The following is a 130,392-nucleotide window of genomic DNA, read 5'->3' as shown; positions in this document are numbered from 1 at the left end:
TGAGTTTGAAGGTAGGCCTTGAAATACATCCACAGGTACACCTCCAATTGACCACAATGATGTCAATTAGCCTATCAGAAGCTTCTAAAGCCATGACATTTTCTGGAATTTTCCAAGCTGTTTAAAGGCACAGTGAAATAATCTGTCTGTAAACATTCATTGTCATGCACAAAGTAGATGTCCTAACCAACTTGCCAAAACTATAGTTTAACAAGAAATTTGTGGAGTGGTTGAAAAACGAGTTTTAATGACTCCAACCTAAGTGTATGTAAACTTCCGACTTCAACTGTATATAAGGGTTACAAATTATTCTCTAAATGGGGTGACTCCTCACTGCAGAAATAAATAGGGGGGGAGAGTGCATCAGTCTGATTTTCAGTGTGTAAAAAAATATATATATAAAAAAAAAAAACAGCAACGTCCCTTTTTCAGGACCCTGTCTATCAAAGATAATTTGTAAAAATCCAAAACTTTAGATCTTCACTGTAAAGGGTTTAAACACCGTTTCCCATGCTTGTTCAATGAACCATAAACATTTACTTAACATGCACCTGTGGAACAGTCGTTAAGACGTTAAGGTCAGTTATGAAAACTTAGGACACTAAAGAGGCCTTTCTACTGACTGAAAAACACCAAAATAAAGATGCCCAGGGACCCTGCTCATCTGCATGATTGTGCCTAAGGCATGAGGACTGCAGATGTGGCGAGGGCAATAAATGTCCGTACTGTGAGACGCCTAAGACAGCGCTACAGGGACACAGGACGGACAGTCCTCGCAGTGGCAGACCACGTGTAACAACACTTGCACAGAATCAGTACATCCGAACATCACACCTGCGGGACAGGTACAGGATGGCAACAACAACTGCTTGAGTTACTCCAGGAACGCACAATCACTCCATCAGTGCTCAGACTGTCCGCAATAGGCTGAGAGGCTGGACTGAGGGCTTGTAGGCCTGTTGTAAGGCAGGTTCTCATCAGACATCACTGGCAACAACGTCGCCTATGGGCACAAACTCCTCGTCGCTGGACCAGACAGGACTGGCAAAAAAGTGCTCTTCACTGACGAGTCACGGTTTTGTCTCACCAGGAGTGATGGCCAGATTCGCGTTTATCGTCGAAGGAATGAGCGTTACACCGAGGTCTGTACTCTGGAGCGGGATCGATTTGGAGGTGGAGTCCGTCATGGTCTGGGGTGGTGTGTCAGCATCATTGGACTGAGCTTGTTGTCATTGCAGGCAATCTCAACGCTGTGCGTTACAGGGAAGACCTCCTCCCTCATGTGGTACCCTTCCTGACATGACCCTCCAGCATGACAATGCCACCAGCCATACTGCTCATTCTGTGCGTGATTTCCTGCAAGACAGGAATGTCAGTGTTCTGCCATGGCCAGTGAAGAGCCCGGATCTCAATCCCATTGAGCACGTCTGGGACCTGTTGGACTGAACATTTCCCTGAAATGTCCGGGAACTTGCAGGGTAACATCTCACAGTAAGGACTGGCAATCTGGTCCAGTCCATGAGGAGGAGATGCACTGCAGTACTTAATGCAGCTGGAGGCCACACCAGATACTGACTGTTACTTTAGACCCCCCCCTGTTCAGGGACACATTCCATCTCTGTGGAACTTCATTGGTAAAAATAGAAAAGAGTAGAGGGCCTAGAGAGCTGCCCTGTGGTACACCACACCCTACATGTTTGACAGAGAAGCTTCTGTTAACTAAAACCCTCAGTTCTATTAGATAGATACCTCTGACAACAGGTTATGGTCAATAATATCAAAGGCTGCACTGAGATCTAACAGCTCCTAGAATGTTTATCAATTTCTGTCAACCAGTCATCAGTGCAGTACATGTTGAGTGCCCTTTATAAGCATGCTGAAAGTCTGTTGTATTTGGTCAAAAAGTTTGCAAAGAGCTGATAGGCCGTCTGTTAGAACCAGTAAAGGCTGCTTTACCATTTTTGGCTTCCCTCCTGGCCTGAGGACAAACATTCCTCTTGGTTCATATTAAAGCTATGACATACAGTGCATTTGGAAAGTATTCAGACCCCTTCACTTTCCACATTGTTACGCTACAGCCTTATTCTAAAATGTATTAAATACTTTTCCCTCATCAATCTACACACAATACCCCATAATGACAAAATGAAAACGGGTTTAAACATTTTTGCAGATTTATTAGAAATAAAACACAGAAATACCTTATTTACATAAGTACTCAGACCCTTTGCTATGAGACTAGAAATTGAGCTCCGGTGCATCCTGTTTCCATTGATCATCCTTGAGATGTTTCTACAATTTGATTGGATTCCACCTGTGGTAAATTAAGTTGATTGGACATGATTTAGAAAAGGCACACCTGTCTATATAAGGTCCCACAGTTGACAGTACATGTCAGAGTAAAAACCAAGCCATGAGGTCGAAGGAATTGTCCGTAGAGCGTCGAGACATCTCTTCCCAGAGCTGGCCGTCCGGCCAAACTGAGCAATCAGGGGAGAAGGGCCTTGGTCAGGGAGGTGACCAAGAATCCGATGGTTACTCTGACAGAGCTCCAGAGTTCCTCTGTGGAGATGGGAGAACCTTCCAGAATGACAACCATCTCTGTAGCACTCCACCAACCAGGCCTTTATGGTATAGTGGCCAGACGGAAGCCACTCCTCAGTAAAAAGCACGACAGCCCGCTTGGAGTTTGCCAAAAGGCACCTAAAGACTCTGACCACGGGGAAACAAGATTCTCTGGTCTGATGAAACCAAGATTTAACTTTTTGCCAAGCATCACTTCTGGAGGACACCTGGCACCAACCCTAGCATGGTGTTTTTCAGCGGCAGGGACTGGGAGACTAGTCAGGATCAAAGGAAAGATGAACAGAGCAAAGTACAGAGAGATCCTTGATGAAAACCTGCTCCAGGACCTCAGACTGGGGTCAAGGTTCACCTTCCAACAGGACAACAACCCTAAGCACACAGCCAAGACAATGCAGGAATGGCTTCGGGACAAGTCTCTGAATGTCCTTGAGGTGCATGTTTATCAATAACTGGAAGAAATCATTTCATCAAGTACAGCATCTGGATGCTCCTCATTAATCACATCAGACCAACAAATATTTGTAACATCCACATAATTCACAGCAAAATATTTGGTATGATCTGTTATACACAACAGGCACTGGTTACAGTGAGAAGCCTCCTCTTGAGAGGACAGCTTGATGGAAACCAGTCAATATTCAGGTCCCCAAGAAAGTAGACCTCTCTGTTTACATCACGTACACTATCAAGCATTTCACACATTATTTAGTTACTGACTGTTAGCACTTGGTGGCCTATAGCAACACCACAAAAGAAAAGGCTTTAGATGTACCAAGTGAACCTGCAACCACAACACTTCAATAACACTTGACATAAGATCTTCTCTAATCATTACAGGGATATGGCTCTGAATATATACAGCAACACCTCCCCCATAAGCATTACAGGGATATGGCTCTGAATATATACAGTAACACCTCCCCCATAAGCATTACAGGGATATGGCTCTGAATATATACAGTAACACCTCCCCAATAAGCATTACAGGGATATGGCTCTGAATATATACAGTAACACCTCCCCCATAAGCATTACAGGGATATGGCTCTGAATATATACAGCAACACCTCCCCCATAAGCATTACAGGGATATGGCTCTGAATATATACAGCAACACCTCCCCCATAAGCATTACAGGGATGTGGCTCTGAATATATATACAGCAACACCTCCCCCATAAGCATTACAGGGATGTGGCTCTGAATATATACAGTAACACCTCCCCCATAAGCATTACAGGGATATGGCTCTGAATATATACAGCAACACCTCCCCCATAAGCATTTCTGTCTCTTCGATAGATGTAATATCCTTGTATTGCTACTGATGTATCATCAAATGAATGCTCTAAGTGAGTCTCAGAAATGGCTAATATATGAATGTTATCTGATGTTAGCAAGTGATTCATTTCATGAACCTTATTTCTAAGGTTCCATATATTAATATGGGATATTTTCAGCCCTTTCCTGAGTAGCTGATCAGAGACATAATGTGGAAAAGAGCAAACAAAGCAAGAGAAAGAAATATATATTCAGCCGTCCATTAATCAGTTGGTCTGTGTGTGTGTGTTGTGCTGCGGGGTTGAAGCTACGAACCCATAGGCTTGGCTCTCTCATCCCACTGCTTCCCAAGCCTGTCAAACGTGTCATTTCTTAGAAAGAATAAAGAGTTGGTGATTTGTAATCAAATTTATTTACACTGTGACACCCTAAAAACAAACATAATAAAAATGTGCCTAGTCAATGTTGTCGTCAACTTCATCGAGCGTCAAACACAACCACTGGAATCAGAGTCAAGGAATATCAACAGGAATGGAAAATATTATTTCAAAACATTTTTCATAGCCTTGTGTGAACCGGAACAGCTCATAGGAGCAGGAGCCTATATCCTGTTTCTGCAGCTTGATGCACCTGGACAGGACGCTAGTCTATATCCTGTTTCTGTAGCTTGATGCACCAGTACACCCCCTGGACAGGACGCTAGTCTATATCCTGTTTCTGTAGCATGAGGCAGCTTGATGCACCAGTACACCCCCTGGACAGGACGCTAGTCTAGTACAGGTCATTTCTCTAATGTACACTAATGATTCCAGGGATTTTTATGCCAAAGAAACCCTTGGGCTGGCTGAACTGTAAAAAAAAGTATTTATACACACACTGAACAAAAATATAAAACACATGTAAAGTGTTGGTCCCATGTATCATGAACTGAAAAAAAACTATTTTAGAGAATTCGGCAGTACGTCCAACCGGCCTAACAACCGCAGACCATGTGTTACCACGCCAACCCAGAACCTCCACCTGCAGGATTGTCTGGGGATGGGAGACTATATATTTTTTGTAATATAATCTTTGAGAACTATCAATCACCAAAATAAAAGCTAGACAGTCAGGGGAATTGTTAAGTTTGAGCAAAAGAACAGCATTAACCATGGCAAAATGCATAGAATTGCAGGAAATTCTCTTTAAAACTGCAACATTTTCTCTCAGCTTCTTGGCAACGTGTAGAATAGCAGGAAATTAACTTAACAACCGCAAAAATGTATCTCGGCTCCATTGAAATTTGAATTGCAAGAAATTGGCTTAAAAAAATGCAACGAAACAAAAGGGGCTTCAAATTCTCTACATTTCAGCCCCGCCGACGTGCCCACTGCCGCGCCGACCAGCTTTCTGAGCCATAAAACCCTGGATTCACTCCTACAGAGGTTTCAGCACCAATTTAAAATCAGAATATATTTAAAAGGATACATCTCTTTGTTCTCTTCTTGTACATGATTCTGTATCCACACTCTCTGCATCTGATTGGATCACGAGCCTTAATTTCATTTTCTGTGTGGCATTCTGTTAGGAGAAAAACATTTCAGCAGCTCCTACATCAGACATACCGGTAAGCATTCTGTAAGGCAGGAGCTGCAGTAGTACATCAATAATTCTGTAACATGCTGACCACACCGCTTGTGTTACGTGCGCGAGCGTTGCAAAATAAATGTACACGTTATTCAATCACTTTATCCAAACGAGCGTTTGCGTAACCAGGCAATAAAATCTAACATTTTATGTTTAGGCCTGATGTGCTGCAAGTCCCGCCTCTCCCATCTCCTCATTGTTTTTAGGAGCATATACCCACGTGGGTGATTGAAAGCTGAACTGAGGTCCACACTCCAGTCAGTGGTGGTAATGCACCTTAAAGTTGGTTGCCAACTGACATATTAAGTCCAAAGAAAAAAATTATTAGAAGCCTGAAGGAGGACAGAATGCTAGAAACAAATTCAGTTGACCCTTTTATCTGTGGATTAATTGTCTGAGTAGAGGACCTTGTGCATTTCAGGTAAAATAACAACCCAATGTTTATATCCCTGGACAAGTTACCTAGCAACAGCAAGCTAGCTAAATGTCCATGAATATTTCTCGAACTGTCCCCAAATTAAAATAGTGGTTTCAGAGTTCGTTTTGATATTTCAATCTGCGTGTCCGCATCTGGTTTGGATGGACAAAATCAACATGTTTGTGATGTCACGAGGGAAGCACACACGTGCCCGGTCTACTCAGCATGTAAGGCAGGCGCTGCTGTAGTACAGCAATCATGTAGATACATATGTAGATATGGGTGAACAAAACAAGGGTACTGAAGGGCATGTTAGGAAACAGTCTTAGTTACAGTACAAAGACAAAGCATGTATTTTTAGAAACAAAGGTAAAATAGCGCCCCAAACACACTGTGCCATGTATAATATTACAATTTCCCGAACAGAAGACATTACCCCCACAGATGTAGATCATAGGCTGTTGCTTGGGAGGTTGCACGTCTTTTTGAGCGTCCATGCTTGAATCTGGAGAAAATCGGATAACATTTTCAGTACCGTTTGAGACAGTATGACCAATTTATGTGTAACAGCCGAAACTGCATGGCTTATAAATGATATTGTTATGACTATCTAACATAACTGGTTTGCTAAGTGACCCAAAAGTATAATTATCTCTCAGCAATTTAGCCAAATATTACGATATCTAACTCCTGTCATCTGTGACTTAGCCTTAGCTAGCTGCTAACTACATTTTAATTAATGGTTTCCTGGCTAGCGTAAACTACCTAGCTAACGTTAGCTAAGTGCAGCAAACAGAACGACCCACAGATAACCACTTTAAGCTACCATAAAAATAATAACTGGGAAATATTGCAGCATGTTTAAACCCAAGTCAGTATGAAATAGATAACCCACCGGTTTAAAAAGTTGCTAAAGATGTTTATTTGTTTCTCTCATGCCAGCGTGCGTCGTAACGTGATTCTTCTTCTTTGGGTTTGGGTTGGCGGATCGCTTCCAACCTTTAATGTGCATACATCGCCACCTACTGTACTAAAGTGTTAGGCCAGTCACGGCCTACCGACATTAAATTCATTAATTATTCCTGTTCCTCTAAGAAAGTGAAATAGAGCCCTAGACACCAAAATATCGAGCCCTTTTGCTTGATCAAGGACGGGATTATTCTTCTTAGGTGGGGTTTAACCGACGTTATGGTGCATTATAACGGGGCGGCATGTATCCTAGTGGTTAGAGCATTGGGACAGTAACCTAAAGGTTGCTATTATCGAATCCCCGAGCTGACAAGGTACAAATCTATCGTTCTGCCCCTGAACAATGCATTTAACCCACTGTTCCTATGCTGTCATTGTAAATAAGAATTGGTTCTTAACTGACTTGCCTACTTAAATAAAGGTTAAATAATTGTTTTTATTGCCACCTACTGGAGTGTAGGCCAGCCCCTTTGCGCTTAAAAAAATATATAAGCTAATGACGTTCTACTCCATATACTCTTTAAACTAATTCCCTGTATCCCCACCTCCACTGCCTGCTTCATTGCCTCACACCCACACGATGAGCACCCCCCCCCCCCACTGCCGTCAACCTTATCGGACTCATCGCCCCAACTCAACCTTCCCCCCTAAACGTCAAATCAACATGTATTGGTCACATACACATGGTTAGCAGATGTTAATGCGAAATGCTTGTGCTTCTAGTTCCGATCGTGCAGTAATATCTACTAAGTAATCTAACAATTCCCCAACAACTACCTAATACACATCTAAAGGAGTGAATGAGAATATGTACATAAGCAAGAATCACTTTATGCTCCTCCTCACGTCCTTGCGACTTATCTTGCCCTTCCTCGGGCCCTCTCTACCGCCGAACTGCCGCTAGAGTTGGAAACTCTCCTCAAACTTCCTTTCTGCCTCCATAGACCTCTCGCTCCCCTTCAAACCCCACACTCAATTTCTCTCCAGCTTTATTTTTCTCTTTCCTGCTCCATACTCGCTTCACTTTCTTCTCCATCACTATCTCCTACCATCTCTGACCAGTCACAGCGGTGCCGAGCCGTCACCACAGTAAAGTCTGATTGTTCGCTAGTGTGAAGGATGGTTTTGTTCTCTTTTAACATAAATATATGCCTTATAGAAAAAGGACATGTTAATCACAAAACATAGCGTGACTGCAGAAAAGCTGTTGTTAATCTAGGGTGTCGACTGTGCAAACCACAAGTTTGAGACAAGATGGAAAAATGCTGAATAACAAGAAAACAGGAACTGAGGAATGTGTAGGGAAAATGCTGAATAACAAGAAAACAGGAACTGAGGAATGTGTAGAAACCAACAAATCAGCTCAATCTTCACAAACACCATTCCGGACATTTGAATCCTGAGTGCTGTGTCTGGGCACCACCGATAGGCTAGCAAGTTTAAACCACGCTAAGCCTCTACTGTGACAGGCCAACTCTAAAGTTGGAACTACCTCTGTCACAGTATAAAAGAAGATGTCTGTACTATTTCAGTCAGTTCTCTGCTTTACCCTGCGTGGTGATACAGTGAACCCGTATATACGAAAATTGCATTTACCATTTATCACTTGTGTTAAATAAATATAATTAAAGTATATTCATTCGGTGACTCTGAATCACATTTGATCCTGATACCAGATTTGATTGACGCAACCTTTTACAAGTGTGAGACAGAGGCAGGAGATAATGTAGTGTTATGTAGTATTATGTAGTGCTATACTATTGCATTATGTATTATATTTGTTGTGTTTTGTTTCCTGTTTGTCAGCGGCTAATTGGGGATCCCAATAAATACCACTAATAAGGTTAGGGTAGGAGTTAAGGTTATGTTTAAAGACAATTTATGCTTGCCCTGGAATGTGATCCTGAGGCTCACTAAAGGAGGGTGTGACGCAACTGCAGAGCCTCCGTAGACTTGCAGCGCCTCTGTAGACTTGCAGAGGACAAATTGAGCTCCGCAACGCATCGCCTTGCGCCTCCCAAATTTGTAACAATGAGGAGGGCTCCGTATAGCTCCACATTTACATAATTGGTTGACGGTAGGTGGGGGCGGGAGGTCCTGTATAGACACAAACTCACTTCCCTGACACCAGCTCTGCTCCGCTCCACAAAGCTCAAGAAGTATGAATGCCCTGACCTCTGCAGAGGCCGTATCACAGAAAATGCTGTATGGCCACTGCAGATGACGGATTGACCATACAGAGCCTTTGTTTAGGGAAGGGACGTCCCAAGGATTCCGGATAGCACTAACCTTCCATCATGCTTGGCTATTGCTGCTTTATTTGAATTATTGGATAACGGAGTCAATGTGCAGGGGCAACGGTTAGTCGAGGTAATTGAGGTAATATGTACATGTAGGTAGAGTTATTAAAGTGACTATGCATAGATAATAACAGAGAGTAGCAGCAGCGTAGAAGAGGGGGGGGGGGCAATGCAAACAGTCTGGGTAGCCATTTGATTAGATGTTCATGAGTCTTATGGCTTGGGGGTAGAAGCTGTTTAGAAGCCTCTTGGACCTAGACCTGGCGCTCCGGTACCGCTTGCCCTGCGGTAGCAGAGAGAACAGTCTATGACTAGGGTGTATGGAGTCTTTGACAATTTAGGGCCTTCCTCTGACACTGCCTAGTATAGAGGTCCTGGATGTCAGGAAGCTTGGCCCCAGTGATGTACTGGGCCGTACGCAATACTCTCTGTAATGCTTTGGGGTCGGAGGCCGAGCAGTTGCCATACCAGGCAGTGACGCAACCAGTCAGGACGCTCTCGATGGTGCAGCTGTAGAAACTTTTGAGGATCTGAGGACACATGGCAAATCTTTTCAGTCTCCTGAGGGGGAATAGGTTTTGTCGTGCCCTCTTCACGACTGTATTGGTGTGCTTAGACCATGTTAGTTTGTTGGTGATGTAGACGCCAAGGAACTTGAAGCTCTCAACCTGCTCCACTACAGCCCCGTCGATGAGAATGGGGGCGTGCTCGGTCCTCTTTTTCCTGTAGTCCACAATCATCTCCTTTGTCTTGATCACGTTGAGGGAGAGGTTGTTGTCTTGGCACCACACGGCCAGGTCTCTGACCTCCTCCCTATAGGCTGTCTCGTCGTTGTCGGTGATCAGGCCTACCACTGTTGTGTCGTCAGAAAACTTAATGGTGGTGTTGGAGTCGTGCTTGGCCATGCAGTCATGAGTGAACAGGGAGTACAGGAGGGGACTGAGCACACACCTCTGAGGGGCCCCTGTGTTGAGGATCAGCGTGGTAGATGTGTTGTTACCTACCCTTACCATCTGGGGGCAACCCGTCAGGAAGTCCAGGATCCAGTTGCAGAGGGAGGTGTTTAGTCCCAGGGTCCTTAGCTTATTGATGAGCTTTGAGGGCACTATGGTGTTGAACACTGAGCTGTAGTCAATGAATAACATTATCACATAAGTGTTCCTTTTGTCCACATGGGAAAGGGCAGTGTGGAATGTAATAGAGATTGCATCATCTGTGGATCTGTTAGCGCAGTATGCAAATTGGAGTGGGTCTAGGGTTTCTGGGATAATGGTGTTGATGTGAGCCATGACCAGCCTTTCAAAGCACTTCATGGCTACAGACGTGAGGGCTACGGGTCGGTAGTCATTTAGGCAGGTTACACAGTCGTCCGGAACAGCTGGTGCTCTCATGCATGTTTCAGTGTTATTTGCCTAGTAACGAGCATAGAAGTAGTTTAGCTCGTCTGGTAGGCTCGTGTCACTGGGCAGCTCTCGGCTGTGCTTCCTTTTGTAGTCTGTAATGGTTTGCAAGCCCTGCCACATCCGAGGAGCATCGGAGCTAGTGTAGCACGATTCGATTTTTGTCCTGCATTGACGGTTTGCCTGTTTGATGGTTTGTCGGAGGGCATAGCGGGATTTCTTATAAGCTTCCGGGTTAGAGTCCCGCTCCTTGAAAGCGGCAGCTCTAGCCTTTAGCTCAGTGCGGATGTTGCCTGTAATCTATGGCTTCTGGTTGGGGTATGTACATACAGTCACTGTGGGGACGACGTCATCGATGCACTTATTGATGAAGCCAATGACTGATGTGGTGTACTCCTCAATGCCGTCGGAAGAATCCCAGAACATATCCCAGTCTGTGCTAGCAAAACAGTCCTGTAGCTTAGCATCTGCTTCATCTGTCCACCTTTATATTGACCGAGTCACTGGTGCTTCCTGACTTAATTTTTGCTTGTTAGCAGGAATGAGGAGGATAGAATTATGGTCAGATTTGCCAAATGGAGGGTGAGGGAGAGCTTTGTATGTGTCTCTGTGTGGGAGTAAAGGTGGTCTAGAGTTTTTTCCCTCTGGTTGCACATGTAACATGCTGATAGAAATTTGGTAAAACTGATTTAAGTTTCCCTGCATTAAAGTCCCCGGCCACTAGGAGCGCTGCCTCTGGGTGAGCGTTTTTCTGTTCGCTTATGGGCGGAATACAGCTCATTGAGTGCGGTCTCAGTGCGAGCATCGGTCTGTGGTGGTATGTAGACAGCTACTAAATACAGATGAAAACTCTCTAGGTAGATAGTGTGGTCTACAGCTTATCATGAGATTCTCTACCTCACGCGAGCAAAACCTCGAGACTTCCTTAGATATCGTGCACCAGCTGTTTACAATATATAGTCGGCCCCCCTTGTCTTACCAGACGCCGCTGTTCTGTCCTGCCGATACAGCGTATAACCAGCCAGCTGTATGTTGATAATGTCGTCGTTCAGCCACGACTCTGTGAAGCATAAGATAGTACAGTTTTTAATGTCCCGTTGGTAGTTTAATCTTCCTCGAAGGTCGTCGATTTTATTTTCCAATGATTGCACGTTTGATAGTAGAACGGAAGGCAGTGTGGGTTTATTCCATCGCCTACGAATTCTCAGAAGGCAGCCCGCTCTCCGTTCTCTTTTTCTCTGTCTTCTCTTCACGCGAATGACGGGGATTTGGGCCTGTTCACGGGTAAGCAGTATGTCCTTCAAGTCGGGCTCGTCGGACTTGTTAAAGGAAAAAAATATTCTGCCAGTGTGTGGTGAGTAATCGCTGTTCTGATGTCCCGAAGTTATTTTCGGTCATAAGAGACAGTAACAGCAACATTATGTACACAATATTTAAAAAAATAAGTTACAAACAACGCAAAAAAAACTATTTGGTTAGGAGCACGTAAAACGTCAGCTATCTTCTCCGGCGCCATGATACGATTGTGATATATGTTTCGGTTAGATTGGATTTTTGGCATTTACAGTAATGGTTATCAACTATACTGCAGGGATGGAACGTAAGTCGCAAAAAATATAGGTTTTGGTAGCAGCTGCAGAGAGGTATTTGGGTGTGCGAGACTTGACATCAGAATAGTTCCAGGGTGTGTTCAGTGACGGTGTCCCATCCTTTCAGGCTGTTGGCCTGAAGTAGGACTAAATAGATTTCACTTGTGGAGTATGGTATTTATAATTTTTTGTGAGTGTAGTGTTAACTGGTAGGGTATTTTGTTGTGTTCTTTTTTGTTGATATATTAAAAATATATATTTTTAAGTATAAGGGAGTTATACTCCAGCGTGCTAGGTGGCGGTAATGCAACATTTATTGGATGCCAACCGCCGTTAAATCTCTTCGAATAAGAAGAAGGTAAGCGCCATGACACACTGCACAACTGAAGAAGAATCAGCTGGCTCAGTTGCCTGAAAACAACGACAGCAAAGAATGAAAATATTATTTTGATTTGGTTATATTTCAGAGTTTGTAAATTCAAAGGAGATTACCTTTAGTTGTACACCATGGAGCCGACAGCGCCCAAAAGGTATGTGTACGTTTGATTCGCTTGGAAAAGTACAAGTTATGTACGTTTGTTAGCTCGCTAAATTAGCCTTGACAGCTAACATGAAATATTTTTCAATCATTGGCTGTAGTTAACCAGCTAGCCACGTTAACAAGTTTGTTAACAATATTTGTAATTTCTTATAAGATAGCTAATGTTAGCTTCACCACTTTGACTTGTAACGTTAGTTATCTAGCTAGCTAACAGTATATGTTTTAAATTACCTAAATGTAAATGCTAGCTAGCTACCGTTAGCTAAGTTAGTTGTCCAGCTTGACAGTAACTGTTTAATATTAGCTGATTTGTGTGTTCTTGTAATGTTCACTTTTTTGCCTAAAAAGCTAGCTAGTTACTTCAGCATAAGTTATATAAAACTCCCTGTAGACTCAGTTCCACAATTCTTGTCATGTTGTTGATGCCATAGAAATAGAATGAATAGAACAGACTTGGAACCTCTATCTACAGATAGAACAATGACAGATATTTTACCGGATGTATAAATGTGAAGCATCCGGTTGACGTTTCCACTCACTAGCAAATGAAGGTGGTGAGTGGAAGCCCAGTGGGCGGCAGTGGTAGGAGATGGATTTTGGCCAACATTCTACTAATTTTCTCATTGATGAAAGAGTTGATCTCTTCAGTTTTCTGTTTCAAAAACCAGTGGACTAAGTTTATTTTTTATTTTTTTTGTAGTCAATAACCTTTGCCAAACTTTCAAAAAAGTGTGTTTAGGAGTGCAAGAGTGAATTTAGTTATTGCACACTCACACTTCACAGAGTAGTTTATATCGAAAATAAGCTAATACCCCCTTTCTTGTTCTGCCTACTGTGATTAATTTGCTCCGATTGGTGACAACAAACTGTGGTCTGTCTTGGGTTAGCTATTAACATCTTTGCTTGAACCCTGGCAAGTTCACTGGTAAACTCAAGGATACACTCGCAATGGCTGCCTGTTATTGTGAAGCCATTTCCATGGTAATTTAAAATGGCCTATCAACTGATGCTGGATTTCCATGGTAATGTAGAATGTTCATTCAAATGTCAGCTGATGTAGCTCATGTGATGGAATGTATTTTTTTTGTCTAATGTCAGTTGAGTTGACTCAACAAATCACAGCACAGATTGAAGGGTACACTTCCTTCTTTTACTTCCTGCCATGGGTACACTCAAAATGGCTGGCAGGCCACCCTTTATTCCATCATTGACTTGAATGGGGATTCCCGTTCTATTTATTTCTATGGTTGATTCTCTTCCTCCACAGCAAGCTGAAGAAACTGAGTGAAGACAGTCTCACAAAACAACCTGAGGAGGTCTTTGATGTTCTGGAAAAACTTGGTGAAGGGTGAGAATATTCATTCATCATACATTTCCTTACATCGTTATAACATTTCTAATGAAAAGAGATGTTTGTGTACATTGACATTATGATAATGACTAGAATTTTTATGAAATGGCTGGAACCACTAATATGTTATACAGGATCCTGGTCTTTGGTACTTTCTGCATCATTTCCACTGTCTTCATCTCCTCCAGGTCCTATGGCAGTGTGTTTAAAGCCATCCATAAGGAGTCAGGCCAGGTGGTGGCTATCAAACAGGTGCCTGTTGAGTCAGACCTCCAGGAGATCATCAAGGAGATATCCATCATGCAGCAGTGTGACAGGTCTGTATGAGAGGATAGACTCTCTGGCCCAGCCTTTCAACAGGCAGAGCTAGCATGGCTCCAGAGGCTAGTGAGAGGAGAACAGTCTCCTCCTCCATATTCACATGGCTATCTCTCTACTACACCAGTACACCACACTCTGTTTGGTTACCTAAGTTCAGCAAAATGTTCTGTCTCTCCTCCTGTCCAGCCCCTATGTGGTGAAGTACTATGGCAGAACCAGTAACACAGACTCTGTTACTAGAACCAGTAACACACACTCTGTTACTAGAACCAGTAACACACACTCTGTTACTAGAACCAGTAACACACACTCTGTTACTAGAACCAGTAACACACACTCTGTTACTAGAACCAGTAACACACACTCTGTTACTAGAACCAGTAACACACACTCTGTTACTAGAACCAGTAACACACACTCTGTTACTAGAACCAGTAACACACACTCTGTTACTAGAACCAGTAACACACACTCTGTTACTAGAACCAGTAACACACACTCTGTTACTAGAACCAGTAACACACACTCTGTTACTAGAACCAGTAACACACACTCTGTTACTAGAACCAGTAACACACACTCTGTTACTAGAACCAGTAACACACACTCTGTTACTAGAACCAGTAACACACACTCTGTTACTAGAACCAGTAACACACACTCTGTTACTAGAACCAGTAACACACACTCTGTTACTAGAACCAGTAACACACACTCTGTTACTAGAACCAGTAACACACACTCTGTTACTAGAACCAGTAACACACACTCTGTTACTAGAACCAGTAACACACACTCTGTTACTAGAACCAGTAACACACACTCTGTTACTAGAACCAGTAACACACACTCTGTTACTAGAACCAGTAACACAGACTCTGTTACTAGAACCAGTAACACACACTCTGTTACTAGAACCAGTAACACACACTCTGTTACTAGAACCAGTAACACACACTCTGTTACTAGAACCAGTAACACACACTCTGTTACTAGAACCAGTAACACACACTCTGTTACTAGAACCAGTAACACACACTCTGTTACTAGAACCAGTAACACACACTCTGTTACTAGAACCAGTAACACACACTCTGTTACTAGAACCAGTAACACACACTCTGTTACTAGAACCAGTAACACACACTCTGTTACTAGAACCAGTAACACACACTCTGTTACTAGAACCAGTAACACAGACTCTGTTACTAGAACCAGTAACACACACTCTGTTACTAGAACCAGTAACACACACTCTGTTACTAGAACCAGTAACACACACTCTGTTACTAGAACCAGTAACACACACTCTGTTACTAGAAGCAGTAACACACACTCTGTTACTAGAAGCAGTAACACACACTCTGTTACTAGAAGCAGTAACACACACTCTGTTACTAGAAGCAGTAACACACACTCTGTTACTAGAAGCAGTACCACACACTCTGTTACTAGAAGCAGTACCACACACTCTGTTACTAGAACCAGTAACACAGACTCTGTTACTAGAACCAGTAACACACACTCTGTTACTAGAACCAGTAACACAGACTCTGTTACTAGAACCAGTAACACACACTCTGTTACTAGAACCAGTAACACACACTCTGTTACTAGAAGCAGTACCACACACTCTGTTACTAGAAGCAGTACCACACACTCTGTTACTAGAACCAGTACCACACACTCTGTTACTAGAACCAGTAACACACACTCTGTTACTAGAACCAGTAACGCACACTCTGTTACTAGAACCAGTAACGCACACTCTGTTACTAGAACCAGTAACGCAGACTCTGTTACTAGAACCAGTAACACACACTCTGTTACTAGAACCAGTAACACACACTCTGTTACTAGAACCAGTAACACACACTCTGTTACTAGAACCAGTAACACACACTCTGTTACTAGAACCAGTAACACACACTCTGTTACTAGAACCAGTAACACACACTCTGTTACTAGAACCAGTACCACACACTCTGTTACTAGAAGCAGTACCACACACTCTGTTACTAGAAGCAGTACCACACACTCTGTTACTAGAAGCAGTACCACACACTCTGTTACTAGAAGCAGTACCACACACTCTGTTACTAGAAGCAGTACCACACACTCTGTTACTAGAACCAGTAACACACACTCTGTTACTAGAACCAGTAACACACACTCTGTTACTAGAACCAGTAACACACACTCTGTTACTAGAACCAGTAACACACACTCTGTTACTAGAACCAGTAACACACACTCTGTTACTAGAAGCAGTACCACACACTCTGTTACTAGAAGCAGTACCACACACTCTGTTACTAGAAGCAGTAACACACACTCTGTTACTAGAAGCAGTACCACACACTCTGTTACTAGAAGCAGTACCACACACTCTGTTACTAGAAGCAGTACCACACACTCTGTTACTAGAAGCAGTACCACACACTCTGTTACTAGAAGCAGTACCACACACTCTGTTACTAGAACCAGTAACACACACTCTGTTACTAGAACCAGTAACACACACTCTGTTACTAGAACCAGTAACACACACTCTGTTACTAGAACCAGTAACACACACTCTGTTACTAGAAGCAGTACCGCACACTCTGTTACTAGAAGCAGTACCGCACACTCTGTTACTAGAAGCAGTACCGCACACTCTGTTACTAGAAGCAGTACCGCACACTCTGTTACTAGAACCAGTACCGCACACTCTGTTACTAGAAGCAGTACCGCACACTCTGTTACTAGAAGCAGTACCGCACACTCTGTTACTAGAAGCAGTACCGCACACTCTGTTACTAGAAGCAGTACCGCACACTCTGTTACTAGAAGCAGTACCGCACACTCTGTTACTAGAAGCAGTACCGCACACTCTGTTACTAGAACCAGTACCGCACACTCTGTTACTAGAACCAGCAACGCACACTCTGTTACTAGAACCAGCAACGCACACTCTGTTACTAGAACCAGCAACGCACACTCTGTTACTAGAACCAGCAACGCACACTCTGTTACTAGAACCAGCAACGCACACTCTGTTACTAGAACCAGCAACGCACACTCTGTTACTAGAACCAGTACCGCACACTCTGTTACTAGAAGCAGTAACGCACACTCTGTTACTAGAACCAGCAACGCACACTCTGTTACTAGAACCAGTACCGCACACTCTGTTACTAGAAGCAGTAACGCACACTCTGTTACTAGAACCAGTAACGCACACTCTGTTACTAGAACCAGCAACGCACACTCTGTTACTAGAACCAGCAACGCACACTCTGTTACTAGAACCAGTACCGCACACTCTGTTACTAGAACCAGCAACGCACACTCTGTTACTAGAACCAGTACCGCACACTCTGTTACTAGAAGCAGTAACGCACACTCTGTTACTAGAAGCAGTAACGCACACTCTGTTACTAGAACCAGCAACGCACACTCTGTTACTAGAACCAGCAACGCACACTCTGTTACTAGAACCAGTACCGCACACTCTGTTACTAGAAGCAGTAACGCACACTCTGTTACTAGAAGCAGTACCGCACACTCTGTTACTAGAACCAGTGCCGCACACTCTGTTACTAGAAGCAGTAACGCACACTCTGTTACTAGAAGCAGTAACGCACACTCTGTTACTAGAACCAGTACCGCACACTCTGTTACTAGAACCAGTACCGCACACTCTGTTACTAGAACCAGTACCGCACACTCTGTTACTAGAACCAGCAACGCACACTCTGTTACTAGAACCAGCAACGCACACTCTGTTACTAGAACCAGTACCGCACACTCTGTTACTAGAAGCAGTAACGCACACTCTGTTACTAGAAGCAGTACCGCACACTCTGTTACTAGAACCAGTGCCGCACACTCTGTTACTAGAACCAGTGCCGCACACTCTGTTACTAGAACCAGTACCGCACACTCTGTTACTAGAACCAGTACCGCACACTCTGTTACTAGAACCAGTAACGCACACTCTGTTACTAGAACCAGTACCGCACACTCTGTTACTAGAACCAGTACCGCACACTCTGTTACTAGAAGCAGTACCGCACACTCTGTTACTAGAACCAGTACCGCACACTCTGTTACTAGAACCAGTACCGCACACTCTGTTACTAGAAGCAGTAACGCACACTCTGTTACTAGAAGCAGTGCCGCACACTCTGTTACTAGAACCAGTGCCGCACACTCTGTTACTAGAACCAGTGCCGCACACTCTGTTACTAGAACCAGTGCCGCACACTCTGTTACTAGAACCAGTACCGCACACTCTGTTACTAGAACCAGTACCGCACACTCTGTTACTAGAACCAGTAACGCACACTCTGTTACTAGAACCAGTACCGCACACTCTGTTACTAGAACCAGTACCGCACACTCTGTTACTAGAAGCAGTACCGCACACTCTGTTACTAGAACCAGTACCGCACACTCTGTTACTAGAACCAGTACCGCACACTCTGTTACTAGAACCAGTACCGCACACTCTGTTACTAGAACCAGTACCGCACACTCTGTTACTAGAACCAGTACCGCACACTCTGTTACTAGAACCAGTACCGCACACTCTGTTACTAGAACCAGTACCGCACACTCTGTTACTAGAACCAGTGCCGCACACTCTGTTACTAGAACCAGTGCCGCACACTCTGTTACTAGAACCAGTGCCGCACACTCTGTTACTAGAACCAGTGCCGCACACTCTGTTACTAGAACCAGTAACACACTCTGTTTGCTCACCTTTCACCAGTAAATGTTTGTTCTGTCTCCTGTCCAGTCCCTATGTGGTGAAGTACTATGGCAGCTACTTTAAGAACACAGACCTGTGGATAGTGATGGAGTACTGTGGAGCCGGCTCTGTTTCAGACATCATCAGACTACGCAATAAGACGGTCAGTATATTGACTAAAAGTGACAATAAAGATGACCTTTGGTGCTTCGGTAACCTTTTAACATTCATTGGTCATGTTTTTAATGTGTATTCATAGACTACTGAATTACCAGAATTAATCATTAATACCATCTCCTCTTGTATAGCTCACAGAGGATGAGATCGCCACCATCCTCAAGTCCACATTGAAAGGTCTGGAGTATCTGCATTTCATGAGGAAGATCCACAGAGACATCAAGGCAGGCAACATTCTCCTCAACACAGAGGGCCATGCCAAACTGGCTGACTTTGGAGTAGCGGGACAACTCACGGTCTGTCTGCCTGTCTGCCTGTCTGCCTGCCTGTCTGCCTGTGTCTGTCTGTCTGTCTGCCTGTCTGTCTGTCTTCAACTCTCTGAAGTGAATTCTGACTGTCTAACGATGTAATCTGGTGTCAGTTTTATCAGGAGTTATTATTATCTTGATTTTAGTGTAGTGATTGTAGCAGTGAATCACAGTAGTTTATATATAGATTATCTTGACTTTATAGTGATTGTAGCAGTGAATCACAGTAGTTTATATATAAAGTGAGGTGGAAAAGTATTTGATCCCCTGCTGATTTTGTACGTTTGCCCACTGACAAAGAAATGATCAGTCTATAATTTTAATGGTAGGTTTATTTGAACAGTGAGAGACAGAATAACAACAAAATAATCCATGTCAAAAATGTTATAAATTGATTTTCATTTTAATGAGGGAAATAAGTATTTGACCCCTCTGCAAAACATGACTTAGTACTTGGTGGCAAACCCCTTGTTGGCAATCAGAGGTCAGCCGTTTCTTGTAGTTGGCCACCAGGTTTGCACACATCTCAGGAGGGATTTTGTCCCACTCCTCTTTGCAGATCTTCTCCAAGTCATTAAGGTTTCGAGGCTGACGTTTGACAACTCGAACCTTCAGCTCCCTCCACAGATTTTCTATGGGATTAAGTCTGGAGACTGGCTAGGCCACTCCAGGACCTTAATGTGCTTCTTCTTGAGCCACTCCTTTGTTGCCTTGGCCGTGTGTTTTGGGTCATTGTCATGCTGGAATACCCATCCACGACCCATTTTCAATGCCATGGCTGAGGGAAGGAGGTTCTCACCCAAGATTTGACGGTACATGGCCCCGTCCATCGTACCTTTTGACGCGGTGAAGTTGTCCTGTCCCTTTAGCAGAAAAACACCCCCAAAGCATAATGTTTCCACCTCCATGTTTGACGGTGGGGATGGTTTCTTGGGGTCATAGGCAGCATTCCTCCTCCTCCAAACACGGCGAGTTGAGTTGATGCCAAAGAGCTCCATTTTGTTCTCATCTGACCACAACACTTTCACCCAGTTGTCCTCTGAATCATTCAGATGTTCATTGGCAAACTTCAGACGGGCATATATATATATGTGCTTTCTTGAGCAGGGGGACCTTGCGGGCGCTGCAGGATTTCAGTCCTTCACGGCGTAGTGTGTTACCAATTGTTTTCTTGGTGACTATGGTCCCAGCTGCCTTGAGATCATTGACAAGATCCTCCCGTGTAGTTCTGGGCTGATTCCTCACCATTCTCATGATCATTGCAACTCCACGAGGTGAGATCTTGCATGGAGCCCCAGGCCGAGGGAGATTGACAGTTCTTTTGTGTTTCTTCCATTTGCGAATAATCGCACCAACTGTTGTCACCTTCTCACCAAGCTGCTTGGCGATGGTCTTGTAGCCCATTCCAGCCTTGTGTAGGTCTACAATCTTGTCCCTGACATCCTTGGAGAGCTCTTTGGTCTTGGCCATGGTGGAGAGTTTGGAATCTGATTGATTGCTTCTGTGGACAGGTGTTTTTTATACAGGTAACAAACTGAGATTAGGATCACTCCCTTTAAGAGTGTGCTCCTAATCTCAGCTCGTTACCTGTATAAAAGACCTGGGAGCCAGAAATCTTTCTGATTGAGAAGAGGTGAAATACTTATTTCCCTCATTAAAATACAAATCAATTTATAACATTTTTGACATGCGTTTTTCTGGATTTTTTTGTTGTTATTCTGTCTCTCACTGTTCAAATAAACCTACCATTAAAATTAGACTGATCATTTCTTTGTCAGTGGGCAAACGTACAAAATCAGCAGGGGATCAAATACTTTCCCCCCCTCACTGTAGATTATCTTGACTTTAGTGTAGTGATTGTAGCAGTGAATCACAGAAGTTCATATATAGATTCGACTAATGCTTGTATTATTCTGTCCCTGTCTAGGACACGATGGCGAAGAGGAACACAGTGATCGGGACTCCGTTCTGGATGGCTCCAGAGGTCATCCAGGAGATAGGATATAACTGTGTGGCTGACATCTGGTCCCTGGGCATCACCTCTATAGAGATGGCTGAGGGCAAACCTCCCTACGCTGATATACATCCCATGAGGGTGAGTCTGGGCAGGACAGATGTGTGGTTGAAGATGTAGTGCAGTCAGGCTACATGTTGACGCTCATAATTGGGGAAGGGGGGGATACCTAGTCAGTTGTAAAGGGGGGGTACCTAGTCAGTTGTAAAGGGGGGATACCTAGTCAGTTGTAAAGGGGGGGATACCTAGTCAGTTGTAAAGGGGGGGTACCTAGTCAGTTGTAAAGGGGGGGTACCTAGTCAGTTGTAAAGGGGGGGATACCTAGTCAGTTGTAAAGGGGGGGGTACCTAGTCAGTTGTAAAGGGGGGGATACCTAGTCAGTTGTAAAGGGGGGGTACCTAGTCAGTTGTAAAGGGGGGGATACCTAGTCAGTTGTAAAGGGGGGGTACCTAGTCAGTTGTAAAGGGGGGGTACCTAGTCAGTTGTAAAGGGGGGGTACCTAGTCAGTTGTAAAGGGGGGGATACCTAGTCAGTTGTAAAGGGGGGGGGTACCTAGTCAGTTGTAAAGGGGGGGTACCTAGTCAGTTGTAAAGGGGGGGGTACCTAGTCAGTTGTAAAGGGGGGGGTACCTAGTCAGTTGTAAAGGGGGGGGTACCTAGTCAGTTGTAAAGGGGGGGATACCTAGTCAGTTGTAAAGGGGGGGATACCTAGTCAGTTGTAAAGGGGGGGATACCTAGTCAGTTGTAAAGGGGGGGATACCTAGTCAGTTGTAAAGGGGGGGTACCTAGTCAGTTGTAAAGGGGGGGATACCTAGTCAGTTGTAAAGGGGGGGGTACCTAGTCAGTTGTAAAGGGGGGGATACCTAGTCAGTTGTAAAGGGGGGGTACCTAGTCAGTTGTAAAGGGGGGGATACCTAGTCAGTTGTAAAGGGGGGGTACCTAGTCAGTTGTAAAGGGGGGGGGTACCTAGTCAGTTGTAAAGGGGGGGGTACCTAGTCAGTTGTAAAGGGGGGGGTACCTAGTCAGTTGTAAAGGGGGGGATACCTAGTCAGTTGTAAAGGGGGGGATACCTAGTCAGTTGTAAAGGGGGGGATACCTAGTCAGTTGTAAAGGGGGGGATACCTAGTCAGTTGTAAAGGGGGGGGTACCTAGTCAGTTGTAAAGGGGGGGGTACCTAGTCAGTTGTAAAGGGGGGGGTACCTAGTCAGTTGTAAAGGGGGGGGTACCTAGTCAGTTGTAAAGGGGGGGGTACCTAGTCAGTTGTAAAGGGGGGGGTACCTAGTCAGTTGTAAAGGGGGGGGTACCTAGTCAGTTGTAAAGGGGGGATACCTAGTCAGTTGTAAAGGGGGGGATACCTAGTCAGTTGTAAAGGGGGGGATACCTAGTCAGTTGTAAAGGGGGGGATACCTAGTCAGTTGTAAAGGGGGGGATACCTAGTCAGTTGTAAAGGGGGGGATACCTAGTCAGTTGTAAAGGGGGGGATACCTAGTCAGTTGTAAAGGGGGGGATACCTAGTCAGTTGTAAAGGGGGGGATACCTAGTCAGTTGTAAAGGGGGGGATACCTAGTCAGTTGTAAAGGGGGGGATACCTAGTCAGTTGTAAAGGGGGGGATACCTAGTCAGTTGTAAAGGGGGGGATACCTAGTCAGTTGTAAAGGGGGGGATACCTAGTCAGTTGTAAAGGGGGGGATACCTAGTCAGTTGTAAAGGGGGGGATACCTAGTCAGTTGTAAAGGGGGGGATACCTAGTCAGTTGTAAAGGGGGGGATACCTAGTCAGTTGTAAAGGGGGGGATACCTAGTCAGTTGTAAAGGGGGGGATACCTAGTCAGTTGTAAAGGGGGGGATACCTAGTCAGTTGTAAAGGGGGGGATACCTAGTCAGTTGTAAAGGGGGGGATACCTAGTCAGTTGTAAAGGGGGGGATACCTAGTCAGTTGTAAAGGGGGGGATACCTAGTCAGTTGTAAAGGGGGGGATACCTAGTCAGTTGTAAAGGGGGGGATACCTAGTCAGTTGTAAAGGGGGGGATACCTAGTCAGTTGTAAAGGGGGGGATACCTAGTCAGTTGTAAAGGGGGGGATACCTAGTCAGTTGTAAAGGGGGGGGGATACCTAGTCAGTTGTAAAGGGGGGGGGATACCTAGTCAGTTGGAAAGGGGGGGGGATACCTAGTCAGTTGGAAAGGGGGGGGGATACCTAGTCAGTTGGAAAGGGGGGGATACCTAGTCAGTTGTAAAGGGGGGGATACCTAGTCAGTTGTAAGGGGGGGGATACCTAGTCAGTTGTAAGGGGGGGGATACCTAGTCAGTTGTAAGGGGGGGATACCTAGTCAGTTGTAAAGGGGGGGGATACCTAGTCAGTTGTAAGGGGGGGGATACCTAGTCAGTTGTAAGGGGGGGGATACCTAGTCAGTTGGAAAGGGGGGGGGATACCTAGTCAGTTGGTAAGGGGGGGGATACCTAGTCAGTTGGAAAGGGGGGGGATACCTAGTCAGTTGTAAAGGGGGGGATACCTAGTCAGTTGTAAAGGGGGGGATACCTAGTCAGTTGTAAAGGGGGGGTACCTAGTCAGTTGTAAAGGGGGGGATACCTAGTCAGTTGTAAGGGGGGGGATACCTAGTCAGTTGTAAGGGGGGGGATACCTAGTCAGTTGTAAAGGGGGGATACCTAGTCAGTTGGAAAGGGGGGGGATACCTAGTCAGTTGGTAAGGGGGGGGATACCTAGTCAGTTGTAAGGGGGGGGATACCTAGTCAGTTGTAAGGGGGGGATACCTAGTCAGTTGTAAAGGGGGGGGATACCTAGTCAGTTGTAAAGGGGGGGGATACCTAGTCAGTTGGAAAGGGGGGGGATACCTAGTCAGTTGGTAAGGGGGGGGATACCTAGTCAGTTGGAAAGGGGGGGGATACCTAGTCAGTTGTAAAGGGGGGGATACCTAGTCAGTTGTAAAGGGGGGGATACCTAGTCAGTTGTAAAGGGGGGGTACCTAGTCAGTTGTAAAGGGGGGGTACCTAGTCAGTTGTAAAGGGGGGGTACCTAGTCAGTTGGAAAGGGGGGGTACCTAGTCAGTTGGTTAGGGGGGGGATACCTAGTCAGTTGGAAAGGGGGGGGATACCTAGTCAGTTGTAAAGGGGGGGATACCTAGTCAGTTGTAAAGGGGGGGATACCAGGTCAGTTGTAAAGGGGGGGATACCAGGTCAGTTGTAAAGGGGGGGATACCAGGTCAGTTGTAAAGGGGGGGATACCAGGTCAGTTGTAAAGGGGGGGTACCCAGTCAGTTGTAAAGGGGGGGGATACCTAGTCAGTTGTAAAGGGGGGGGATACCTAGTCAGTTGTAAAGGGGGGGGATACCTAGTCAGTTGTAAAGGGGGGGGATACCTAGTCAGTTGTAAAGGGGGGGGATACCTAGTCAGTTGTAAAGGGGGGGGATACCTAGTCAGTTGTAAAGGGGGGGATACCTAGTCAGTTGTAAAGGGGGGGGATACCTAGTCAGTTGTAAAGGGGGGGGATACCTAGTCAGTTGTAAAGGGGGGGATACCTAGTCAGTTGTAAAGGGGGGGGTACCTAGTCAGTTGTACAACTGAATGTATTCAACTGAAATGCATCTTCCTCATTTAACCCAACCTCTCTGAATCAGAGAGGAGAGGGGGGGGTGGCCTTCCTGAATCCACGTCCTATCTAATGACTCGTTGGCGGCTATAGCTGTAAAATGAGGAATCTGGAATACTCCAGACAACTTTGATTCTGAGAGATCCAGGTTTTGATCAAATCCCCTCACAAAAAAAATGTGATTTGTCACCGGCTTGATAAACAACAGGTGTAGACTACCAGTGAAATGCTTCCGGGTCCTTTTCACACAATGCAGAGATAAAGATAAATATAGTGACACGAGGAATAAATACACAGTGAATTACAATAATCAGTAAAAATAACTTGGCTATATACAGGGAGTACCATGTAATAACATGGCTATATACAGGGAGTACCAGGTAATAACATGGCTATATACAGGGAGTACCAGGTAATAACATGGCTATATACAGGGAGTACCATGTAATAACATGGCTATATACAGGGAGTACCAGGTAATAACATGGCTATATACAGGGAGTACCAGGTAATAACATGGCTATATACAGGGAGTACCATGTAATAACATGGCTATATACAGGGAGTACCATGTAATAACATGGCTATATACAGGGAGTACCAGGTAATAACATGGCTATATACAGGGAGTACCAGGTAATAACATGGCTATATACAGGGAGTACCAGGTAATAACATGGCTATATACAGGGAGTACCATGTAATAACATGGCTATATACAGGGAGTACCATGTAATAACATGGCTATATACAGGGAGTACCAGGTAATAACATGGCTATATACAGGGAGTACCAGGTAATAACATGGCTATATACAGGGAGTACCAGGTAATAACATGGCTATATACAGGGAGTACCATGTAATAACATGGCTATATACAGGGAGTACCATGTAATAACATGGCTATATACAGGGAGTACCAGGTAATAACATGGCTATATACAGGGAGTACCAGGTAATAACATGGCTATATACAGGGAGTACCAGGTAATAACATGGCTATATACAGGGAGTACCATGTAATAACATGGCTATATACAGGGAGTACCAGGTAATAACATGGCTATATACAGGGAGTACCAGGTAATAACATGGCTATATACAGGGAGTACCAGGTAATAACATGGCTATATACAGGGAGTACCAGGTAATAACATGGCTATATACAGGGAGTACCAGGTAATAACATGGCTATATACAGGGAGTACCATGTAATAACATGGCTATATACAGGGAGTACCATGTAATAACATGGCTATATACAGGGAGTACCAGGTAATAACATGGTTATATACAGCAAGTACCAGATAATAACATGGTTATATACAGGGAGTACCAGGTAATAACATGGCTATATACAGGGAGTACCAGGTAATAACATGGCTATATACAGGGAGTACCAGGTAATAACATGGCTATATACAGGGAGTACCAGGTAATAACATGGCTATATACAGGGAGTACCAGGTAATAACATGGCTATATACAGGGAGTACCAGGTAATAACATGGCTATATACAGGGAGTACCAGGTAATAACATGGCTATATACAGGAAGTACCAGGTAATAACATGGCTATATACAGGGAGTACCAGGTAATAACATGGCTATATACAGGGAGTACCAGGTAATAACATGGCTATATACAGGGAGTACCAGGTAATAACATGGCTATATACAGGGAGTACCAGGTAATAACATGGCTATATACAGGGAGTACCAGGTAATAACATGGCTATATACAGGGAGTACCAGGTAATAACATGGCTATATACAGGGAGTACCAGGTAATAACATGGTTATATACAGCGAGTACCAGATAATAACATGGTTATATACAGGGAGTACCAGGTAATAACATGGTTATATACAGGGAGTACCAGGTAATAACATGGCTATATACAGGGAGTACCAGGTAATAACATGGCTATATACAGGGAGTACCAGGTAATAACATGGCTATATACAGGGAGTACCAGGTAATAACATGGCTATATACAGGGAGTACCAGGTAATAACATGGCTATATACAGGGAGTACCAGGTAATAACATGGCTATATACAGGGAGTACCAGGTAATAACATGGCTATATACAGGGAGTACCAGGTAATAACATGGCTATATACAGGGAGTACCAGGTAATAACATGGCTATATACAGGGAGTACCAGGTAATAACATGGCTATATACAGGGAGTACCAGGTAATAACATGGCTATATACAGGGAGTACCAGGTAATAACATGGCTATATACAGGGAGTACCAGGTAATAACATGGCTATATACAGGGAGTACCAGGTAATAACATGGCTATATACAGGGAGTACCAGGTAATAACATGGCTATATACAGGGAGTACCAGGTAATAACATGGCTATATACAGGGAGTACCAGGTAATAACATGGCTATATACAGGGAGTACCAGGTAATAACATGGCTATATACAGGGAGTACCAGGTAATAACATGGCTATATACAGGGAGTACCAGGTAATAACATGGCTATATACAGGGAGTACCAGGTAATAACATGGCTATATACAGGGAGTACCAGGTAATAACATGGCTATATACAGGGAGTACCAGGTAATAACATGGCTATATACAGGGAGTACCAGGTAATAACATGGCTATATACAGGGAGTACCAGGTAATAACATGGCTATATACAGGGAGTACCAGGTAATAACATGGCTATATACAGGGAGTACCAGGTAATAACATGGCTATATACAGGGAGTACCAGGTAATAACATGGCTATATACAGGGAGTACCAGGTAATAACATGGCTATATACAGGGAGTACCAGGTAATAACATGGCTATATACAGGGAGTACCAGGTAATAACATGGCTATATACAGGAGTACCAGGTAATAACATGGCTATATACAGGGAGTACCAGGTAATAACATGGCTATATACAGGGAGTACCGGGTAATAACATGGCTATATACAGGGAGTACCGGGTAATAACATGGCTATATACAGGGAGTACCGGGTAATAACACGGTTATATACAGCGAGTACCGGGTAATAACACGGCTATATACAGGGAGTACCGGGTAATAACACGGCTATATACAGGGAGTACCGGGTAATAACACGGCTATATACAGGGAGTACCGGGTAATAACACGGCTATATACAGGGAGTACCGGGTAATAACACGGCTATATACAGGGAGTACCGGGTAATAACACGGCTATATACAGGGAGTACCGGGTAATAACACGGCTATATACAGGGAGTACCGGGTAACAACACGGCTATATACAGGGAGTACCGGGTAACAACACGGCTATATACAGGGAGTACCGGGTAACAACACGGCTATATACAGGGAGTACCGGGTAACAACACGGCTATATACAGGGAGTACCGGGTAACAACACGGCTATATACAGGGAGTACCGGGTAACAACACGGCTATATACAGGGAGTACCGGGTAACAACACGGCTATATACAGGGAGTACCGGGTAACAACACGGCTATATACAGGGAGTACCGGGTAACAACACGGCTATATACAGGGAGTACCGGGTAACAACACGGCTATATACAGGGAGTACCGGGTAACAACACGGCTATATACAGGGAGTACCGGGTAACAACACGGCTATATACAGGGAGTACCGGGTAACAACACGGCTATATACAGGGAGTACCGGGTAACAACACGGCTATATACAGGGAGTACCGGGTAACAACACGGCTATATACAGGGAGTACCGGGTAACAACACGGCTATATACAGGGAGTACCGGGTAACAACACGGCTATATACAGGGAGTACCGGGTAACAACACGGCTATATACAGGGAGTACCGGGTAACAACACGGCTATATACAGGGAGTACCGGGTAACAACACGGCTATATACAGGGAGTACCGGGTAACAACACGGCTATATACAGGGAGTACCGGGTAACAACACGGCTATATACAGGGAGTACCGGGTAACAACACGGCTATATACAGGGAGTACCGGGTAACAACACGGCTATATACAGGGAGTACCGGGTAACAACACGGCTATATACAGGGAGTACCGGGTAACAACACGGCTATATACAGGGAGTACCGGGTAACAACACGGCTATATACAGGGAGTACCGGGTAACAACACGGCTATATACAGGGAGTACCGGGTAACAACACGGCTATATACAGGGAGTACCGGGTAACAACACGGCTATATACAGGGAGTACCGGGTAACAACACGGCTATATACAGGGAGTACCGGGTAACAACACGGCTATATACAGGGAGTACCGGGTAACAACACGGCTATATACAGGGAGTACCGGGTAACAACACGGCTATATACAGGGAGTACCGGGTAACAACACGGCTATATACAGGGAGTACCGGGTAACAACACGGCTATATACAGGGAGTACCGGGTAACAACACGGCTATATACAGGGAGTACCGGGTAACAACACGGCTATATACAGGGAGTACCGGGTAACAACACGGCTATATACAGGGAGTACCGGGTAACAACACGGCTATATACAGGGAGTACCGGGTAACAACACGGCTATATACAGGGAGTACCGGGTAACAACACGGCTATATACAGGGAGTACCGGGTAACAACACGGCTATATACAGGGAGTACCGGGTAACAACACGGCTATATACAGGGAGTACCGGGTAACAACACGGCTATATACAGGGAGTACCGGGTAACAACACGGCTATATACAGGGAGTACCGGGTAACAACACGGCTATATACAGGGAGTACCGGGTAACAACACGGCTATATACAGGGAGTACCGGGTAACAACACGGCTATATACAGGGAGTACCGGGTAATAACACGGCTATATACAGGGAGTACCGGGTAACAACACGGCTATATACAGGGAGTACCGGGTAACAACACGGCTGTGCAACAGGATAAATAATAGACAGTAGCAGCAGCGTGTGTGGGTAGAGTCCACTGTGTTGGGGTGTCGGTGTAGAGTCCAGCGTGTGTGGGTAGAGTCCACTGTGTTGGGGTGTCGGTGTAGAGTCCAGCGTGTGTGCATAGAGTGTTAAAAAATGGTCAATACAGGTAGTCCGTATAGCTATTTGATTAGCTATTTATCAGTCTTGTTTAGCAGTCTTATTGCTGGGGGTAGAAGCTGGTCAGGGTCCTGTTGGTTCCAGACTTGTTGCGTCGGGACCGCTTGCCGTGCGGTAGCAGAGAGAACAATCTATGACTTGGGTGGCTGTAATCTTTAACAATTCTTTAGGCCTTCCTCTGACACCGCCTGGTATAGAGGTCCTGGATGGCAGGAAGCTTAGCCCCAGTGATGTACTGGGCTGTACGCACTACCCTCTGTAGCGCCTTACGGTCGGGGGTCTTGCGGTTGCCGTACCAAGCGGTCAATAGACATTCATTAGGGTTTACATTGAGGCTTCTATACTACCTGCTTCACTAGGTGTTTTCTGTCTCTCCTTCCTCTGCATTACTGTCAGGCTATTTTCATGATCCCAACCAACCCACCGCCTACGTTCAGGAAGCCTGAGCTGTGGACAGACGACTTCACACACTTTGTAAAGAAATGTCTGGTGAAGAACCCAGAACAGAGAGCGACAGCCACGCAGCTACTACAGGTGAGACACGCAACTACTACAGGTGAGACACGCAACTACTACAACAGGTGAGACACGCAGCTACTACAGGTGAGACACACACGACTACTACAGGTGAGACACACGCAACTACTACAGGTGAGACACACACGACTACTACAGGTGAGACACACGCAACTACTACAGGTGAGACACACACAACTACTACAGGTGAGACACACACGACTACTACAGGTGAGACACACACGACTACTACAGGTGAGACACACACAACTACTACAGGTGAGACACACACAACTACTACAGGTGAGACACACACGACTACTACAGGTGAGACACACAACTACTACAGGTGAGACACACACGACTACTACAGGTGAGACACACACAACTACTACAGGTGAGACACACACGACTACTACAGGTGAGACACACACGACTACTACAGGTGAGACACGCACGACTACTACAGGTGAGACACGCACGACTACTACAGGTGAGACACGCACGACTACTACAGGTGAGACACGCACGACTACTACAGGTGAGACACGCACGACTACTACAGGTGAGACACGCACGACTACTACAGGTGAGACACGCACGACTACTACAGGTGAGACACGCACGACTACTACAGGTGAGACACACACGACTACTACAGGTGAGACACGCACGACTACTACAGGTGAGACACGCACGACTACTACAGGTGAGACACGCACGACTACTACAGGTGAGACACGCACGACTACTACAGGTGAGACACGCACGACTACTACAGGTGAGACACACACGACTACTACAGGTGAGACACACGCGACTACTACAGGTGAGACACGCAACTACTACTACAGGTGAGACAAACACAACTACTACAGGTGAGACACACACAACTACTACAGGTGAGACACGCACGACTACTACAGGTGAGACACGCACGACTACTACAGGTTTTTGAATCCAAGATGGCGTAGCAGTCGGACGTGTCTTTGTCTTGTCTTGTCCCGTGTAAATAGTCTTCGTATTTTTCGTATACATTTCGTATATATTTTTATTTCACTTTCCGTCTAGGAACTGAATATACATTCCTACATTCCGCCTCACCCAATGTGGTACGGACCTGCTATTTTTTTTATACTTTAGAACCGTAACCCCAATCAGAAGCTAGCCAGATAACTAGCTACTAGCTAGTAGTCAGTTAGCCACTGCTGCGGTCTTCGCCCTTAACTCGGACACAGCCAGCTTCAATACCGGGCCAATACCTGCCAGTCTGCAAGCGCGATATCAACCCAGAGCATATAGGACTGCTTTTTCTCTACCACATCACCGGATTCCTGACGCAAGCTCTGGACAATTACACCGTATCATCACAGCTAGCTAGCTGCAACCGAGTGGCTACTACTGGCTAACACCTCTGTCCCGAAGCAAGCACCAGTTAGCCTTGAGCTAGCCTCGAGCTAGGCCCATCTGCCGGCTAGCCGAAGAGGTCTACCAGCGAATTCTTGGGCTACAATACCTCTTTTGCCAATTGGACTGGACCTTTTTTTGCCGAAACAGAGCCCTGCCAATCCATCACAACTGGTCTAAATCAGCTACAAGCTAATTTAGCCATTTTTTTGCCGCTGCTAGTAGCTTTTACCTTCTGCACAGACACCAGCCCTGTTATTAGCCTGGATATTACTCACCAATTTACCAGCATCGGACTGTCTCTCGACAACAACGCCGGATTCCTGCCGTAATCCCTGAGCCACTACTTCTGATCCTCACAGCTAGCTTGCAGCTAGCGCAGCTAGCGCCACTGCCACGAAGCTAGCACCAGTTAGCAAACACAATTCTACGATTCACAACCTCTCTTTCGCCATCCGGCTTGGATTCTCTGTCGACACGACCACGTCTGAGCAGACCCCCTCCGTCTGAGCAGACCACCCCCCGGGCTACTAACTTTAAACGCCGCGTGCTAGCTTAGTGGAGGCCTCCCTGCTCCATCTACGGCTGCCCCCTGGACACTATGATCACTTGGCTACATAGCTGATGCATGCTTGACTGTCCATTAATTCACGGTACTCCATTCTGTTTATTTGTGTTTTATCTGTCGGCTCTGTGCTTTAACTCAGGATCTGTGTGTAGTTAATCCGACCCTCTCTGCCTAGTCGTCGCCATTTTTACCTGTTGTTGCTGTGTTAGACTAGCACCCTGTTATTGCTGCTGTTATCTTACCTGTTGTTTTAGCTAGCTCTCCCAATCAAGACCTGCAATCACTTTATGCCTTATTGTATGTCTCTCTCAAACATCAATATGCCTTGCATACTGTTGTTCAGGCTAGTTATCATTGTTTTGGTTTGCAATGGACCCTGTAGTTCCACTCTCCGTACCTCTGATACCTCCTTGGTCCCACCCCCCACACATGCGGTGACCTCACCCATTGAGACCAGCATGTCCAGAGATACAACCTCTCTTATCATCACCCAGTGCCTGGGCTTGCCTCCGCTGTACCCACGCCCCACCATACCCCTGTCTGCACATTATGCCCAGAATCTATTCTACCACGCCCATAAATCTGCTCCTTTTATTCTTTGTCCCCAACGCTCTAGGCGACCAGTTTTGATAGCCTTTAGCCGCACCCTCATCCTACTACTCCTCTGTTCCTCGGGTGATGTGGAGGTAAACCCAGGCCCTGCATGTCCCCAGTCACCCTCATTTGTTGACTTCTGTGATCGAAAAAGCCTTGGCCTCATGCATGTCAACATCAGAAGCCTCCTCCCTAAGTTTGCCTTACTCACCGCTTTAGCACACTCTGCCAATCCTGATGTCCTTGCCGTGTCCGAATCCTGGCTTAGGAAGGCCACCAAAAATTCTGAGATTTCCATACCCAACTATAACACTTTCCGTCAAGATAGAACTGCCAAAGGGGGAGGAGTTGCAATCTACTGCAGAGAGAGCCTGCAAAGTTCTGTCATACTTTCCAGGTCTATGCCCAAACAGTTCGAACTTCTAATTTTAAAAATTAATCTCTCCAGAAATAAGTCTCTCACTGTTGCCGCCTGCTACCGACCCCCCTCAGCTCCCAGCTGTGCCCTGGACACCATCTGTGAATTGATCGCTCCCCATCTAGCTTCAGAGTTTGTTCTGTTAGGTGACCTAAACTGGGATATGCTTAACACCCCGGCAGTCCTACAATCCAAGCTTGATGCCCTCAATCTCACACAAATCATCAAGGAACCCACCAGGTACAACCCTAAATCCGTAAACATGGGCACCCTAATAGACATTATCCTGACCAACCTGCCCTCCAAATACACCTCTGCTGTCTTCAATCAAGATCTCAGCGATCACTGCCTCATTGCCTGTATCCGCCACGGGTCCGCGGTCAAACGACCACCCCTCATCACTGTCAAACGCTCCCTAAAACACTTCTGCGAGCAGGCCTTTCTAATCGACCTGGCCCGGGTACCCTGGAAGGATATTGACCTCATCCCGTCAGTTGAGGATGCCTGGTCATTCTTTAAATGTTACTTCCTCACCATATTAGACAAGCATGCTCCGTTCAAAAAATGCAGAACCAAGAACAGATATAGCCCTTGGTTCACTCCAGACCTGACTGCCCTCGACCAGCACAAAAACATCCTGTGGCGAACTGCAATAGCATCGAAGAGCCCCCGCGATATGCAACTGTTCAGGGAAGTCAGGAACCAATACACGCAGTCAGTCAGGAAAGCAAAGGCCAGCTTTTTCAAGCAGAAATTTGCATCCTGTAGCTCTAACTCCAAAAAGTTCTGGGATACTGTAAAGTCCATGGAGAACAAGAGCACCTCCTCCCAGCTGCCCACTGCACTGAGGCTAGGTAACACGGTCACCACCGATAAATCCGTGATAATCGAAGACTTCAACAAGCATTTCTCAATGGCTGGCCATGCCTTCCTCCTGGCGACTCCAACCTTGGCCAACAGCCCCGCCCCCCCCGCTGCTACTCGCCCAAGCCTCCCCAGCTTCTCCTTTACCCAAATCCAGATAGCAGATGTTCTGAAAGAGCTGGAAAACCTGGACCCATACAAATCAGCTGGGCTTGACAATCTGGACCCCCTATTTCTGAAACTGTCCGCCGCCATTGTCGCACCCCCTATCACCAGCCTGTTCAACCTCTCCTTCGTATCATCTGAGATCCCCAAGGATTGGAAAGCTGCCGCGGTCATCCCCCTCTTCAAAGGGGGAGACACCCTGGACCCAAACTGTTACAGACCTATATCCATCCTGCCCTGCCTATCTAAGGTCTTCGAAAGCCAAGTCAACAAACAGATCACTGACCATCTCGAATCCCACCGTACCTTCTCCGCTGTGCAATCCGGTTTCCGAGCCGGTCACGGGTGCACCTCAGCCACGCTCAAGGTACTAAACGATATCATAACCGCCATCGATAAAAGACATTACTGTGCAGCCGTCTTCATCGACCTGGCCAAGGCTTTCGACTCTGTCAATCACCATATTCTTATCGGCAGACTCAGTAGCCTCGGTTTTTCTAATGACTGCCTTGCCTGGTTCACCAACTACTTTGCAGACAGAGTTCAGTGTGTCAAATCGGAGGGCATGTTGTCCGGTCCTCTGGCAGTCTCTATGGGGGTACCACAGGGTTCAATTCTCGGGCCGACTCTTTTCTCTGTATACATCAATGATGTTGCTCTTGCTGCGGGCGATTCCCTGATCCACCTCTACGCAGACGACACCATTCTATATACTTCCGGCCCTTCCTTGGACACTGTGCTATCTAACCTCCAAACGAGCTTCAATGCCATACAACACTCCTTCCGTGGCCTCCAACTGCTCTTAAACGCTAGTAAAACCAAATGCATGCTTTTCAACCGTTCGCTGCCTGCACCCGCACGCCCGACTAGCATCACCACCCTGGACGGTTCCGACCTAGAATATGTGGACATCTATAAGTACCTAGGTGTCTGGCTAGACTGCAAACTCTCCTTCCAGACTCATATCAAACATCTCCAATCCAAAATCAAATCAAGAATCGGCTTTCTATTCCGCAACAAAGCCTCCTTCACTCACGCCGCCAAACTTACCCTAGTAAAACTGACTATCCTACCGATCCTCGACTTCGGCGATGTCATCTACAAAATAGCTTCCAACACTCTACTCAGCAAACTGGATGCAGTTTATCACAGTGCCATTCGTTTTGTTACTAAAGCACCTTATACGACCCACCACTGCGACCTGTATGCCCTAGTCGGCTGGCCCTCGCTACATGTTCGGCGTCAGACCCACTGGCTCCAGGTCATCTACAAGGCTATGCTAGGTAAAGTGCCGCCTTATCTCAGTTCACTGGTCACGATGGCTACACCCACCCGCAGCACGCGCTCCAGCAGGTGTATCTCACTGATCATCCCTAAAGCCAAAACCTCATTTGGACGCCTTTCCTTCCAGTTCTCTGCTGCCTGCGACTGGAACGAATTGCAAAAATCTCTGAAGTTGGAGACTTTTATCTCCCTCAACAACTTTAAAAATCTGCTATCCGAGCAGCTAACCGATCGCTGCAGCTGTACATAGTCCATCTGTAAACTACCCACCCAATTTACCTACCTCACCCCCCATACTGCTTTTATTTATTTACTTTTCTGCTCTTTTGCACACCAGTATCTCTTCTTGCACATGATCATCTGATGATTTATCACTCCAGTGTTAATCTGCTAAATTGTAATTATTCGATTTATTGCCTACCTCATGCCTTTTGCACACATTGTATATAGATTCTCTTTTTTTTCTACCATGTTATTGACTTGTTTATTGTTTACTCCATGTGTAACTCTGTGTTGAGACGCGCGCGCGGCTACTACAGGTGAGACGCGCGCGCGGCTACTACAGGTGAGACGCGCGCGCGGCTACTACAGGTGAGACGCGCGCGCGGCTACTACAGGTGAGACGCGCGCGCGGCTACTACAGGTGAGACGCGCGCGCGGCTACTACAGGTGAGACGCGCGCGCGGCTACTACAGGTGAGACGCGCGCGCGGCTACTACAGGTGAGACGCGCGCGCGGCTACTACAGGTGAGACGCGCGCGCGGCTACTACAGGTGAGACGCGCGCGCGGCTACTACAGGTGAGACGCGCGCGCGGCTACTACAGGTGAGACGCGCGCGCGGCTACTACAGGTGAGACGCACTTCTGTGTGCTCATACAAAAACATACTGTCATCTTCACTAGCTCATCAGAGTAGCACCTGGACATTTGTCTGTCTATGCTGTCTCTATGCTACTACAGGTGAGACTGGCTGCTGTCCCTTCGTCTATGAACATATTAGAAACACTGTCAGTCATGCAGAGCTTCGTCAACTTACTGCCTTCCTCCTCTCCCTCTCTCCTGTAGCATCCGTTCATCACGGCAGCCAAGCCAGTCACCATCCTGAGAGACCTGATCACTGAGTCCATGGAGATGAAGGTTAAGAGACACCAGGAGCAGCAGAGAGAGCTGGAGCAGGAGGACGACTCTGTACGTCTAGTCTATCAATCAAATGTATTAATAAAGCCCCTTTTACATCAGCTGATATCTCAAAGTGCTGTACAGAAACCCAGCCTAAAACCCCAAACAGCAAGCAATGCAGGTGTAGAAGCACGGTGGCTAGGAAAAACTCCCTAGAAAGGCAGGAACCTAGGAAGAAACCTAGAGAGGAACCAGACTCTGAGGGGTGGCCAGTCCTCTTCTGGCTGTGCCGGGTGGAGATTATAACAGAACATGGCCAAGATGTTCAAATGTTCATAAATGACCAGCATGGTATAGTGTGTAGGCCAGTGAAACAAAATCTCAGTTTTATCCATTTTAAATTCTGTCTGTAACACAACAAAATATGTAAAAGGTTGAGGGGGTGTGAGTACTTTCTGAAGGCTCTGTACGAATGAAGTCAGTACCTTACTGTCCAACTGCTAAAAAGAGCTTTACAAGTTAGTTTGATTGACCTGGCCGTCCTCTCTCTCTCTGCGTCCAGGAAGAGGAGGTGGAGGTGGACTCCCACACCATGGTGAAGTCTGGGTCAGAGGGGGCTGGCACCATGAGAGCTAGCAGCACCATGAGTGACGGAGCTCAGACCATGATCGAGCACGGCAGTACCATGTTAGAGGCAGACCTGGGAACCATGGTCATCAACAGTGATGAGGAGGAGGAGGACAACGACGAAGGCTCCATGAGGAGTGAGTAGAGCTTCTCAGGATAGTACCGTAGGCTGTAACTAACATATTGTGATCATTTAGTTTCTATATTTAATTGATTATAATGAGCTGTTCAGGATAGTACCGTAGGCTCTGTTTGACACATGATATAACATGGACAGACTTCAACAGGTAAATTTGTATCTAATGTACAGAAGTATTCAGACCCGTTGCTATGAGACTCCAAATTGAGCTCAGCTGCATCCTGTTTCCATTGATCATCCTTGAGATGTTTCTACAACTTGATTGTAGGTCACCTGTGATAAATTAAATTGATTGGACATGATTTGGAAAGGCACACACCTGTCAATATAAGGTCCTACAGTTGACAGTGCAGAAACTGTACCATGAAGTCCAAGGAACTGTCCGTAGATTGCCGAGATGGAAACTTTCAACACAATTCTAAGAGCACAGTGGTCTCAATCACTAGGAAGTGGAGACGATATAAAACTACCCGGGACTCAGCCCCCGAGCCGAGCCACCCGGGACTCTGCCCCCGAGCCACCCGGGACTCTGCCCCCGAGCCACCCGGGACTCTGCCCCGGAGCCACCCGGGACTCTGCCCCCGAGCCACCCGGGACTCTGCCCCGGAGCCACCCGGGACTCTGCCCCGGAGCCACCCGGGACTCTGCCCCGGAGCCACCCGGGACTCAGCCCCCGAGCCGAGCCACCGGGACTCTGCCCCGGAGCCACCCGGGACTCAGCCCCCGAGCCGAGCCACCCGGGACTCTGCCCCGGAGCCACCCGGACTCTGCCTGCCAGAAGGACAACTGTCTCTACAGCTCTTCACCCATCTGGGCTTTATGGGACAGTGGCCAGGCCACTCCTGAGAAAGTCACATGACCGCTGGCCAGGAGTTTGCATAAAGTCCGGTGGCAAAAGATTCTGTGGTCTGATGAGACAAAACTGGAACTCTTTGGCCTGAATGCAAAGCGCTATGTCTGGAGAGAACCAGGCACAGCTCATCACCCGCCTAACACCATCCCTACCGTGAAGCATGGTGGTGGCAGCATCCCTACCGTGAAGCATGGTGGTGGCAGCATCATGCTATGGGAATGCTTTACAGCAGCCGGGGAGACTAGTAAGGATAGAGGGAACAAAGCATGGAGGCGAATCCTTGATGAGAATTTGCTTCAGAAAAAATACAGATTTGCACAGCTGATCCAGACACACCCAAGACAACTGCCTTTCTAGGGAGTTTGTCCTAGCCACCGTGCTTCTACACCTGCATTGCTTGCTGTTTGGGGTTTTAGGCTGGGTTTCTGTACAGCACTTTGAGATATCAGCTGATGTGTTTATAAAGCGCTTTTTACATTTGATTGGTGGCGATTACAGCTTTGAGTTCAATCAAAGGTGCTTCTACAAAGTATTGACTAGGGGGTGTGAATAGTTATGTAAATTAAATATTACTGTATTTCATTTTCAGTAACTTTGTGTAGATGGGTGGGGGAAATCAATTTATTCCATTTTGAATTTATGCGGTAACATGTGGAATAAGTCCAAGGGTGTGAATACTTTAGTAAAGTAGATGTTTCCTCTCTCCCCAGGACACCCCACCCCCCAGCAGGCCCTGAGACCCTCCTTCATGGACTACTTTGACAAGCAGGACTGTAATAAGGTCCAACAGGAGAACCATAACCAGCAGCAGGAACCAGGCTATCACATCAGCCAGGCTAACAACGTCTTCCCTGACAACTGGAAGCTTCCTCAGGACGGAGACTTTGACTTTGTGAGTTACACCTAATCACCCATCCGTGGAACTACATATAGAACCATCCGTGGAACTACATATAGAACCATCCATAGAACTACATATAGAACCATCCGTGGAACTACATATAGAACCATCCATAGAACTACATATAGAACCATTCGTGGAACTACATATAGAACCATCCGTGGAACTACATATAGAACCATCTGTGGAACTACATATAGAACCATCCGTGGAACTACATATAGAACCATCCATAGAACTACATATAGAACTACATATAGAACCATCCGTGGAACTACATATAGAACCATCCATAGAACTACATATAGAACCATCCGTGGAACTACATATAGAACCATCCGTGGAACTACATATAGAACCATCCGTGGAACTACATATAGAACCATCCGTGGAACTACATATAGAACCATCCGTGGAACTACATATAGAACCATCCGTGGAGCTACATATAGAACCATCCGTAGAACTACATATGGAACCATCCGTAGAACTACATATAGAACCATCCGTGGAACTACATATAGAACCATCCGTAGAACTACATATAGAACCATCCGTGGAACTACATATAGAACCATCCATAGAACTACATATGGAACCATCCGTGGAACTACATATAGAACCATCCGTGGAACTACATATAGAACCATCCGTGGAACTACATATAGAACCATCCGTGGAACTACATATAGAACCATCCGTGGAACTACATATAGAACCATCCGTGGAACTACATATAGAACCATCCGTGGAACTACATATAGAACCATCCGTGGAACTACATATAGAACCATCCGTAGAACTACATATGGAACCATCCGTGGAACTACATATAGAACCATCCGTGGAACTACATATAGAACCATCCGTGGAACTACATATAGAACCATCCGTGGAACTACATATAGAACCATCCGTGGAACTACATATAGAACCATCCGTAGAACTACATATAGAACTACATATAGAACCATCCATAGAACTACATATAGAACTACATATAGAACCATCCATAGAACTACATATAGAACCATCCGTGGAACTACATATAGAACAACATATAGAACCATCCATAGAACGACATATAGAACCATCCGTGAAACTACATATAGAACAACATATAGAACCATCCATAGAACGACATATAGAACCATCCATAGAACCATCCATAGAACTACAGAGAACCATCCATAGAACTACACATAGAACCATCCATAGAACCATCCATAGAACCACCCGTAGAACCATCCATAGAACCATCCATAGAACCATCCGTAGGACCATCCATAGAACCATCCATAGAACCACCCGTAGGACCATCCATAGAACCATCCATAGAACTACAGAGAACCATCCATAGAACTACACATAGAACCATCCATAGAACTACAGAGAACCATCCATAGGACCATCCGTCCGTGGAGCTGCGCGTGGAACTACATGTAGAATCCCTATAGTAGTTGAATAGCATCTCTGGGAGCAATAGTCATGTGATATTCTCTTTCCATCTCTTGGTCTTTACTTCCTCTCTGACTCAGTGGGTTAGGTTTTGCTGTGTTCTAAAGTTGCTTCTCTCCCTCTGTGTGTCCCTGTGTGTGTGTTCTCTGTCTAAGCAGCTGAAGAACCTTGACTTTGAGGAGCTGCAGCTGCGTCTGACGGCTCTGGACCCCATGATGGAGAGAGAGATCGAGGAGCTGCGTCAGCGCTACACCGCCAAGAGACAACCCATCCTCGACGCAATGGACGCCAAGAAACGCAGACAGCAGAACTTCTGAAGAGCCTGAACACATTCTGACCTGGGCCCGTGTTCATACAGCGTCTCACATTCCACAGTGCTGATCTAGGTGGTCCACTTTCCATGTAATCTTATTCCTTATGATCTAAAAGGCAGAACTGATGCTAGATCAGCACTCTGGCAGCAGAATGCTGAGGACCTTGGAGAAGTCATTCTGACCTGGTGCTTTCTGACCTGACCAAGGGAGAGACCTGACAGCTGTCTGGAATTTAATTCACCCTGTGCTCCTAAATGTCCTCCATTTTCTCATCACCACCCCAGTAGTCAGGATGACTCCAGTCCACACTATTTTCCCATTGCTCAGGACTACTGTAAACAATTCTTTGCCTCCCCATCTGTTAATTATGAACCTGTAGGTAGCCTTACATCTCTCTGTTAATTATGAACCTGTAGGTAGCCTTACATCTCTCTGTTAATTATGAACCTGTAGGTAGCCTTACATCTCTCTGTTAATTATGAACCTGTAGGTAGCCTTACATCTCTCTGTTAATTATGAACCTGTAGGTAGCCTTACATCCCAGAGTAAAAGTTTCCTGAAGATGTTTCTCCCCTTTTTAAAGCGTCCTTTGACTGCTCAATACTAGCTGGCTTTCTCCCAGCTCTGCTACTGTTATTTGGCTCTTGGGAAAGTACCAGCAGTTCCTGATAATATTAAAGCAGTTACTTGTAGACTCTCTGTAATGTCAGAAAATGTCCAGAATATATCTGCAGTAATAGTGGAATGATGGTGTTTTACACACCAAAAAATGTTTGTTTGACAACAAAAGCCAGACCTACTGCCCCCTCCCCCTCTTCCATCGGCGTCACGAAGAGGCGTGGTCATCTCCGAGCACAACCAACAATGGCAGACTGGGTAAAAGAGGCCAATGTAGAAATCACTCTTTCCTGGTTACTACAGGTCTACTACAGTCTTCCTCAATTCCGGTTTATGTGAGAGCATATAGTAGGGAATTATTGTACCATCTAAATCGCTGTGAATATATATTTTTAATAGCAAAAAATATAGTTTTTACAGCTAGTTAGTGGATGAAAGGGAAAGTAAAATAGACTTACCACAATGTTACAGGAAGGATCTGTCATTCCACTATGGTAGTGGCAGCCAGCCTGGGGGACGGTGTAGGAGGGGATCGATGGAAACCCTGTGGTGTTATCATGATGTAATACTGTATATAACACAGTTACGGAAAGCTGTGGCGCTTTGTCCACGACCAAAGACTGTCTTAATGAGAACGAAAGAGCAATGAATTCATATGATCTGAGTGGACAGACTTCTTTTCTAGAAACTAGATCTGAGAACCTAATGGAGGTGATGTGATCTCAGTGGACAGACTGTTTTCTAGAAACTAGATCTGAAAACCTAATGGAGGTGATCTGAGTGGACAGACTGTTTTCTCCCAATAGGAACTAAGCTGAATAACAATATAAACACAACATGTGAAGTGTCGGTTCCATGTTTCATGAGCTGAAATAAAAGATCTCAGAAATGTTCCAAGTGCACAAAAATCTTATTTCTCTAAAATGTTTTGCACAAATGTGTTCATATCCCTGTTAGTGAGCATTTGTCCTTTGCCAAGATAATCCATCCAACTGACAGGTGTGGCATATTAAACAGCATGATCATTACACAGGTGCACCTTGTGCTGGGGACAAAAACTAGGCCACTAAAATGTGCCGTTTTGTCTCACAACACAATGCCACAGGTGTCTCAAGTTTTGAGAGCGCTTGCAATTGGCAAGCTGAGTGCAGGAATGTCTACCAGAGTTGTTGCCAGAGAGTGTATTGTTAATTTCTCTACCGTAAGCCACCTCCGTAATTTTTTGACATAAATTGGCAGTACTTCCAACCGGCCTCACAACCGCAGACCCACATGTATGGCGTTGTGTGGGTGAGCGGTTTACTGATGTCAACGTTGTAAACAGAGTGTCCCATTACGGCGGTGGGGTTATGGTATGGGCAGGCATAAGCCACGGACAACGAACACAATTACATTTTATCTATGGCAATTTGAAGGCACAGAGATACCGTGACGAGATCCTGGGGCCCATTGTCATGCCATTCATCCTCCAACATCACCTCATGTTTCAGCGTGATAATGCACTGCCCCATGTCACAAGGATATGTACACAGAAACCCAGCCTAAAACCCCAAACAGCAAGCAATGCAGATTAGAGGTCGACCGATTATGATTTTTCAATGCCGATACCGATTATTGGAAGACAAAAAAGACGATACCGATTAATCGGACGATTTTTTTAATTATTTTTTATAATAATAATTTAAATATATATATATATATCATACACACAAACACATTTTTGTAACAATGACAATTGCAACAATACTGAATGAACAATGAACACTTTTATTTTAACTTAATATAATACATAAATACACACACACACAGCTCTGAAGTGACAATGATACTGAAGAGTCTGCTTAGGAGACAAATACTCTCAACTGTTTGAATAAAAATAGAGTTTAAGTTAACTGTGATGAATGTTGAAAACAAAAACTTTAATTTCTATATGCAGGAAATCCTATTTTAATAATGGGCATGGTAAGAATTGACAACCAAAGTGCGAGTCATAATTCCCATGACACCTTCTAGCAAAATCTGAAAAGCGGTTCCTTCAGTTATTCCATAGGATATTTTTAGATTCACTTAAAATAAGGTCTGTGTTTCGTGTAGGCTTACACCACCGTGCCAATTTTATAACTGTGTAGATATCCATAGGACAAGGTAACTCTGATCAATATTGGCTAAATATAAGCGAAGATTTAAAAAATTGTAGAGTGGATTTATGAAAATATGTTGACAAACGTTACCTTATCCTAGTGAGATTTACACGGTATCAAAACGTCAAGGCGGTTTAAACCTGCACGAAACACAGACCTTATTTGAAGTAGATCAAGACATTCTCTATGGAAGACATGAACGGTAAAATAACGAAGGAACCCCTTTCAAGTTCAGCGGCAAGTTATTACAGGAATTATAACGTGTCGACTATTTCTCTCTAAACCATATACCTTTGACTAATCTGGAAACTATCACCTTGAAAACAAAACGTTTATTCCGTTCCGTATTTTATCTAACGGGTGGCATCCATGAGTCTAAATATTTCTGTTACATTGCACAACCTTCAATGTTGTCATAATTACGTAAAATTCTGGCAAATTAGTTCGCAAAGAGCCAGGCGGCTCCAACTGTTGCATATACCCTGACTCTGCGTGCAATGAACGCAAGAGAAATGACACAATTTCACCTGGTTAATATTGCCTGCTAACCTGGATTTCTTTTAGCTAAATATACAGGTTTAAAAATATATACTTGTGTATTGATTTTAAGAAAGGCATTGATGTTTTATGGTTAAGTACACATTGGAGCAATGACAGTCATTGATTGATTGTATTTTATAAGATATGGTTAATGCTAGCTATCAATTTACCTTAGCTTACTGCATTCGCTAACAGGCAGGCTCCTCGTGGAGTGCAATGTAATCAATGCAAGATTGGATCCCCCGAGCCGACAAGGTTAAAAATGAGGCAGAACGTTCCTAGGCCATCATTGAAAATAAGAATGTGTTCTTAACTGACTTGCCTAGTTAAATAAAGATTAAATAAAGGTGTAAAAAAAAAATTTTTTTAATCGTATTGTTATGAAAACTTGAAATCGGCCCCGATTAATCGGCCATTCCGATTACTCGGTCGACCTCTAATGCAGATGTAGAAGCACGGTGGCTAGGAAAAACTCCCTAGAAAGGCCAGAACCTAGGAAGAAACCTAGAGAGTAACCAAGATGAGGGGTGGCCAGTCCTCTTCTGGCTGTGGCGGGTGGAGATTATAACAGTACATGGCCAAGATGTTCAAATGTTCATAGATGACCAGCAGCTTCAGATAATAACAGGTCAGCACCTCAGGAGTAAATGTCAGTTGGCTTTTCATAGCTGATCATTCACAGTTAGAGACAGCAGGTGCGGTAGAGAGTACAAAACAGCAGGTCTGGGACAGGTAGCACGTCCGGTGAACAGGTCAGGGTTCCATAGCCGCAGGCAGAACAGTTGAAACTGGAGCAGCAGCATGACCAGGTGGACTGGGGACCGCAAGGAGTCATCAGGCCAGGTAGTCCTGAGGCATGGTCCTAGGGCTCAGGTCCTCCGAGAGAGAGAATTAGAGAGAGAGAGAGAGAATTAGGGGGAGCATACTTAAATTCACATAGGATAATGTAGTAATGATACGATATCACAGTCTCCAACAGTCTCCAATCCATGGTAACGATACCATATCCCAGTCTCCAATCCATAGTAATGATACCATATCACAGTCTCCAACAGTCTCCTATCCATAGTAATGATACCGTATCCCAGTCTCTAATCCGTAGTAATGATACCATATCCCAGTCTCCAATCCGTAGTAATGATACCATATCGCAGTCTCCAATCCGTAGTAATGATACCATATCCCAGTCTCCAATCATCCTGCACTAGTGATTTGGATTTCTCTTGCACTTTTCCACCAGCCAAAGCACTTGGCCTCCTCCACCCCTAGCTTGTAGCACCATTAGCGTGATGCCAGCCACAGCACGTGGCCTCCTCCACCCCTAGCTTGTAGCACCATTAGCGTGATGCCAGCCACAGCACGTGGCCTCCTCCACCCCTAGCTTGTAGCACCATTAGCGTGATGCCAGCCACAGCACGTGGCCTCCTCCACCCCTAGCTTGTAGCACCATTAGTGTGATGCCAGCCACAGCACGTGACCTCCTCCGCCCCTAGCTTGTAGCACCATTAGCGTGATGCCAGCCACAGCACGTGACCTCCTCCGCCCCTAGCTTGTAGCACCATTAGCGTGATGCCAGCCACAGCACGTGACCTCCTCCGCCCCTAGCTTGTAGCACCATTAGCGTGATGCCAGCCACAGCACGTGACCTCCTCCGCCCCTAGCTTGTAGCACCATTAGCGTGATGCCAGACACAGCAGGTGACCTCCTCCGCCCCTAGCTTGTAGCACCATTAGCGTGATGCCAGCCACAGCACGTGACCTCCTCCGCCCCTAGCTTGTAGCACCATTAGCGTGATGCCAGCCACAGCACGTGACCTCCTCCGCCCCTAGCTTGTAGCACCATTAGCGTGATGCCAGCCACAGCAGGTGACCTCCTCCGCCCCTAGCTTGTAGCACCATTAGCGTGATGCCAGCCACAGCAGGTGACCTCCTCCGCCCCTAGCTTGTAGCACCATTAGCGTGATGCCAGCCACAGCACGTGACCTCCTCCGCCCCTAGCTTGTAGCACCATTAGCGTGATGCCAGCCACAGCACGTGACCTCCTCCGCCCCTAGCTTGTAGCACCATTAGCGTGATGCCAGCCACAGCACGTGACCTCCTCCGCCCCTAGCTTGTAGCATCATTAGCGTGATGCCAGCCACAGCACGTGACCTCCTCCGCCCCTAGCTTGTAGCACCATTAGCGTGATGCCAGCCACAGCACGTGACCTCCTCCGCCCCTAGCTTGTAGCACCATTAGCGTGATGCCAGCCACAGCACGTGATCTCCTCCACCCCTAGCTTGTAGCACCATTAGCGTGATGCCAGCCACAGCACGTGACCTCCTCCGCCCCTAGCTTGTAGCACCATTAGCGTGATGCCAGCCACAGCACGAGACCTCCTCCACCCCTAGCTTGTAGCACCATTAGCGTGATGCCAGCCACAGCACGTGACCTCCTCCACCCCTAGCTTGTAGCACCATTAGCGTGATGCCAGCCACAGCACGTGACCTCCTCCGCCCCTAGCTTGTAGCACCATTAGCGTGATGCCAGCCACAGCAGGTGACCTCCTCCGCCCCTAGCTTGTAGCACCATTAGCGTGATGCCAGACACAGCAGGTGACCTCCTCCGCCCCTAGCTTGTAGCACCATTAGCGTGATGCCAGCCACAGCAGGTGACCTCCTCCGCCCCTAGCTTGTAGCACCATTAGCGTGATGCCAGCCACAGCACGTGACCTCCTCCGCCCCTAGCTTGTAGCACCATTAGCGTGATGCCAGCCACAGCACGTGACCTCCTCCGCCCCTAGCTTGTAGCACCATTAGCGTGATGCCAGCCACAGCACGTGACCTCCTCCGCCCCTAGCTTGTAGCACCATTAGCGTGATGCCAGCCACAGCACGTGACCTCCTCCGCCCCTAGCTTGTAGCACCATTAGCGTGATGCCAGCCACAGCACGTGACCTCCTCCGCCCCTAGCTTGTAGCACCATTAGCGTGATGCCAGCCACAGCAGGTACTTTGCCCCAGCAGTGTTTGTCGAGTCAAAGGTTTTCCTGGACAGCGGTTCACTTCACTTTGTCCCAAGCTGACTTCTGTGACTGACTTACTCTGGACACGATGGCTGCTGTTCAGAAACTCTTTCCTTATACTCCCAAAGCACCTATAAGGCAGGGGATTTACAGGTAGGCCTCACCTATATTTTACTAAGCATTCATCAATGTGTTTTGTGTTAAATCTTTAGAATGCAACTTAGTGCATGTCTTATCTACATCGCTGTGGACTGTGTTTCATAAACTCTAAGTAGATTAAACACCTGATATGACTATATAACGTGGGGTTAGAAACAATGTTATGAACCTTCCTTTTAGCAGGGAGTCCCATTGAGACCAAGGTTGTTTTGCAAAGGAGTGCTGCATTACACAACAACTGACAGAATCATGACAGCGTAAGAAAATACACACAGAAAATACCAAAAAGTTGTTTACTAAAAGGCTAGTTAAAAGTTGTTTACTAAAAGGCTAGTATAAAAGTTGTTTACTAAAAGGCTAGTATAAAAGTTGTTTACTAAAAGGCTAGTATAAAAGTTGTTTACTAAAAGGCTAGTATAAAAGTTGTTTACTAAAGGCTAGTATAAAAGTTGTTTACTAAAGGCTAGTATAAAAGTTGTTTACTAAAGGCTAGTATAAAAGTTGTTTACTAAAGGCTAGTATAAAAGTTGTTTACTAAAAGGCTAGTTAAAAGTTGTTTACTAAAAGTTGGCAACTGTGGTGAGGAGCCAATATAAGAGGGGGAGGAGTTTGTTACCATGATCAGAGATAGTAAAAGAGGATCAAGGTCCACCCCACTAACTAATGGTTAAGGTTGTCTGTTACAGAAACTATGCAGTGCAGTCATAATACTTCAAAGGAAATACAATAACATGTTCGATGTGTTACTTGGTTGACCTAATTGAAAACAATAGGCTAAAGGAGAAGTCACATTTTACTTGAACATAACATGGTGAACATAACAGCTAGAAGGAACCTGGTTATTTAAGGCTCCTTGATATTCCAGTCTCCGTACACTGGCACATGGAAGTCATGGTGTACTCTTTATATAGCTTCCTCTAGGTGTTCAATGTAGGAGGACAAACTCACCTCTTCTACTATCAAAATGTAGCACCACCTGGGGGATCCCAGCCACGACAGACACTTGGCCCCAGAATGCACCACCTAGGGGATCCCAGCCACGACAGACACTTGGCCCCAGAATGCACCACCTGGGGGATCTCAGCCACGACAGACACTTGGCCCCAGAATGCACCACCTAGGGGATCCCAGCCACGACAGACACTTGGCCCCAGAATGCACCACCTGGGGGATCCCAGCCACGACAGACACATCCATATTTATATTCCATAATTAATTACCCAATGAATTAGATATTATCGTAACGTTAGGCCACTCGGCGAGAGCGGAGAGGTCACGGGAGCGGAGAGGTTATTGTAGAGAGTAGAGGTTACAGGAGTAGAGTGGTTATAGGAGTAGGGAGGTTATAGGAGTAGAGAGTAGAGTGGTTATAGGAGTAGAGTGGTTATAGGAGTAGAGTGGTTATAGGAGTAGAGTGGTTATAGGAGTAGAGTGGTTATAGGAGTAGAGAGTAGAGTGGAGTAGAGAGTAGTAGTTCCAATAAGAGGTTATAGGAGTAGAGAGTAGAGTGGTTATAGGAGTAGAGTGGTTATAGGAGTAGAGTGGTTATAGGAGTAGAGTGGTTATAGGAGTAGAGTGGTTATAGGAGTAGAGTGGTTATAGGAGTAGAGAGTAGAGTGGAGTAGAGAGTAGTAGTTCCAATAAGAGGTTATAGGAGTAGAGAGTAGAGTGGTTATAGGAGTAGAGTGGTTATAGGAGTAGAGTGGTTATAGGAGTAGAGTGGTTATAGGAGTAGAGAGGTTATAGGAGTAGAGTGGTTATAGGAGTAGAGTGGTTATAGGAGTAGAGTGGTTATAGGAGTAGAGTGGTTATAGGAGTAGAGTGGTTATAGGAGTAGAGTGGTTATAGGAGTAGAGAGGTTATAGGAGTAGAGTGGTTATAGGAGTAGAGTGGTTATAGGAGTAGAGAGGTTATAGGAGTAGAGAGTAGAGTGGTTATAGGAGTAGAGTGGTTATAGGAGTAGAGTGGTTATAGGAGTAGAGTGGTTATAGGAGTAGGGAGGTTATAGGAGTAGAGAGTAGAGTGGTTATAGGAGTAGAGTGGTTATAGGAGTAGAGTGGTTATAGGAGTAGAGTGGTTATAGGAGTAGAGAGGTTACAGGAGTAGAGAGATTACGGGAGTGGAGAGGTTACAGGAGTAGAGAGGTTATAGGAGTAGAGAGGTTATAGGAGTAGAGAGGTTATAGGAGTAGAGTTTAGAGGAGCAGAGAGTAGAGGGGTTAGGAGTAGAGAGTAAAGAGGTTATAGGAGTAGAGAGGTTATAGCAGCAGGGTGGTTATCGAAGTAGAGAGGTTATAGGAGTGGAGGTTATAGGAGTAGAGGGTTTATAGAAGTAGAGAGTAGTGTTTATAGGAGCAGAGAGATTATGGAAGTAGAGAGTAGAGTGGTTATAGGAGTAGAGAATAAGAGGTTATAATAGTAGAGAGGTTATAGGAGTAGAGAATAAGAGGTTATAGTAGTAGAGAGGTTATAGGAGTAGAGAATAAGAGGTTATAATAGTAGAGTGGTTATAGGAGTAGAGAATAAGAGGTTATAATAGTAGAGAGGTTATAGGAGTAGAGAATAAGAGGTTAAAATAGTAGAGATGTTATTGGAGTAAAAAGATTATTGGATTAGAGAGTAGAGAGGTTATAGAGAGAAGATAGGATATAGCAGTATAGAGGTTATAGGTGTAGAGAGTACATAGGTTATAGGAGTACATAGGTTATAGGAGTAGAGAGTACATAGGTTATAGGAGTACATAGGTTATAGGTGTAGAGCGTACATAGGTTATAGGAGTAGAGAGTACATAGGTTATAGGAGTACATAGGTTATAGGAGTAGAGAGTACATAGGTTGTAGGAGTACATATGTTATAGGAGTAGAGAGGTTATAGGAGTAGAGAGTAGAGAGGTTGTAGAGAGGTTGTAGAGAGTAGAGGTTACAGAGAGAATATATGTTATAGGAGGTCAGGGGTTATAGGAGTAGAGAGTCGAGAGGTTATAGGAGTAGAGAGTCGAGAGGTTATAGGAGTAGAGAGGTTATAGGAGTAGAGAGGTTATAGGAGTAGAGAGGTTATAGGAGTAGAGAGGTTATAGGAGTAGAGAGGTTATAGGAGTAGAGTGGTTATAGGAGTAGAGGTTATAGGAGTAGAGACATTGTCGAGAGTAAAGAGGTTATAGCCGTAAAGAGTAGAGAGCTTTTAGGAGTAGAGAGGTTATAGAGAGCAGAGAGGTTATAGAGAGCAGAGAGGTTATAGAGAGCAGATAGGTTATAGAGAGCAGAGAGGTTATAGAGAGCAGAGAGGTTATAGAGAGCAGATAGGTTATAGAGAGCAGAGAGGTTATAGAGAGCAGAGAGGTTATAGGAGTAGAGAGCTTATAGAGAGCAGAGAGGTTATAGAGAGTAGAGAGGTTATAGAGCAGAGAGGTTATAGAGAGCAGAGAGGTTATAGCGAGCAGAGAGGTTATAGAGAGCAGAGAGGTTATAGGAGTAGAGAGGTTATAGAGCAGAGAGCTTATAGAGAGTAGAGAGGTTATAGAGAGTAGAGAGGTTATAGAGAGCAGAGAGGTTATAGGAGTAGAGAGGTTATAGAGAGCAGAGAGGTTATAGAGAGTAGAGAGGTTATAGAGAGCAGAGAGGTTATAGGAGCAGAGAGGTTATAGAGAGTAGAGAGGTTATAGAGAGCAGAGAGGTTATAGGAGCAGAGATTATAGAGAGCAGAGAGGTTATAAAGAGTAGAGAGGTTATAGAGAGCAGAGAGGTTATAGAGAGCAGAGAGGTTATAGAGAGCAGAGAGGTTATAGAGAGTAGAGAGGTTATAGGAGTAGAGAGGTGTCGTGGAAAATCACTTCAAATATAACTCTTACAAGAACTTTGTGAACTCAAATATGATTTTTAATACAAATTGTATCGCAATCTGGAATGTCCGCGGAACACACCCTTTCTCAGAACTCCAGCTACTCTATTTATACACACATAGTATTATATCCATCCCTTATGCAAATGACCTTTCATTTCTTAAGTCTTTCACCATCATTATCTTTTAGTTCAAGCTTCCTACTGGTTCATGCCCTATAACACCCATATCTGTTTTCAGTTAGATTATAATGGTGGCTGGACCCTCTATCTTTTTAGTTTGTCAGCATAATGTCTCACTTCCCTTCATTAATGTGTCAATGTACTCCCTGTTCAGCTTGCCTTTATTGGAATCAGCAGATTCTGTCCTATATGTTTTTAGAAGCAGCTGACCATGGGTCCCTCTATCTTTAGTGTGTCAGCATAATGTGTCAATGTACTCTTTGTTTTGTTTGCCTTTATTGGAATCAGCAGACTCTACCCTATAGGCCTTCATTTTAGAAGCAGCTGACTATGAATCTCTTTATCATTAGTGTCAGGTCAGCAGACCCTGTGTCTCTCCCTTTCATTAGTGTCAGGTCAGCAGACCATGTGTCTCCCTTTCATTACTGTGATCTATTTTTAATGTTCAGCCATTTTATACATCTATGTGCTGTCCTATATATCTCATTTACTCCTACAGAGGTTATAGGAGTAGAGAGGTTATAGAGAGTAGAGAGGTTATAGGAGTAGAGTGGTTATAGGTGTAGAGTACAGAGTTATACTCTGACACAATGTACATCCAACCCGGAAGCTAGCCGCACCAACGTGTCAGAGGAAACACTGTACACCTGGCAACCAGGAGTAGCTAGTGCGCGATGAGACAAGGATATCCCTGCCGGCCAAACCCTCCCTAACCCGGACGACGCTGGGCCAATTGTGCGCCGCCCCATGGGCCTCCCGGTCGCAACCGGCTGCGACAGAGCCTGGGCTCGAATCCAGAATCTCTGGTTGCACAGCTAGCACTGCGATGCAGTGCCTTAGACCACTGCGCCACCCAGGAGGCCCTACTTTTCAGATATTTTAATATCTGACTAATAAGTCTTCTATTTCGTGAATCATTCTTTACCTCACGTTAGTCTCAGTCCAAACATCGTAAGTTGTTGGTTATCTGCACAAACCCAGTCTTCACTATGAATCATCCATACATCAATTGTCTTAATCATTTATTTACTAACTAACTAAATAATCACAGAAATGCATAAACAAACAACAATATATGTGGTTAAAAGGAAATGATAAGGGAAGTGGGTGTGGACTGAGAAGGCCGGGAAAGACAAGAGACACAGTTGATAATTGTAATAATTGAAATGTCAATCCTTTGCACATGAACGCTCACTTACTCGGGAATAATTGCAATCAATATATATATTTACACTCAGTGTGTCGTCGGGATCTCTTTTGGAATCGTCCGTCTTTCTGTTGGAAAGTTCATCTGAACTTCTCTTTGCGTCCCTGGAGTCTGTCGTGGTTAGAATGGATACTTCAGAGTTCCATTCAGAAATGTTCTTATAGAATAGATGTTTCGGCGGTTGTCGGTCTTCACATTCCAGGTCGACATAAATTCTAGCTGCAGACTAGTAATTAGTATAGAAGATTTGCTCTTATTCTGTCCGTATCGATAGTCTCAGAGTTGAACCACTTCCACCAGTGTAGACAATGCTCCACGTGGTTTGGTTAGCCCTCTGGATAATAGAGGCACGCGTGGTCTCTACTCAAACCTTAGCCCTCTCAGTAATAGAGGAATGCATGGTCTCTACTCAAACCTTGGCCCTCTCGTGGTAATCGAGGTAAACTGGTCTAAAGGGAATCCCTCCACGTGGGGTTTATATTCGGAACAGCAGAAAGGGGCTGTCCCATGACGCCAGATCATTGTCTACTCATGGGGCGGGCCAATGACTTAATGAAACTTTAAAGGGAATTGGATTCTCTTTCCTTAAACAGTTTAAAATCACATTACATAATTACACAAATAGTTTCATATTTACTCAATCATTTTATACAATAATTAGATGCAAATCTCATAACGGAGGCTGTTGTATAAACAGAGTTATGGTAATGTGGCTGTATTGTCTCTCATGAGTTCACAAACATTAGACAAAACGGACCGGGTCGTAGCTGGATTCTCCACCGACCGTTTACACATTCTCCAAAACATGGATATTGTTCAGTTCTCAAGTTCTGTGAGGTAGAAGAAGTTCCTTTGTTCTACTATGAACCCTCTCTCCATACCGCATGAGGGAGAGTCTCCTCCAGGAATTTACGCCCTGAGATAACAGAACCTGGGTATAAGAGGGAGAGAGGGGGAAGGCACTCGCTATACCCAAAGAGGGCTACGTCATGACTAGCAAATTATTGATTTCATGAACCTTGTTTCTTAAGCTACATATGTTAATGTGGGATATTTTTTTGCACTTTTCTGGGATGCTTGATTGTTTTCATTGCTTTACTGGGAAGCTTAGCAGAAGTAGACATGCTCATGTTATTTATGTTAGTGCAGGTTAAGTTGCACATAGTGGACTTCCTAGTAGAGTGACTTATGTCCAATTGTTTGTGCTCCAGCCAGGCGGTGGTGGTGGATCGGACCGTGTACATCTCTGGCCAGCTGGGGCTGGACGTGGCCTCAGGGAAGCTGGTGGAGGGAGGGGTACAGGCTCAGGCCAGACAGGTGAGAGATGGTGGAGGGAGGGGAGAGATGGTGGAGGGAGGGGAGAGATGGTGGAGGGGGGAGAGATGGTGGAGGGGGGAGAGATGGTGGAGGGGGGAGAGATGGTGGAGGGGGGAGAGATGGTGGAGGGGGGAGAGATGGTGGAGGGAGGAGAGATGGTGGAGGGAGGGGAGAGATGGTGGAGGGGGGAGAGATGGTGGAGGGGGGAGAGATGGTGGAGGGGGGAGAGATGGTGGAGGGAGGAGAGATGGTGGAGGGAGGGGAGAGATGGTGGAGGGGGGAGAGATGGTGGAGGGGGGAGAGATGGTGGAGGGGGGAGAGATGGTGGAGGGAGGAGAGATGGTGGAGGGAGGGGAGAGATGGTGGAGGGGGGAGAGATGGTGGAGGGGGGAGAGATGGTGGAGGGGGGAGAGATGTAAAACATATAGTACTATTATAATACTTATAGCATTAGTCATGTTAGTCAGGAATTCTTATAACATCCTCCCTAACCCCCTCCCTCACCCCCACCCCCTCTCTCATCCCCTCCCTCACCCCCACCCCCTCTCTCATCCCCACCCTCACCCCTAACCCCTCTCTCATCCCCACCCTCACCCCTAACCCCTCCCTCATCTTCACCCCTCCCTCATCCCTCATCCTCACCCCTCCCTCATCCCCACCCTCATCCCCACCCCCTAACCCCTCCCTCACCCTCACCCCCTCCCTCATCCCTAACCCCTCCCTCATCCTCATCCCCACTCCCAACCCCTCCCTCATCCTCATCCTCACCCTCCCTCATCCCCACCCTCATCCCCACCCCCAACCCCTAACCCCTCCCTCACCCTCACCCCCATCCCTAACCCCTCCCTCATCCTCATCCCCACCCCCAACCCCTCCCTCATCCCCACCCCTAACCCCTCCCTCATCCCCACCCCTAACCCCTCCCTCATCCCCACCCCCAACCCCTCCCTCATCCTCACCCCTAACCCCTCCCTCATCCCCACCCCCAACCCCTCCCTCATCCTCACCCCTAACCCCTCCCTCATCCCCACCCCCAACCCCTCCCTCATCCCCACGCCCTCATCCTCATCCCCACCCCCAACCCCTCCCTCATCCCCACCCCCTCCCTCATCCTCACCCCCAACCCCTCCCTCATCCCCAGCCCCAACCTCATCCCCACCCCCAACCCCTCCCTCATCCCCACCCCTAACCCCTCCCTCACCCCAACCCCTCCCTCACCCCCAACCCCTTTCTCACCCCCAACCCCTCCCTCACCCCCAACCCCTCCCTCACCCCACATCCTCCCCCCGCCTCCTCCCCCAACTCCTCCCCCAACTCCTCCCCCATTCTCCTCCCCAACTCCTCCCCCCGCCTCCTCCCCCACATCCTCCCCCCGCCTTCTCCCCCATTCTCCTCCCCAACTCCTCCCCCATTCTCCTCCCCCATCCTCCTCACCCAACATGCTCTGGTCAATATGGGAGAGATCCTGAAAGCAGCTGGATGTGGTTATGACAATGGTAAGCCTCCCTCTTTTTATATATATCACCAGATCAACAAGAATTTATGTATTGTAACGACCCTGGCTACAGTATTAAATGTAAAAGACAAAAAAGGATGAGATTAATTCCACCTGAGATCTGAAATGTGTATCTTCTTTACTTTTGTATCTTCTAGTCGTCAAGACAACCGTGCTGTTGGCAGACATTAATGACTTTGTCAACGTCAACGATGTGTATAAGACATGTAAGTGTTTGACCTGACACTGTGAGGGGCTAAGGGTCAAGTTATGGGATAATCTCAATTATATTTATTTGTTTCTTCACGTCCTCTCGCCTCCTGCTGAAAACACACAAGGAGATCGAACACAAGGAGTCAAGGAAATCAATTGAGATTCTCTCTCTGTCCGCATCGAACGTTTGGGCTTAATCCACCTCTTCATACTGTCCTGCATGTCCACAACTGTCCACACGATGGCGCCCTCTGCCCTGTAACAGCACTTCTCTCAGGATATGTTGGCCACTTGTTCGGTGTGTCAACTGCCTAATATTGAATACTGACTTTAGACCCAGCATTCTTCAGTAGCACATTCATATATGTCTGAAAGGACAACAGCTAAATATATGAAAACTTCCATCGTGTCCTGCATGTACAACGTGTGGTAATCAGTTACATATGGGCAATCCATTGCTATAGTTCAAATTGATGCCCTTTATAATTAAACTCTTGTCTGTCTTTGCCTTGCTAAGTTAGGTTTCCCATAGTTCCTTGTCCAAAGGACTCACAACGGGACCCCAGCTCTATGGGTATTATCACGATGCACAGTGGGACTGGACCCTGGTGTGTGTCCCATCACGATGCACAGTGGGACTGGACCCTGGTGTGTGTCCCATCACGATGCACAGTGGGACTGGACCCTGGTGTGTGTCCCATCACGATGCACAGTGGGACTGGACCCTGGTGTGTGTCCCATCACGATGCACAGTGGGACTAAACCCTGGTGTGTGTCCCATCACGATGCACAGTGGGACTGAACACTGGTGTGTGTCCCATCACGCTGCACAGTGGGACTGGTCCCTGGTGTGTGTCCCATCACGATGCACAGTGGGACTGGACCCTGGTGTGTGTCCCATCACGATGCACAGTGGGACTGGACCCTGGTGTGTGTCCCATCACGATGCACAGTGGGACTGGACCCTGGTGTGTGTCCCATCACGATGCACAGTGGGACTAAACCCTGGTGTGTGTCCCATCACGCTGCACAGTGGGACTGAACACTGGTGTGTGTCCCATCACGATGCACAGTGGGACTGAACACTGGTGTGTGTCCCATCACGATGCACAGTGGGACTGGACCCTGGTGTGTCCCATCATGATGCACAGTGGGACTGAACACTGGTGTGTGTCCCATCACGATGCACAGTGGGACTGAACACTGGTGTGTGTCAGACTCTGAGCGTAAGAGGATACAAGGAAGCTCTGTGAAACCCAACCCTCTCCCTGGGTCCTGGCTGTAGCCTGTAGCCGTACGGTTCCAGACAGCCAATACGACTGTAACCAGCCATGAAGTTCACAGTACTAGGTCTAATATATGGTCTGGAGAATACGTCTCATGTCCATTACCTTAGTTTAGTGTGAATACTAGCAAGAGTACTCTACAGCAGTGGGGTAAAAAGAGACAGAATCTTAGACCAGCGTTCAGACAGGTTTTCAGACAGGTTTTCAGACAGGTTTTCAGCCAGGTGTAAATGTGTTACTACTCCCTGTCATTCAGAGTCTAGAACTTCCTGTTTCTTTGGAAACGTAATTTCAGTATACACATCTTTGGAATTAGGCCTACTTTAATTCAGTATGATTTGGGGAAATTGTATGTACAATATACTTTCTTTTTTTCTTTCAGTTTTCATCAAAAACTTCCCTGCCAGAGCTGCCTACCAGGTTGTTGCCCTCCCCAGAGTATGTACCAAAACCACACAGCTCTAACCCTCCCCAGAGTAAGTATCAAAACCACACAGCTCTAACCCTCCCAGAGACAGCACCATAACCACACAGCTCTAACCCTCCCCAGAGTCAGCACCATAACCACACAGCTCTAACCCTCCCCAGAGTCAGCACCATAACCACACAGCTCTAACCCTCCCAGAGTCAGCACCATAACCACACAGCTATAACCCTCCCCAGAGTCAGCACCATAACCACACAGCTCTAACCCTCCCAGAGTCAGCACCATAACCACACAGCTCTAACCCTCCCAGAGTCAGCACCATTACCACACAGCTCTAACCCTCCCAGAGACAGCACCATAACCACACAGCTCTAACCCTCCCAGAGTCAGCACCATAACCACACAGCTCTAACCCTCCCCAGAGTCAGCACCATAACCACACAGCTCTAACCCTCCCAGAGTCAGCACCATTACCACACAGCTCTAACCCTCCCAGAGTCAGCACCATAACCACACAGCTCTAACCCTCCCCAGAGTCAGCACCATAACCACACAGCTCTAACCCTCCCAGAGTCAGCACCATAACCACACAGCTCTAACCCTCCCAGAGTCAGCACCATAACCACACAGCTCTAACCCTCCCAGAGTCAGCACCATAACCACACAGCTCTAACCCTCCCAGAGTCAGCACCATAACCACACAGCTCTAACCCTCCCAGAGTCAGCACCATTACCACACAGCTCTAACCCTCCCAGAGTCAGCACCATAACCACACAGCTCTAACCCTCCCCAGAGTCAGCACCATAACCACACAGCTCTAACCCTCCCAGAGTCAGCACCATAACCACACAGCTCTAACCCTCCCAGAGTCAGCACCATAACCACACAGCTCTAACCCTCCCAGAGTCAGCACCATAACCACACAGCTATAACCCTCCCAGAGTCAGCACCATAACCACACAGCTCTAACCCTCCCCAGAGTCAGCACCATAACCACACAGCTCTAACCCTCCCCAGAGTCAGCACCATAACCACACAGCTCTAACCCTCCCCAGAGTCAGCACCATAACCACACAGCTCTAACCCTCCCAGAGTCAGCACCATAACCACACAGCTCTAACCCTCCCAGAGTCAGCACCATAACCACACAGCTCTAACCCTCCCAGAGTCAGCACCATAACCACACAGCTCTAACCCTCCCAGAGTCAGCACCATAACCACACAGCTCTAACCCTCCCCAGAGTCAGCACCATAACCACACAGCTCTAACCCTCCCAGAGTCAGCACCATAACCACACAGCTCTAACCCTCCCAGAGTCAGCACCATAACCACACAGCTCTAACCCTCCCAGAGTCAGCACCATAACCACACAGCTCTAACCCTCCCAGAGTCAGCACCATAACCACACAGCTCTAACCCTCCCCAGAGTCAGCACCATAACCACACAGCTCTAACCCTCCCAGAGTCAGCACCATAACCACACAGATCTAACCCTCCCAGAGTCAGCACCATAACCACACAGCTCTAACCCTCCCAGAGTCAGCACCATAACCACACAGCTCTAACCCTCCCAGAGTCAGCACCATAACCACACAGCTCTAACCCTCCCAGAGTCAGCACCATAACCACACAGCTCTAACCCTCCCAGAGTCAGCACCATAACCACACAGCTCTAACCCTCCCAGAGTCAGCACCATAACCACACAGCTCTAACCCTCCCAGAGACAGCACCATAACCACACAGCTCTAACCCTCCCAGAGTCAGCACCATAACCACACAGCTCTAACCCTCCCAGAGACAGCACCATAACCACACAGCTCTAACCCTCCCAGAGTCAGCACCATAACCACACAGCTCTAACCCTCCCAGAGTCAGCACCATAACCACACAGATCTACTTGATATTAAAGATGTAATACTCTTCCAAATGGTGATTCTAACCTCTCTCCCTGGTTGTCTCACTCTGGCTCTCTCTATTTCTCTCTGGTTCTCTCACTCTGTCTCTCTCTCTGTCTCTTTCTTTCTTTGTTTCTTTCTTTCTCTCTCTGTCTCTCTCTCCCCATCTCTTTCTCTCTGCAGGGTGGTCTGGTGGAGATCGAGGCTGTGGCTGTTCTGGGACCCATCTCTGAGTCCTGACTAACCGGCCAGGGCATCAACAAGCTGTAAACTAACTAACCTGGAAGTGAAAATTTAACAGCCTTGAAATAGTCCTAGTTTAAACATTAATTAAATTAACCCAAACCACCCTTAGACTTAGACTATACTGGCCAGACATTCTAAGGCCTTGAAGAGGATATATAATGTCATAACATGTTCCTGTTTGTACACTGAACAAAAATATAAGCACAACATGTAAAGTGTTGGTCCCATGTTTCATGAGCTGAAATAAAAGATCCCAGAAATGTTCCAAATAAACAAAAAGCTTATTTCTCTCGAAATCGATATACCCAAAGCCATATACAGGCCTTATCCAAAGCCATATACAGGCCTTACCCAAAGCCATATACAGGCCTTACCCAAAGCCATATACAGGCCCTACCCAAAGCCATATACAGGCCTTACCCAAAGCCATATACAGGCCCTACCCAAAGCCATATACAGGCCTTATCCAAAGCCATATACAGGCCCTACCCAAAGCCATATACAGGCCTTATCCAAAGCCATATACAGGCCCTACCCAAAGCCATATACAGGCCTTATCCAAAGCCATATACAGGCCTTATCCAAAGCCATATACAGGCCTTACCCAAAGCCATATACAGGCCTTACCCAAAGCCATATACAGGCCTTATCCAAAGCCATATACAGGCCTTACCCAAAGCCATATACAGGCCTTACCCAAAGCCATATACAGGCCTTACCCAAAGCCATATACAGGCCTTATCCAAAGCCATATACAGGCCGTACCCAAAGCCATATACAGGCCTTACCCAAAGCCATATACAGGCCTTACCCAAAGCCATATACAGGCCTTACCCAAAGCCATATACAGGCCTTACCCAAAGCGATTTATAAGACTTACCCAAAGCCATATACAGGCCTTACCCAAAGCCATACACAGGCCGTACCCAAAGCCATATACAGGCATTTCCCAAAGCCATACACAGGCCTTACCCAAAGCCATATACAGGCCTTACCCAAAGCCATATACAGGCCTTACCCAAAGCCATATACAGGCCTTACCCAAAGCCATATACAGGCCTTATCCGAAGCCATATACAGGCCTTACCCAAAGCCATATACAGGCCTTACCCAAAGCCATATACAGGCCTTACCCAAAGCCATATACAGGCCTTATCCAAAGCCATATACAGGCCTTACCCAAAGCCATATACAGGCCTTACCCAAAGCCATATACAGGCCTTACCCAAAGCCATATACAGGCCTTACCCAAAGCCATATACAGGCCCTACCCAAAGCCATATACAGGCCTTATCCAAAGCCATATACAGGCCCTACCCAAAGCCATATACAGGCCTTACCCAAAGCCATATACAGGCCTTACCCAAAGCCATATACAGGCCTTACCCAAAGCCATATACAGGCCTTATCCAAAGCCATATACAGGCCGTACCCAAAGCCATATACAGGCCTTACCCAAAGCCATATACAGGCCTTACCCAAAGCCATATACAGGCCTTACCCAAAGCCATATACAGGCCTTACCCAAAGCGATTTATAAGACTTACCCAAAGCCATATACAGGCCTTACCCAAAGCCATACACAGGCCGTACCCAAAGCCATATACAGGCATTTCCCAAAGCCATACACAGGCCTTACCCAAAGCCATATACAGGCCTTACCCAAAGCCATACACAGGCCTTACCCAAAGCCATACACAGGCCTTACCCAAAGCCATATATAAGACTAAACCAAAGCCATATACAGGCCTTATCCAAAGCCATATACAGGCCTTACCCAAAGCCATATACAGGCCCTACCCAAAGCCATATACAGGCCTTATCCAAAGCCATATACAGGCCTTACCCAAAGCCATATACAGGCCTTACCCAAAGCCATATACAGGCCCTACCCAAAGCCATATACAGGCCTTATCCAAAGCCATATACAGGCCCTACCCAAAGCCATATACAGGCCTTACCGATCTTGGTTTTTAGTCTGTTTATTTTTCTATTTTAGTCAACTGTCAAACACACCAAAATGTAACTTGCAACTACAATAAAATCCAGAGATTTACTATACCTTTTCTGCTACCCTTTTCTCTTCGTGGGCTCTGTTCCATCGTCTCTATGATGTAATCTGACAGTGTGGATGAGATACTGTCTAACTGACATAAATACTTTTCCTCATACAAAGGATGCTGAAACAAGCAACTTGTCATTTAAAAAAGCAACGTCAGTGAATGTCTTGAGTTCAGTAACTGTTTTATTCAAACCGTTATAACATGACCAACATGGTCATATTATATACCCTTATAACATGGTTGTAACATGGTCATAATATGGTTGTACAGTCCAAGCCAGCTGTAAAAACAACATCATTTAAATGTCTAATAGTTGTTGGCTTCATTTCTCAAATATGTGTGAGTAAATGGATTCAAGTTGTTCCTGAATGAATAATTCTGACAAATTAGTGTTGGTCGCTTAATCCCACATACTTGATTTCCCTCATACTTGATTTCCCTCATACTTGATTTCCCACATACTTCATCCCACATCGTTACAAGGCTGTAATACGAACTCACCAGAAATGTAGATTTTAGATTCAAGCAAAAGTTAATAAGCATTTATAAGTTACTTTGAAGCAATTATCTAATGAATGTTTTATAAACAATGCTAATAATACAACTAAATGCACAGAAAATAGAGTATTTACAGAGGAAAAAGGCACAGTGATGACCCATTGATCCTGGTCACAGAGATCAGCTGGTCTGCAGCTTGGCAACAGGCAAGTGGTGTGTATATATTGTCATCCTCTCTCGCTTTCAAATTAGGACATTCATGCAGATTCTTCATCCACAACAATGGGAAGACCCGCTTCATTTCCCCGACTAGGGGCTAAAATGCAAGCGAGGAAAATCATATTAGAATGGGTGGACATTCAAGAAATATGAAGCAGCAAGTTATCTTTGTATTTGATGTAAAGAACCCTTCTCACCTGGTTGCCGTGGTATCGGCCTCTGCCGTGGCCTCAGCTGCTTTTCAGGAACAAGGACAATAACAAATATGAAACACAAAACACAAAACAGTCAAAAACCTACATTCACTAATTGTTATGTATTGTGAAAAAAGTGTCAAGAGGCCTGGAAAGGTAAATAAATCCTGAACTACAAAATCTGCAATGTTAACGGCCCTGATAGGTCACCTGATTGCGTGCCTTTTCTGCTGTGTGAAGTCAGTGTAAGTAGTGCACTACAAATAGGGCACCTTATTTGTAGTGCACTACTTCTGACCAGGGCTCCCTAGGTTTGGTTTGGCAGGCCGTGAATCATTCTGCACCTCAGAGAGGCTGCTCTGCTCTCTGTGTGTCTCTGTGTTTCTCTGTGTGTCCCTCTCTGTGTGTCCCTCTCTGTGTATATATGTGTGTCTCTCTGTGCTTCTGTGTGTGTATATATATATGTGTATATGTGTCTCTGTGTCCCTCTCTTTGTGTGTCTCTCTGTGTGTGTCCCTCTCTCTGTGTCCCTCTCTCTGTGTCCCTCTCTCTGTGTCCCTCTCTCTGTGTCCCTCTCTCTGTGTGTGTCTCTCTCTCGGTGTGTGTCTCTCTCTCGGTGTGTGTCTCTCTCTCGGTGTGTCTCTCTCTCGGTGTGTCTCTCTCTCGGTGTGTCTCTCTCTGTGTCCCTGTGTGTCTCTGTGTGTCTTTCTGCGATTCTATACTGAACCACTGGTTCAATTCAACTATATACATAATTTTGGACACGCCTACTGATACAAGGGTTTTTCTTTATTTTTCCTATTTTCTACATTGTAGAATAACAGTGAAGACATCAAAACTATGAAATAACACATATGGAATCATGTAGTAACCAAAAGGTGTTAAACAAATCAAAACATATTTGAGATTCTTTAAAGTAGCCACCCTTTGCCTTGATGACAGCTTTGCATTCTCTCAACCAGCTTTTTATTTTATTTTTAATTTCACCCTATTTAACCAGGTAGGCCAGTTGAGCCTATTTAACCCTATTTAATCCTATTTAACCATTTCACCCTATTTAACCAGGTAGGCCAGTTGAGAACAAGTTCTCATTTACAACTGCGACCTGGCCAAGATAAAGCAAAGCAGTGCGACAAAAACAACAACACAGAGTTACACATGGGATAAACAAACTTCACGAGGTAGTCACCTGGAATGCATTTCAATTAACGGGTGTGCCTTGTTAAAAGTTAATTTGTGGAATTTATTCCCAATTGAGATGGTTTGGGATGGGTTGGACTGCAGAGTGAAAGAAAGCAGCCAACAAGTGCTCAGCATATGTGGGAACTCCTTCAAGCTTGGTGGAAAAACATTCCAGGTGAAGCTGGTTGAGAGAATGCCAAGTGTGCAATGCTGTCATCAAGGCAAAGGGTGGCTACTTTGAAGAATCTCAAATATAAAATATATTTTGATTTGTTTAACACCTTTTTGGTTACTACATGATTCCATATGTGTTATTTCATAGTTTTGATGTCTTCACTATTATTCTACAATGTAGAAAATAGTCAAAATAAAGAAAAACCCAGAGTTCTATTCAACTATATAAGGTCTGCTGGACCACTGGTTCTATTCAACTATATACTGGCCCACTGGTTCTATTCAACTATATAATGGCCCACTGGTTCTATTCAACTATATAATGGCCCACTGGTTCTATTCAACTACATACTGGCCCACTGGTTCTATTCAACTACATACTGGCCCGCTGGTTCTATTCAACTACATACTGGCCCACTGGTTCTATTCAACTACATACTGGCCCACTGGTTCTATTCAACTATATAATGGCCCACTGATTCTATTCAACTACATACTGGCCCACTGGTTCTATTCAACTACATACTGGCCCACTGGTTCTATTCAACTACATACTGGCCCCACTGGTTCTATTCAACTACATACTGGCCCACTGGTTCTATTCAACTATATAAGGTCTGCTGGACCACTGGTTCTATTCAACTATATACTGGCCCACTGGTTCTATTCAACTACATACTGGAACCACTGGTTCTATTCAACTACATACTGGCCCACTGGTTCTATTCAACTACATACTGGCCCGCTGGTTCTATTCAACTACATACTGGCCCACTGGTTCTATTCAACTACATACTGGCCCACTGGTTCTATTCAACTATATAATGGCCCACTGATTCTATTCAACTACATACTGGCCCACTGGTTCTATTCAACTACATACTGGCCCACTGGTTCTATTCAACTACATACTGGCCCCACTGGTTCTATTCAACTACATACTGGCCCACTGGTTCTATTCAACTATATAAGGTCTGCTGGACCACTGGTTCTATTCAACTATATACTGGCCCACTGGTTCTATTCAACTACATACTGGAACCACTGGTTCTATTCAACTACATACTGGCCCACTGGTTCTATTCAACTATATACTGGCCCACTGGTTCTATTCAACTATATACTGGCCCACTGGTTCTATTCAACTATATACTGGCCCACTGGTTCTATTCAACTACATACTGGCCCATTGGTTCTATTCAACTACATACTGGCCCCACTGGTTCTATTCAACTACATACTGGGCCCACTGGTTCTATTCAACTATATACTGGCCCACTGGTTCTATTCAACTATATACTGGCCCACTGGTTCTATTCAACTACATACTGGCCCACTGGTTCTATTCAACTACATACTGGCCCACTGGTTCTATTCAACTACATACTGGAACCACTGGTTCTATTCAACTACATACTGGCCCCACTGGTTCTATTCAACTACATACTGGGCCCACTGGTTCTATTCAACTATATACTGGCCCACTGGTTCTATTCAACTATATACTGGCCCACTGGTTCTATTCAACTACATACTGGCCCACTGGTTCTATTCAACTACATACTGGCCCACTGGTTCTATTCAACTACATACTGGAACCACTGGTTCTATTCAACTACATACTGGAACCACTGGTTCTATTCAACTACATACTGGCCCACTGGTTCTATTCAACTACATACTGGCCCACTGGTTCTATTCAACTACATACTGGCCCACTGGTTCTATTCAACTACATACTGGAACCACTGGTTCTATTCAACTATATACTGGCCCACTGGTTCTATTCAACTATATACTGGCACACTGGTTCTATTCAACTACATACTGGAACCACTGTTTCTATTCAACTACATACTGGCCCACTGGTTCTATTCAACTACATACTGGAACCACTGGTTCTATTCAACTATATACTGGCCCACTGGTTCTATTCAACTACATACTGGCCCACTGGTTTTATTCAACTACATACTGGCCCCACTGGTTCTATTCAACTATATACTGGCCCACTGGTTCTATTCAACTATATACTGGCCCACTGGTTCTATTCAACTATATACTGGCCCACTGGTTCTATTCAACTACATACTGGCCCACTGGTTCTATTCAACTACATACTGGCCCCACTGGTTCTATTCAACTATATACTGGCCCACTGGTTCTATTCAACTACATACTGGCCCACTGGTTCTATTCAACTACATACTGGAACCACTGGTTCTATTCAACTATATACTGGCCCACTGGTTCTATTCAACTACAGCCTTTTCCTTTATCGGTTATATTAATGGTACTTTGCATTAGACAAATACACATTCGAAATGCGCAGTACATGTGACTTGGCAGTAATTTGCATTGGGACTCACTAAGTAAATTGACAAGATTAGTAATGACTTCCATCACCATGGAGCCTCTAGGGTCAGTGAGGGATCATGTTAGTAATGTCCTCCATCACCATGGAGCCTCTAGGGTCAGTGAGGGATCATGTTAGTAATGTCCTCCATCACCATGGAGCCTCTAGGGTCAGTGAGGGATCATGTTAGTAACCCTGGTAACAGACCTATCCATAACCCTGGTAACAGTACTATCCATAACCCTGGTAACAGACCTATCCATTACCCTGGTAACAGACCTATCCATAACCCTGGTAACAGACCTATCCATAACCCTGGTAACAGTACTATCCATAACCCTGGTAACAGACCTATCTATAACCCTGGTAACAGACCTATCTATAACCCTGGTAACAGACCTATCTATAACCCTGGTAACAGACCTATCCATAACCCTGGTAACAGACCTATCCATAACCCTGGTAACAGACCTATCTATAACCCTGGTAACAGACCTATCTATAACCCTGGTAACAGACCTATCCATAACCCTGGTAACAGACCTATCCATAACCCTGGTAACAGACCTATCCCTAACCCTGGTAACAGACCTATCCCTAACCCTGGTAACAGTACTATCCCTAACCCTGGTAACAGTACTATCCCTAACCCTGGTAACAGTACTATCCCTAACCCTGGTAACAGACCTATCCATAACCCTGGTAACAGTACTATCCATAACCCTGGTAACAGACCTATCCATAACCCTGGTAACAGACCTATCCATAACCCTGGTAACAGACCTATCCCTAACCCTGGTAACAGTACTATCCATAACCCTGGTAACAGACCTATCCATAACCCTGGTAACAGACCTATCCATAACCCTGGTAACAGACCTATCCATAACCCTGGTAACAGTACTATCCATAACCCTGGTAACAGTACTATCCATAACCCTGGTAACAGACCTATCCATAACCCTGGTAACAGACCTATTCCTAACGCTGGTAACAATCCTATCCATAACCATGGTAACAGACCTATCCTTAACCCTGGTAACAGACCTATCCCTAACCCTGGTAACAGTACTATCCCTAACCCTGGTAACAGTACTATCCCTAACCCTGGTAACAGTACTATCCCTAACCCTGGTAACAGTACTATCCCTAACCCTGGTAACAGTACTATCCCTAACCCTGGTAACAGACCTATCTATAACCCTGGTAACAGTACTATCCATAACCCTGGTAACAGACCTATTCATAACCCTGGTAACAGACCTATCCATAACCCTGGTAACAGACCTATCCATAACCCTGGTAACAAACCTATCCATAACCCTGGTAACAGTACTATCCATAACCCTGGTAACAGACCTATCCATAACCCTGGTAACAGACCTATCCATAACCCTGGTAACAGACCTATCCATAACCCTGGTAACAGACCTATCCATAACCCTGGTAACAGTACTATCCATAACCCTGGTAACAGTACTATCCATAACCCTGGTAACAGTACTAGCCCTAACCCTGGTAACAGACCTATCTATAACCCTGGTAACAGACCTATCCATAACCCTGGTAACAGACCTATTCCTAACCCTGGTAACAATCCTATCCATAACCCTGGTAACAGACCTATCCTTAACCCTGGTAACAGACCTATCCTTAACCCTGGTAACAGTACTATCCCTAACCCTGGTAACAGTACTATCCATAATCCTGGTAACAGTACTATCCATAACCCTGGTAACAGACCTATCCATAATCCTGGTAACAGTCAGGGTAATGAGACAGCAGAACAGGGGAAAGTCTACATAGATGAATATTCACCTGGGCTCCTAGCTAGCTGTGTTCAAGGGGTCACTGAGGAGTACAGTAGGCTAAGTGGAACATTTATCAGGTTACTGTTGATCATTGGCAGTAAATTAACATTGTGTACTTGGTGTTGTCAATGGGACAATACAGAGGGTCATTACCCCCTTGTTGTTGGATTAATACTGTAAGGGATGGATTTCCAGTCAGACACAGGTTAAGCCTAAAGTCTCTGACTAAAAAGCCATTTCAACTGAGATCAGGTTTTTTTGTACAGAACTAGGCTTCATCTGTGTCTGGTGAAACGATCCCGATGCGTTTTTACAGCTGCTTGAACAAACGGGTATTACATCCTTATCAAAACGGTCACGCACAACTGATCCATGTCCATCCTGAAACAGGCCTCGTGTGTGCCGTGAGCAGATATGAGGACAGAAGAAAGGTGCGATTTGCATTGGAAATAGAGGAACATGATCATGTTGGTTTTGAACAGGCCACTTTGGCTGCGTTTACACAAGCAGTCCAATTCTGATATTTTGCCCAATTATTGGCAAAAGAGCTGATCAGGTTGGTCAAAATACCAATTAGTGAAAAAATATCAGAATTGGGCTGCCTGTGTAAACGCAGCCTCTGACTGTCTGTCTGTGCCTACAGTACGTACCTGGGTCCTGGGCTGCAGGGGGAGGCTCTGGAGAGCTGGCTGGCTGCTCGGGGGAAGTGGCTGCTGCAGGAGCATCGGCTGCAGGCTGGGTCTCACTCTGGGCCGGGGCCTCCGCTGCAGGGGCTGGGTCTGTGGTGTCTGCAGGAGCCTCGGCTTGGGCTGCAGCCGGAGCAGACTGGGCCTCCCCTCCTGTAGCTGCTACGGTCACTGTCTGATCTGGGATGGTCTCACTGTCCTCCGCAACCTTACTGTTCTCATTAGCCGCCCCTGGCAGTGGAACACAGAACATCAGCCACATGCTGGGAGCTCAAGGATTGGTCAATCAAGCAATCATGTTATCAATAAAATGTGATTTATATAGCCCTTTTAACAAGGGCAAAGTTATTTTATTTTTTTTACATTTATTTAACTAGTCAAGTCAGTTAAGGACAAATTCTTATTTTCAATGACGGCCTAGGAACAGAGGGTTCAGTGGCAGAACGACAGATTTGTACCTTGTCAGCTCGGGGATTTGATCTCGCAACCTTTCGGTTACTAGTACAACGCTCTAACCACTAGGCTACCCTGCCGCCCCAAAGTGCTTTACAGTAATCTACATCAACTGAAATATTCAATGTTTGATGGACAGCTCAACGGTTACAATGGTAGACAATAACGGGCACTCCCCTCTACCTTACTGTGAGAAGTAGGCAATTATATAATTATATAGCAACCAGCAGTGTTAGAACAGAGTCATTGGGTCTGTATGGTGTCTGTAACGTGATGACTAGGACATGGCTTCAGGTCATGATTAAGTAGCCGTGAAACTGGCAAACAATGCTTCACCTCATAGCAACACCAAAACATCACAGCTCTTTCTCAGGCAACAGCCCAGCTAGTGTAACACGGTTGTGTTATGTTTCCACTTGACACTGCAGAAATATGTATTTCATGTTCATGTATTCCTATTGGTTGGTTGAATTTACATATCAATGAGGTGTTATGAAATTGGTCATGCTTGCAGATAGCGGGAGATCGCAAACTTAAATTCTAACCAGTCTGAAATTGACATGCAATTTCTTCTATTTAACCTTTATTTAAATTAGGCAAGTCAGTTAAGAACCATTTATATTTAAATGGCGGCCTACACCGGCCAAACCCGGACGACGCTGGGCCAATTGTGCGCCGCCCTATGGGACTCATCCCAGTTTAGGTCACCTAACAGTACATGCTTAACACCCCGGCCATCCTACAATCTAAGCTAGATGCCCTCAATCTCACACAAATTATCAAGGAACCTACCTGGTACAACCCTAAATCTGTAACCATGGGCACCCTCATAGATATCATCCTGACCAACTTGCCCTCTAAATACACCTCTGCTGTCTTCAACCAGGATCTCAGCGATCACTGCCTCATTGCCTGCGTCCGTAATGGGTCCGCGGTCAAACGACCACCCCTCATCACTGTCAAACGCTCCCTTAAACACTTCAGCGAGCAGGCCTTTCTAATCGACCTGGCCCAGGTATCCTGGAAGGATATTGACCTCATCCCGTCAGTAGAGGATGCCTGGTTGCTCTTTAAAAGTGCTTTCCTCACCATCATAAATAAGCATTCTCCATTCAAAAAATGTAGAACCAGGAACAGATATAGCCCTTGGTTCTCTCCAGACCTGACTGCCCTTGACCAGCACAAAAACATCTTGTGGCGTACTGCATTAGCATCAAATAGCCCCCACGATATGCAACTTTTCAGGGAAGTCAGGAACCAATACACAGTCAGTTAGGAAAGTTAAGGCTTTTTCAAACAGAAATGTGCATCCTGTAGCACTAATTCCAATAGGTTTTGGGACACTAAAGTCCATGGAGAATAAGAGCACCTCCTCCCAGCTGCCCACTGCACTGAGGCTAGGAAACAATCACCACCGATAAATCTACGATGATAGATAATAGATCATTTCAATAAGCATTTTTCTACGGCTGGCCATGCTTTCCACCTGGCTACAGTTCTGCACCCCCCGCAGAAACTTGCCCAAGACTCCCCCGCTTCTCCTTCACCCAAATCCAGACAGCTGATGTTCTGAAAGAGCTGCTAAATCTGGATCCTTACAAATCAGCTGGGCTAAACAATCTGGACCCTCTCTTTCCAAAATGATCAGCTGAAATTGTTGCAACCCCTGTTACAAGCCAGTTCAACCTCTCTTCGTATCGTCTGAGATCCCCAAAGATTGGAAAGCTGCCGCGGTCATCCCCCTCTTCAAAGCGCGAGACACTCTAGACCCAAACTGTTATAGACCTACAGTTGAATTCGGAAGTTTACATACACTTAGGTTGGAGTCATTAAAACTAATTTTCAACCACTCCACAAATGTCTTGTTAACAAACTATAGTTTTGGCAAGTCGGTTAGGACATCTACTTTGTGCATGACACAAGTAATTTTTCTAACAACTGTTTACAAACAGATTATTTCACATATAATTCACTGTATCACAATTCCAGTGGGTCAGAAGTTTACATACACTAAGTTGACTGTGCCTTTAAACAGCTTGGAAAATTCCAGAAAATGATGTCATGGCTTTAGAAGCTTCTGATAGGCTAATTGACATCATTTGAGTCAATTGGAGGTGTACCTGTGGATTTATTTCAAGGCCTACCTTCAAACTCAGTGCCTCTTTGCTTGACATCATGAGAAAATCAAAAGAAATCAGCAAAAAAAAATTGACCTCCACAAGTCTGGTTCATCCTTGGGAGCAATTTCCAAACGCATGAAGGTACCACGTTCATCTGTACAAACAATAGTACGCAAGTATAAACACCATGGGACCACGCAGCCATCATACCGCTCAGGAAGGAGACGTGTTCTGTCTCCTAGAGGTGAACGTACTTTGGTGCGAAAAGTGCAAATCAATCCCAGAACAACAGCAAAGGACCTTGTGAAGATGCTGGAGGAAACAGGTACAAAAGTATCTATATACACAGTAAAACGAGTCCTATATCAACATAACCTGAAAGGCCGCACAGCAAGGAAGAGGCCACTGCCCCAAAACCGCCATAAAAAATCCAGACTACGGTTTGCAACTGCACATGGGGACAAAGATCGTACTTTTTGTTGAGAAATGTTCTCTGGTCTGATGAAACAAAAATAGAACTGTTTGGCCATAATGACCATCGTTATGTTTGGAGGAAAAAGGGGGAGGCTTGCAAGGCTTCCAAGTTAAACAATTTAAAGTCAACGCTACTAAATACTAATTGAGTGTATGTAAACTTCTGACCCACTGGGAATGTGATGAAAGAAATAAAAGCTGAAATATATAATTCTCTCTACTATTATTCTGACATTTCACATTCTTAAAATAAAGTGGTGATCCTAACTGACCTAAGACAGGGAATTTTTACTAGGATTAAATGTCAGACATTGTGAAAAACTGAGTTTAAATGTATTTGGCTAAGGTGTATGTAAACTTCCGACTTCAACTGTATATCCATCCTGCCCTGCCTTTGTAAAATCTTCGAAAGCCAAGTTAACAAACAGATCACCGACCATTTCGAATCCACCGTACCTTCTCCACTATGCAATCTGGTTCCCGAGCTGGTCATGGGTGCACCTCAGCCACGCTCAAGGTCCTAAACAATATCATAACCTCCATCGATAAAAGACAGTACTGTGCAGCCGTCTTCATCAACCTGGCCAAGGCTTTTGACTCTGTCAATCACCGCATTCTTATAGGCAGACTCAATAGCCTTGGTTTCTCAAATGACTGCCTCGCCTGGTTCACCAACTACTTCTCAGAGTTCAGTTTGTCAAATCGGAGGGCCTGTTGTCCGGACCTCTGGCAGTCTCTATGGGGATGCCACAGGGTTCAATTCTCGGGCCGACTCTTTTCTCTGCATACATCAATGACGTCGCTCTTGCTGCTGGTGATTCTCTGATCCACCTCTACGCAGATGACACCATTCTGTATACATCTGGCCCTTCTTTGGACACAGTGTTAACAAACCTCAAAATGAGCTTCAATGCCATACAACACTCCTTCTGTGGCCTCCAACTGCTTTTAAATGCTAGTAAAACCAAATGCATGCTCTTCAACCGATCGCTGCACGCACCCGCCCGCCCGACTAGCATCACTACTCTGGACGGTTCTGACTTAAATATGTGGACAACTACAAATACCTAGGTGTCTGGTTAGACTGTAAACTCTCCTTCCAGACTCACATTAAGCATCTCCAATCCAAAATGAAATCTAGAATCGGCTTCCTATTTCGTAACAAAGCCACTCATGCTGCCAAACATACCCTCGTAAAACTGACTATCCTACTGATCCTTGACTTTGGCAATGTCATTTACAAAATAGCCTTCAACACTCTACTCAGGAAACTGGATGCAGTCTATCACAGTGCCATCCGTTTTGTCACCAAAGCCCCATATACTACCCACCACTGCGACCTGTACGCTCTCGTTGGCTGGCCCCGGCTACATATTCGTCGCCAGACCCACTGGCTCCAGGTCATCTAGGTAGTTAAAGCCCCGCCTTATCTCAGCTCACTGGTCACCATACCAACATCCACCCGTAACACGCGCTCCAGCACATATATTTCACTGGTCATCCCCAAAGCCAACACCTGCTTTGACCGCCTTTCCTTCCATTTCTCTGCTGCCAATGACAGGAAAGAATTGCATAAGTAACTGAAGCTGGAGTCTTATATCTCCCTCTCTAACTTTAAGCATCAGCTGTCAGAGCAGCTTACCGATCACTGTACCTGTACACAGCCCATCTGTAAATATCACACCCAACTACCTCATCCCCATATTGTTATTTTTAATTTTTTTGCTCATTTGCACCCCAGTATCTCTACTTGCACATCTATCACTCCAGTGTTAATGCTAAATTGTAATTATTTCGCCTCTATGGCCTCTATTGCCTTACCTCCCTGATCTTATTACATTTGCACACACTGTATATATAACTTTTCTATTGTGTTATTGACTGTACGCTTGTTTATCCCATATGTAACTCTATGTTGTTGTATGTGTCAAACTGCTTTGCTTTATCGTGGCCAGGTCGCAGTTGTAAATGAGAACTTGTTCTCAACTGGCCTACCTGGTTAAATAAAAAATAAATAAAAAAGTCCTTCTGTCTTGTATTTGGGACCTTCACCTGGGATCGTTTCTGTACCCAAATCAAACACATGTCCCTGAGAAGCATGAGGCATGCATGTGTGTGTTGAGTTTTATCCAAACTGCAGTATCAGCACTGTGTCTAAATCAAGTTGGTCTATCAACAACATATCGGTTGACCACAGCTAACACACCATTTTAACCACAGGAAGAAAGGGGAAGAAAATACCCAGTTAATGATCATATGAAACACAGGCCTCAGGCTAACACAGATGAACTTCCTCACCCACCACAGGTTCCTAGAACAGGAATGTGTGTACAGGGATATGAAGCCTGGAGGCCAAGGCTAAGGGATATGAGACGTTTGGAAATTGCTTCCAAGTATGACTTGTGGAGGCCTACATGAATCTACTAGCAGGAGTATCTACATGAATCTACTAGCAGGAGTATCTACATGAATCTACTAGCAGGAGTATCTACATGAATCTACTAGCAGGAGTATCTACATGAATCTGCTATCAGGAGTATCTACATGAATCGACTAGCAGGAGTATCTACATGAATCTACTAGCAGGAGTATCTACATGAATCTACTAGCAGGAGTATCTACATGAATCTACTAGCAGGAGTATCTACATGAATCTACTATCAGGAGTATCTACATGAATCTACTAGCAGGAGTATCTACATGAATCTACTAGCAGGAGTATCTACATGAATCTACTATCAGGAGTATCTACATGAATCTACTAGCAGGAGTATCTACATGAATCTACTAGCAGGAGTATCTACATGACTCTACTATCAGGAGTATCTACATGAATCTACTATCAGGAGTATCTACATGAATCTACTAGCAGGAGTATCTACATGAATCTACTAGCAGGAGTATCTACATGAATCTACTAGCAGGAGTATCTACATGAATCTACTAGCAGGAGTATCTACATGAATCTGCTATCAGGAGTATCTACATGAATCTGCTATCAGGAGTATCTACATGAATCTGCTATCAGGAGTATCTACATGAATCTGCTATCAGGAGTATCTACATGAATCTGCTATCAGGAGTATCTACATGAATCTGCTATCAGGAGTATCTACATGAATCTACTATCAGGAGTATCTACATGAATCTGCTATCAGGAGTATCTACATGAATCTACTATCAGGAGTATCTACATGAATCTGCTATCAGGAGTATCTACATGAATCTACTATCAGGAGTATCTACATGAATCTACTATCAGGAGTATCTACATGAATCTACTAGCAGGAGTATCTACATGAATCTACTAGCAGGAGTATCTACATGAATCTACTAGCAGGAGTATCTACATGAATCTACTAGCAGGAGTATCTACATGAATCTGCTATCAGGAGTATCTACATGAATCTACTATCAGGAGTATCTACATGAATCTGCTAGCAGGAGTATCTACATGAATCTGCTATCAGGAGTATCTACACTCAGCAAAAAAAGAAATGTCCTTTCACTGTCGACTGAGTTTATTTTCAGCAAACTTGACATGTGTAAATATTTGTATGAACATAACAAGATTCAACAACTGAGACATAAACTGAACAAGTTCCACAGACATGTGACTAACAGAGATGGAATAATGTGTCCCTGAACAAAGGGGGGGGGGAGAAATCAAAAGTAACAGTCAGTATCTGAGGTGGCCACCAGCTGCATTAAGTACTGCAGTGCATCTCCTCCTCGTGGACTGCACCAGATTTGCCAGTTCTTGCTGTAAGATGTTACCCCACTCTTCCACCAAGGCACCTGCAAGTTCCCAGACATTTCTGTCTGGGGGGAATGGCCTTAGCCCTCACCCTCCGATCCAACAGGTCCCAGACGTGCTCAATGGGATTGAGATCCGGGCTCTTCGCTGGCCATGGCAGAACACTGACATTCCTGTCTTGCAGGAAATCACGCACAGAACGAGCAGTATGGCTGGTGGCATTGTCATGCTGGAGGGTCATGTCAGGATGAGCCTGCCATGAGGGAGGAGAATGTCTTCCCTGTAACGCACAGCGTTGAGATTGCCTGCAATGACAACAAGCTCAGTCCGATGATGCTGTGACACACCGCCCCAGACCATGACGGACCCTCCACCTCCAAATCGATCCCGCTCCAGAGTACAGGCATCGGTGACCTTAATTGTCTACCGTCTGTAAGCTGTCAGTGTCTTAACGACCGTTCCACAGGTGCATGTTCATTAATTGTTTATGGTTCATTGAACAAGCATGGGAAACAGTGTTTAACCCTTTACAATGAAGATCTGTGAAGTTATTTGGATTTTTACGAATTATCTTTGTAAGACAGGGTCCTTTTTTTTGCTGAGTTTACATTATTCTACTTGCAGGAGTATCTACATTTATACTAGACCTACACAACTTTTACAAACCATTTGCATTTATGAACAAAACTTCACACTAACATCCCTCAGAAACCAACCCCTCTTTTACACTACTGCTACTCTCTGTTCATCATATATAGTCACTTTAACCATATCTACATGTACATACTACCTCAATCAGCCTGACTAACCGGTGTCTGTATGTAGCCTCGCTACTTTTATAGCCTGTCTTTTTGCTGTTGTTTTATTTCTTTACTTACCTATTGTTCACCTAACACCTTTTTTCACTGTTGGTTAGAGCCTGTAAGTAAGCATTTCACTGTAAGGTCTACACCTGTTGTATTCGGCGCACGTGACAAGTAAACTTTGATTTGATTTGAAATCAATACTCAAACCTTAGATCAAAAGATCCAGGTGGTGAGGAAGAGAAAGGCCAGTTTGAGTGAGACGACATTTACTCAGAGCGATACTATGTACGGAGACAATATAACCATTCAGGAGGGTGTGGGACCAAAACAGTTCCATTGGCATCAAAGAAACACACCCAAGGTGTTCTGTGTGGGAACGCACCTCAAAAATCCAAAAGCAAAACTATTTTTCACTCTGTAGTTGAATACACTGTTGGTTGGTGCAAGTTGACAATGTCCTTGTTCTGCCTGAGAGGAGTTAGGTCAGGTTACAGGAGCCATATGTAAAACTAAGGAAATGTCCCTGCTGCCACATGTTCATCTGACCCAGAGGAAGAGATTAGAGAATTTCTATGAACAGTGGATGTGGATAATTTGCAGCAGTGGGAACATTACGTTTAGAGTGACACAATGTTTAGCGTATTTGGAGTGTCTGTAATACACGTCATTTCCAGTGTTCTGGGATTGATGGTCACTAGATTTATAGCTGCAGTAGTTTATGTGTCGGGGGGCTAGGGTCAGTCTGTTATATCTGGAGTACTTCTCCTGTCTTATCTTATCCGGTGTCCTGTGTGAATTTAAGTATGCTCTCTCTAATTCTCTCTTTCTTTCTTTCTCTCTCTCTCTCAGAGGACCTGAGCCCTAGGACCATGCCTCAGGACTACCTGGCATGATGACTCCTTGTTGTCCCCAGTCCACCTGGCCGTGCTGCTGCACCAACCCTGACCTGTTCACCGGACGTGCTACCTGTCCCAGACCTGCTGTTTTCAACTCTCTAGAGACCGCAGGAGCGGTAGAGATACTTTCAATGATCGGCTATGAAAAGCCAACTGACATTTACTCCTGGGGTGCTGACTTGTTGCACCCTCGACAACTACTGTGATTATTATTATTTGACCATGCTGGTCATTTATGAACATTTGAACATCTTGGCCATGTTCTGTTATAATCTCCACCCGGCACAGCCAGAAGAGGACTGGCCCCCCCTCATAGCCTGGTTCCTCTCTAGGTGTCTTCCTAGGTTCTGGCCTTTCTAGGGAGTTTTTCCTAGCCACCGTGCTTCTACACCTGCATTGCTTGCTGTTTGGGGTTTTAGGCTGGGTTTCTGTACAGCACTTTGATATATCAGCTGATGTAAGAAGGGCTATATAAATAAATTTGATTTGATTGTTATGGATTATTCTCATATCTGTTGATAGTGATTGACACCAGACTGGAGGTACAAGGACTGAGGACACACTGATTATTCACTGTTGTATTGTATTGATGACATTATGTTGAACACTGTGTGATTCTGTAGCAGCTGACAAAGTTACTGCCTTTTGGTTTTGACATCCTGCAAGACTCTCAGGCTGGTGTTTACAGAAAACTTGGTGCTGTCTGATTAGGATATTAAGGGCCTGTCCCAAAGAGACTGGTGTTTACAGAAAACTTGGTGCTGTCTGATTAGGATATTAAGGGCCTGTCCCAAAGAGACTGGTGTTTACGGAACACTTGGTGCTGTCTGATTAGGATATAGAAGGCCTGTCCCAAAGAGACTGGTGTTTACGGAACACTTGGTGCTGTCTGATTAGGATATTAAGGGCCTGTCCCAAAGAGACGGGTGTTTACGGAACACTTGGTGCTGTCTGATTAGGATATTAAGGGCCTGTCCCAAAGAGACTGGTGTTTACGGAACACTTGGTGCTGTCTGATTAGGATATTAAGGGCCTGTCCCAAAGAGACTGGTGTTTACGGAACACTTGGTGCTGTCTGATTAGGATATTAAGGGCCTGTCCCAAAGAGACTGGTGTTTACGGAACACTTGGTGCTGTCTGATTAGGATATTAAGGGCCTGTCCCAAAGAGACTGGTGTTTACGGAACACTTGGTGCTGTCTGATTAGGATATTAAGGGCCTGTCCCAAAGAGACTGGTGTTTACGGAACACTTGGTGCTGTCTGATTAGGATATTAAGGGCCTGTCCCAAAGAGACTGGTGTTTACGGAACACTTGGTGCTGTCTGATTAGGATATTAAGGGCCTGTCCCAAAGAGACTGGTGTTTACGGAACACTTGGTGCTGTCTGATTAGGATATTAAGGGCCTGTCCCAAAGAGACTGGTGTTTACGGAACACTTGGTGCTGTCTGATTAGGATATTAAGGGCCTGTCCCAAAGAGACTGGTGTTTACGGAACACTTGGTGCTGTCTGATTAGGATATTAAGGGCCTGTCCCAAAGAGACTGGTGTTTACGGAACACTTGGTGCTGTCTGATTAGGATATTAATGGGCTGTCCCAAAGAGACTGGTGTTTACGGAACACTTGGTGCTGTCTGATTAGGATATTAAGGGCCTGTCCCAAAGAGACTGGTGTTTACGGAACACTTGGTGCTGTCTGATTAGGATATTAAGGGCCTGTCCCAAAGAGACTGGTGTTTACGGAACACTTGGTGCTGTCTGATTAGGATATTAAGGGCCTGTCCCAAAGAGACTGGTGTTTACGGAACACTTGGTGCTGTCTGATTAGGATATTAAGGGCCTGTCCCAAAGAGACTGGTGTTTACGGAACACTTGGTGCTGTCTGATTAGGATATTAAGGGCCTGTCCCAAAGAGACTGGTGTTTACGGAACACTTGGTGCTGTCTGATTAGGATATTAAGGGCCTGTCCCAAAGAGACTGGTGTTTACGGAACACTTGGTGCTGTCTGATTAGGATATTAAGGGCCTGTCCCAAAGAGACTGGTGTTTACGGAACACTTGGTGCTGTCTGATTAGGATATTAAGGGCCTGTCCCAAAGAGACTGGTGTTTACGGAACACTTGGTGCTGTCTGATTAGGATATTAAGGGCCTGTCCCAAAGAGACTGGTGTTTACGGAACACTTGGTGCTGTCTGATTAGGATATAGAAGGCCTGTCCCAAAGAGACTGGTGTTTACGGAACACTTGGTGCTGTCTGATTAGGATATTAAGGGCCTGTCCCAAAGAGACTGGTGTTTACGGAACACTTGGTGCTGTCTGATTAGGATATTAAGGGCCTGTCCCAAAGAGACTGGTGTTTACGGAACACTTGGTGCTGTCTGATTAGGAGATTAAGGGCCTGTCCCAAAGAGACTGGTGTTTACGGAACACTTGGTGCTGTCTGATTAGGATATTAAGGGCCTGTCCCAAAGAGACTGGTGTTTACGGAACACTTGGTGCTGTCTGATTAGGATATTAAGGGCCTGTCCCAAAGAGACTGGTGTTTACGGAACACTTGGTGCTGTCTGATTAGGATATTAAGTGCCTGTCCCAAAGAGACTGGTGTTTACAGAACACTTGGTGCTGTCTGATTAGGATATTAAGGGCCTGTCCCAAAGAGACTGGTGTTTACGGAACACTTGGTGCTGTCTGATTAGGATATTAAGTGCCTGTCCCAAAGAGACTGGTGTTTACAGAACACTTGGTGCTGTCTGATTAGGATATTAAGGGCCTGTCCCAAAGAGACTGGTGTTTACGGAACACTTGGTGCTGTCTGATTAGGATATTAAGGGCAGTTAGACACTTCTCTGCTTCTATGTTGAATGCTGTCTCTCTGTTGCAACTTGTAATAAAACAGATATCTACAACTGCTTTCTGTTTTGTTCACCTGGAAAATCCTATTACACATCTTATTAATAGAATAGCTATTTACTATCATAGATATTCAGAGAAATAATGACAGGGATAATCTTGTTTTTCATGGTCTGAGAGTCTTTAGGTGCCTTTTGGCAAACTCAATTCGGGCTGTCGTGCATTTTACTGAAGAGTGGCTTACGTCTGGCCACTATACCATAAAGGCCTGATTGGTGGAGTGCTACAGAGATGGTTGTCCTTCTGGAAGGTTCTCCCATCTGCACAGAGGAACTCTGGAGCTCTGTCAGAGTGACCATCGCGTTCTTGGTCATCTCCCTGACCAACGCCCATCTCCCTGACCAACGCCCTTCCAAATCATGTCCAATCAATTGAATTTACCACAGGTGGACTCCAATCAAGTTGTAGAAACAGCTCAAGGATGATCAATGGAAACAGGATGCACCTGAACTCAATTTCGTGTCTCATAGCAAAGGGTCTGAACACTTAAAAAAAAAAAAAACTGTTTTTGCTTTACCTTTATGGGGTATTGAGGATTTTCTATTTATTTAATCAGCTTTAGAATAAGGCTGTAAAGTAGCAAAATGTGGAATAGGTCTAGGTGTCTGAATACTTTCCGAATGCACTGTATTTAGAATATTTTGTATTCTGTACAGGCTTCCTTCTTTTCACTCTGTCATTTAGGTTAGTATTTTGGAGTAACTACAATGTTGTTGTAGATCGTCACAAAATGGTGCCGACAGAGAGGGCTGCCTCATTTCTAGTCCTTAGGAAACTTTGCAGTATTATGTTTTTTATGTATTATTTCTTACACAGTTAGCCCAGAAAGTGACCAGCACTATAACCAGTAATACGACTTTCCCGAAGCGGATCCTTTGTCTGAACCACCCAGGGCATTGGAGCTGATTCCAGAGGCTGACCCAAAACAACGCCGTCAGAGAAGAGGTAGACGGAGTGGTCTTCTGGTCAGACTTCGAAGGCGCTCACACCACCCACCGCTTCTGAGTATATTACTCGCTAATGTCCAGTCTCTAGATAGCAAGGTAGACGAAATTATGGCAACGGTTGCTATCCAGAGAGACATCAGGGATTGTAACTCTGCCTCACGGAAACATGGCTCTCTCGGAATATGCTGTCGGAGTCCATACAGCCACCGGGATTCTTTGTACGTCACACCGACAGGAATAAACATCTCTCCGGGAAGAAGAAGGGCAGGGGGTCTATGTTTCATGATTATTAACAACTCATGGTGTAATTGTAACAACATACAGGAACTCAAGTACTTTCATTCGCCTGACCTAGAATTCCTCACAATCAAATGCTGACCGTATTATCTCCGAAGAGAATTCGCATCAGTTATTGTCACAGCCGTGTACACCACCCCCCCTCAAGCCGATACCACAACGGCCCTCAAGGAACTTTACGGGACTTCATGCAAACTAGAGACCATATATCCTGAGGCTGCATTTATTGTAGCTGGGGATTTTAACAAAGCAAATTTGAGAACAAGGCAACCTAAATTCTATCAGCATATTGACTGTAGCACTCATCCTGGCAAAAGACTGTATCACTGCTACTCTAACTTCCACGATGCATACAAGGCCCTCACCCGTCCTCCTTTTGGCAAATCTGACCACGACTCCATTTTGCTCCTCCCTTCCTATAGGCAGAAAATCAAACAGGATGTACCCGTGTTAAGAAGTATTCAACGCTGGTCTGACCAATCGGAATCCACGCTTCAAGATTGTTTTGATCACGCGGACTGGGACATGTTTCGGGCCTCAGAGAATAATATCGACCTATACGCTGATTCGGTGAGTGAATTTATAAGGAAGTGCATTGGAGATGTTGTACCCACTGTGACTATTAAAACCTACCCTAACCAGAAACCGTGGATAGATGGCGGCATTCGCGCAAAACTGAAAGTGCGAACCACCGCATTTAACCATGGAAAGGTGACTGGGAGTATGGCCGAATACAAACAGTGTAGTTATTCCCTCCGCAAGGCAATCAAACAAGCAAAATGTCAGTATAGAGACAAAGTGGAGTCGCAATTCAACGGCTCAGACACGAGACATATGTGGCAGGGTCTACAGACAATCACGGACAAAAAAAGAAAACCAGCCACGTCACGGACACCGACGTCTTGTTTCCAGACAAACTGAACACCTTCTTTGTCCGCTTTGAGGATAATACAGTGCCACTGACGGGGCCCGCTTCCAAGGACTGTGAGCTCTCCTTCTCCGTGGCCGACGTGAGTAAGACATTTAAACGTGTTAACCCTCGCAAGGCTGCCGGCCCAGACGGCATCCCAAGCCGCGTCCTCAGAGCATGAGCAGACCAGCTGGCTGGTGTGTTTACGGACATATTCAATCTCTCCCTATCCCAGTCTGTTGTCCCCACATGCTTCAAGATGGCCACCATTGTTCCTGTTCCCAAGAAGGCAAAGGTAACTGAACTAAATAACTAGTAGCACTCACTTCTGTCATCATGAAGTGCGTTGAGAGGCTAGTCAAGGATGATATCACCTCCCCCTTAGCGGCCACCCTAGACCCACTCCAATTTGCTTACCGCCCCAATAGGTCCACAGACGATGCAATCGCAATCACACTGCACACTGCCCTATCCCATCTGGACAAGAGGAATACCTATGTAAGAATGTTGTTCTTTGACTACAGCTCAGCCTTCAACACCATAGTACCCTCCAAGCTCATCATTAAGCTTGAGGTCTTCTGTCTTGACCCCGCCCTGTGCAATTGGGTCCTGGACTTCCTGACGGGCCGCCCCCAGTTGGTGAAGGTAGGAAACAACATCTCCACTTCGATGATCCTCAACACTGGGGCCCCACAAGGGTGCGTGCTCAGCCCCTTCCTGTACTCCCTGTTCACCCATGACTGCGTGGCCATGCACGCCTCCAACTCAATCATCAAGTTTGCAGACGACACAACAGTAGTGGGCTTGATTACCAACAACGTCAAGACGGCCTACAGGGAGGAAGTGAGGGCCCTCAGAGTGTGGTGTCAGGAAAACAACCTCTCACCCAACGTCAACAAAAGAAAGGAGATGATCGTGGACTTCAGGAAACAGCAGAGGGAGCACGCCCCCTATCCATATCGACGGGACAGCAGTGGAGAAGGTGGAAAGTTTTAAGTTCCTCGGCGTACACATCACGGACAAACTGAAATGGTCCACCCACAAAGACAGTGTGGTGAAGAAGGCACAACAGCGCCTCTTCAACCACAGGAGGCTGAAGAAATGTGGCTTGTCATCTAAAACCCTCACAAACTTTTACAGATGCACAATTGAGAGCCTCCTGTCGGGCTGTATCACCGCCTGGTACGGCAACTGCACCGCCCACAACCGCAGGGTTCTCCAGAGGGTGGTGCAGTCTGCACAACGCATCACCGGGGGCAAACTACCTTCCCTCCAGGACACCTACAGCACCTGATGTCACAGGAAGGCCAAAAAGATAATCAAGGACAACAACCACCCGAGCCACTGCCTGTTCCCCCCCGCTATCATCCAGAAGGCAAGGTCAGTACAGGTGCATCAAAGCTGGGACCGAGAGACTGAAAAACAGCTTCTATCTCAAGGCCATCAGACTGTTAAACAGCCGTCACTAACACAGAGAGGCTGCTGCCTACATACAGACTTGAAATCATTGGGCACTTTAATAAATGGATCACTAGTCACTTTAATAATGCCACTTTAATAATGTTTACATACAGTTGAAGTCGGAAGTTTACATACACTTTAGCCAAATATATTTAAACTCAGTTTCACAATTCCTGACATTTAATCCAAGTAAAAATTCCCTGTCTTAGGTCAGTTAGGATCCCCACTTTATTTTAAGAATTTGAAATGTCAGAATAATAGTAGAGAGAATGATTTATTTCAGCTTTTATTTCTTTCATCACATTCCCAGTGGGTCAGAAGTTTACATACACTCAATTAGTAATTGGTAGCATTGCCTTTAAATTGTTTAATGTGGGTCAAATGTTTCCGGTAGCTTCCCACAATAAGTTGGGTGAATTTTGGCCCATTCCTCCTGACAGATCTGGTGTAACTGAGTCAGGTTTGTAGGCCTCCTTGCTCGCACATGCTTTTTCAGTTCTGCCCACAAATTGTCTGTAGGATTGAGGTCAGGGCTTTGTGATGGCCACTCCAATACCTTGACTTTGTTGTCCTTAAGCCATTTGCCACAACTTTGGAAGTATGCTTGGGGTCATTGTCCATTCGGAAGACCCATTTGCAACCAAGCTTTAACTTCCTGACTGATGTCTTGAGATGTTGCTTCAATATATCCACATAATTTTCCTACCTCATGAAGTCAGTCCCTCCTGCAGCAAAGCACCCCCACAACATGATGCTGCCACCCCCTTGCTTCACGGTTGGAATGGTGTTCTTCGGCTTGCAAGCCTCCCCCTTTTTCCTCCGAACATAATGATGGTCATTATGGCCAAACAGTTATATTTTTGTTTCATCAGACCAGAGGAAATTTCTCCAAAAAGTACGATCTTTGTCCCCATGTGCAGTTGCAAACCGTTGTCTGGCTTTTTATATGGCGGTTTTGGAACAGTGGCTTCTTCCTTGCTGAGCGGCTAATCAAGTTATGTCGATATAGGACTCGTTTTACTGAGTATATAGATACTTTTGTACCTGTTTCCTCCAGCATCTTCACAAGGTCCTTTCCTCTTGTTCTGGGATTGATTTGCACTTTTCGCACCAAAGTACGTTAATCTCTAGGAGACAGAACGCGTCTCCTTCCTGAGCGGTATGATGGCTGCGTGGTCCCATGGTGTTTATACTTGCGTACTATTGTTTGTACAGATGAACGTGGTACCTTCAGGCGCTTGGAAATTGCTTCCAAGGATGAACCAGACTTGTGGAGGTCTACATTTTTTTCTGAGGTCTTGGCTGATGTCTTTTGATTTTCCCATGATGTCAAGCAAAGAGGCACTGAGTTTGAAGGAAGGCCTTGAAATACATCCACAGGTACACCTCCAATTGACTCAAATGATGTCAATTAGCCTATCAGAAGCTTCTAAAGCCATGACATCATTTTCTGGAATTTTCCAAGCTGTTTAAAAGGCACAGTCAACTTAGTGTATGTAAACTTCTGACCCACTGGAATTGTGATACAGTGAATTATAAGTAATATAATCTGTCTTTAAACAATTATTGAAAAAAAATGACTTGTGTCATGCACAAAGTAGATGTCCTAACCGACTTGCCAAAACTATAGTTTGTTATCACGAAATTTGTGGAGTGGTTGAAAAACTAGTTTTAATGACTCCAACCTAAGTGTATGTAAACTTCCGACTTCAACTGTATCTTGCATTACTCATCTCATATGTATGTACTGTATTTTATACCATCTATTGCATCTTGCCTATGTCGCTCTGACCTTGCTCATCCATATATTTATATGTGTATATTCTTATTCAATTCCTTTACTGAGATTTGTGTGTAAAAGGTAGTTGTTGTGGAATTGTTAGATTACATGTTAGATATTACTGCATGGTCGGAACTAGAAGCACAAGCATTTCACTACACTCACATTAACATCTGCTAACTATGTGTATGTGACCAATAAAATTTGATTTGATCCACAGTTTTCTCCTGTCACAGCCATTAAACTCTGTAACTGTTTTAAAGTCACCATTGGCCTCATGGTGAAATCCCTGAGCGGTTTCCTTCCTCTCCGGCATATAAATTAGGAAGGTCACCAGTATCTTTGTAGTGACTGGGTGTATTGATACATTATCCAAAGTGTAATTAATAACTTCACCATGCTCAAAGGGATATTCAATGTCTGTTTATTTAACATCATTTATTCACTGCTCGACTGAGGGACCTTACGGATAATTATATGTGTTGGGTACAGAGATGAGGTAGTTTTCATAAAACCATACTAAACACTATTACTGCACTCAGAGTGAGTCTATACAACTTATTATGTGACTTGTTAAGCAAATGTGTTACTCCAGAACTTATTTAGGCCTTAACAAAGGGGTTGAAACTCTAAAAACATATTTCCACTTTGACATTATTGGATATTGTGTGTAGGCCAGTTACACAAAATCTCAATTGAATCCATTTTAAATTCAGAATGTAACACAACAAAATGTGGAAAAAAGTCAAGGAGGCGCTGTATATAATAACAAAAATTAGCGACAAAATTGTGTGACACATTTTTATGTCATCAAAATAATGTGTCAACAATACATGGATGTTGTATCAACAATCTAATGACGTTCTAGTATTTGGACTTACCTGTAGTGCTGGTTCCATTGCTTTCCTCGGGTTTCGAGCTGGGCTGTCTGGTGGTGTCCTGCGCTGTAGTCTGGGTACTCGTGGAACAGCCCATCCTGCTTGTCTCACATGGAGGACTGAAGAGGATGAAAATGAGATCCCCAGAGAGCCGTCTGTTGCTCTGATCACGGGCTTGATACTATTCAAATCAGCAGGACTGAAGGCTATACAGCAGGGATCATCAACTAGATTCAGCAGCGGGACGCCAGTTGGGGAACCGTGCTATATAGTCATTTCACTCGTCTCCACAATTGCATATTTGCGCATGCCTCGTTTTAAATACACCGGGCGACGGTTTGTTGTGGCAGCAGCAGGTTACCTACAGTGTGATGCCTGCGTAGTGTAGATACTGGGCTACAGCCTGCTTGCTGTGTGTTTCAGTATCCAGCAGAGAACAGACACCTACATTATTCAGTGCATGCGATCAGAGAAGGAGCGTTGTCTAGCGTGCGTGAGCATTGCACTCTAATAATTGGTCACGTCACTATGGCTGGAAAGCCATACTGCCCTACCAGGCAAAAACGCAGTAATTGCTCATTTGGTCGAACATTTGTCCATGTAATTTTTGCTACGTTAAATACATGCTTAATAATGTGGACAAGTATTCTGCGTCTATTGTATTGTGGAGAAAATGGGGGTCATGTTAGTAGTAACTGCATAAAGTTACTGTGAAACCAAGGTAAATAAAAGCCCTTTTTCTCAGTTTCACGCCCCGAGGAGTTACTGCCTTTTTGCTTGGTGGGGCAGCATGGTACTTTGTATTTATGTCATTTACATTATTCTCTTACGAATGTGAAGAACTTCAGTTCTTATGTCGTGTATTATGTATTGTTAAAGGGTTGAACATGTGAATGGATAGGCTATTTATTCAACAAATTAGGATGCATATAGTAAAGTAAATATGTGACATTTTCTAGAAATATTTGACTTCTGAATGTTTCGGTGTTTGGAAAAACAATACTTTATCAAGTTCCATACCATCAAATATTCTGTTCAAATAATAAAGTTATTATACAGAATAGAGACAACAGCGTCACCCCGTGGGGCTCCGGGGTTGTGTATGTGTGGATGATTCAATGCATAAAAACAGCCTCTAAATGCAGCCCAGGATCAGTTTTGTGTTTGTCCTCTGGTTGGTAAAAATCACACCTGACATTATAAAAGCTGTAGTGTTTTGGCCCTTGGGTTTCTCGCGATAACATCGTCGGGCTGACGAATTATCTGATATACAAATCACCTCAACTGGAGCGCACTGGTTTAATTGAACGCTCAATCAGCTGAGATCAGCGAATCAGCGCAGGACCACCCCAACCTGCCGCAAAGCACGCTGGGACTTCCTTTCTTTCCGAGGCCATATTGGAGCAACAGACTTGTAAGTTCACCTCTTTCTTTATTCTTTCAAATTAATATATTTAGGCTATGTTGGTGCACATCACCCGGTTGATTACTAACGTTAAATTGTGTAATCTCACATTTTTGGTTCAGGTTGGCCAGAACGGACTAAATCGCAGCTATGGTGGCCGCAAAGAAGACTGTGAGTCGAGCTGTAGTGAACGCATGTTTGGTCTAATGTACTTCAGGCGGAATCGTGGCGCTATCTGGGCTTAGTGCAACACACGTTTACACCTTTTTATAAACTGTCAATGTTGTAGTTCCTGGAGATGTCTAGCTTTAGTTGTTAACAATTTACCGAATCCAGATAGCAAGTGTTATATTAACCATTACCGGCGTGCCGGTTAACTAGCTAATATAGCTAGTTAACGTTAGCCAGACAGCAAGTTGAATGGTTGCATTGGGGGTATTTTGACCTTATGGTTGGCTAATGAAGAAACACTATGTAACAGCACTGTCATCTGAAGTATTATATCTGATAAATCCAGATATCTAGATAGGGTTGTGACTGTCATGGACTTTTGGATGGCAGTAATTGGCCACTACAAACCCCCACATTCATCGGTAATAAGGTCCTCAACTTTCTGAATTACCCAAGAAGCAAAAAAACATCAAATGTATCAACATTTTAGAAGATTGTTCCACAAATAAGGTGCAAGAAATTCAGTAGAGACCAAAGGAATTTCCAGAGTTGGCTGTCTCTAAGACCGGGTGTGGTGACTCACATCTCAACTTTAGTAAAGATGTTAGGTACTACAGGTCGACCGATTATGATTTTTCAATACTGATACCGATTATTGGAGGACCAAAAAAAGCCTTAGGCCGATTTTACTTTTTTATATATTTTTTAACTTGTTTTAAATGTATTTATTTGTAATAATGACAATTACAACAATACTGAATGAACACTTTTATTTTAACTTAATATAATACATCAATAAAATCAATTTAGCCTCAAATAAATAATGAAACATGTTCAATTTGGTTTAAATAATGCAAAAACAAAGTGTTGGAGAAGAAAGTAAAAGTGCAATATGTGCCAAGTAAAAAAGATAACGTTTAAGTTCCTTGCTCAGAACATGAGAACATATGAAAGCTGGTGGTTCCTTTTAACATGAGTCTTCAATATTCCCCGTTAAGAAGTTTTAGGTTGTAGTTATTATAGGACTACTTCTCTCTATACGATTTGTATTTCATATACCTTTGACTATTGGATGTTCTTATAGGCACTTTAGTATTGCCAGTGTAACAGTATAGCTTCCGTCCCTCTCCTCGCTCCTACCTGGGCTCGAACCAGGAACACAACGACAACAGCCACCCTTGAAGCAGCGTTACCCATGCAGATCAAGGGGAACAACCACTCCAAGTCTCAGAGCGAGTGACGTTTGAAACGCTATTAGTGCGCACCCCGCTAACTAGCTAGCCATTTCACATCGGTTACACCAGCCTATTCTCGGGAGTTGATAGGCTTGAAGTCATAAAGCGAAGAGCTGCTGGCAAATGCACGAAAGGGCTGTTTGAATGAATGCTTACGAGCCTGCTGCTGCCTACCACCGCTCAGTCAGACTGCTCTATCAAATCATAGACTTAATTATAACATAACACACAGAAATACGAGCCTTTGGTCATTAATATGGTCGAATCCGGAAACGTATAATTTCGAAAACAAAACGTTTATTCTTATAGAATGAATAGAACAGGCTGGGAACCTCTAACCCTGGTAATATGACTGGTAAATAGAATGAATAGGACAGGCTTGGAACCTCTAACCCTGGTCATATGACTGGTAAATAGAATGAATAGAACAGGCTTGGAACCTCTAACCCTGGTAATATGACTGGTAAATAGAATGAATAGAACAGGCTTGGAACCTCTAACCCTGGTCATATGACTGGTAAATAGAATGAATAGGACAGGCTTGGAACCTGTAACCCTGGTCATATGACTGGTAAATAGAATGAATAGGACAGGCTTGGAACCTGTAACCCTGGTCATATGACTGGTAAATAGAACGAATAGGACAGGCTTGGAACCTGTAACCCTGGTCATATGACTGGTAAATAGAATGAATAGAACAGGCTTGGAACCTGTAACCCTGGTAATATGACTGGTAAATAGAATGAATAGAACAGGGATTGGAACCTCTAACCCTGGTCATATGACTGGTAAATAGAATGAATAGAACAGGCATATGACCAGGGTTAGAGGTTCCAATCCCTGTTCTATTCATTCTATTTACCAGTCATATTACCAGGGTTACAGGTTCCAAGCCTGTTCTATTCTATTTACTCTATTTCTCTGTGTGCTGCTGCTGCATTGTGGGGAGCATTGCCTAGGCAACCCGAAGCCTTGTTTGCTAGTTTCAGCAGCAGTCCATGTTACCACAGAAACAGACTCAACAGTTCATTTGAAGAAAAACAAATGTATATATTTAAATGGTTATGATAGTTATTGTATTACAATGATGGTCTTCATCTGTAACCGTCGGTTACATGGTGATATGGTAATTGTGGCAGCCCTAGTTATATGTACTCAAATCGCATGTGTCCCAATTAGAAGACCATATATCATGTTTGGTTCAATGGATATGAGCCACGTTCATAGTTCATCAATGTTTCTCACAAAACATAATTGTTACTTTGATGGCAGAAAAAGTCCCTGGAGTCCATCAACTCCCGTCTCCAGCTGGTGATGAAGAGCGGTAAATACGTTCTGGGATACAAGCAGTCTCAGAAGATGATCCGCCAAGGCAAAGCCAAGCTGGTCATCCTGGCCAACAACACACCTGCCCTCAGGTAACTAAGACCTACATTTATTTACTATTAGCTCATGAAGTTAAGGCCATTAACACTAATACCCTTTTCACTCTAATATGGTGAGCTAAAGTTTGACCTTGCTAGCCTTGGGTTTATTCATTAGTTGAATTCTGTTGCAAAACGTTTTGCAATGGAAACCGTTTTCTCCAAACAGAAAATGTTGTGCAATGAAAACAAGTTATGATTGGACATTCGTGTAGCTCTCTCCGCATTTGGTTCCTAGAGTTAACGGTTTCCATTGCAAAACCTGTACTAATTAGCTGTCTGCGTCTCCAAACACCTGTGTCACTGAACAATACTGTCGGCTGCAACTGTTAAAGCAAGTTAAAGCAGTGCTCAGTAAGTGTGTGTTATGATTTATTATGAATTTAGTATGAAAGTTCTATAACCGTATCGCAATTGAGAATCGATTCACGTTTGGATGGAATATTTGTCTGTTTTGGCTTCCAGAGCCACTTCTCCCCTTTTAAACAGAACAGGTAAGGTCCTTGGACTAAGGAGTAGTGTTAGGATCCTTTAGTCCAATACTGGGCTAGGCATGATGGACTTCTCCCTAATGGGGTTCCTGTAATCAGATACGTTACCAGCAACATGTAAAGTGTCGGTTCCATGTTTCATGAGATGAAATAAAAGATCCCAGAAATGTTCCATAAGCACAAGAAGCTGATTTCTCTAAATGTTGTGCACAAATTCAGTAACATCCCTGTTAGTGAGCATTTCTCCTTTCCCAAGATAATCCATCCACCTGTTACGTGTGGTGATACATATCAAGAAGCTGATTAAACAGCATGATCATTACACAGGTGCACCTTGTGCTGGGGACAAAACTAAAATGTGCACTTTTGTCACAACACAATGCCACAGATGTCTCAAGTTTTGAGAGCACTTGCAATTGGAATGCTGATTGCAGGACTGTCTACCAGAGCTGTTGCCAGATAATTGAATGTTCATTTCTCTACCATAAGCCACCTCCAATGTCGTTTTAGAGAACTTGGCAGTACGTCCAACCAGCCTCACAACCGCAGACCACGTGTATGGCGTTGTGTGGGCGAGCGGTTTGCTGATGTCAATGTTGTGAACAGAGTGTCCCATGGTGGGGTTATGGTATGGGCCGGCATAAGCTACGGACACCGAACAGAATTGCATTTTATCGATGGCAATTTGAATGCACAGAGATACCATGACGAAATCCTGAGGCCCATTGTGGTGCCGTTCATCCAACACCATCACCTCATGTTTCAGCATGATAATGTACTGCCCCATGTCGCAAGGATCTGGACACAATTCCTGGAAGCGGAAAATGTTAGTTCTTCCATGGCCTGCATAGTCACCAGACATCTCACCCATTGAGCATGTTTGGGATGCTCTTGATCGACGTGTACGAGGCAGATGGTGATCACACCAGATTCTGGTTTTCAGCTAGTTATCTGTGACCAACAGATGCATATCTGTATTCCCAGTCATGTGAAATCCATAGCTGAAGGCCTAATTAATTTATTTCACTTGACTGATTTCCTTATGAATTGTAACTCAGTAAAATTGTAAAAATTGTTGCATGTTGCGCTTATTTTTGTTCGGTGTATATAACCTCTTGGATTGCTTTTAAATTCAGAAAGATGGCGTTGTTTCCGTCATTTCAATGAAGATAAGTTGAACCAACGTGGAGTTGGCGTCTGCCCAGTAGGATATTCGCGGGAAAAAATGGTGCATTCAGAAAGTATTCAGACCCCTTCACTTTTTCCATGTCACTGGATGACACGCCAAATGATGACCACCAATCAGAGACCACTATGATGACACACCAGATGATGACAACCAATCAGAGACCACTATGATGACATGCCAAATGATGACCACCAATCAGAGACCACTATGATGACACACCAGATGATGACAACCAATCAGAGACCACTATGATGACACACCAGATGTGTTTGATGGGTTATTTTTTGTCTTGTACAGCCTCTTAAGGGGAAAGTAATCCAACAGTAACTGAAAGTAATCCGATTACATTACTGAGTTAAACGTTACATTACTGATTTTAAAAAGTAACTGTAATGGAGTTAATTTAGAAAGTAATTATCCAACCCTGGTGTAATCCTAGGAATAGTTCCATTCCTACTACAATAAACGTTTTCAAATAGTTAGATATTGAATAATTCACATATCAAGCGTTGCTTGTGCGTTCTTATGGGTACGTTTGTTTTGTTTTCTGTACTCCTCCCACAAAGGCACACCTGTATTGGTCTGCTTGCAGGTGTGTAAGAACCGGAGGAACATTCAAATGAGGGCTGACTGTGTTACTGGCTGCACCTGCAGTTGGTCTTTCAGCAATCAGACACCTTGAGAAAACAACCCCGACAACTACAGCATTAGACAGAAGGGATAATGTTGCTTTCCCCCATACACGCAGAGGGGATAATGTTGCTTTCCCCCGTACACGCAGAGGGGATAATGTTGCTTTCCCCCGTACACGCAGAGGGGATAATGTTGCTTTCCCCCGTACACGCAGAGGGGATAATGTTGCTTTCCCCCCGTACACGCAGAGGGGATAATGTTGCTTTCCCCCCGTACACGCAGAGGGGATAATGTTGCTTTCCCCCCGTACACGCAGAGGGGATAATGTTGCTTTCCCCCCGTACACGCAGAGGGGATAATGTTGCTTTCCCCCCGTACACGCAGAGGGGATAATGTTGCTTTCCCCCCGTACACGCAGAGGGGATAATGTTGCTTTCCCCCCGTACACGCAGAGGGGATAATGTTGCTTTCCCCCCGTACACGCAGAGGGGATAATGTTGCTTTCCCCCCGTACACGCAGAGGGGATAATGTTGCTTTCCCCCCGTACACGCAGAGGGGATAATGTTGCTTTCCCCCCGTACACGCAGAGGGGATAATGTTGCTTTCCCCCCGTACACGCAGAGGGGATAATGTTGCTTTCCCCCCGTACACGCAGAGGGGATAATGTTGCTTTCCCCCCGTACACGCAGAGGGGATAATGTTGCTTTCCCCCCGTACACGCAGAGGGGATAATGTTGCTTTCCCCCCGTACACGCAGAGGGGATAATGTTGCTTTCCCCCCGTACACGCAGAGGGGATAATGTTGCTTTCCCCCCGTACACGCAGAGGGGATAATGTTGCTTTCCCCCCGTACACGCAGAGGGGATAATGTTGCTTTCCCCCCGTACACGCAGAGGGGATAATGTTGCTTTCCCCCCGTACACGCAGAGGGGATAATGTTGCTTTCCCCCCGTACACGCAGAGGGGATAATGTTGCTTTCCCCCCGTACACGCAGAGGGGATAATGTTGCTTTCCCCCCGTACACGCAGAGGGGATAATGTTGCTTTCCCCCCGTACACGCAGAGGGGATAATGTTGCTTTCCCCCCGTACACGCAGAGGGGATAATGTTGCTTTCCCCCCGTACACGCAGAGGGGATAATGTTGCTTTCCCCCCGTACACGCAGAGGGGATAATGTTGCTTTCCCCCCGTACACGCAGAGGGGATAATGTTGCTTTCCCCCCGTACACGCAGAGGGGATAATGTTGCTTTCCCCCCGTACACGCAGAGGGGATAATGTTGCTTTCCCCCCGTACACGCAGAGGGGATAATGTTGCTTTCCCCCCGTACACGCAGAGGGGATAATGTTGCTTTCCCCCCGTACACGCAGAGGGGATAATGTTGCTTTCCCCCCGTACACGCAGAGGGGATAATGTTGCTTTCCCCCGTACACGCAGAGGGGATCATGTTGCTTTCCCCCGTACACGCAGAGGGGATAATGTTTCATTGAATGGTAACGCATATAAACTTGTATTGTTTGTTCATAATTTCGCTGCCTGCATTTCCTGTGGTCATACTTTGCTAAAAGGTATTTGTCCTTCCTCAGGAAGTCTGAAGTGGAGTACTATGCCATGTTAGCCAAGACTGGCGTCCATCACTACAGTGGGAACAACATCGAGCTGGGCACGGCCTGTGGAAAGTACTTCCGGGTGTGCACACTGGCTATCATCGACCCCGGTGAGTGTCCAATCAGACTGCATGTCCTGTTTACCACACCCATTCTGTTGATGTATTGTCTGCGGACAATCCTTCAGCACTGAGCAATTTCATACGGTTTATTCTTTCATTCATTTGGAGTTGTTTTCAAAGATGACATGAACATCTTTGCAGAGAATTATAAAAATGTATGAATGAAAAATAAACTGTCTAACTGCTCTATTACTAAATTACATGAACATGTTTGAGTTAATCATTTTGTGAATGTGAAGATATTTTTACGTTTCACTGATGCTCACAAATTTGCCCATTTTTGTACATTTTTGCACCTGGTGGCTCTACGATGATGTGCCCAGCACTTCACTAGATAAACACCTAATAAACCATTTACCTGAACTGACTGGGCTCTAGCCAGCTGCTTCATTGGTGTCAATGATAGTTCAATAGTTCTTCTGAAGTTAACGAAGTGAGTTTTACACTGTCGAACTAACGCTTGTTTTGAAGTACATCCTGTATGCTAAATATAGTGTTGTTGTATTAACAGGTGATTCGGACATCATCAGGAGTATGCCAGACCAGCCGCAGGGGGAGAAGTAGACATTTCACACTCTTAATGTTAAAAAAATAAACAGTTTTCTATGGTCTTTGGTCTGTCTTTCTCTTAGTGTGCACACGATAAACATTTAGCTACTTATATTCTATGCTGTAGGCCGTGTCAGGATAGAATGTGGTTGCTTCATTTCTCTCTGATTTTAAAGAAGCCTCCAATCTATCCGTAAGCCTTGAGGCTTGTGGTCTATGTAGATTCAAATGTCCTTGTGATTTTTATATGCTATTAAGATCTCAACTCACAGGACCGGATCGTGGGTCTCCTAACATGCAATGCCACAAGGTCTTACTGTGACCTTGGACAATAATGTAACAAGATATGTCATAATGCTGCTGCTACACATGAACTGACCCGTCTGTAGTAAAGACAATTACAGGATTATCCATGCCCCTCCCTGTGGAAGGATTATCCAGGCCGCTCCCTGTGGAGGATTATCCATACCCCTCCCTGTGGAGGATTATCCAGGCCCCTCCCTGTGGAATAATTATCCAGACCCCTCCCTGTGGATGATTATCCAGACCCCTCCCTGTGGAAGGATTATCCAGACCCCTCCCTGTGGAAGGATTATCCAGACCCCTCCCTGTGGAAGGATTATCCAGACCCCTCCCTGTGGAAGGATTATCCAGACCCCTCCCTGTGGAAGGATTATCCAGGCCCCTCCCTGTGGAAGGATTATCCAGGCCCCTCCCTGTGGAAGGATTATCCAGGCCCCTCCCTGTGGAAGGATTATCCAGACCCCTCCCTGTGGAAGGATTATCCAGACCCCTCCCTGTGGAAGGATTATCCAGACCCCTCCCTGTGGAAGGATTATCCAGACCCCTCCCTGTGGAAGGATTATCCAGACCCCTCCCTGTGGAAGGATTATCCAGACCCCTCCCTGTGGAAGGATTATCCAGACCCCTCCCTGTGGAAGGATTATCCAGACCCCTCCCTGTGGAAGGATTATCCAGACCCCTCCCTGTGGAAGGATTATCCAGACCCCTCCCTGTGGAAGGATTGTGCGTAGTTGAGTCGCTTGGCCTTGTTTCCACGTCGGAGGTTTCCTGAAGCCATCAGTCAGTAGGCTAGTCCATTGGCTCATTCCTGAAGCCATCAGTCACTAGGCTAGTCTATTGGCTCATTCTTGAAGCCATCAGTCAGTAGGCTAGTCTATTGGCTCATTCTTGAAGCCATCAGTCAGTAGGCTAGTCTATTGGCTCATTCTTGAAGCCATCAGTCAGTAGGCTAGTCCATTGGCTCATTCCTGAAGCCATCAGTCACTAGGCTAGTCTATTGGCTCATTCTTGAAGCCATCAGTCAGTAGGCTAGTCTATTGGCTCATTCCTGAAGCCATCAGTCACTAGGCTAGTCCATTGGCTCATTCCTGAAGCCATCAGTCACTAGGCTAGTCTATTGGCTCATTCCTGAAGCCATCAGTCAGTAGGCTAGTCCATTGGCTCATTCCTGAAGCCATCAGTCACTAGGCTAGTCCATTGGCTCATTCCTGAAGCCATCAGTCACTAGGCTAGTCTATTGGCTCATTCCTGAAGCCATCAGTCAGTAGGCTAGTCCATTGGCTCATTCCTGAAGCCATCAGTCACTAGGCTAGTCCATTGGCTCATTCCTGAAGCCATCAGTCACTAGGCTAGTCTATTGGCTCATTCCTGAAGCCATCAGTCAGTAGATTCCTGAAGCCATCAGTCAGTAGGCTAGTCCATTGGCTCAGTCTTGAAGCCATCAGTCACTAGGCTAGTCTATTGGCTCATTCCTGAAGCCATCAGTCAGTAGGCTAGTCCATTGGCTCATTCCTGAAGCCATCAGTCACTAGGCTAGTCTATTGGCTCATTCCTGAAGCCATCAGTCAGTAGGCTAGTCTATTGGCTCATTCCTGAAGCCATCAGTCAGTAGGCTAGTCCATTGGCTCATTCCTGAAGCCATCAGTCACTAGGCTAGTCCATTGGCTCATTCCTGAAGCCATCAGTCACTAGGCTAGTCTATTGGCTCATTCCTGAAGCCATCAGTCAGTAGGCTAGTCCATTGGCTCATTCCTGAAGCCATCAGTCAGTAGGCTAGTCCATTGGCTCAGTCTTGAAGCCATCAGTCACTAGGCTAGTCCTAGACTATTGGTTGTATGGCTGTTATTGATTAGAACTGCTGGCTCATTTTTAAAGTCTGCTCCAGGCTCCGCTCTATCACACACATAGTGATGTTATGGATCCAAAATGACTGTCCCTGTGCAGGACAGGACAGGACTCAACAAGGACAGAGAAAACGGGGTGCCATTCATTAGTCTCACCATAGAAAAAAGCTTTGCAAAGTTACGTGAAAACATGCTCTCCTTATTGGACAAATTCAGGTAGGTCCCTTCCCATTTAAGCCTGATTGGTTCCTAGGGAATACCACCCATATTATTTATGGTAAACCCTTTTATTCCACACACGGATTCTTCCATTGACTCATATTTTAGAAACAACACTTCCTGTAGGCTTTAACATTGCCTAGTAGTTATCCTAGTTATCCTCCCAGCCTGGTATATAGTAGGTCAACGTGTATCTTGTTGGACTAAGGTAACGCCAGACCTACTGGGTTCAACTATTATTTAAAATACTTTATAAGTGCTTGCCTGGCTTAATGGACCAATAGAGTAGTACCAGAAGTGGAAAACCCCGCCCATCTGGCACTCCAGGCAGGCTAGAGCAAACGCTGACAGTATTTGAAAGGTTTTAAATAGTGTTTGAACCCAGGTGGGTCTAAAGCAGCCAGCCTCCATCTTCCCTCCAGAGACATGGGAATAAATCCCTCTTCACTTATCGCTCTGGACGCTGCTTCGCTGGACAGGACTGCAGCAGCAGGGAATTGTGGTCCAGACGACAGCCAAGCATGTGCCTCTTGACTGTCCTTTCGTGCTCTTGCATCATCATAGCCATAGACGGTATACTATTCTACCGTCTGCTTCATAAAGGGTTGGAACAGCTCCAGCCGATCTAATCACAGTATTTCTAGTCATTCTCAGCAGTAGTGATGTTGAGGATATCTCTTTATTTAACCTTTATATAAGCAGGCATGTCCTCTATCTCTGGCTGATAAGACTGATCTAGTTCTGTCTTAATGTCCCTCAGGAATAACCAGACAGGACAGTGTCTTAATGTCCCTCAGGAATAACCAGACAGGACAGCGTCTTAATGTCCCTCAGGAGTAACCAGACAGGACAGCAGAGTAGAGACTATTCCACTGAGGGACAATAAGACAGAATAGCCTGGTTCCTCTAGGTTTTGGCCTTTCTAGGGAGTTTTTCCTAGCCACCGTGCTTCTACACATGCATTGTTTGGGGTTTTAGGCTGGGTTTCTGTACAGCACTTTGAGATATCAGCTGATGTAAGAAGGGCTTTATAATTACATTTGATTTGAATACAGAGATAGCAGACAGACCAACAGAGATCCCATATGAAGTCTGAGATCAAGCCAATGCAGATCCAATAACAATGTGCCACGAGGATGATGAAGATAATCCAGTGCTTCGTCTGTGATCTACCCGTTTAAAGACTACAAACTAGTCCCATGACCCAGTCCTGACTGGAATCACGCTGGCTCCTTGATCACAATGGAGAGTGGAGACAGTAAGGGCCGGTCACAAATGGCACCCCATTCCCTTTATAGTGCACTACTTTAAAAAGTAGTGTACTATATAGGGTGCCAAGGGATGCAGTGTATAATGCAGAAGACCTGTCACATTATCCCACAGCAATACAATGTTAATCTAAAACGTTTCTCTCACCAGTTCCTTAGTTTTAATATCACATTAAAAACCAGGGAGAGCCTAGGTGCAGCCTAGAGGGACACTAACACACAGGTAACCACAGACACGGTGCAGCCTAGAGGGACACTAACACACAGGTAACCACAGACACGGTTCCGCCTAGAGGGAGACAACACACAGGTAACCACAGACACGGTGCAGCCTAGAGGGAGACAACACACAGGTAACCACAGACACGGTGCAGCCTAGAGGGAGACAACACACAGGTAACCACAGACACGGTTCCGCCTAGAGGGAGACAACACACAGGTAACCACAGACACGGTGCAGCCTAGAGGGAGACTAAGATTAAATCGTTTCCCCCCCTCATCAATCTACACACAATAGCCCACAATGACAAAGCAAAACAAGACATTTTTGCAAATGTATTAAAAATAATAACTGAAACACCGTATGAGAGTCAAAATTGAGCTCAGGTGCATCCTGTTTCCATTGATCATCCTTGAGATGTTTCTACAACTTTATTGGAGTCCACCTGTGGTAAATTCAATTGATTGGACATGATTTGGAAAGGCACACACCTGTCTATATAAAGGTCCCACAGTTGACAGTGCAAAGCAAAAACCAAGCCATGAGGTCGAAGGAACTGTCCGTAGAGCTCCGAGACAGGATTGTGTCGAGGCACAGATCTGGGGAAGGTGACCAAAACATTTATGCAGCATTGAAAGTCCCCGAGAATACAGTGCCCTCCATCATTCTTAAATAGAAGAAGTTTGGAACCACCAAGACTCTTCCTAGAGCTGGCCGTCCGGCCAAATTGAGCAATCGGGGTAGAAGTGCCTTTGTCAGGAAGGTGACCAAGAACCCGATGGTCAATAACTGAGCTCGAGAGTTCTGTGCCAGCCAGAGACCGTACTTGAACCCGATCGAACATCTCTGGAGAGACCTGAAAATAGCTGTGCAGAGACACTCCCCATCCAACCTGGCAGAGCTTGAGAGGATCTGCAGAGAAGATCACGAGAAACTCCCCAAATACAGGTGTGCCAAGCTTGTAGCATCATACCGCTACCAATGCAGACAGTACCCCTTAGCCGTAACCGATATCCCATGGGAACATGAACTCGTTAAGCTTTCCCAAGCAATTATCTCTCGGTGTTACACGATGCTAGGCTAACCTCAAGGCTGTCAAATACCTCCACGATGAGACGGCAGCTTCAGTTTTTATTACGTCTTAACAAAATTATAACAACTCATAAAATAAAAATCTGTATTTCCCTTTATGTCTTAGTAGGTATGGGTTTTGTTCTAGTTTTGTCATCTTTTATAATTTTTCCTTCAAGGTCCATCCTTTTCTCAAGGTCTCTTCCCCTAATTCATTAAAAAAATTAAAGTAAACCAGGGCGGGATTAGCCAGCGGCGGCTTCCTGCATACGCGATTCATTTGCAGTTTGGACGCAGAGGGGTGAACATCTCCTGCTCTGACTGCAGCTGGGAAGGACTGCTGCGCGAGGACTGGGCCGCCTGTGAGTGCTTTGGGACGGAGGTGGGGCCCACGGGAGCATGCGCTGCTCGTTGAGAAGAGTAAGAACGATACGTGCTTTCACATCAGAGTCTCCAAAAGTCTCCAATAACACCAGAAAAAGTCGCTAGATGTCGCTAGTCGCTTTTTTGAAAATTTGTCGCTAGAGTGGTAGTCGCTAAATTGGCAACACTGCCCCAGACCTCCCGTTAACCAGGTCCACTCCCCCATTGGCCACAGTTTAACAAGCTGTGAGGCCTCCTGTGGAGACGGGGGCCTGGGATTAAAAATAAATATAGGACAAAACACGCAACACTACATAAAGAGGGACCTAAGACAACATTTATTATATACATATTTTTAAACTTTATTTAACTAGGCAAGTCAGTTAAGATCAAATTCTTTTTTACAATGAGGCCAACCAAAAGGCATATAAATGACAAAAACACACATCACAACAAGAGACACAACACTATATAAAGAAATACCCAAGACAACAACACAACATGGTAGCAACACAAAACATGGTACACACATTATTGGGCACAGACAACAGCACAAAGGGCAAGAAGGTAGAGACAACAATACATCACACAAAGCAGCCACAACTGTCAGTAAGAGTGTCCATGATGGAGTCTTTGAATGAAGAGATTGAGATGAAACTGTCCAGTTTGAGTGTTTGTTGCAACTCGTTCCAGTCGCCAGCTGCAGCGAACTGAGACGAGGAGCGACCCAGGGATGTGTGTGCTTTGGGGACCTTTAACAGAATGTGATTAGCAGAACGGGTGTTGTATGTGGAGGATGAGGGCTGCAGTAGATATCTCAGATAGGGGGGAGTGAGGCCTAAGAGGGTTTATAAATAAGCATCAACTAGTGTGTCTTGCGATGGGTATACAGAGATGACCAGTTTACAGAGGAGTATAGAGTGCAGTGATGTGTCCTATAAGGAGCATTGGTGGCAAATCTGATGGCTGAATGGTAAAGAACATCTAGCCGCTCGAGAGCACCCTTACCTGCTGATCTATAAATTACATCTCCATAATCTAGCATGGGTAGGATGGTCATCTGAATCAGGGTTAGTTTGGCAGCTGGGGTGAAAGAGGAGTGATTACGATAGAGGAAACCAAATATAGATTTAACTTTAGCCTGCAGCTTTGATATGTGCTGAGAGAAGGACAGTGTACCGTATAGCCATACTCCCAAGTACTTGCAGGGAGAAACTTTGTAGCGGGGCAGGGGAAAAAGAGGGAGAAGCATCGGGGATAGTCGCATTAGAAGGGGTGGGAGATGAGGTAATGTTTGATGGGGAATGAGGCTGGCTGAGTCAAATAGGAATCCTGACTTAATGAAGTGGTGATTAAAGAGCTCAGCTGTGTGCTTCTTGTCAGTAACAACGACATCATCAACATTAAGGGACATGAGCAGCTGTGAGGAGGAGGGTTTATTCTCCCGGACTTCTTGGGGTTAGACCCAGAGAGAGAACTGATCCTTAAAGTAACTAACTTTGGCCTTCCGGATAGCCTGAGTGCACTTATTTCTCATCAGCCTGAACGAGAGCCAGTCAGCCTGAGTATGTGTGTGCCGAGACTTTTGCCAAATGCAATTCTTGAGGTGGAGTAACTCCACAAGATCACGGACAAACAAGGGGCTGAACCCGTTCTTAATTCTCCTTATCTTTAGATGCGTGTTTGTTAACAATACCACTGAAAATATCAAAAAAGAAGGTTCAAGGGTCTTCGACAGAGTGAATCAAGCTGATTCTATACCATTTTACACTAGAGATCCTGGTTCGAGTCCAGGCTCTGTCGTAGCCGGCCACGCACAACTGTCCCAGCGTCGTCCGTGTTAGGGGAGGGTTTGGCCGGCAGGGATGTTCTTGTACCATCGCGCTCTAGCGACACCTGTGGCGGGCCGGGCGCAATGCACGCTGACACTGTCGCCAGGTGTTTCCTCCGACACATTGGTGCGGCTGGCTTCCGGGTTAAGTGGGCATTGTTAAGCACGGCTCTCGACATCAGGCAGGCTGACAGTGATCAGACAAGCTACTGTTAGCTAGCCAGATTATACTAAGTGATTATCTAGCCAGATCTAATTACGCAGCTCAGTTGACTACCTAATGATATCTAGCTAGATCAGCATATCTAGCTAGTAACGTTAGTAGGCGAGGATGAAAACGTAATTTATGATTTACATGAAATTGAAAACACAAATGAAAACATTAATGCTAATGAACATGGCTAGCTAACTAGCTGGAAACTAAGCTATCAAAACAAAGTCAGTACTTAACAATAGCAAACTAAGTTAGCTAGCGACTAATATTAGCAAGTTAACACGCTAGCCAGCCAACAACACAAAGCTACACAGCAAAAATGTTGCCAATGCTACAACAATTCCTATTTACAGATAGCTAAATGTGTGTACCTTTTCCTGATATATTTTTTGTCTTCTTTTGTTCCTCGTGCTTCACAATTGTATTCACTTGATCCTGGAGGGCATTGCCCCCGTCTTGAGTAACCTGGAGCTTTTTCCCACCGAAGAGTCCGCCGCCGTGGAGAAAAACCACCCATGACGGTAAAGCTCAGGCGTCAGACCCAATTCCACCCCAAACTACGATCAGACATATCACGGCCCGGAGGATAACAGCTCTCTGAGACGACCGGATATTAACTTGGCTTAATCAGTTAAAGCTTGTGTTGATGAATCGTTACTTGAGAAATGAGACCAAGTTGAGACGCTGGACGAGGTGGATAAGATATAGTAAAGACAGTTTATTCGGAGGTAAAGATATCTGAGCAAAGCGTGCACGGACTCGTTCATTTAGCTCAGAAGGAACTAGCAGAAGAGAGTCCCGAAACATAGTGTGCAGTGTATGTTATACAGTGAATAACGTAGGTAGATTCTGGTAGTTCGTGCTCCTGACTGGTCGTTGTAAGTGGAGGCCCGTCCCCTCCACGCTGGTGTCAATGTCCCATTGGTTCTTGGCACTGTTCTTTGTTCTTGGAAACCCAGCCTGAAACAAGGGTGTGTGTGTGTGTGCATGTGCGTGCTCGTGTGCGTGTGGGAGTAAGGTTAGTATCTGTTACGGGCAGAACGTGTTTAACTGTGGGGTGTAGCAAGATATTTGCAACAAAGTCTGCTTTAATAAGGAAGGCATTATAACAGTATTAAAGCTATGTGTTAAGGTCAATGAAGACAGCATTTATTACACTTGCCAGTCCGTTGCCATCTTTTCAAAAGGTCAGCTAGTATGTAGCATAGCCACTGCCAGCACTACCAACTAGCTAGCGCCAGGGGGAGGGCCTTAATTTGACAGTGGCAAGCTGTCTACAAAAAGAAAGCATTGATAAGTGATGGAGCTGGAAATATGTAGAAGCAGGTGGGATACAAAGGAAAATATGGTGACCACGTGCACGTTTTGCAAACACTACACATTCTTCCTAATAGTTCTAGCTATGCACCTAGAACAAATGATTATCAGAGAGAGAGAGACTATGAGCAGTATTCATTTTATAAAACAAACAAAAGGCATTGATCAATAACTCCTTATGTAACAGTTTAGCTTTCTGTCCATCTCCTCGCCCCTACCTGGGCTCGAACCAGGGACTCTCTGCACACATCGACAACAGCCACCCTCGAAGCATCGTTACCCATCGCTCCACAAAAGCCGCAGCCCTTGCAGAGCAAGGGGAACAACTACTTCAAGGTCTCAGAGCGAGTGATGTCACCGATTGAAACGCTATTAGCGCGCACCACCGCTAACTAGCTAGCCATTTCACATCGGTTACACTTATTAAAAACATTGCATTGGTTCACTGGTATTGTTGCTATTGTCAGTGTGAGGTCCTTGTTTAATTAAGATCAAATAAAACAAATGTAAATTCAATATACAGGTCAATAGTGTAACAATGTGTGGCCTTTTTCATTTTCAAACCCACACGAGTGTCTGTACTCGGATTGATGCTATGCCACTCAGCACCTATGTGGTTATAATCCCTCCAATCAGGATTCCCCTCCAATCGCATCGGAGGTTGTGGTGGAACTCCTGAAGCCTCCTCTTTTTCTTCAAGTGGAACAATGTGTTTTAACTAGAAGTCTGCATCCAGGGTGAAGTCACAGTTCATGGTGTTCGACATCACTCCATACCTCTGGTACTCAGCCACACGCTTCTCAAAGAAGTTGGTTTTCCCTTCCAGTGAGATGGACTCCATGAAGTCAAAGGGGTTTTCTGTCAGATAGACCTGCGATAGAAAGCATCTGTTTTGCTCTTGCCAACTCCGTTTTGTCATTGTCAAGCCAAGCATGACATCCTATCAATCCATGAGTTGGATTGATAGGACCAACAGGCTGGCGCTATGTATACGCTACCTACACACTAAAAATATCACAAAATACTATGTTGTAGAATCAAAATAATGATGAAAGACTCACCTTGGCCAATCCCAGGTCTTGGAGTAAACGGTCTGCCACAAACTCAATGTACTGCTTCATCAGCACACCATTAATCCCAATCAGATCCACAGGTAAGGCCTCTGTCAGAAACTCCTGAAATGTGAACATGTGTGGTTATGGACACGTTCCAGATTCCCGTTAAAATGTGTGGTTATGGACACGTTCCAGATTCCCGTTAAAATGTGTGGTTATGGACACGTTCCAGATTCCCATTAAAATGTGTGGTTATGGACACGTTCCAGATTCCCGTTAAAATGTGTAGTTATGGACACGTTCCAGATTCCCATTAAAATGTGTGGTTATGGACACGTTCCAGATTCCCGTTAAAATGTGTGGTTATGGACACGTTCCAGATTCCCGTTAAAATGTGTGGTTATGGACACGTTCCAGAGTCACTGTAAAATGTGTGGTTATGGACACGTTCCAGAGTCACTGTAAAATGTGTAGTTATGGACACGTTCCAGATTCCCATTAAAATGTGTGGTATGGACACGTTCCAGATTCCCATTAAAATGCGTGGTATGGACACGTTCCAGATTCACGTTAAAATGTGTGGTTATGGACACGTTCCAGATTCACGTTAAAATGTGTGGTTATGGACACGTTCCAGAGTCACTGTAAAAAGTGTCCTTATGGACACGTTCCAGAGTCACTGTAAAATGTGTCGTTATGGACACGTTCCAGATTCCCGTTAAAATGTGTGGTTATGGACACGTTCCAGATTCCCGTCAAAATGTGTGGTTATGGACACGTTCCAGAGTCACTGTAAAATGTGTAGTTATGGACACGTTCCAGATTCCCGCGTGGTATGGACACGTTCCAGATTCACGTTAAAATGTGTGGTTATGGACACGTTCCAGATTCCCGTTAAAATGTGTGGTTATGGACACGTTCCAGAGTCACTGTAAAAAGTGTCCTTATGGACACGTTCCAGAGTCACTGTAAAATGTGTCGTTATGGACACGTTCCAGATTCCCGTTAAAATGTGTGGTTATGGACACGTTCCAGATTCCCGTCAAAATGTGTGGTTATGGACACGTTCCAGATTCACGTTAAAATGTATGGTTATGGACACATTCCAGAGTCACTGTAAAAAGTGTCCTTATGGAAACGTTCCAGAGTCACTGTAAAATGTGTCGTTATGGACACGTTCCAGATTCCCGTTAAAATGTGTGGTTATGGACACGTTCCAGATTCCCATTAAAATGTGTGGTTATGGACACGTTCCAGATTCCCGTCAAAATGTGTGGTTATGGACACGTTCCAGAGTCACTGTAAAATGTGTGGTATGGACACGTTCCAGATTCCCGTCAAAATGTGTGGTTATGGACACGTTCCAGAGTCACTGTAAAATGTGTAGTTATGGACACGTTCCAGATTCCCATTAAAATGTGTGGTATGGACACGTTCCAGATTCCCGTTAAAATGTGTCGTATGGACACGTTCCAGATTCCTGTTTAAATGTGTGGTTATGGACACGTTCCAGATTCACGTCAAAATGTGTGGTTATGGACACGTTCCAGAGTCACTGTAAAAAGTGTCCTTATGGACACGTTCCAGAGTCACTGTAAAATGTGTCGTTATGGACACGTTCCAGATTCCCGTTAAAATGTGTGGTTATGGACACGTTCCAGATTCCCATTAAAATGTGTGGTTATGGACACGTTCCAGATTCCCGTCAAAATGTGTGGTTATGGACACGTTCCAGAGTCACTGTAAAATGTGTGGTATGGACACGTTCCAGATTCCCGTCAAAATGTGTGGTTATGGACACGTTCCAGAGTCACTGTAAAATGTGTAGTTATGGACACGTTCCAGATTCCCATTAAAATGTGTGGTATGGACACGTTCCAGATTCCCGTTAAAATGTGTCGTATGGACACGTTCCAGATTCCTGTTTAAATGTGTGGTTATGGACACGTTCCAGATTCACGTTAAAATGTGTGGTTATGGACACGTTCCAGAGTCACTGTAAAAAGTGTCCTTATGGACACAATCCAGAGTCACCATAAAATGTGTCGTTATGGACACGTTCCAGATTCAGGTTAAAATGTGTTCTTATGTACACGTTCCAGATTCACGTTAAAATTTGTCCTTATGGACACGTTCCAGATTCACGTTAAAATGTGTCCTTATGGACACGTTCCAGATTCACGTTAAAATGTGCCCTTATGGAGGGTGGCTACTTTGAAGAATCTTAAATATAAAATATACACTTTTTTGGTTACTACATGATTCCATATGTGTTATTTCATAGTTTTGATGTCTTCATTATTATTCTACAATGTAGAACATAGTACAAATAAAGCAAAACCTTTGAATGAGTAGATGTCCAAACTTTTGACTGGTACTGTACATTATCAGCCAAAATGATGAGTAGGCCTAACGAACAGCAAAAGCACTAGCCTATGTCAATCCACTATCCCCCATAGTACAAAAGTTGATCTATTCTGTGCGAGAAATAAATATTCCAAATAGTCTGGGACAGACTTTTTTTTTTTAACGCAACGTGGCTGATGCAACAGATCAGAACATTTAGCATAAAATGACTATTTCTTCACATTATAAGCGCAGCATTTCACACATGGCAGTAGGCTTATAAGTGTGAATGTTCCATTAGTGACCGCAAATGCAATTACGCATGTAATGTTTTTATTATAAAGGTTAATTTTTATGATGAAATTTATCTTCCCCAAACTTGAAACTCACACGCTGCTTATGAATGCCAGTTAGGCTCTACACCCCTTATAAAGCGGATTAATGTGCTTAATTTTAAGAAGTTATTTGGCCACTGTAGTTGTGATACAAACCTTATAATTAAAAAAAAATAGGCCTATGGGCTAGGCTACACAAGGTGTACAACTATGATTAGAATATATATTTTTTTATTGTTTCTTATGCTGGGCATCATACACACGTGATAATATATCATTCACAAGTGATAGGCGAATATTGTCACCCATCAGACAATTGCTGATTTACTCTGGTCTTTAAATATACTAAATATTTGTGTGAAATTTGTTTTGATTTAGAATGTACCATATGCACCTGTATCGAAATGGGCAGCGGGAAAAATATCATCTATACACTTCAAAATCAAATTTACTGGTCACATATTTAGCAGATGTTATTATAAGTGTAATGAAATGCTTGTAAATAGCGAATGGAGAACGCTTTTCCCATCAGGTAAGCTATACTCCTGTTGCAAAGACAAGCAATGTGCTTAATATTAGGAAAGTTGAGAAATAAATATAGTAGGCCTAGTCTATAGAAGTCTGATGGGATCCTCCTCTTTTTAATAGAGGCCATCACTCTGTTCTCACGCAATTCCATAGCCTATTGAAATGTTGCACAACATGAGATCATAAGCTCTCGTGGAGTGTTTGATTAGATTAGCATTGATGTCAAAGTGACTAGTGGGACAATAGAGTGCTGAGTACCAGGCTGTTAGTACGTTTGGTAGGCTACTAACGACCATCCGCAAGCATCAGAGCTTGGAGAAGCCTAATCACCTAAACAGTCACGTGGAATTTGACTGACTTCATGACTCTGGTGTGGAGGTAATACGGTCAACAGCACGAGGCGAGAGTCATGCATCTACTTCTGATGTTAGACAGTATTCATTTCACGGACTCACCTGCTCAATGCTGACAGCTTTGGTGATAATGTCCTTTACCCTGTCCTCTGACGGTTTCTTCACTATGTAGCTGTACAACAGACAGGCAAAGTTACAGTGCAGGCCCTGAAGATACAAACATACATTAAAAGATCAATACTCTATAGTGACAGTTATATTGGCAGGGAGGTCAATACATTTTAGCTGTTGCTACTTTTCTAATCAAATAACAGCAAAACGTTGAGACTGGAAAATGTTCATGCTGCATCAAGATGTAGCTTAGATGTCCTTTGAAAAGAGACTAAAACTGGACTGTTCAATCCCAGTCCAAGAGGGCCCAAACACTTCTGGTTTATGTTTACTACCTGCTAGTTAATTACACTCACCTGGTGTCCCAGGTGTAAATTACTTCCTGAGTAGAGGGGAACAACTAAAAAGAGCCAGTGGAACTGGTTTGGAGGTTCAGAGTTGTAGGGACACAGAGCATCTAACCTCGTCTCTGCTGATGAGCTCGTTGGAGTAGGTGAGCCCAGGCATCAGGCCTCTCTTCTTCAACCAATAAACAGCAGCAAACGACCCAGAGAAGAAGATGCCCTCCACTGCAGCGAACGCTACTATCCGCTCTCCTGTGGAGGAATACAAACATGGAGGAATGGTTTAATTTAAATAAAGGCAGCATTAAAAAATGGTGTCAATAGCAGCGAAGGCTGAATTATTAAACATGAAGAATGCACACAATAACTATCCACCGACACATATGAAACATTTCCATGTCCCAGTCATGCACTGTTACTATAGCAACGAGGATCATGTCCCAGCCAGTCACTGTTACTATAGCAACGAGGATCATGTCCCAGCCAGTCACTGTTACTATAGCAACGAGGATCATTTCCTAGTCATGCATTGTCCAGGATGAACACTGTTACTATAGCAATGAGGATCATTTCCTAGCCATGCATTGTTACTATAGCAATGAGGATCATTTCCCAGCCAGTCACTGTTACTATAGCAATGAGGATCATTTCCCAGCCAGTCACTGTTACTATAGCAATGAGGATCATTTCCCAGCCAGTCACTGTTACTATAGCAATGAGGATCATTTCCCAGCCAGTCACTGTTACTATAGCAATGAGGATCACTTCCCAGCCAGTCACTGTTACTATAGCAATGAGGATCATTTCCCAGCCAGTCACTATTACTATAGCAACGAGGATCATGTCCTAGCCAGTCACTGTTACTATAGCAACGAGGATCATGTCCCAGCCAGTCACTGTTACTATAGCAACGAGGATCATGTCCCAGCCAGTCACTGTTACTATAGCAACGAGGATCATGTCCCAGCCAGTCACTGTTACTATAGCAATGAGGATCATTTCCCAGCCATGCATTGTCCAGGGTGGACACTGTTACTATAGCAACGAGGATCATTTCCCAGCCATGCATTGTCCAGGATGAACACTGTTACTATAGCAACGAGGATCATTTCCCAGCCAGACACTGTTACTATAGCAACGAGGATCATGTCCCAGCCAGTCACTGTTACTATAGCAACGAGGATCATTTCCTAGCCATGCATTGTCCAGGGTCAACACTGTTACTATAGCAATGAGGATCATTTCCTAGCCATGCATTGTCCAGGGTCAACACTGTTACTATAGCAATGAGGATCATTTCCTAGCCATGCATTGTCCAGGGTGGACACTGTTACTATAGCAACGAGGATCATTTCCCAGCCATGCATTGTCCAGGATGAACACTGTTACTATAGCAACGAGGATCATTTCCCAGCCAGACACTGTTACTATAGCAACGAGGATCATGTCCCAGCCAGTCACTGTTACTATAGCAACGAGGATCATTTCCTAGCCATGCATTGTCCAGGGTCAACACTGTTACTATAGCAATGAGGATCATTTCCTAGCCATGCATTGTCCAGGGTCAACACTGTTACTATAGCAATGAGGATCATTTCCTAGCCATGCATTGTCCAGGGTGGACACTGTTACTATAGCAATGAGGATCATTTCCTAGCCATGCATTGTCCAGGGTGGACACTGTTACTATAGCAATGAGGATCATTTCCTAGCCATGCATTGTCCAGGGTCAACACTGTTACTATAGCAATGAGGATCATTTCCTAGCCATGCATTGTCCAGGGTGGACACTGTTACTATAGCAATGAGGATCATTTCCTAGCCATGCATTGTCCAGGGTCAACACTGTTACTATAGCAATGAGGATCATTTCCTAGCCATGCATTGTCCAGGGTGGACACTGTTACTATAGCAATGAGGATCATTTCCTAGCCATGCATTGTCCAGGGTGGACACTGTTACTATAGCAATGAGGATCATTTCCTAGCCATGCATTGTCCAGGGTCAACACTGTTACTATAGCAATGAGGATCATTTCCTAGCCATGCATTGTCCAGGGTCAACACTGTTACTATAGCAATGAGGATCATTTCCTAGCCATGCATTGTCCAGGGTGGACACTGTTACTATAGCAATGAGGATCATTTCCTAGCCATGCATTGTCCAGGGTGGACACTGTTACTATAGCAATGAGGATCATTTCCTAGCCATGCATTGTCCAGGGTCAACACTGTTACTATAGCAATGAGGATAATTTCCTAGCCATGCATTGTCCAGGGTCAACACTGTTACTATAGCAATGAGGATCATTTCCTAGCCATGCATTGTCCAGGGTGGACACTGTTACTATAGCAATGAGGATCATTTCCTAGCCATGCATTGTCCAGGATGAACACTGTTACTATAGCAATGAGGATCATTTCCTAGCCATGCATTGTCCAGGGTCAACACTGTTACTATAGCAATGAGGATCATTTCCCAGCCATGCATTGTCCAGGATGAACACTGTTACTATAGCAATGAGGATCATTTCCCAGCCATGCATTGTCCAGGATGAACACTGTTACTATAGCAACGAGGATCATTTCCCAGCCAGACACTGTTACTATAGCAACGAGGATCATGTCCCAGCCAGTCACTGTTACTATAGCAACGAGGATCATTTCCTAGCCATGCATTGTCCAGGGTCAACACTGTTACTATAGCAATGAGGATCATTTCCTAGCCATGCATTGTCCAGGGTCAACACTGTTACTATAGCAATGAGGATCATTTCCTAGCCATGCATTGTCCAGGGTGGACACTGTTACTATAGCAATGAGGATCATTTCCTAGCCATGCATTGTCCAGGGTGGACACTGTTACTATAGCAATGAGGATCATTTCCTAGCCATGCATTGTCCAGGGTCAACACTGTTACTATAGCAATGAGGATCATTTCCTAGCCATGCATTGTCCAGGGTCAACACTGTTACTATAGCAATGAGGATCATTTCCTAGCCATGCATTGTCCAGGGTGGACACTGTTACTATAGCAATGAGGATCATTTCCTAGCCATGCATTGTCCAGGGTCAACACTGTTACTATAGCAATGAGGATCATTTCCTAGACATGCATTGTCCAGGGTCAACACTGTTACTATAGCAATGAGGATCATTTCCTAGCCATGCATTGTCCAGGGTCAACACTGTTACTATAGCAATGAGGATCATTTCCTAGCCATGCATTGTCCAGGGTGGACACTGTTACTATAGCAATGAGGATCATTTCCTAGCCATGCATTGTCCAGGGTGGACACTGTTACTATAGCAATGAGGATCATTTCCTAGCCATGCATTGTCCAGGGTCAACACTGTTACTATAGCAATGAGGATCATTTCCTAGCCATGCATTGTCCAGGGTCAACACTGTTACTATAGCAATGAGGATCATTTCCTAGCCATGCATTGTCCAGGGTGGACACTGTTACTATAGCAATGAGGATCATTTCCTAGCCATGCATTGTCCAGGGTGGACACTGTTACTATAGCAATGAGGATCATTTCCTAGCCATGCATTGTCCAGGGTGGACACTGTTACTATAGCAATGAGGATCATTTCCTAGCCATGCATTGTCCAGGGTCAACACTGTTACTATAGCAATGAGGATCATTTCCTAGCCATGCATTGTCCAGGGTGGACACTGTTACTATAGCAATGAGGATCATTTCCTAGCCATGCATTGTCCAGGGTCAACACTGTTACTATAGCAATGAGGATCATTTCCTAGCCATGCATTGTCCAGGGTGGACACTGTTACTATAGCAATGAGGATCATTTCCTAGCCATGCATTGTCCAGGGTGGACACTGTTACTATAGCAATGAGGATCATTTCCTAGCCATGCATTGTCCAGGGTCAACACTGTTACTATAGCAATGAGGATCATTTCCTAGCCATGCATTGTCCAGGGTCAACACTGTTACTATAGCAATGAGGATCATTTCCTAGCCATGCATTGTCCAGGGTGGACACTGTTACTATAGCAATGAGGATCATTTCCTAGCCATGCATTGTCCAGGGTCAACACTGTTACTATAGCAATGAGGATCATTTCCTAGCCATGCATTGTCCAGGGTCAACACTGTTACTATAGCAATGAGGATCATTTCCTAGCCATGCATTGTCCAGGGTGGACACTGTTACTATAGCAATGAGGATCATTTCCTAGCCATGCATTGTCCAGGATGAACACTGTTACTATAGCAATGAGGATCATTTCCTAGCCATGCATTGTCCAGGGTCAACACTGTTACTATAGCAATGAGGATCATTTCCCAGCCATGCATTGTCCAGGATGAACACTGTTACTATAGCAATGAGGATCATTTCCCAGCCATGCATTGTCCAGGATGAACACTGTTACTATAGCAACGAGGATCATTTCCCAGCCAGACACTGTTACTATAGCAACGAGGATCATGTCCCAGCCAGTCACTGTTACTATAGCAACGAGGATCATTTCCTAGCCATGCATTGTCCAGGGTCAACACTGTTACTATAGCAATGAGGATCATTTCCTAGCCATGCATTGTCCAGGGTCAACACTGTTACTATAGCAATGAGGATCATTTCCTAGCCATGCATTGTCCAGGGTGGACACTGTTACTATAGCAATGAGGATCATTTCCTAGCCATGCATTGTCCAGGGTGGACACTGTTACTATAGCAATGAGGATCATTTCCTAGCCATGCATTGTCCAGGGTCAACACTGTTACTATAGCAATGAGGATCATTTCCTAGCCATGCATTGTCCAGGGTCAACACTGTTACTATAGCAATGAGGATCATTTCCTAGCCATGCATTGTCCAGGGTGGACACTGTTACTATAGCAATGAGGATCATTTCCTAGCCATGCATTGTCCAGGGTCAACACTGTTACTATAGCAATGAGGATCATTTCCTAGCCATGCATTGTCCAGGGTCAACACTGTTACTATAGCAATGAGGATCATTTCCTAGCCATGCATTGTCCAGGGTGGACACTGTTACTATAGCAATGAGGATCATTTCCTAGCCATGCATTGTCCAGGGTGGACACTGTTACTATAGCAATGAGGATCATTTCCTAGCCATGCATTGTCCAGGGTCAACACTGTTACTATAGCAATGAGGATCATTTCCTAGCCATGCATTGTCCAGGGTCAACACTGTTACTATAGCAATGAGGATCATTTCCTAGCCATGCATTGTCCAGGGTGGACACTGTTACTATAGCAATGAGGATCATTTCCTAGCCATGCATTGTCCAGGATGAACACTGTTACTATAGCAATGAGGATCATTTCCTAGCCATGCATTGTCCAGGGTGGACACTGTTACTATAGCAATGAGGATCATTTCCTAGCCATGCATTGTCCAGGGTGGACACTGTTACTATAGCAATGTAGATGTTACAGCTGTGAGACTGTTCCCTTTTCAAGAACTCACCAAAAGTGGATTTGGTGTCAGAGATCCACTGGATGGCCCATTCCGCTTTCCTTCTCACACACGGCATAGTCTGAATGGCATTGAACAAATGCTCCCTGTACAGACAAGGGAAACGGAGAACAGGTTTAGAACATTACATTGTGCCTGCAGATCAAAACCAACCAAACCCTCAAAGTCTAGTATCATCTTTTCACCACAATGATCTCAACTGACAAAATGAGCTCCATATACCACCTGGTGAGATACGAGGGCCTGTGTTCATAGTGCATATCACAGGAGGAGTGCTGATCTAGGATCGGTGTTGCCTTTTGGATCATAATGAATACGGTTACATGGACAGGGAAGACCTGATCCTAGATCACTACTCCCTACTCTGAGATGCTTCATGATGCGGGCCTAGGATGCATTCCACACGTCACGTACCTCTCCTCAGAGTCCCTGATGTTGATGAGCATGCCATACATCTCATTAGACTCTAGTCACGTACCTCTCCTCAGAGTCCCTGATGTAAGTGTTGATGAGCCTGCCATACATCTCATTAGACTCTAGTCACGTACCTCTCCTCAGAGTCCCTGATGTAAGTGTTGATGAGCATGCCATACATCTCATTAGACTCTAGTCACGTACCTCTCCTCAGAGTCCCTGATGTAAGTGTTGATGAGCATGCCATACATCTCATTAGACTCTAGTCACATACCTCTCCTCAGAGTCCCTGATGTAAGTGTTGATGAGCATGCCATACATCTCATTAGACTCTAGTCACATACCTCTCCTCAGAGTCCCTGATGTAAGTGTTGATGAGCATGCCATACATCTCATTAGACTCTAGTCACGTACCTCTCCTCAGAGTCCCTGATGTAAGTGTTGATGAGCATGCCATACATCTCATTAGACTCTAGTCACGTACCTCTCCTCAGAGTCCCTGATGTAAGTGTTGATGAGCATGCCATACATCTCATTAGACTCTAGTCACATACCTCTCCTCAGAGTCCCTGATGTAAGTGTTGATGAGCATGCCATACATCTCATTAGACTCTAGTCACATACCTCTCCTCAGAGTCCCTGATGTAAGTGTTGATGAGCATGCCATACATCTCAGAGTGGACGTTCTCTATGAGGATCTGGAACCCATAGAAGGATCGGGCCTCTGGAAGCTGCACTTCTTGACTAAACCTCTGGACCTGAGGGATGGATAACATCGTGTCGGCAGTGTAGCCTAGTGGTTAGAGCGTTGGATTAGTAACCAAAAGGTTGCAAGATCAAATCCCCGAGCTGACAAGGTAAACATCTGTCGTCCTGCACCTGAACAAGGCAGTTAACCCACCGTCATTGTAAATAAGAATTTGTTCTTAACTGACTAGTTAAATAAAAGGTAAACAAAAAAAACAAAAAAAATGGATATTTCTATATTAAGGCTGGGGTGAGAATACAGTATAATACAGTGCTACTGTAGAGCTACAAAAACAAAAAGTAGACTGGTGAGAATACACTACTACTGTATAGCTACATCCATGATCTAGAACAAAACTTATGGGGAAGTTTCCCGGACGCCTAGTCCTGGACCAAAAAGCCAGCTCAGTGGATAATCTCCATCTAACACCCTACAGACCAGGGTCCCTAACGCCCTACAGACCAGGGTCCCTACAGACCAGGGTCCCTAACGCCCTACAGACCAGGGTCCCTAACGCCCTACAGACCAGGGTCCCTAACGCCCTACAGACCAGGGTCCCTAACGCCCTACAGACCAGGGTCCCTAACACCCTACAGACCAGGGTCCCTAACGCCCTACAGACCAGGGTTTATAACACCCTACAGATCCTTTTATTTGGCTTCAGAGAAGAGGAGGAAGAAGAGAGGGACTCACAAGGTTCTCGGTGACGATGCCGTCGCTGGCAGCGAAGAAAGCTAAGATGTGAGAGATGAAGTGTTTCTCATCAGGCTTCAAGTTGTCCCAGTGTGCCAGGTCCTTAGATAGATCCACCTGCAGCACAGACGGTTACAGACAGTTCAACCACACATCAACCACCTACATTAAACCGTGCTTTGTTTTTTAAGTGAGTGAGACTGTGTGTTGTATGTAGCATATTGCCTCGCTCTTCTGACATTAGGCTTTACAAACCACACATCAACCTAGCAAGCCTTCACTCAGTTCACACATTCAAAATGAGGGAGTATTGTTTCATGTATTCTGAGGACTGCCTTACTCCTTTTCAGGGAATAGGCAGCATTTGGAATTCAAGTTAATTCACCCCCACCTCTTCCACTGTCCAGAAGGAGGCCTGGGCCTGTTTGTACATCCTCCAGATGTCAGGGTACTGGATTGGAAAGATGACAAAACGCCTGGGGTTGTCTCTGAGTAAGGGCTCATCCTCCGTGCTGTGCTGCTGGTCTGCGCCTTTATGGCTGTTCTGTGTGAAACAAGACCACAGCTTCTTCATCTTACAGCATACAGTCACCTAAACATCAACTGAAATATATTTGATAACGTTTTAGGATGGTAGGCGTATCTGAGATACAGATGGCAAACAAATACGCCTTCAATTGTGTTACCACTGGTTGGAGAATATTGATCAGTACATAGTCGTTGATTCAGCTGATCTAGCCAGTGGTGGAGGTCTATGTTTTTAGGTGAGGTAGTGCAACAAAAAAACAACGTAAATGACATCATTTCCTCAAAGTTTGTACCGACAGACGTAGCCAATTGAATAGCCCATCATTGTAGAATATGCATAGAGAAATGCGTCCTCCAATTACAACGTCTACCTATGCCCACACACAGGCTATTGTCTAAACCTTAGTTAAATAAAGGTTAAAGAAAATAAAGAAACATTTATATTTTGAATACCCTCAAACACCAATTTAGGCATACGTATTTTAAAAACAGGTCATCATCACTGTCAATGGGGAATGGTCATTCTCCACGTGTCGCTCTACACCAGTCATTCTCCACGTGTCGCTCTACACCAGTCATTCTCCACGTGTCGCTCTACACCAGTCATTCTCCACGTGTCGCTCTACACCAGTCATTCTCCACGTGTCGCTCTACACCGGTCATTCTCCACGTGTCGCTCTACACCGGTCATTCTCCACGTGTCGCTCTACACCGGTCATTCTCCACGTGTTGCTCTACACCGGTCATTCTCCACGTGTCGCTCTACACCAGTCATTCTCCACGTGTCGCTCTACACCAGTCATTCTCCACGTGTCGCTCTACACCAGTCATTCTCCATGTGTCGCTCTACACCAGTCATTCTCCACGTGTCGCTCTACACCAGTCATTTGATCTCAATTATTTTAATGGGAATTTAGATATTCTTGTATTGCTGTTTGATGAGTGAATTAACGCAGATGGTGTTAAACTATTAGCCTTTCTGTATTTTGTTTCAATCAAAGTCTATATCCTGTCTAGTGGTGAGTAATAGGCCTACGACTACGTGGTATACTGTGGCTATATCCTGTCTAGTGGTGAGTAATAGACCTACGACTACGTGGTATACTGTGTCTATATCCTGTCTAGTGGTGAGTAATAGGCCTACGACTACGTGGTATACTGTGGCTATATCCTGTCTAGTGGTGAGTAATAGGCCTACGACTACGTGGTATACTGTGGCTATATCCTGTCTAGTGGTGAGTAATAGACCTACGACTACGTGGTATACTGTGGCTATATCCTGTCTAGTGGTGAGTAATAGGCCTACGACTACGTGGTATACTGTGGCTATATCCTGTCTAGTGGTGAGTAATAGGCCTACGACTACGTGGTATACTGTGGCTATATCCTGTCTAGTGGTGAGTAATAGGCCTACGACTACGTGGTATACTGTGGCTATATCCTGTCTAGTGGTGAGTAATAGGCCTACGACTACGTGGTATACTGTGTCTATATCCTGTCTAGTGGTGAGTAATAGGCCTACGACTACGTGGTATACTGTGTCTATATCCTGTCTAGTGGTGAGTAATAGGCCTACGACTACGTGGTATACTGTGTCTATATCCTGTCTAGTGGTGAGTAATAGGACTACGACTACGTGGTATACTGTGGCTATAGACTAATAGACCTACGACTACGTGGTATACTGTGACTATTTGTAGGCTATAGACTAATGTAAATACAGTACCAGTCAAAAGTAGAACACCTACTCATTCAAGGGTTTTTCTTTATATTTACTATTTTCTACATTGTAGAATAAAGTGAATACATCAAAACTATGAAATAACACATATGGAATTATGCAGTAACCAAAAAAAGTGTTAAACAAATCAAAATATATTATATGAGATTCTTCAAAGTAGCCACCTTTTGCCTTGATGACAGCTTTGCACACGCTTGGCATTCTCTCAACCAGTTTATACCCAACTTTCCAGTTAGTTGTCTTGAAGTCACTGAAGTCAGTTGGATGACCGTTCAAAACGTTTTCCCAGTCGGAGTTTGTTTATTCCCGACTTTCCAGTTCGTTAACTTGACTTCAGTGAGTTCAAGACTTCGCAGTTCCAAGTTAAGATGTTTTGAGCGCAGCACAAATCTTGCTTTATTGACAGCATGGCCAATGTCGGATGTTTATCATTTTAACTAGGAAAATAACCACTTAATCCCAGATTAGGGAACCACAGAGCCACTGATTCCTTCCAAACCACTCATTGTTGAATTTGCGATTTCCAACTTGTTGTGTAACGTTTATGTCCAATAGCCGATGAGCACCGATACATTTGATCTATTTGACAAGGATTAAAAAGGATTTTCCAGTAGATTGTCAACTTGATTCATGATGATGACTGCTAGCTAATATTTAGAAAGTATGATGTTGACATGATCAGTCCAATCAAAGCTACAGTAGATATAACATGATTTGACGTAATTGTATCTGTGGCCAATGACCTTGAGCCTTCTTGGATGGGCACTTTTAATGTAACTCTATGGCAGCACCCAATGGGCTATACATTTTCTAGCTCTACCCTTAGACTTGGCTGTGAAGTAGTGTCCCCATGAGTGACAGAACACTGAGCCAATCATGGCGCAACGCTGCTGGCTCGCCCCACCACCATAGAAAGCACTGAGCATGGCTGAAACACCTGCATTTTGGAGCTGCCTTAATCAAGAAGAAGAAAAGACACAATGCTTGTATGCAGCTTCATTAACTCAGTGATATATACTTTATTTTATTATTATTATTATAATTTTTTTTTTTTTTTTTTTACATTGTTTGCAAACTTATATGTGACACGTATTAATGACAAAATAACATGCAAAGCAGGTGTGGCCGATGTGAAATGGCTAGCTAGTTAGTGGTGGTGCGCGCTAATAGTGTTTCAATCGGTGACGTCACTCGCTCTGAGACCTAGAACTAATTGTTCCCCGCCGCGGCTTTTGTGGCGCGATGGGTAACGATGCTTCGTGAGTGACTGTGGTTGATGTGTGCAGAGGGTCCCTGGTTCGAGCCCAGGTTGGGGGGAGGAGAGGGACGGAAGCTATACTGTTACACAGGCAAGCCTTTTTTGCAAAAAATGTGGGGCTGTTCACCTGCCCTGAATGACTAGTCGCCACAGGTCCTAGGCAAAATGGTGTCGCCTTCACCAAGTGGTCACATAATTCTGGGTTACACTGCACAAGAGGGGTCTGTGGAGGTTTATGAACATCCTCAAGGCAGACACACAAATGTTTTTCCAACGGTCTGATTGGCCGAAGTAGTCAGGACCGACTGACCTCTGCAGTGCACACAACCTAATAGTTCGTCATTCTCGCCACTGCCAGAGAGAAGACCGGGACGAAACCACCATTTATTTACCTACCTCTAGGCTGCTATACATATTTGGTTTGACATTCTAGTTTCATATAATTGTAGTGGTAATTAAATAACATTTATTTAGAATGTATCTGACTTAATTTTCCAGAAATAGTTTGACCAGCTCCATGTATTCTCGAGTCAAATAGAAAATAGTGAGGGTACGCCGCTCCACCGCGCTCCGGCAACAACCCCATACACCATTTTTTGTTTCATAACGTCGGTGAAAACACACGGACGACAATGCAGTTCTTAGATAAAAGAGCAGCAACATTATATTTGACATCAATAAATAAGTTGTCTGCTATTATAAATTACATCTGGGTAACATGCTCTTTGTGATCGCAGTCTTTCTCGACCACATTTACATTTAGATCAACAATCAACGCAGCAATATTGCAGTAATGTATCACAGTCGTTCGCCAAGGTGCCTGCCCTGAATACTGCTTAAGGTTTTGATTGTTCCATACTGTTTAGCGGACTAAACTACATACATCTCAGCTCTCAGTTGTTGCAGTTGTAGCGGTGTTTGTTTTTAAGGTTACACAAGCTCACACACTAAGCTATTTAAAGTGGCATAGTAATAACGTTACAACTATACACAATGAAGAAGAAAAAATAAGCATTTCGACAGGTTTACATTGTTGTTACCTGGTAATCCTTGGACTCTGTGAGTACATTCGTTAGATTTGAGCAGTCCATTTCGTGAACAACCAACAACACTAAAGCAGCGAAGTCGCTCCTGCTAGTGTTCACCGTGTTGTCTTTGGTCTGGTCACAGCGTTTCTCAACCCAGAGGCGTAACATCGCGAGAAGTTCCGGGAACGTAGGCGAAACAGACCAGGCCGGGGTTTCAGGTTCCACAAGTCAGTGAGAAACGTTACATGTTTTTCTTTAGATCTACATTTTCTCAAAATCTAAACGCACAACCTAGATTTGAGTCAATGTCTATGTAGCGTGGTTCATTCTGCGTTGTGTATTTTTAATTAGGACGCTGCCACAACTGATGGTCTGCTCGTTGAAATCTTTTTATTTGCCCTGCACACGAAGAGACAACACACACGTTACCCTTGGTGCAGTCACAGCTCTCCGGCACCTTGCTAGCCGAGGGTCAGGCAAAAGAGCGCCAAAAGGAATTAACAGGTGCTGCGTGCACACACTCGCTGCACAACAGCATATACAAGTAAAACTATACAGAACATAATTCTGACAAAATAAAAGACATACCTGCACACGAAGAGACAACACACACGTTACCCTTGGTGCAGTCACAGCTCTCCGGCACCTGCGCGAGCACATGGACACTCACTCAACCACTGTCACAAGTACTCAGAAGTTACAACAGATACCCCAGTCAGTGAGCTCTGTGAAACTTGTTAACATAAATTCCTACACTGTCCACACTATAACAACGTATGGTTGCAAAACAGTACATTGTATAACCTTATGACGGTTTTATATTAAACAGTTTCGGAGCTAGGACAACATACCTTGCTAGCCGAGGGTCAGGCAAAAGAGAACGATAAAGTGGTATGGGAATACAGATAACCCGCGATGGGCCAAACCAAAATATACAAAACTTTTACAATCACTTGTATGTACAATATTGGTATGAAAAAGTGTTTGTACACCAAATAAAAACATTAGCTATGCAGCTGTAATTAAATAAAAAAATACACTGAATTATTATTATTATCAAATTATTAACATCCCCTCTTGACCTGGCCTATTTGAATTGGTCCTTGTGTGCAATTTGGTGCGTAATCTAGGGGAACAACATCACACTGCTACATCTACAGTAGTTGAACATGTTACTACTCCAACCCCGTGAAAGTGACAAACTGACACGTTTTCATTTTCGTAAAAAACAACTTTATATCGAAGGAGTGCCTTTGATTTAACGCACAATTCGACCAAGATAATAGAGGAAGAGATAAGAATCCCAGCAAGAAATAAATGGCGTAACTCTGCCGGCAGACGTCGACCAATCGCGTTCCCGTTGTCATGCTGCATCAAACGGCTGCTAAACTAATCGTTAAGCAATACCTTCTAAACGTCAAGATATTGTAATTTATTTTACCTTTATTTAACTAGGCAAGTCAGTTAAGAACAAATTCTTATTTTCAATGACGGCCTAGGAACAGTGGGTTAACTGCCTTGTTCAGGGGCAGAACGACAGATTTTTACCTTGTCAGCTTGGGGATTCGAACTTGCAACCTTTCGGTTACTGGCCTTGCCGCCCCATGAATAAAACAATGCAGGGAGCAGGTGTCGAACCTCGATCTTTTAGCCCGAAGCCCAGGGTCGTTACACTATGTTACCACGTTCACTTGCTAGTCAGTGTAATATTTGTGTTGTGGAGAAATGACCAGGCAGGAGACGGAGTACAGTTAGTTTTCGTTTAGTCAAAACCTCTCCTGCTCTACAGTTTTCCCGGGCCCACTCGTGCGCATGTGCATTTCCTATTAGGTGTAGTAACGTACACTGTCGTAATACATCACTGCTTAGTAACAGCATAGTAACTAATATAAACAGATGTAGATCCCAGATACTACACTCCTCCCCCATAGTGTTTAACTCCCAGAGAACAAGGTAAATATGTTAGGGAACTACTAATGCAATATCTGAACAATGCATTCTTAACATTTTTCAACTACTGGGTTGAAGCAGACTTTTCAGAGCCCAGCACAAATCCAGGGGATTATTCTGCCCCGAAGATGGAGTTTGTGTCCTAATAACTAACCCAGGTAATGTCCTTTTTCTTTCCTTTTATCTAGGACATATTAAAGTGTTTGTTTGTTTTACTGTCTGTTACCTCAAACAGCTCAACTCACAGGTCAAGCTTTTGAGGTGCCTTTCGCTGTCGAATAGGATATCTCCGCTCCTCCTAGGCTTCCGGTGGTGGGCCAGGTTCGGGTGGAAGGTCAGGCTCTGTCTCTCCCGTACGTCCACAGTCAGGAGAATAGTCCTGGGGGTCGTTATTGTTCTCTCGGCGTGTCTCTGCTGGGGCGTTGGACCGTAGCAGATGATCCACATGAACGTTGACCTGGCGATGACCAATTTGGACTTGGTAAGTCAAAGGTCCTTTGCGTTGCAAGATCACACCTGAATTCCACAGGCTCTTGGGGTGTCTGAAATCACGTACCATCACCCTCTCTCCCTCTTTGAATTCTCTGACAGTCTTTGAGTGTCTGTCATGAGCTTTCTTCTGCTGTAGCTGGTGCTTTGCCACAGTGCTTGACAAGTCTGGTTTCAACAATGTCAGGCGGGTACGTGGTTGGCGTCTCAGAAACAGTTCAGCCGGTGTACATTCCGTTACTGTGTGTGGTGTGTTACGGTAAGTAAACAGGAACCGGGGAAGCCTTAGGTGGGTGGGCACAGACTGAACCTCGAGTCTAGTCCAGGCCTTCTTTAAGGTTTGCACGGCTCTTTCCGCTGCTCCGTTTGATGCCGGATGGTAAGGTGGTGACCGGATGTGCCTTACCCCATTGTTCTTGAGAAACATTTCAAAATCGTTTGACGTGAAAGGAGGGCCATTGTCCGATACGAGCTCCTTGACTAGTCCAAAGGATGCGAACAGGTGTCTGAGAAGATTGATGGTCTTCTCAGCTGTGGTCAGTTGAGTAGGGAACACTTCCATCCACTTGGAATGGACATCGACGACAACAAGGAAATGTTGCTTGTCAATCTCGGCGTAATCCACATGGATGCGTTCCCAAGGTGTCGCAGCCCAGGACCATGGATGAAGAGGTGCAGCAGCAGGCTTGTTGCGAACAGCTTCACAAGGTGAGCAGTGGCCTACATGCTGTTGAATGTCCTGATCCAGTCCAGGCCACCACAGATAACTGCGAGCGAGTGCTTTCATTCGAGTGATCCCTGGATGTCCCTCATGCAGGTCAGATAGCAGTCTCCTCTGGAATTTCTGAGGTACCACCACCCTTGATCCCCATAGAACACATCCTTGATCAGTGGACAACTGGTCTTTCTTGTCGATGAATGGACGAAGTTTATCGTCATTTACGAAGTTTGGCCAACCTCCTAATGTTAAGTCCAAGACTTTGGAAAGCACTGGATCTTTCCTTGTTTCCTCTGCTATGTCTGAAGCAGATATGGGCAGTTCGTCAATGAGAGAGATCTGGAAGACTGCTCTATCATCTTCACTGTCGGAGTCACTATTGCATGGTAGTCTTGATAGTGCATCTGCATTTGCGTGATCACTGGATCGTCTGTACTCAATCTCGTAGTCGTAGGCTAACAATATCAGAGCCCAACGTTGCATTCGAAGTGCAGCAAGGGTTGGTATAGCTGATTTTGGTCCAAGGATGGCCAACAGAGGCTTGTGATCTGTCAGCAGTTGGAACTTCCTTCCGTACAGGTATTTGTGAAACTTCTTCACTCCGAATATTATGCTCAGGGCTTCCTTCTCAATTTGAGCATAATTTTTCTCACTTGGTGACAGAGTCCGTGATGCAAATGCAATAGGGTGTTCTTCACCTGACGATAGAACATGTGAGATGACGGCTCCTACTCCGTATGGAGATGCATCACACGCGAGTCTCAGCTTCATCTCTGTGTTGTAGTGGGCAAGCCACTTGCTCTTTAGCAGACGCTGTTTGCAAGTCTTGAATGCTTCTTCGCATTGTGGGGACCAATTCCACTTTGTATCGGCCTGCAGCAGTTGGTGAAGCGGATGCAACAATGTGGACAAGTTTGCCACAAACTTTCCGTAATAGTTCAGGAGCCCCAAAAATGACCTCAGCTCTGAGATATTTGTGGGTGCTGGTGCGTTTACAATTGCTTCCACCTTGCTGTTGGTTGGGTGCAGGCCTTGTGCATCAATCTTGTATCCGAGATACTCCACTGAGTCCTGGAGGAACTCACACTTGCTGCGTTTCATTCTCACTCCGTATTTCTCCAGTCTTGACATCACTTTGTCCAGCACTACAAGGTGCTCTCCAATGGTTGGTGCTGACACGAGGATGTCGTCCATGAAGCACACAACGTTGTCTATACCGTCCAAGATCTGATCCATTGTGTGTTGGAATATCGCTGGAGCTGTCGAGATTCCATAGGCCAAGCGATTGAATCTGAATAGCCCCTTGTGTGTATTGATGGTCAGATACTGTTCTGACTCCGGATCCAGCTTCAGTTGCTGATAAGCGAATGCCAGGTCCAGCTTACTGAAAACCTTCCCACCAGCTAGAGTGGCAAACAGATCTTCAGCGTTTGGTAGTGGATATTCCTCTGGTAGTATGCAGCGATTTACTGTGACCTTGTAGTCACCGCACATTCTGACGGTCTTGTCTTTCTTTGGGACTACAACAATCGGAGCGGCCCAGTCGCTCCTCGCTACTTTCGTGATTATGTTATTCTTCTGTAGGCGGTCCAGTTCCTTCTCTACTGCTTCCTTAAGAGCATAGGGAACTGGACGTGGTTTGTGAAAGATAGGCTTGGTTCCTTCTTGCACTCTGACTTTTGCTGTGAAGTCTTGTATTTCGCCGTAGCCATCTTTGAAAAGTTCTTTGTGCTTCTCCAGCATGTTAGTGAGTGTAGCTTGACTCACTGGTTTGTCCTTTCTCAGACTGAAGATTTCTCCCCAGTTCAACTTGATCTTTTGTAGCCAGTTTCTGCCTAGCAAGGCTGATTTTTCTCCTTTAACAATGACAAGCGGTAGCGTCCACTCCTTCCCCTCAAACCGGACTGGTACCTGGATCTGCCCTAACACAGGAATAGTGTCACCAGTGTATGAAGAAAGGCGGATGGACGCTGGCTGAAGAGGGCACTCTTTCAGTTTTTCTTTGTAGAGTCTCTCTGGAACCAGAGATACAGACGCTCCGGTGTCCAGCTGCATTTTTACCGGTTTTCCCGCTAACTCCATGTTGAGATAGATTCCATCTTTTTGTTGTTGAGCTGTGTACACTGTGGACAGTACTTTGTGCGCTCTTGCTGTGCGTTTTGAGGCTTTACACACTTTCTGTAAATGTCCAACCTTTCCACAATTGTGGCACTTTACATTTTGGAATCGACATTCACTGTGCTGATGATTATCTCCCCCACATCTGTAGCAACTTGGCTTAGACCTTTGAGATGTCGGCTGCTTTGTTCTTGTGTAACCTTGAGGACGGGACTGAGAAAAGTGTGACTTTTGTGAGCCTTTTTCACCACGTGCATCACTGACCTTGTGAACACCTTTCTGATGTTCTGCATATCCCGATAGCTCAATAGTATCCCTGTGGGCAAGCTCGAGTCCAAGTGCGATATCACAGGCTTTCCGAAAGGTCAGGTCCTTCTCTGACAGAAGCCTTCTGTGATATGCTTCACCTGTGAGACCACATACAAACTTGTCTCGAAGAGCATCATCAAGAAATTGTGCAAACTCACATGTACTTGCCAGCCTTTTCAAAGCAATGATGTAGTCTGCCACGGTTTCCCCTTGACTCTGGTGACGTTGGTAAAATCTGAAACGTTCTGCAATAAGTATTTGCTTAGGCTTGAAATGCCTTGAAAGAGTTTCAGTCAGTTCTGCATAGTTCAACTCCACTGCTTTTATTGGTTCAATGAGACCTTTCAGCAATCCATACTCAGTTGGACCCAAAACACTGAGAAATACGTCTGCTTTCTTTTCATCTTTGATTTCATTTGCAGCCAGCCAACGCTCAAAACGCTCCAAATAGGAATCAAAATCCTCTTTTGTAGCCTCAAACTCTGGTACTCGACCAATGGTTGCCATTTTCACAGTTAATTGTTCAGTTTCCTTATTCCTTGTATTCTTTAATTTTCATCTAATTCTTAACTTCAGAAGTTTCTGCAATTACTTCGTTCACTGCACTCATTGTAATAATGTACACACCGTGTTACGTTCCTTCTTCCTTTTTTTTTTTTTCCTTCTTGACAATATTTCTCCACCGAGATCGCCTAATTTCAATGGGTTCAATGACAGTTTATTTTATTTAACCACCAGAGGGCAGTGTCGCTATTCTGGACTCCAATAGTCTTGCTACTTGGCAGCTCCTGAACACTGTATCTGCTAGCAGTGCTTAGCCGTTTTTTACTGGCGAAAGAAAATAAAAAATAACTGACGAATTACATAATTATTTTGAGTTTCATTACTCACGCAACATTCTTCCCTTCAAGCAATGTCCGTTAAAGAAGTTGAATCACCTCGTCGCCACTGTAATATTTGTGTTGTGGAGAAATGACCAGGCAGGAGACGGAGTACAGTTAGTTTTCGTTTAGTCAAAACCTCTCCTGCTCTACAGTTTTCCCGGGCCCACTCGTGCGCATGTGCATTTCCTATTAGGTGTAGTAACGTACACTGTCGTAATACATCACTGCTTAGTAACAGCATAGTAACTAATATAAACAGATGTAGATCCCAGATACTACAGTCAGAAATAGGTAACTCTGAAATATTCGACTTGATAATTGGTTGTAGTTACAAACATGCCGTTTTCAACCATTTAGCAGGTCAGAGTTTCTTAGTTCCGACTAGCATGTGAAAACCGCATGAATCGAGAAACCTCTATTTTCCTCGATAGTATGCAATGACACTATTTCAAAACAATACGATATTACAGAGAACATGTTAATTATCTCGGAAAATAGGTGTAATGTTGTTACTTCTTGTTTACGTAATTCATGCTAATGTTGGGTTTTTGAGCTAGAATTCACTCTAATTCATTCCTTGAAGGAGTGATCTCCTTGTCCCAGAATCGTCAAGCATGCACCGCGCGGCCCATTGACGACGCACACAACCGGCGTTAAGAAGCCAAAGAAGTTTACCATCTCCTCAAAATAATCTCTACGTTAGACCCGATGACGTATTTCTGCGCATGCGTTTATCTAGCCAACGTCACCAGAGGTCGGTCGGCGTCTTAATTCCCCGTGCACCTTATTTGCGGCAGTATTATGAAATGACAATGCAAGTTGCTCTCTCTCCGGAGCTCAACATTTGTTTTAATATCCTTTTCTGATTGACTGAAAATTGATATCGAAAATGTACTACACAGTAAGGATTGGACTCTTTAATCTTTCCTGCAAATAGGCCTACCTATGAGAACTATATACCTAAACTAGATAACTATAGGTCTACCCATGATAACTATAGGCCTACCCATGATAACTATAGGCCTACCCATGATAACTATAGGCCTACCCATGAAAACTATAGGTCTACCCATGATACCTGTAGGCCTACCCATGATAACTATAGGCCTACCCATGATAACTATAGGCCTACCCATGATAACTATAGGCCTACCCATGAAAACTATAGGTCTACCCATGATACCTGTAGGCCTACCCATGATAACTATAGGCCTACCCATGATAACTATAGGCCTACCCATGATAACTATAGGTCTACCCATGATAACTATAGGTCCTACCCATGGTAACTATAGGTCTACCCATGATAACTATAGACCTACCCATGATAACTATAGGTCCTGCCCATGATAACTATAGACCTACCCATGATAACTATAGGCCTACCCATGATAACTGTAGGCCTACCCATGATAACTGTAGGTCTACCCATGATAACTGTAGGTCTACCCATGATAACTATAGGCCTACCCATGATAACTATAGGCCTACCCATGATAACTATAGGCCTACCCATGATAACTATAGGTCTACCCATGATAACTATAGGCCTACCCATGAAAACTATAGGCCTACCCATGATACCTGTAGGCCTACCCATGATAAATATAGGCCTACCCATGATAACTATAGGCCTACCCATGATAACTATAGGTCTACCCATGATAACTATAGGTCCTACCCATGATAACTATAGACCTACCCATGATAACTATAGGTCCTACCCATGATAACTATAGGTCTACCCATGATAACTATAGGCCTACCCATGAAAACTATAGGCCTACCCATGATACCTGTAGGCCTACCCATGATAACTATAGGCCTACCCATGATAACTATAGGCCTACCCATGATAACTATAGGTCTACCCATGATAACTATAGGTCCTACCCATGGTAACTATAGGTCTACCCATGATAACTATAGACCTACCCATGATAACTATAGGTCCTACCCATGATAACTATAGGTCCTACCCATGATAACTATAGGTCCTACCCATGATAACTATAGGTCTACCCATGATAACTATAGGCCTACCCATGAAAACTATATGCCTACCCATGATACCTGTAGGCCTACCCATGATACCTGTAGGCCTACCCATGATAACTATAGGCCTACCCATGATAACTATAGGTCTACCCATGATAACTATAGGTCCTACCCATGGTAACTATAGACCTACCCATGATAACTATAGACCTACCCATGATAACTATAGGTCCTACCCATGATAACTATAGGCCTACCCATGAAAACTATAGGCCTACCCATGAAAACTATAGGCCTACCCATGATAACTATAGGCCTACCCATGATAACTATAGGTCTACCCATGGTAACTATAGACCTACCCATGGTAACTATAGACCTACCCATGATAACTATAGGTCTACCCATGATAACTATAGGCCTACCCATGATAACTATAGGCCTACCCATGATAACTATAGGCCTACCCATGATAACTATAGGCCTACCCATGATAACTATAGGTCTACCCATGATAAC

At 44.9% G+C, this 130,392-nt stretch overlaps 6 protein-coding genes across 12 annotated transcripts; 3 read left to right on the top strand and 3 right to left on the bottom strand.

Moving 5' to 3' along the window:
* Window positions 1–4,259: 4,259 nt before the first annotated feature.
* On the bottom strand, window positions 4,260–6,922 carry polr2k (RNA polymerase II, I and III subunit K). Its single transcript, XM_071373809.1, has 4 exons — window positions 6,806–6,922; window positions 6,347–6,415; window positions 5,334–5,426; window positions 4,260–4,366 (listed from the first exon to the last, which is right to left on the bottom strand). Exons 2-4 carry the CDS (start codon window positions 6,405–6,407, stop codon window positions 4,344–4,346), a joined length of 177 nt encoding a protein of 58 aa, XP_071229910.1. The 5' UTR covers window positions 6,408–6,415; window positions 6,806–6,922; the 3' UTR covers window positions 4,260–4,343.
* A 5,609-nt stretch (window positions 6,923–12,531) lies between these two features.
* stk3 (serine/threonine kinase 3 (STE20 homolog, yeast)) lies at window positions 12,532–43,042 on the top strand. 4 transcript variants are annotated; one of them, XR_011671605.1, is made up of 12 exons: window positions 12,532–12,698; window positions 13,977–14,057; window positions 14,249–14,377; window positions 19,168–19,282; window positions 19,428–19,592; window positions 21,532–21,699; window positions 30,702–30,839; window positions 37,187–37,309; window positions 37,803–38,004; window positions 39,570–39,751; window positions 41,374–41,911; window positions 42,060–43,042. XR_011671605.1 is itself a non-coding variant. In XM_071373806.1 (11 exons), the coding sequence occupies exons 1-11, from the start codon at window positions 12,676–12,678 to the stop codon at window positions 41,533–41,535; spliced, it is 1,488 nt and encodes a 495-aa protein (XP_071229907.1). In that variant the 5' UTR covers window positions 12,532–12,675; the 3' UTR covers window positions 41,536–43,042. The 4 variants fall into 4 exon arrangements, 2 of the variants coding, with proteins under 2 accessions (XP_071229907.1, XP_071229908.1); XR_011671604.1 differs by having other exon boundaries at window positions 41,374–42,861; window positions 42,922–43,042; XM_071373806.1 differs by having other exon boundaries at window positions 41,374–43,042.
* A 4,788-nt stretch (window positions 43,043–47,830) lies between these two features.
* Window positions 47,831–62,159, top strand: rida (reactive intermediate imine deaminase A homolog). Of its 4 annotated transcripts, none has more exons than XM_071375298.1 (6): window positions 47,831–47,985; window positions 54,428–54,533; window positions 56,006–56,029; window positions 56,187–56,255; window positions 57,910–57,965; window positions 60,036–62,159. In XM_071375298.1, the coding sequence occupies exons 1-6, from the start codon at window positions 47,921–47,923 to the stop codon at window positions 60,094–60,096; spliced, it is 381 nt and encodes a 126-aa protein (XP_071231399.1). In that variant the 5' UTR covers window positions 47,831–47,920; the 3' UTR covers window positions 60,097–62,159. The 4 variants fall into 4 exon arrangements, with proteins under 4 accessions (XP_071231399.1, XP_071231397.1, XP_071231396.1 ...); XM_071375296.1 differs by having other exon boundaries at window positions 57,910–58,003; XM_071375295.1 differs by having other exon boundaries at window positions 54,428–54,534; window positions 55,976–56,029.
* Window positions 62,160–62,325: 166 nt separating this feature from the next.
* On the bottom strand, window positions 62,326–87,102 carry LOC139559360 (brain acid soluble protein 1). Its single transcript, XM_071375300.1, has 4 exons — window positions 86,973–87,102; window positions 69,246–69,512; window positions 63,076–63,112; window positions 62,326–62,975 (listed from the first exon to the last, which is right to left on the bottom strand). Exons 1-4 carry the CDS (start codon window positions 87,064–87,066, stop codon window positions 62,969–62,971), a joined length of 405 nt encoding a protein of 134 aa, XP_071231401.1. The 5' UTR covers window positions 87,067–87,102; the 3' UTR covers window positions 62,326–62,968.
* Window positions 87,103–87,668: 566 nt separating this feature from the next.
* On the top strand, window positions 87,669–95,857 carry rpl30 (ribosomal protein L30). The gene is made up of 5 exons (XM_071375301.1): window positions 87,669–88,383; window positions 88,497–88,545; window positions 91,053–91,198; window positions 95,104–95,234; window positions 95,758–95,857. The coding sequence occupies exons 2-5, from the start codon at window positions 88,525–88,527 to the stop codon at window positions 95,808–95,810; spliced, it is 351 nt and encodes a 116-aa protein (XP_071231402.1). The 5' UTR covers window positions 87,669–88,383; window positions 88,497–88,524; the 3' UTR covers window positions 95,811–95,857.
* Window positions 95,858–101,398: 5,541 nt separating this feature from the next.
* rrm2b (ribonucleotide reductase M2 b) lies at window positions 101,399–121,590 on the bottom strand. The gene is made up of 9 exons (XM_071375299.1): window positions 121,420–121,590; window positions 117,244–117,396; window positions 116,853–116,969; window positions 116,036–116,169; window positions 114,989–115,083; window positions 109,636–109,769; window positions 109,165–109,269; window positions 105,507–105,620; window positions 101,399–105,316 (listed from the first exon to the last, which is right to left on the bottom strand). The coding sequence occupies exons 1-9, from the start codon at window positions 121,573–121,575 to the stop codon at window positions 105,164–105,166; spliced, it is 1,161 nt and encodes a 386-aa protein (XP_071231400.1). The 5' UTR covers window positions 121,576–121,590; the 3' UTR covers window positions 101,399–105,163.
* Window positions 121,591–130,392: the final 8,802 nt, after the last annotated feature.

The sequence above is a fragment of the Salvelinus alpinus genome, chromosome 29, assembly GCF_045679555.1.
Source record: "Salvelinus alpinus chromosome 29, SLU_Salpinus.1, whole genome shotgun sequence".
NCBI lineage: Eukaryota > Metazoa > Chordata > Actinopteri > Salmoniformes > Salmonidae > Salvelinus > Salvelinus alpinus.
This window is presented reverse-complemented; position numbering and strand designations above follow the sequence as displayed.

Excerpts from the sequence above, each read along its gene's own strand:
- polr2k (XM_071373809.1), bottom strand. The coding sequence starts at position 6,407 with ATGGACGCTCAAAAAGACGTGCAACCTCCCAAGCAACAGCCTATGATC. Across the intron at positions 5,427-6,346 it reads TATGATCTACATCTGTGGGG|AATGCCACACAGAAAATGAA; the intron begins GTAATGTCTTCT and ends TTCTCCTAACAG. Across the intron at positions 4,367-5,333 it reads CAAGAAGAGAACAAAGAGAT|TGGTTGTGTTTGACGCTCGA; the intron begins GTATCCTTTTAA and ends CTCTGATTCCAG.
- stk3 (XM_071373806.1), top strand. The coding sequence starts at position 12,676 with ATGGAGCCGACAGCGCCCAAAAG. Across the intron at positions 19,283-19,427 it reads TCAGACTACGCAATAAGACG|CTCACAGAGGATGAGATCGC; the intron begins GTCAGTATATTG and ends CCTCTTGTATAG. Across the intron at positions 38,005-39,569 it reads CGACGAAGGCTCCATGAGGA|GACACCCCACCCCCCAGCAG; the intron begins GTGAGTAGAGCT and ends CTCTCTCCCCAG.
- rida (XM_071375294.1), top strand. The coding sequence starts at position 60,358 with ATGTTCCAAATAAACAAAAAGCTTATTTCTCTCGAAATCGATATACCC.
- LOC139559360 (XM_071375300.1), bottom strand. The coding sequence starts at position 87,066 with ATGGGCTGTTCCACGAGTACCCAGACTACAGCGCAGGACACCACCAGA. Across the intron at positions 69,513-86,972 it reads CAATGGAACCAGCACTACAG|GGGCGGCTAATGAGAACAGT; the intron begins GTAAGTCCAAAT and ends TTCCACTGCCAG. Across the intron at positions 63,113-69,245 it reads CCCTGCAGCCCAGGACCCAG|CTGAGGCCACGGCAGAGGCC; the intron begins GTACGTACTGTA and ends CCTGAAAAGCAG.
- rpl30 (XM_071375301.1), top strand. The coding sequence starts at position 88,525 with ATGGTGGCCGCAAAGAAGACT. Across the intron at positions 91,199-95,103 it reads AACAACACACCTGCCCTCAG|GAAGTCTGAAGTGGAGTACT; the intron begins GTAACTAAGACC and ends GTCCTTCCTCAG. Across the intron at positions 95,235-95,757 it reads ACTGGCTATCATCGACCCCG|GTGATTCGGACATCATCAGG; the intron begins GTGAGTGTCCAA and ends TTGTATTAACAG.
- rrm2b (XM_071375299.1), bottom strand. The coding sequence starts at position 121,575 with ATGTTACGCCTCTGGGTTGAGAAACGCTGTGACCAGACCAAAGACAAC. Across the intron at positions 116,170-116,852 it reads GCATCGTCACCGAGAACCTT|GTCCAGAGGTTTAGTCAAGA; the intron begins GTGAGTCCCTCT and ends TCCATCCCTCAG. Across the intron at positions 109,270-109,635 it reads AGCTCATCAGCAGAGACGAG|GGCCTGCACTGTAACTTTGC; the intron begins GTTAGATGCTCT and ends TTGTATCTTCAG.